A 144179-nucleotide genomic window follows, 5' to 3' on the forward strand; every position below is an offset into this window, starting at 1 on the left:
TAGCACAAACCTTTTACGGCAATCAATTTTTATTTAACTTTTAGAACATGTTTTTTTATACTAACTTTAACTGGTTAAAATGTTAATTCTTGATATAATCGTTGCTGTCCTTCCAAAACATCCGATGTCCAAATTCGCAGTATTTCAGAAAATGTGATTAAAGTAGAAGCTAACTTTAATAATAGCCCCCATTGACTTTCCATAGTACGAATAAAAATTACTATAAAAAACGGCTATCATCAAGTTGACAAATATCGATTAAAAAAGTGTTTGTAAACCTACACAGTTTTAACAAACAGATGGAAGATGTCTTACTTACAAGCAACCTATGGAAAGTTGAGTACCCAGTGCGTGGTGGACGATAAATTGTAGAAGCACTCCCAACATCATTAAAAGGTTCCCTTCATTATCATTCAGTGTTTACACAGCGCTGAGTGTTTCTTATAGAGGCTAACTCTTTGATAGAAAAACAGACTAATGGCACAAAGTGTAATTAAAGAACGTGATGAGGCATTTAGACTCCAGTGGGGTGAATTGGCTTTCTGTGCCCGCAGTAGAGTCTCTCTCATTCCCTGCTGTCCAGGAACCTGTAGGCCACCCATTGGCTGTCTGTGTTGTCCGCGGAATAACACTGTTGAGCACGCAATGTTCTCTCTCCAGATAATGAAACAAATGTGAGCTTAGAGTTAGTCACATGTTGAAAGAACATAAATCCCTCTGGGGTCTTCGTGCCTGAGGGGGGCTTGATTCTTAAGCAACTAACTCCCACAAAATCACATTTGCCCTGCGCAAAGAATCTGGCAGAATCTACGCTTTCAGAGGTTGAATTCATCCGAACTTACGATCTAAAATTAAATCTTTGCCAGTAAATGAAATGCAGAAGAAGTTGGAGCCCATCAATTCATGAGTTATCCGTGTGAGCCCACAACTGAAGCATGAACATTAGTTCAATGTTACAGAACTTGCAATTATTGTGGAATTTGCTGGAAGAATATCATAATCTACGGCTGTTATTACTGCTAAAAAGGGTACAAACAGTATGGAATATTCGAAAAAGTAGCAAAATGTCAATGGGTTCTCGTGTGTGGCTCTCTAACAACCAATTACTGGATTTTTTTGGAGCACAAATGAGGGCAAGAGCCAGATATCCTAAATTTCAGCCTTGTCAGTTCGAAATAGTGTTTTTAGTGCAACGTACATGTACAGAAGGAAGGTAATCAAAGTTGACACTTCCTTTTCCTTCCCACATCCAAGCAGATTACCTTTTCCCATCCGCCCTTCCGAACCAATGCCATCACCTTCCACCCCTCCGTAAAGCTATGTTTATCTGGAAAATTCCACACAAAAGGTTGCAATGTCACAGCCAATATGTCACCGAATGCGCCGGGCACCAGAAAGGCACACATGACCTCTCGGGCACCGAACCGGTGAGCTTTCATGATGATGGATGAGCACCGTGAATCAGGAGGTCTTCACGCCAACTCAACATGCGACAGTTGACCACCGGTTTGCTCTGGTTTTTCGTGGCAGGCCTGGCTGACCCGGCTCCACTCTGTACCTGCTGTGCTGATTGTGTCTTGATTTGGCCTGAATCAGTTTAGTTGTAAAGTGACAAAGCTATAGAATGTGGCAGAGCGATCGTAAAATTGCATTTTGCAGGAGTCTGCGCTCCTTCGGTGTCGTTTTTTTTTTCATCCTTCAGATTTAGTTTATTATCGCAATGCACAACCAGAACATGATGATTTTTACATGATAGTATTATATTTCTATATTTATTCAGGGCTTCCCTAAAGCAGATTAGCCAATGAATCGTTCAGACATCCCACGACTGGTTGGTTTTTGCCCATTGCTACAACAACCCTGGCTAGTATACTTTATATATTTTTATATGCAGCTATACATTCACTGTGGTTTTATTCGAGCTTACTTGCTATTCAGTTAACAGAAAGCAAAATATATTGATGAAATATAACTTTATGGCCCAGCTACTGAAAATGTTATTGTAAAATGACTATAAAAATATAGGTAGTGTCTTCAGAGGTGGCAGCACACATACTCGAGTCGTACTGCTGACGGAGGAATGCTCATGTTTCCATGGCCACCCAGTTCTGTTCCCTCTCGGTGAAAAATTGCTCCGTACACGTAATACAGAGATTAAATGTATCAAATAAATGATCCCTTAATTTCGTCAGAGCCACAGGACTCGATCGGCCAAACCCACACAAGCAAAAAGCCCCAAACAAATATACCGGGTCACCTAACAATCTGCCACCGCACGACACAGTGGGTTAGTTTCATATTGTCTGTCACCTGCTGGTTGTCAATTTGAGCTGGGAAAATAATCGAATTCCTGAGTCGAAGGTGCCTGCCGGGCTCACATGGCGCTGAAACAGTGAAGGGGGAACACAAACACACATAGGGTTTATTTACCGTAACGTAAACGTGAAGTATTTGCTCCTGAAATCCTCTTTATCTCATAGCAACACAGAGGCAATAGAGAGCGCTGTCATGTGAGCGTTTACTGTGCGCCGCTGATGAATACACATCTCCGCTCTGGTGATAACCTGTCTGTTTGAATAGGTCTGACTGTATCTCTATTAACAATTGTGTACATTTTGTCTGGTGTCTGCGCTGGATGAACACTGACACTGTCTCTCCTGTGTGACGGCTAAAGGCACATTACAATGCATTCAGAACTTAGGCTTGGCAGTTCCATTCATTTTAACACTGTTAAGCATATCTTACCCAGCAGGTACTTTTATATTGTATTATATATTCATATTCTCTTTCTTCTCTGTCTGTCTCACACGCAGTTTGACTCCCTATAGTGACTTCTCATAATGCAAAGTAAAGCACTCGCGTATATGTGGTCTTGAGGCTTAGTTTGTATGCCAATACTGGCTCCGTTCCAAAAACTAGTATACTTCATTGCTGTCTACTGCCTACATGAGCAGCATGCTGAAACGTAAAACTCATACCCAACCAAAATCCCCATGTGACACAAATATCGTGCCTACACGAAACCTATGAAAGACTCGACTGGCTGATACGCACGGTAAAGAATAAAAATACACGTGGGTTTATATTTTATATCATTTCAATTGATAGAATCGAAGTGTTTTGTTGTACTTTTAATATTAAGAATTCATATTTTGTAGATGTAAAAAATGCAAATAATAAAAATATTACATAAAATGAAATGTATTCAAATTTATTTAAGTGTTTGCTTTTTGATATCATGAATTCGCTTCAATGTATATTTTTAGTGTTCATGTTAATTTTTCTATAAATCTGAGTCAAAGCTTCTCTACAATCTGTTGTGTTGCATTAAACAGAGCAGATGCTAAATGTTGATGTAAACAACACTTCCAGCGACCTCTCTTTAAAAATGAAACGCAATGATGGTCAATGAAAAGTTCTGAAATGCACTTTAAAGCATAAAACGGCCCGGAGCAATGCGGAAGAATGGAACAGCAGTAAGGCCTTTCGTCCAGAAAAAAGACACAGTAAACAAATCAGAAATTCCATCTCGGACTTAATCTGTTCTTGCAGCCCGAGGCTTTGAGCTCATGCCCTAGGGACCCCCAGCAATCGACTTGCTCTCTCCGGGGATACCGCCGGTATGAACACGCAACAGAATGGAAATCTCAATGCACAATCCACACGGCCTGATATTGGAGGCATTTACAGTATACGTTGGCTTTATTGTGCAGCTGACATTCATAATATACGCAGCACGAAGGAAGAAAATAAATACAACGCTACTGATCTGAGGCAGGACCTCCTCAATCTGTTCTTTTCTTTGAGGACACGGGTGGATGTGGTTTGATCTTGCAGATTTTGATTTATTGCGTAAGTGGCGGACGCACACAGGTAGTTTGGGGCTTAGCAACCCTATTTCTCTTTTTGTTTACAACTGCAGAGCCCGGTCAAAGACTTTGGTAGGCCTCCAGGTACCCAGCCAGGTTTCTCTTTTCTTTTTGACAGCATTTAGGCGATGGTAAGAAAAAAGGGATGTCACATTTCATAAAACAATTAACACGGACGGCCATGGCAACATGCCTGTTAGCCGTAATTATGTCCTGTGCATGCTAGCCTAGTCACGCTGGCTCGTCTGTAACCTGCAGACGAATATATTATCTTTATATTATATTTATCTTTATTATTATCTTTAACTCGATGGCGCACCACAAAACCAACGCATATGGTTTCGCAACAAACACCTGAAATAGTCCCAGGTACAGAGAGAGAGGAAGATTACTTCTAAAAAAGCAGCAACTTTACCAGGATGCTAAATGACTAGCTTGCTTACAGGAAAAGATTACTTGCACTCTATAAGAAATGGTTCAATAAGGGATTTTTAGCCTTTTCGTCTTTGAGGCGGCACGGCAGTGTTGTAACGCTGAAACCCAATGAATGCATTCATCACTACAGGCTTTCCGTTCCCTCCACAACAACATGCTCTCAGCCTGTCGCACACAACATCCCCACGCATTCAATAAGGCTATTAAAGTTGCAACTCTACCACAGTCCGCCTATTCCACAGCCGAGCACACGTAAGAAAAGGACCGATGGGAGCTACAGAGAGTGAATTAACCCACATACACCGATGCCAAACACAACAGTAATTTCACACCTGGTTGGACAAAAACAGAACTATTCATTTTTCGCTAGTGACACAGGAAAAGCCTGACTTTTATTATGTATATCTACAACTGTATGAATAGCATGCCATCATTTACACCTGGTTAACTATATTTTTTACAGCTGTGAATTTTTTATTATGCCACTAATGGTTCTAAAAGTTGAAATTGCACTTTGGTTTCATTCAGACAACAATAGATGATTTTTTTTCAATGTATAACTGGTCTAAATAATTTTTGCTTCAGGGTGTTATGGCCAAATAATTGGAGCACAATGCGTGTTAGATTTAATAACTCTCCGCAGAGAGAAAACCTCTGAACACAACGTTCGATTCTGAAAGCTTAAAAAGGTGTCCATGTAAAGTAGAATAAAGAGCCGTACTGAATCATTTGAGTTAGAGTTAGCGAGGAAATAATACATGGTCCTCTCTGACTCATTAAATAAGAATTTGATAAAAGCACCACGTCCATTACAACAATCATATTGGTCTAATGTGATTCAGAGATTGCAAAATATATATTTTTTCAGAAAATCTGCTTGTTTTTTGTTGCAGTTTTCTTGGAAGACATGCTAATAGCCTAAGCTTACACTTTTAGACTTACAAGCAGTCCCCAAAGGATTTTGAAGAGATTTCTTGTGATTTCTGCGGCCAAAAATGCTTGATTTTTTCATTTAAAAAAATACGGAAAAATGGGAAAAGTCAAAATAAATTACATGAACTGGCAAGCAGGGTTCTTCTTTAAACCACCACCTGTGAAACATTATTTATTAAGTTCCTATGATTAAAAGGCATGGCGCTGATTCATTCAGACGGTCTGGAAACCTTGGCTGCTTTAAGTCGCCAAGGCCCGCCCAAGAGGCCATTTTGACTGAAGGTCAAGCAACCAATCACAATTCGTTTAATGCAGCTTCATGTTTATGGTTGTGTTACTTACAGCTGTTGAAAAACAGTTACGACACTCGATCTCGCCGCGATGTGTTCACGTGGTTCATGTTAATTGTCACCAATATAAACATGACAGCTTTCATCATTGATCAGGTGGCTTTGAGTTGTTTCCAGGCGTATTGTCTAAGCACGTGACACACTTGTCAATGACACTGACTTGACTCAAAGCCGCTAGATGGAAAGCCTGCAACCTTCAGCCAAAAAAGTGGGCTAACGCCCTGGCTTCAGATGAACGCAGGTAAGGAGACCAGAGGCTAGTGTTTTAATGGATGTCAATGGATGTTGTTAGCTGTTACAGACACGTCTGTCTCCAAGTATCTCTGCTTGACTTTTGAAGCAGGTTTTGAAAAATGCGCAACGTGATGACGTCACATTGCATGTCTTCAGCCAAATTATGCAGAAAATCTGCGTCAAACTCTAAATTTGAAAGTATTTACAATGGAGTATTTTGATTATGGGTTAAATTCTGCGATCGTAAAATCTTGCAGGGACTGTACATAGATCGAGAGCCAAGCTGTACACTTTCTGCTGCAAAGTTCAAAACTTTTTACCATCAAATGGTCATTTATTATGAGTTTCACGCAGTTCTTCCAGCAGAGAAAAAATAACAAGAGAGATAATAAACAACAAATCAAGCTCAACTCAAAACAAACATACTGTATAGTTACAAATCTACATACAGCACAAGACAAAACAAACATATCATAGCCACGGCAGTGTCCAAAATACGGAAAATAAAGATGATGCCCAGGGAACGGCAACAATCAAAACAGCAGCCACTCAATCCACCCTTGTTCTCTCTTCCTGAGCTGAATGTCCAAGTGGCTTTTTAATATTTTTTCTTCACACCAATTCAGCTGCCAGGAGCTGATTGCAATAATTAGAAAATCTCTCTCATTGGTGAATGAAACAGAATTGGCAACTTCACTTCCTTCATTTCCCGCAGGATACACCCACAGGTCTCTGTAGCATAACAACTAGCAACAAAGGCTATGTTTGGAAAAAGATATTAGCATGCTATTTCTATAGTTTATAGTATGTAGACTGAGAACGAGTGAATTTCAGGCATGCAGAATGATCTTCTACTAAAATGTATAAATTACTCTAGTAGTATAGAATGTATAGTGCACTAAAACACATCTCACTATGCAATGCACCAGGCTTAAAGTGATAGTTCATTTACTCGCCCTAATGTTATTTAAAACTTGTATGACTTTCATTCTTCGTAAGAACACAAAAGAAAATATGTTCAGGAATGTTGGTAACTGAAAACTGTCGGTCCCCATTGATTTGCATTGGTTTTGTGTCCATACAATAGAGGTGAATGGGGACCCACAGTTTTCAGTTACCAACATTCTTGAAAGTATTTTAGTTTGTGTTCTCCGAAGAACGAAAGTCATACAGGATTAAGATGACAAGAGGGTGACTAAATGATGACAGAATTTTCAATTTCCCTTTAAGCTTCTATTCCAGCATTATGAATGAACCGTAAGTGATTGCAGCCTTGATTTTAATCTAATTTTGGGCTATTATTTGATCTGACTGCCAAAATGTATTTTTGCATACTGATTTTGCAAGGCATGATATTCATTTTATTTCCAAGATGATAACAAGACCCCCGAAAATATGAAGAAAGAACAATTATACTACTGTATATGCAACTGTACAGTCCCTCACCTGTACAAACTTGCAACAGTGGTCAACATGCAATGTGGGTGCATTTGCTTTCCAAATGCTTTATGAAAAAAAACAGCATCAAGGGGTGTTGGAGAGTTTAAGAGGCACTCAAGTGTGGTCCCTAGTGAGCAAAGCAAAAGTGACATAAGTGAGAGAAAAGTTCCCAGTTACAGAAGAAGCACATTCTGCCACATCACTTTTTTAAATATTTTAAAAGTCTGCGCGCACTGCCTAAATTATCCCTTTGGCTGCAGTAAATTGGGAGCAGATAACAAGTATAGGATTTTGCGTTTTGGGACTGTTCGAATCAGAGCGGTCAAGCCGAAGCACTCATGATGTCAACGAAGTAACTCAATTTCTGAGTTTTGCATTGCATGCTTCAGAGATGTGGCTATAATTTCTAGCGAAAAATAAATCAAACAAAGACAGGGTATTGCAAAAAGGAAGGATTATAGAGCAAAACATTTCTGCTGAGAACGAAACAAAAGCACATTATGTTTCATGGAGGGTATTGTGTAAACACGGAGCACGAAGAGCATTTTTTAAGAACCGTTCGACGAGTCTTTGTGTTATACAAGCGCACATCTTGTTAAGCAACAGGAGAGGATAACACAAAACCATTTCTCCCATAATACCCTGGGGGACGGTGCTTTTTCACGAGCACCGGATATCAGCACCTACGATGCTCCACTGAATGAACGGAGCAAAACTGGGAAAAATGCATTTGTGGTAGTTCTCAATGAGAGGTTTGTTATCACTAAGATACAGTTGCCATGGTGAAGCTAATTAGCGTAGCTATACCAGGGTGTGACTAAGCACTATTGGTATCCAGTGGGCACCGTTAAGTAACCAGTCAGGAAAGGAAAATAAAAATGAACCTGTTGTTTGTTTATGCAGCTGAACTTGCAGACTGAATTTTAAATATATCCCGGTTCGGAGACCAGAACAGACAGCTTTCATGCTTTTCTGTTTCGCCGTACAGAAATGCAGATCGGATGATATACAAAATCTGTGCGGTTGGGGATCAGCTCGGAATAAGAATTTTTAGCCCTAAGTCTAGTTTGAGTTTCTCGCTGTGTGCGTTTATAGAGTTTACAGTCTTTGTCGCACATTTGATGTTATTTGTGTGAAAAACAACAAGTATTCATTTCATCCCCGAAACGTTTTAGCGATATAAGCCAGTCTTTTGGTATCCAGTAAATAAGAGATTTAATAGATGTCAGGAAACGCCTGCTGTCGCCAATTTATTTGATCCTAGATTACTTCGACTTTAAAAACACTGTAGTGCTTTGTGGAAAACAAAACATGCAAATCTACTGGATTCTTTCCTGCTTGTATAACCGCTGCCTCGATTTTCCTGTAGCACGGGCTGGTAGAGCGTGACGCCGGAGACGTCAGAATCATGGGTCTGATTCCCAGGGACCAAGCAAGCAGATAAAACGTCTTTGTTGAACGCACTGTAAGTCACTTTGGATAAAAGCATCTGCCAAATATGTAAATGTCGCTCTGTTTATAATTATCAATGCTTTTGTTTACTTAAGTGCTGCATGCTTAAAAACCCCAATAATAGTCTTGGAGCAACAAATACACATCCCCGTATAAGTCTTCGAGATTCCACTTCTGGCAACCACCGATGTATCAATGTCAACTTATTGCTGGCAGAACAAAAAGAGAAAATCTCTGCAAACAAAGGCACGTGGTTATTATTGGACAAACGGCTCTTGCATGACATTGAGATGGAGATAAAAGGAGCTGTAATACAACTGTATTTGATATTTGCAGGGAGATCGTAAATTACTTTTCTCCATCTGAATGCATTTTGACATTCCATTTTAAAAGATAGTGTTATCTAAAGGCAATTATACACAAGCACTAAACAAAAACACAGCAGACCTTATGTTGTACCATCAAAGCAGAACTATTAGAAATGACAGGGGGAAAATAATGAAACGGGCCATTGGTTTCTGCTGTCTGCACGTATAAATGTGATGCCTGGCCTCTAAAACTTGCTGCTTTGGAGTGTGGATGGAACACTGGAGACCGGTTGCCACAATTTTTTGCAGGTCAGTTAGTCAATTTGTTGGCCTAAGGCAAAGTGCAAAACACCAATTAGGAGCAGGAAGGGTCGGGCACACGGCGTGTAAGGCTAGATTAAAGTGCTCGCAGAGTCTGGCCACTGAAGTACACTGTTCGACCCCGACCGCTGAATATATCAAACACTGTGTGCAGATATCACTTCTGCTAGAAATGTCTCTGTTTTCATCATTGGACTCTTTTTTGTTATTTCAGTTGCATGATTCAATGACCTACTTAAGGTGAGATGTCAAATGGTGACATGGTTTGTTTGTTACACAATAATATCAATAATGATACCATAATAAGACTTTGATCATTCCATTCCATTCCATTTTCTACCGCTTATCCGAACTACCTCGGGTTACGGGGAGCCTGCGCCTATCTCAGGAGTCATCGGGCATCAAGGCAGGATACACCCTGGATGGAGTGCCAACCCATCGCAGGGTACACACACTCACTCACTCATTCACGCACTCACACCCTACGGACAATTTTTTCCAGAGATGCCAATCAACCTACCATGCATGTCTTTGGACCAGGGGAGGAAACCGGAGTACCCGGAGGAAACCCCCGAGACACGGGGAGAACATGCAAACTCCACACACACACAAGTCGGAAGCGGGAATCGAACCCCCAACCCTGGAGGTTTGAGGCGAACGTGCTAACCACTAAGCCACCATGCCCCCCATGACTTTGATCATATTTGAGGGAATACATATTAGGTACAGTTCCAGGTACATATCCAACAAACCACTAGGCCAATGTTTTATATATTTTTCTTAGCCGAGTACTTACAATATATCTCAAACTACTTTTAAATCCTGAGAAAATCGCCATTCTAAATAGTGGACCGGGGCCGTTTAGTCGCCTGTCAATGGCGTCATATCCGAGTTACCCTTAGTAACTGACGTAGCCACCTTCGTCACACGGGTGATGCGGAAGAAGATAATATGTATCGTTGGTCCGTCTAGCATTATTGCAAATGATGTGGGTACGTTCAAAATAACTTTTACTATGATTGACTTGAACACTTAAAACTGCGCAGTGTTATCACACCATCAAATCGGACAATTACTGTTACATCTATGACAACAATTTAGTTTTCATCCTTACATTACTCGGGTCTAATTCATTACAACATTTATAAAACTTTATAACTGTACCTCTTCCGCTAACAGATTTCTCGTTCCCGTCTAATTGATTTATCAGCGGTACCATCAGCGGTGGAGTAGAAGACAACACATCCCATCATTCCACCCTTCTACACAGAGTCATCAAGCTACGCAATTGTTGTTGTTTTGATCGTGCACCCTCTAGCGGCGATTTCTACAAACTGTACCTTTAAGGCTTATGTGGAATACACTTAGATTACATCACTTGAATGTACAATTTACTAACATTTACTAACCCCATGTTGTACCAAACCTACCTCAGCCTGAGTGACCATTCATATTCATTGTTGGAAAAAAGAGTCATCAAAATTTCTCAGTGTATGTTCCACCAATTAAATAAAGTCACAGGTTTGAAAATTGGCAATTCATTTAAAGGCGTAGTTCGCACAAAAATCGATGTACTCACCGTCATGTCATTACAAACCTGTATTAATTTTGTTCAAAAGAAGATATTTTGAAGAACGTTGGTAGCCAAACAACACTGACCCTATTGACTTACATTGTATGGACACAGACATTTCTCAAAATATCTTTTTGTGTCATAAGAGTCATATACAGGTTTGAATGACACTATGGTGAATAAATGATGACAGTATTGTTGTTTTATGTAAACTATTCTTTTAAAATGTGTCAAATTACAGAATATCTTATGGGTGCACACCACAAGTAATGTGAGAAGTGTGTGTAATGTGTATAAAAAACCTTCAAGGCTCAATAAATAAATACATCTAACTCTTTGCCTCTATGTGAACTGATCAGTCACTTAGAATCAATAAACAGTATTAGAGATATACGTCTATTTGTCGTCTATCATTTTGCACCATGTACATACATCGATTTTCCACTTTTTGTCGGAATACATACATCTGCAACACATAAAACATGATGGAAAACACTGTTTCTGCACTACTGTGTGGTTAGGTTTGGTTCAAGTTATTTGCTGACATTTCTTCAGGATTATCCTCAACCTTATTTATTATTAAATTTAGCTGTTGACTACTGACAGAAATCTTCATCAGTTTTATTTATATATTTATGGCCCTTTTGATCTCTGTTGCTAGATAAGCGTGTCGGACATTAGCCAACAAGCATGAGAACCAGGAAGTTAAATAAGAACATGTTGTGATATTTGTGAAATATTACAAGAAGTTTGGCTGACGGTCAAGAACATAACAAGAGCAGAAATATATTGAAGTTAGAGGGGAATTGAGTACCTATGTCTCATGCAATAAACAACACAAAGCTACCGAATAGCTTTTGAAAACATCTTCAAAAGATGTTTTCTTCAAAAGAAAGACATCTTTGGAAGAAAACATCTTCAAAAGATAAAAGATTGTCATATACACAAATTATATGTTTTTATCCTTGGTGATTTTTAATAACTTACAGTACATGCTTAAAGAGAATGCATTCAAATTTAATAATTTAAAATAAACAGGAGAGTTAATGACGACAGAATTGTAATTTTAGGTGAACTATTCCTTTAGGGCTGCACTATTTCATTTATTTACCTGGTTTTAGACTAAAACTTGACAAAAAAAGTGCTATTACTTACATAGGATAGTCAACGAGTACTCCAGGACTGTTGACAAGTAAGCAATACACAACAAAGATACTACAAAATATAGCTTGAGAAAACATCCTGAAAAGAATAAAAAAACTCAAAAAACTTTTATTATGCTTTTCTGTTATTTAAAACTCAACAGTATTTGTTCTTGTTCACTATTATTATAGAAAAGAGTAGGGCTGTCAAACGATTAAACGTGATTAAAAGTTTGTGTTTACATCCTGTATGCGTACTGTGCATATTCATTTAGTTTTTATAAAAACATACAGATGCATGCTTATATATAAGAAAAATATGAATACAAAAATGAATTAAGATTTACATATAATTTAAACTATTGGTAAATACATATATTATATTTCCTAAATATGTATCCATATATGTGTTTGTTTTGTGTTTATAAATACTAAAAATTCATATGCACAGTACACAGACAAATATTATGTAAACATAAACTTTTATTCTGGATGCGATTCATCGTTCGACAGCACTATAAAAGAGTATATCATTCAGTAATAATAAACAATTACAGAATTTTAAGTTTTAGGTCGACTATTTCTTTAAGAGACCCAGAGTTTTCTGTCTGCAGTATTATATATTATAGGGGATAGTGTGTAATATAGGGTAGATGATTTATGGTACACTTATACATCACACCCTGGCTAAGATTAGAGTGATTAGCAGCCAGACCTCCAGTACTGAAGAAATGTGTTTTCTCACAGGGCAGCTCTGATACGAGTCAGGCACGTTTAGGCTTTATCTGAAGTTATTTACTGCTGTCAGCCGCCTTGACGTGCAGTGAAATGAATGAAAGATTGCTCGAGTTTGAGTTGCTTCAGGCCCGACAGTCGATTTCTGACAATGAAAGAAGAAAATGCAAAGGAATGGAATAAAAACACCATTTTATCTAAAACTGCAGTGAGAAGGACATCGTTGACTGAAGAACTTTTTCGAAAATCGTTCTCTCGAGATGAACAGCTACACAAAATCAAACAATAAAAAAATCCCTAATAAACTTCAGAATATCACGAGCGAAAAAAATAAATACCATATGAATGTCAGAACACGGGAGTTCAGGAATTGATTATGAAGAGCAAACAGAAAGATAAGCCGGGGTTGAGATGGGTTGTCAAAGATATATTTGTAGATACATTCTTCTATATTTGCCTCTCTGTAAGATTGAACATATAAGAATTAAAAGTAGCTGTTTAAATCTAATACGATGTGCATTAAACCTCCTCATCCAAATAACCACAATTATCCACAGAGCAACAGGAAATTCAACTAGCTGCTCACCAATTTTAAAACGATCTCTTACTTCATTAAACTTTGCACTTTGGTATTTTCTGGAAGCTGAGCACAGTGTTTACTTGTTGCTTGCCTACGCACTTTCCCACTTGCATGACGCATATTGATTTTGTTTACAAATCTCTGTTTTCTCTCATTTTTACGTTAAAACCATTCATGCTCACAAGCCTTTGAATGCAGATACGGCTTCGAATAATATATGTTTTTTTCAAACTCTTTGAATAAATTGTTTAATAAATAATTGAACGTCATGGCTAAATTGAGCAAATCTTTATCTACTGGATTTGTGGTTTACTATAAAACATCTGCATATACAACAGTAAACAGCATTGAAGACCTACAGTATGTATACATTCTCAGAGTAACCCAGAGAAAAAACATATCTGCTCGCTCCTTTTTATGCCCTGATGGGGCTTTGTGCCCTTCATGAAATATACTGTCTAACAATCAGGGTGATTTAATGGCCCCAGGAAGGACATTATTACAGAGCAGACAAAATCAATACAGCAGAAAATCTGGCAACTTTTTTTCTTTCCCTCTACTTCAGGATCAGGTCGGGTGAAAATTTTCCCAGCATGCAGTAGCGCCAGCGTTCAATGAGGTACCACAGAACAGAAGGGTGGATAACCCTGAAGACAACGGGCAGGTTCATGCTTTCATCATGCTCACAATTAGACATCACTTTCAATTAGGTGCTGCAACATCTCATTATAATGAAAAACTGATTCGCTCAGCAGATTTAAGCCCTGCAAACCTTATTTGCTTTATGCCGCTGTCCATCGATTCCAGTCAGTCAGACTTTTCATGAAGCCTGATATAGACTGACCATAAATATAAAAAAATATACACAATTTATAATTATTATTCTAATATTCTTCTTTGGTGTGAACTTCATGTAAAAATGTATTTTGTGAAATAACTTGTCCAATGCGGGACTAAATTAAAAAGAATTCCACTATTTTCAGCATTTTCCAGATTCTGGAAAGGGGTTTGTTAACTTTTTACTTTAATATAAAGCAATGCTTATAGATAAACTACAGTCGAGCTGCAATTTTAAAATAAGATTATATAAGACATTAATAAAAAAGTAGCTAACAATGCTGAATCTATTCAATTCATAATATGTATGTCAGTCAGATGATGTAAGTCTTTTGCTATCAAAACAGTATTGTGGCACAAAAAGGGCTCTGACAGTAAACGGGTTTAACTTAATCCCTGTCCAGGAAACCGCCCCTCAATGTTTTAAAAAGTACGTTGAAACAACATGTAAAGCCAATTTGATTCCAGTCTAACTGTAATTTTTTTCCTAATTTAATTTTATGTTAAAATCAAGTTTTATTTTTCACTGTTAGACATTCAGTTTTCCTATTAATTCAGATACAGAACATTAAACCTTGATTGTCTATTATGTTACATATACAGCAAAAATAATTATTGACATTTTTGAAAAAATACTCCCCCTTTGTAAACCAATATTGTATAAGTTTACACTCCTACTGTAAAAGCTATTTTATATTTAAAACAGCGGATCTACTGTAACACTACTGACGAAATGTACCTGCAGTAAATTAAAACGTTAACTCTATTGCTTTCAATATTGATATGCAACCTGACCAACTGCTATTCAGTAATGATCCTGCATCAGTCACATTTTCTGCCTGATGAAATGTGTAGGCCAAGACACATCACACAAGCTCTTTATTTCTCAATTACACACAAGCACACACACATGTAGAACTCTGAAGGGCACTCATTGTGTTATTTCATTTCTTCTTTGCAGGCTCTCGGCTCATTAAAAATTGAAATACACGCACAATTTGTAAAAGACGTAGCCTGGAAACCAAATTGGACACCTTCAGTCCTTTTAATATAAGCCTGATGAGTAACGACTCGAAGGCAATTTAGCGCCACACAGCTAGAAATCCTCGAAGACAAAACAAGCGTAAACATTTTCTGCGGTACACGAAGGCGAGCGCCACATCACCACCGGATAGTTTTCACATCTGAGGCCAGAATGAGAACTTTGTGATGAATATAACTATGCTAATGCATCTAATCTTTATGGACTTTTTATTAGGCTGTAACTCTTGGGCCTTGATACATGTTTAATATCCTCATACACAGACCACAAGAGACCTGCGGTTTACTCTGAAAAATAGCATACTAATGAATGGTGGATTCAAAATGCATTCCAAACAGCGCCGGAGAGAGCGAGGCTTTTAAATCCGTTGATATGGAAACCTTCCGAGAAAGCCGTCGGTGACTCTCGCAAATCTCAGGATGATTTGCATGCGGTGACAGGATTTGTAGCCTTCCGTTTGGGTGCTGTCACTTTCCGACTGCTCCATGCTGACATGCCAGGTGTCTGTCGCTCGCGCACCTACAGGCCAGGGTGAGAGGTGCTCGCGGAAACCCGGTTTCCATCAGACACACGCGCATGGACACACGTCCAGACGGTGACATGCTGTGAGCTGAATCTCTGGCCACAAATCACAAAAGTGCTTTGGAAATCATGGCCGGCCTTTCCCATCAAAAACAGCAATAAAAATAAACACTCTTGCAATGGAAAACATTCCGAGCGCATATGTAAAGCGCTGACAGGCGAGTACATTACATGACTGTAGTGTAATCCCTAATGTTGCTGTGGGTATGGAATGAAGATGGAGGGAAATGGGAAGCAGAAATGGAGCGTTAAAGGATATGGAGCTTCAGGCCTGATTAAAGAACAGAAGGATTATTCATCTCTTCTCTTTTATGCTTCAGAGTGAACAGCAGGGTATAATGATTTGCTCATATTTCAGCCTCTTCAAGGAATGCTAATAAACTTGAACGTTTTGAATCTGAACATCGCTCTGTATATTTTAAGGTTAATGTATTCCGGGAGCTGAGCAAGGAACATGAAAATCACGATGGTTCTCGTGGGAAGTGCGAGCCATGAGGATAAAATAACATTCTTTTCTTTGATTTTGTTTGCGCGTACTGTTACAGTGTATCTACACATAATTTCTGTCCGGATATTAAGATCTATGCTGACCGTAGATGAGTCCTTATTCGGCTTGAGATCAAAAAAACTATTGAGCAAGTCACAGGGACCTCACAGAGAGCTACAGTAACACAGATGGACGCAGGCAGCGCACAGACTTAGATAGCATGTCTGTAGAATCGTCTGGCTGTTCAATTATTCTCTCAGCTGTCAACGGGATCTAATTGCAAAAGCAGGATAAACATTGAGCAATTTAGCACTTAAAACAAAAACAGGTAAGAAGACGACAAGAAAATAGATACAAATGAAACCTTCCAAGCAAGGGTCCTGAGCCAAGAAATTCGTTGGTGGCCATCAGCGGTGCACGGCAGGAGAGAGAGAAGAATGCTGTTCTACATAGTAGCATACTTGAAGTGCTCTCTATGCAAAGAAAGATTATTAGGAAAAGCATCATATTAAAACTAGGACATTTACAACCACAACTTGCCATGAAAATATGACTAAAATATGACTAGCGAAGTTATAAAAATACCTCATGTCAAAGGGTAAACAAAGTTTTAATTGTTCTTAAATAAATATAAACAAAGGAATAGAGCCACTGACAAACTTGCACAGCTACGATTCTGAATTTTTTTGTAAGTTTGTCAGTTACACGATTGTCAGTAAACAAAGTTACACATAACGTACATTTTGTTTACAAGATTCTTATCGGAAAGTATTGCACACACCATGCATGACTAAAATTAGGCTAAAGCATGTTTAATGAAAGACAATAAATTAACTGAAAGCTATTAAAGGTGCAGTTTATAGAAAACCGCCGCTAGAGGGCGCACGACCAAAACAACAACAATGCCGTAGCTTTATGACGCTGTAAAGGAGCGTGGAATGATGGGATCTGTTGTCTTCAACTCCACCGCTGATGGCCATCAATCAGACGAGAACGACAAATCATGATAGCAGATGAGGTAAAGTTTTATAATTGTAGCGAATACTTGTGGTCCATAAATAAGATAGTGGCTCGCTAGACGCTAGACACTCCTTCCGCATTTGTCCACAACACTGTTGTCATGTGGTTTCTACGTCAGTAAAGACGGTAACGGAAAGAACGCGGAAATGACGCCATTGAAAGGCGACTGCGCAGCCCCGTGTCACTGTTTAGAATGCCGATTTTCTCACGATTTACAAGTAGTTGGAAACATTTGAGATATTGTAAGTACTCAGCTTAACAAAATATATGACACATGCTTAGTGGTTTTGGGATATTTTACTGTACAGGTGTTACAAACTGCACCTTTAAAGGAAACTAAACTGCATAAAAATATCAATCACACACTAAGCCAATCTATGTATGACAGGTATGTAATGTAAGCTACATAGAGTATGAGTTTGACGCATTTATATCTATGGTTTGACGGACGTTTGTTTTTAGATATTGAAATCGCATTGAAGGCACAGACAACATGTTTACGTTAAACACTTACATTTGTACACTTACAGCTGGCATATTGTAGAAATGCAATTGTAAAGCGTACATCATGTCATACCGGCTTCAAGTGTGTGTTCTGAAGAACCTCGGACATGTGTATCCATGATCCAAAGCACCAACACTCACGAAGCATTGAATGAAGCAAGCAGCATGACAAGATAGTCGAGACTCCACCAGCAGCGATCAACCCGGGAAAGCGTTTAAGCAGCCATCACCCACATCGACTGGGACAGCAAATGGCTGATTTACAGATCAAGCCACACAATTTTTTTTTATTTGGATGACTTCGTACTATTTTGTATTTATTTATTTAAAGAATAGTTCCGTCCTTACGGTTAGTTCAGCAGCAATCGAAGCTGTTAGACCGTGTTCCAAGTCAGATTTAGTATACTCGGAAATAAAGAGTATAATATAATTGTATTGGTTATTTCATCATATATTATGCAATCATATATTTTTTACTTAAAGTCCCAGTGAAATTCAAAATGACAATGCCTATATTTTCATGGAATATTGCCGTGTTTATTGTAAATAGTTTATCAATGTGGTTCAGTCTCTTTTTAAAATTTGTGTGCCCTCATAATCTTTATTTAAAATCTTAAAATGCACTTCCGTCCAGTAAGGACTGTCCTAAAATATCGTAAATTACACGGTTTGGGCGGAGCATCCATTTACTCCTCCCCTTCAACTGTCAGTCTGCCGCCTGTTCCATTTCAAAACGCAACGGCTGTTGTTTTATACATCCAATCAAATCGCAGAGAAGACGAAAGCCACACCCACTATTTTTCTCATTAGAAATTCCATTTCACTCGGAAGAAAAAAAAAATCACTCGGAAATGCGGCAAAAAACGGGATTAAAAAAGATCACAATTTACGGGGGACTTTAAGAGCGACGTTCCAGATGTCACTTGCGGTTTGCAGGTGGGGGAAATATCGAACCGTGTGAAGTTCATTTGGGGGTCCACTATGTGTAATGTATAAAACACTTTTTAATATATTTGTATATACTTTTATATAAAAGTGGAACTTTTTTACCCTGTGGGGTTTAAAGGACATTTCAGTTCAGGCAAACAGGCGCGTGGGTGTTAAGACTCGTCCACAAAACAAGCATGAAAGAATATCACTTACTGAAGTTTTGTAGCTGCTGCATCCAAAGACAACATGCATGAGTCAGTGGTAGGTCTGGGCCTCATATCTACAAAAAAAACCCGAAAGACTTTGCAAACATTTGTATTTAACTTGACAAAATAACACATCCAGCTCTGTATCTCAGTAGGAATAGGAAATTCATATGATAAACACAACTGATTTACAGATGGGGAGCTGTGCACTCTGGTGTATTATATTCCGTACAATGAAAAATGTTTGAGGAGAGATCACAGGAATGATGGAAGTGTTTTCATTTTATTTGGAGGAGAGTAGAGAGAGGGCAGGAAATGGTAGAAGTAAAAGTGTCAAGGGCTTAAGGAAATGTTGCAAGCAAGACTTAACCTATAGGAGCACCACAGCGCAATGGCAGTACGTGGTTCTACGACAAATGCATTTTTAATTATAGACAGAATTAATTTAATCAGCAAATGTATTCATATTTATTAAAGCATTTTGCAAGGCATTACTGTTTAAATATTCTGGTTAAGGTTTGTTCCGATCTGCTTTCCTTAAATATTAAAGATATTTAATTAATTTATCCCGCACTGCCATACAGAGTCCATTTGTAGAGATCATTTTAGTTTTGTTAGAATGTATAGAAATGTACAAATTTCCCTTACTACATAAAACACTGTTGTTTTCTGCACGCAATTACAGGATTTACGCATTATAATGTTATGCATATGGAATATTTTTTTCACGCTTCATATTAAACTAGTAATTTTAACACCTTACACAACTCAAAATGACATTATAAAATTAACTAAAAAGTTTTTTCATTGAGAAAATTCTATTAAAAATATTCTATTGATGGTCCTGTCTGTATAGCCCTGACACGGAAAGCATAATATACAAGTATGCATGTAAATGACACTCCTTCCACTTATCTTTAAAGGCTTCAACATGAGCTCTGCAGATCAGATGTCCCCTCCCACCTGCCATAAAACATCAACCTGCAAACAGGCGATGTAGATACAATAGCTGTTGAACTGATTTTGAGGATATACCTCACCATTGGGCTTGACCTCCATTACCCACAGCCTGAAGAACTTAAATCACCCAGCCAGTACTGTATGTAGCAGACACTTGGCAGAGAAACAACGTGCAATAAGGTTTATTTTCTGTTAAAAAGGAGAGATAAATGTTTATTGTCGAGGCACTCAGCGGTGAGCTCAGTGCAGTGTGAAACACATGCGTGTGTTGACACCGTAGTTAAGTTAAAGATCTGGGGTTGTAACCTCAAGGCAGTGTAGTCAGGCCACTTTTTTTAATCTTGCCGAGTAAAATTGTATTCTATGGTCAGACACCTCGTCATCACCAACCCTTGCATTCTTCATTGTGATTTCATATGAAATATCCGTAAAAATTACATGAGGACACATCTAATGCAGAGAGCAGTTAAGGCTGCTATTGGGCTATTTTCTCATTCTTTTGTACTCCGCAACTAAAGCATACAAATAAGTAGGTTGAGATTATGAGAAAACGGCAAAGTAATGAATGGCCTCTTGGGTTTACGTATTTTTTAGGTTCTTTAGTTCATTCTAGTGACGTTATAAATTTCTCTGAATTCTAGGATGTTGGTTTATAAATTAATCTGCGCTCTGTATTTCTACACAAGATTGCTCACAGCTTCAGTTCCTGAAAATCAATGGACATTCGGATGAGCTCCAGCTGAAGTGCTGCCAGTTCATTTAGCTCAGAGTCATGAAATAGCTAACTTTCTTACCACACATTCTTGAGTCTGCCTCATGCATTATTTTGATCTAACATTGGTTCCTCACAGATGTATTGATGTAAAATATATGTAATCCAGAATCCAACTAAATGTCATTTGAATTCAAAATTAAGTTTGCCAACGCAACTTTCCGCTACTATGCTATAGGATCTGGTTGGTCAATGCCAAGATCTGCATCAAAGAATCCCACCCCCAAATCTCCCAAAAGTCCCCATTCAATGTAGACCCTTTCCAAGTCTGATCATTTACAAAGGAATGGCCTACCTGTCTTCAGCAAGTCAAACAAATTAAAGGATCATTCAAGTCTACAGGTTTTGAAAATCCCAAACATCCTCCACTAAAAAAAATGAAATCCTAATCCACAGATTTACAGGATCGCATGCCATATCCACGGCAGTGCCACACCGAGAGCCTGTTTCTGATTGGCTACTCTTGCAGAAAAGAATTTAAGGTACATCTGATAGTATGGATTATACATTGTTTATAGCAAAATCCATTTTATGGAAAGGGATCGGATATAAAAAGCAACACAAACACACGGCTGGCTTGCTTAGACATTGCAAAATGTTTGTTTTTCCCCAAAGTGTATCGGTAAGAACATTTTGATTGCTATTGCTATGGATGCTGCCTCCCTTAATTTACTGCCACAGTGATTCCAGCATTCATATTACAGCAATGTGAGTAAGAACAGAAAAGGAAGCTCTTCAGAAAAAATTGTGTTGCTGTAAGTAAATGGGTCTGACTCAGCCCATCCATTGGCAGAGCTCCAGTTAAATCTTACATTTCAGAAATAGAATATAACAAGGCGAGGAATTTCAAGCGAGCCATTTTATTTGGGACTTATTAAAGCAAAGGCTCTGTTGCGGTTTCCAATTAAAGGCAGATCTTTTACTGTGTTCCCCTTCCCGTCAAGGCTCTTCATGTCCAAGAGTCGAGTCTTTTCATGGCGTTGTGAAGTGTGCTTGCGAGTTGTTCAAAAGATGGATGTTACCAAGCACAAGTACCCAACAAAACCTTCCAGCCGTCTATTTAAGTAGACTTAATGCCAAGAGATTTAGGTGTGACACTGGATTTAAATTCGCTGCCTGTCTCTGAAGGGTAATAGCGGTCCGGCGTTTCCTTTCATGGGCGTCAAGCCTGAGAATCATTTGTTGCCAAATAAGAGGAAGGCGTGAGAATACTCTCTCAATTGATTGAACTGTCAAAAAACACGTTTTCACATTTCAACCAATCATGTCATGGCAATTTAAGGCCCGATCGTACTGGACAGCGAATCCTGGGAGAGAAAATGCCAGAGGCGAGGTGATGTCAAGTTAAAATTTCCCTCCTAAAATTATTTGTATTCCCCCCCAAGCGATCAGGCTGTTTGGCATTGTCCGTAGTCTGGCAGAAAAGTGAGCCCGCTGAGAGATAAAAATAAGCTCAGACATGAGAGCCTCATCAGAGAGAGAGAGACGCTTCATCCCAAAAAAACTCACCTGTCAGAAATAACCTCCACCACCCAGCAGCAGGCACGTTGACCTTAGATAGATTTCCAAATGAAGCACCTGAGGTAAAACCGGGCAGGTTTTCTGCATCAATTGGCATGACTGAAAAACCCAGATGACCTTCCGCACAGGAAGGAGATATTTGAGGGAGCCGTTATTTGGAAGACTGGAAATCAGGAGTTCAGCTCAATCACTGCAGAAGAGCCTTGACAGATGCGGCGAATTTAATGAAACTCAGACATAAAAAAACTCCAATTCATTGGCAGCCAAAGCTTGACAGAATGTTGACAGCAAGCGTGTGGGCTTAACTACTGAAAGGTGTTAAGAACAAATCGGAAGTCAATTTCCTGAAGTTTACTTTGTGCTTCTTGAACAATTAGCAGCTACATCTCGAGACAAACTGTGACTAACAAGTTTCTCCTGACAATCGTCTCAGAGTTCAGACAGAATTTGGTTTTGTGTTTTTTTTCAGTTTCACCAGCCAGACCCGTGTGTAAATGCACCTCATCTCAGCGGTAAACCTGTCCAACTCACTTCCCTCAGCGCGCCACATTTTCTATCTGAAAACCGTAATGTCTGGAGGGAAAGGTCAAGCACAGACAGTATGAGTAATGCGAGAGAAACGGGGAGAGAGAGAACACCATTCTCCATCCAAAAGTCTGTTGAGGTGCACTGTGTATAGCTGCAAAGAACATATTTTTTTCAGGAATGTGTTGTAGGGTCTTTTCACACTTTAGTCACTTCATTGCCAGGCAAATGGGTATGCAAACTCCGTTAACACAATATTAAATAAAATGTTGTCGTTTTTTGACTGAGATTTACACTACACTTTCTTCTCATCCACAATTGCCCTTGCGTTTCAATTGTGGTGCTTTAAACGTCAGTAGATCTGTAAGTATCCACGTGTAAATATCCCAGATGTACATCTGTAGTTGCGTGAAATGGATTTAATGGCTGAAGTGGCTGATCTCTCTTGTATGCATCAGAATTAAAAAATGCAACATCTGATGCGTCTAACAACTGAGCACCTGGAGTCGAATAACAAAATGAAGAAATGAAGTATTTTTCACTTGCTGGGAGATGCTGAGGGTCTCACAGTTGTCAATTAGGATGAAATATTCCACCAACGTTTAGTCGGGATGTGTTTGATAACCTGAGACTAGCTAGCTGTTTGACAGCATATTTTAGAGCGAGACAAGAGAATGCAAATAGGCGTACTTAAAATAAAGCCAACCTGGTTTTTGATATAGACCACCTTCAGTTGTGATAACAGCTGTCATCAATCTGCTCGAAGCTTTAGCGGACTGTAAAACCTGAGCTTAGCGAGAAATGTGAAACTGTTTCACAATATAGTAGTAAGGTAATCTGGGCAATGGAAGGGGTTTGCCTTGCCCAAGGGTGCCTATAAAGAGTTACGACAGCGATTTTAAATCATTCTTTTTAAAGGTCCAATGTGTAAATGTAAGATCATATATAATTGTCTTCAGAGGTGTATAAAGACCTAACTTAATGAAGCGTTATGTTTTTATTACCTTAGAATGAGCTATTTCTATCTACACACACCACGGGTCACCTTACAACAAATTCACCATGTTTCTACAGTAGCCCTAAATGGACAAACTGCTCTAAAGAGCACGTTTTGTAAATACGTTATCTCTTTTAGCAAAGGAGCGAAAAATTAATCTTAATCCTGTGTCAGCCGGCATAGTACTTTGAAAAATAGGGGTGGAGTGAGCGGTTGGTTGCAATTCGCAAACTCACCGCTAGATGCCGCTAAATCTTATACACTTGGCCTTTAAATGAGGATGGTACTTTACAGAGGACAAACGTAAAAGTAATAATCTGTCATGTGACCAAAATAAGAAGAAGGGATGTAATAAACTGATGTCGATGTCGGAGGACCAATGAGGCAAACGTATAGTTGTGATTTTAGAAAAAGTTTCTATTTTTGCATGTGGCTTTCTCTACCCACTCAAGTTATTTTGTACAAAATATTTTGTTTGCAACAATTAATATTCGGCCAAAAATAAACAAACTGAACAAACATAAAGTTCACTTTTTATTTTAATAAAGGATGCAAAACCGTACAATCAGTAGAATGTACTCCCAAAGCAAACTGAAACACCAACGAAAATAAAAAATACAATTCATAAAGAAAAACCAGCAAATTCATTTTCAGTTAAAGAACAAACAACAATCCCAAACCAGCACTAAAATGGCCATAGCCATGACAATTGAGATGCACTTACATTTTTTTTAAAACATTCCTCAAGTCACTGGTAATCCAACACACCATGGTTTAAAAACGCAAATGCGTTTCAGCTGGAACCGGACTGGAAGTGGCATTCGGCGACTTCAAAGAACCGTCACACATTCATGCATGATAGCAATGCATGATTAAAACTGCACTCAAAAAGCAACACTTTACCACCCACTGTTCTGACTAATGCGAAAAGCATTTTCCCTGTTGATCAGTCAACTCCGAAGCAGCTCATTCGAGGTCATCCCCGTGCGCAGCGAATCAAGCACCGTGCACCATTCACAATTAAGAATTGATTTATCCTATGAGAAACGTTACACAAAGCACCTACTTTATAAAAGCCTAAAGCTCTGGGAAATATTTCTTTATCACGTACTGCAAGAGACGAGCTGATAAACACATTAACTAGCACAGCCTTATGAAGAATATTGATCGCTGTGATTTGGAAGCTCGATTAGGGTGTTGTTCAGGGTAGCTGATCTCATTTATCGTCGGTGGTGCTTGGCAGCAAGCGGATTTCTGGCCAAGTCCATCCACACCCATTTAGCCCAAGAATTCTCCCACTCTTAGAAGCACTCGTCTGAATAAGAGGCGTGTTGATTCATTTAATCAGAGTCTGAGTCACGGAGGATGGAGGAGAGCAGGGGCCTAAGGCCAGACTATTGAATTTAAATACAGGCCTGAAGTTTGAACTCGCTCGGGCTCTCCATCTCACTCGCGTTTAGCGGTGCCCTGCTGAACCTCGAGATTACTAGGGGCATTATTGAGATTGTTTTCTCTCGAGACAACTCTAGTGAGTGAGAAAATATCTATTTTGTGTTCCTCAACTTCTACTTTAGTCCTTTTGTCGCAGTTTGGATTTTTTCCTGATAGAAACAAATAGACATCCACAATATAAACATTTACAAAGTTACAGTTGTTAATCAAAGGGCTAAACAAAAGAAGTTATCAGAAGGTTTATTAGGCACAGCAAATACAATGACTTTGGTCTTAGAACTGACACTAAATATTAAACGTCTGTTGTCTATTAAAGATTCAAACCAAAACACAGAATATTGCAAGTGTTACAGTCAAAGTTTGCATAGGCATAAAGGGGGAAAACCCTAAATCACAGACAGTAACTGGGGCTTAAAGCCCTTAGTGTGAAATATAAAACAGTTCTTGTAAAATACACTTAAAAAATACAACAGTCAAATCTAGCATAGAAATGTGACTTATGCCATAAATTCAAAAGTGTGCTCAGAAAACCCCACGTAAAGATTGAGCAGAATGCATTCATGTGTAAATAATATATCGATTGCTTAACAGATCTTGGTGTACTCGACCGCCTGTGTTTATGGAAAAAAGGCAGGTTGGTGACTAAGGTTCAGGAATGCGTTTAATATATACTCGCTAAATCCGACCGATTGGAATAATCTACATTTTAAGTATAATCTATTATGATCTGGTGAAATGGTATAAGGGTCGCTGCTTAAATACTATCCATTGCTTTGAACTCGCTCAGAGCCTGCACGGGGTTGATGTGCTTCTTCTGAGAGGATCGCTTTACTTTGTTGGTCTGGCCATCATCTTGCTTCTCGCGCTTGACCAGCGGCTTCTTCTCGGGAGCTTTCATCCTCCAAGAGACGCCAGGCATGTTGAGATTCTGCATTCCTAGAGTCTTTTGGTATTTGGTGGATGCCACGTATGAGGCTTTCACGGTGGACACCACAGCATTCATCAGATTCTTGGCTGCCTGGATCAGAGACATGGCGCTGTCAACCTGTAAATAAAAAGAGAAGGGCATTTAGCTGCAGTTCGACATGAAAAATATAACTTAAAGGTCCAGTGAGTCATTTTTTTAATGCACAGAAATGCAATATAACATACATAATTGTCATTAGAGGTGTATTTAAACCTTTAGCTATTATCTTAATACACTGAGGGTCCCCCTACACGGAATTCACCATGTTGTTTCTACAGTAGCCCTAAACGGACAAACTGCTCTACAGAGCTTTTCTTAAATGTGTTATCTCCTTCAGGCAAAGAAGCGAAAACGTGACGACATCTTAGTCCTGTGTCAGCCACCGTAGTGATTCTAAAGGGAGGGGAGGAGTGAGCCGTTGGTTGCAATCACAACCTCACCGCTAGATGCTGCCAAATTTCATACACTGGACCTTTAACATTCACATCCGTATTCACAAAATTGTCAAGCTAAATCCCCAAACGTTGTTTATAAATTCACTATCAGCTATGTTCATTTAAAAAACAAGGTTTTTAACCTTGGAAGTAATACGCCTTCAGAGAAAACATTTGCTTTTCTAAGTGCCCATGCTATGACAATAAAGTTACAATGAGCAAAGTCTAAATATAAACTTCATAATATATGAGGCCAAGTAATTAAGGTTTATGAATTACCAAAAAAAAAAATTGGTTCATAAACAAGAGCTGTAAACAGGCATGCTGTAGTCTATAGAGCTGTAAACGATAAACATGAAAAATAAATTAACTGTGATGCTCGAGTTGTTCTCAGTGCGGATGTGAAAATAAGGTCAGTTCATTGTACTTCAGACAATAAGTTCTCACCTCGGACACACGAGTCTTTTAACAGTCTTAGTAAATATAAACACTTACCCCAGACACCACAAGCTCTCCTCCCAGATTCTGCACTTCAGCTTTGACTTTACTGCAGATATTAAGCTGGTGGCAGTACAGGGCGATACGCTGCAGATAAGCCAACAGATCCTGCTTACACGCTGAATCTGGACACTACAAAGGCGGGGGGAAAAAAGAAATAAAAAAATGAGTAAAACATACAAAAATGAGGAAGTGATGGTACAGAACGACACAGAAGAACCATCTAGAAACGACAAACGTTTACTGATATGGAACCTGGCAAGAAACCACAGACATACAACTAAACTGATATCTAAAATGAAAACAATGTTAAATATCCAAGTTGTTTTAAGGATCTTTGACTTTTGCCTGTGGATACCCCACCGCCTCGGCATTCACCTGTCTACATGCATGTGGTAGTCAAACTCATTCAGTTTCCCATTATGGCAGGTGAGCTGGGCCACCAAAGGCTCACGGCAAGACTCTTAACATTTTTCAAGAAAAACAAAACTCTTGTCATATCTTATGTTCTTTGTATTGAATAGATAACAGTCTTTGCTACATGTCGTTAACATGGTAAATACCACCAGTGTTTACCCTCTTAGTTTGGAGACTGGAGAGAATACTGATATTTTACTGAAGTAACAATACCTTATATAACGTTTAGAAACCCCTGACTCAATATCTTTGCAATGAAATGCTATAGATTAGTATGTGGGGGTGCCGGCTCATGATAACACAAACCAATCTTCCCAACAGTGATCTTATGGTATTTGTGGAGGACTTGGAGATAAAGCATCTGCTGAAAACATCCCATTTCCAGTATTCGAGTATTTTGAAGAACAGCTTGTTTTCAGATGCATGTATAAGCCGCTTAGGGGTGTAAAGATGTTAACAGATGTCATTTACATTTTACAATGCGAAAAACAGCAATTACGGTTTTTATTTATAATTGTAGAGCAAACTGTAGTTAACACTTCAGTGTTTAGTTAGACGGAAAACTTTCACTAATGTTCTCAAGAGAACGACGCCCAAAGATGTAGAGAATTGAAACTAGTCTCATTAAATCCTCAAAGGTCCAATGTGTTCTTTTTTGGAGGATCTACAGATAGAAAAGCAATATAATACACATTACTATGTCTTCAGAGGTGTATAAAGACCTTGCATGGAATTCACCACATTGTTTCTACAGTAGCCCTGAATGGACAAACTGCTCTACAGTTTAGTAATTACATTATCTCCTTTGGCAAAGAAGCGAAAACGTGATGACATCCAAGTCTTGTGTCTTGTGGTATGAAAGGGAGGGATGAGTGAGCCATTGGTCGCAATTTGCCACCTCACCGCTAGATGGCGCTAAATTCAGTTACTGGCCATTTAAATCTCCCTGCGTCTGCATCATCGACTCTTTACAATACCTTACAAACCAACCTTTCAGCAACCCACTTATTACAGGACGTATTTCAGAGGAACACTAAATGTGACTGACACGATGCTGATTCATTAAAGGATGAGGCAGCAACTGTCTACAACCTTACATTCAATCCAAGTATAATTCAAAAGGTTCTGCAGGTATATTGCCAAATGAGCTCTCAGCATCCATCTCTTTTAATGTCCGAGCCCAGTAACTCACGACACAGAAGTGGAACGTACAGCAAAGCACTAGGGTGTCTACACTGTATGCCCCAGCATAAGAAACCAGATGGACGGAGAGACGAGAGCATGACGAAGAAAAAGGGAGAGGAGGCGATCAAGGAGAGGTGTGAGAAAGATGAACAGGGTGATGAGGAGGGCAACAGACGGATCATCTTTCATGACAAGAGTGAGAATTTGACACCATTTGACCACTGTTCTCCATGCTTATTTTAAAAGTGAAGTGTGCCATTACTGTGCCACTAGCGGTGCCAAATGGAAGTCGCCATCGCTCACCCAGAGTAAAATCATATCCAAAAGCATTGCAACCATCAACATCTAAAAAAATACACTTACTACAGTCAATACATATATTAGACTAAATGTCATTACTTAAAATATGCATATCTATGTCTCTTTTTAAAAGACAATATTCCTGGTCCGAGAAAAAAAAACCCTCTTCGCCTACAGTATTTCAGTACCTGCTGACACTACAACTGCAGGATACTGTAAAAGCATTTGTGCCAACGGTCGGAGGTGGGGATTACATTCGCAGCACCACAAAAGCAAGTTTTCCTGCCTATGAGTGGTATTCTCACCCCTACATCAAACATGAGTGGCTTGTTGATCCAGCAACAAGTCTGGCTATACTGTGATCCCAACAGAGCTGCTGGAATATTCAGTGGTGTAGCTCAGACAGCGTTTGCGTTCATTTAGACCACTCCAGCTGGCTCAAAGCATTCTGGGAGCTGTAGTAAAGATTATCCAGCTGGGCACCCATCATCGTCCCCCAGCGGGAAGTCAGGATGCCTGTGCACGCCTCGTCTCTCCCTCTAACTTCATCATAAAGAGCTAGCAGGGGAACAGAAGTGTCCTTATTCAAACCCAGCCTCACGCATGCTTTCCTATATCACACTTTATTCCAGCAGTCATTAATAAAGCACCAATTTTTTATTAATCACAGTGCTGCTTTCTTTCTGTACAGTGAGAGACCTCACTGCAGAGGAAGTGAGACACAGCAGAATGAGGCAGAGAGGCGAGAGAGCGAGATAGAGCGAGCGAGATAGTGAGGGCGAGAGAGAGAGAGAGAGAGAGAGAGAGAGAGGGCGAGAGAGAGAGAGAGAGAGAGAGGGATGGCGAGAGAGGGGGCGAGAGAGGGAGCTGCTAAAATGAAACCTGCTAAGCATACCAATTAGAGGCTCGACTCCTGTTTGAGACTGCTCGAATTGGCCTTTTGAAAGCATCGCTTGTGCATGCTCAGCTGCTGAATTCATCCACGTCGAACAGGAAATGCAGCCAGCCTGCCCTGACCTCCACGCGTGTGAATGCATGATCCACATGTCACACAAAAGTCTTACTCCGCTTTCTTCCTCGACAGTTTTTGCTCATGTGTGGGCTTGCATGCAGATGACGGTTCTGCCGATGTAGTGGTATAGAGGTGCGGTGTCCGTTAAGTCCCTTATCGGGCTGACCCACATGCTGACTCTGCATTCATTCATCACTACGTTTTAAATGAAACATAACACATAGCATTCCCTGAATGTACATTCAATACAACTCTGAATACAACCACCTAACTAATGTACCAACATCTTATAGACGGTTTCAAAGTTATGACGTAAACTAACTTCCGGTTCACATGCGCAAAGACGTCCCTATGGATTATTTGTGGAAACAAGCAAAATAAACAAGTAAATAGTATGTCTAGTAGGGGTGTTGAAATACATTTTTATACGATGAATCGCGGTGCAAACGAGGACGATACGGTATCGGTTCAGTAATGGACCATAACCAACTATTACGTATTTATGTTTTTCTGATGTCATGTCTGATACGTGCTTTTATGATGTCATGTCGCATTCGTGCTTTTACTGCTTTAGCATACAATGGCGGAGGAAGGCGAGACGAGAGTAATTAACCACTTTAAAAGCCGACAACTAGGCCATTTCGGCCTTTATGAAAAACCCGGTAAGCACGACCTGGACATTACACAAGCTGTGTAAATCTTGTAACGCAAAAATAAAATACGCAGGGGGTAATACCACTAATTTGAGAAACCAAGTCAGCCGTTTTAGCGTGTCTGCTGAGCGCGTTCGACCAGCAGTATTCGACAAATCACTACGAACTGGTTCACTGTCTTATCATAGCACACCTCTCTTTTCAGAGCGATTGAGCTTTGTAAAAATTCTGCACGTTTCAGAGAGGCGGGGCAAAGAGGAGATCCTAGCGGTGTGTGGTAAAAACAGCGATTTTGAACCTTAAATCATCTATACACGTTGCGTTACATCTAAAACAAATGATAATATTTGTTTTAGCCATTTCATATAACGCCTTTAAGGTATATTAATATAAATTAAATATAATTAGTTAAAATATTAGCAACTAGCCAGACCAATAAACACACATAGAGCGGAAATTAACTTTGGGCCAGGGAGGTGCATCTGATTAAACAGTCAGTGAAACTTACAATCTAGTTAGAATAAAAACTAAAGGAGCTGATGTGCTCAAGACAAAGGATAACCAAAATTACATTTAATTTACTGACATTTTTAATCTTCACTATGAAATGTTTTTATAGTATAGTTCCCAGATAACTTTTTTTTTTAAAAGCCCAAGAAAAATCTGCTCGTGCCTGTGTGTGCGGACTTATAATGAAACGAATGCTTAAAAAATGTATTGTGCACTTCAAGTCATATTTATTTCCGTACTAATAAAGTGGCAGAATTTTTAAGAAACGAGGAGCAAGTGACAGAAAAGCTGTTCTCCTTGTTTCTCTCACCAGCTCATTCAAAAAAGAGATGAACTCATGCTAATGAATTCACCTGGGCCCGCTCAAGTGTGTAGTACAACGAAAAACAGTTAGCAATAAATGAAATTTCTACAGTTTTCTCTCATTTCTCACATAAGAAGATCGAGTTTATGAGACATAACCCGTGTTATCAAAAACCTCTCACCTCTTCTACGTTCCTCTTCCATATTGAAGACGTTCCATCATTTAAATATTCATGAAAATAGAAGTGTTAAAACCGTTCGCTCTCCCCATGTAAATATGTGCATTAATGTGTAAACCCCGTGCTTTTGTTCTCCAATATGTGAGCGAAACCAAATCTAAAGAAAAAAAAAGACTGACTACCCTTAAAAAAAAGAAATCGTTCAAAACCATGAAAGCGGGAGGACTGTATGGACGGATGAGCGGAAGAGAATGCAGGTCTTGAAAAAATAGGGGATATCACACTTCAACGTTACAAAAATATCACGCGAGTAGGTGAGTAAAAGTGAGTAGGAAGGTCAGGCCGCATCACAGAAAATGTCATCTAGCCTGCTGAATTCCATTCTAAATGGGTGAAGGTAGTAGAACAGCGCGGGCAGGACTCTGACCTTTCTGAACACATCAGGGAGGAGAAATGCCAGTTTCCCTTATTCACTGACACTGCAGCATTTTAATGTAGAGAAGCCTCGATTATAAATGGACCTTCCTTCTGTAATTCTTTTGTTGCTTATGCCCACTAAGGCCAGGAGATATTGATACTGTGCTCTTCTCTGGAGAGGGGACTGAAGGAGGCGTGCAGCTTCTCTCTAAATGAACACGGCACATGACATATGGTGGTGATTACAGCGTGATAGTTATTCTGCATGAGAATTTCCAAAGATATGATTACCTGGTGTTTATATCTGTCCCAAACCACAGAAAGTGTTAACAATCGACTTGCCCACCACAGACAATGCCAGAGTCAACAGTTTAATGTTGAAAGATTGTCTAGTTCATTCTCAGCAAGAGAGAGACAAGATGATCAAATTTATTACCAGCTCTTTTAAAGGAACAGTTCACCAAAAATACTGTAATCATTTACTCACGTTGTTCCAAATTGGTTTAAATGTCTGATGATCACGGAGAAAGAGATATTTGGAAGAATGTTTGTGGCCCAACAGTTCTTGGCCACCATGGACTACTAAAGTAGGAAAACTTGATAAATTTCTCTGCTTGTTGAACACAAAAGTTGATATTTTGAAGAATGTGGGAGAGCAAACAGTTTTGGGGCACTTTTGACTACCATTGGTTACAAACAGTTTTCCAAATATCTTTGTATTCATCAGAACAAAGAAATGTATACAGATTTGGAAGAACTCAAGGGTGAGCAAATGAATAGAGATTTTTCATTTTTGGGTGAATTGTCCCTTTAAATTGCATCATTTCGAACACAGTACTGACACACAGACTATGGGCTGTTTCTTGACCGCAAACTTCATCCTTCAGCACATCTCTCAGGTGCGAACTCCATTCTAGATTGTATAAGAGCTTTGCGAGTGTTGCATTCAAATATAAAGCTAGGGTAACAACAGCAACAACACATATATTTGGGCTGAGATCCAATACCTCCAAAACAACAAAAACGTGAAGACAAATCGCAGAATCGTCCTGGAAAGGACCTCATCGACATTCAGCGTGTCAACTAGAAACAGCAAAGTACTCAAGGCGATCGACGATTCATTTTAAAAGCACCAGTTAATATCAAAGTCATTTTTTACCGAGATAAGATTCATCTGTTGTTTCTTTAATAGAAAGAACTCTAATGCACTCGAAGAGAAGAATGTCTCCTCATGAGGCTAATGTGTTTTATATTACGTTTAAATGGTCTGGTGGTGCACTTGTTTTTCTTTTCGGCTAAATATAAAGCCATCATGAACCGTGATGATCAATCAAGTGGCATTTGAAATTGAGATCTCGGTTCTGTCCAACCCAATTCCCCAAAGAACAAAATAAAGGACTTCTAATATTTGCCAGTGCCAAATCAATCTCACTTATAATAATGTCCTGATCTAGGATCAGAGGAAGATTGTTAACTTAATAATGTTGAAGCAGCGACTCAAATTTCAAGATTCGAGGTTTTCTGATAATGTTGTTGTTTCTAATGGCATCACTGATCAGTCGGCATTTGAATAGCCACAGCGTGACATGGCAAATGCTGCCAACACGCCTGCCAAGAAAGACAACCACTTCCATATTAGAGTTATTAATAGAACTGCCGGCCTCACAGCACATTTAAAAGCATCAGTTCATTTCAACAAATTACAAATGCTACATTAAAATTTTGTGGTGTGTTATATCCTTACTGATGTACAGAACATTCAACCGAACATCTAAATAAATTATGTTTATATGAAATTGGCCTTGCAGGGCTCCAAACTGCGCATTTTGTGACCAGTTTTCGAGACAGTGCGAGCATTTGTTTCAAGTTCTCGCGCATGTGCGACCTGCAAATTTAGAGTTTTTCTTTCACATGGACAAACTAGTATTACGTGAGCCCGCCACCAGTGCAGGCTGTGTGTGATCGTCAAATGCGCGCCAGTGCATGGGTCATTCACGTTTGCCGTGGACGCACACAATCCAGGTCGTCATTGACAAGTTTATACACACACAATGTGAGCGCATTACTACGAGTCACTGCTTGCTGTTAAGGATTTCATGAGCCCGAGGACGAACGATTTGATATACGAGACGTTTAAAACTAACCGCGGAGGAACTTTATTTATCTGTGTATTACTTGAGACATCACTGGATCCTTTCAATCTGTTCACAGCAAGAATAAAAGACAGGCGAATTCTCTTGTTAAGTTTTATTTTACGTTATATTTACATGCGTTGTGAGGTCATGAGTAAAAGTGTCCTCAATGCACATTAAAAATATTGTAAGAACAAAACACAAGGCCTTTCATTTTGCTTTAATGTGTAACACTGTAAACAATTAAATATATACTTTTTGACAAGGAAAATTTATGTTGGTTAGGTTAGGAATACCTAACCCATTAATCAATAACAAAGCTTCTTTGTAGACTTTGCATCTTTTTAAATAAGCAGAACCAAATCTGCTGTCATCAAGTAATTTATCTGTCAGTATCAGTAAACCAGTTATTTTGGGGAAAAATGTGAATAATTGCATTGCAGGCGGATATAAATCCTGCCCCTTATTTTTTGCTTGCGCTCCTAAAATGTTCAGTCAGGGGCTACAGTGCTCCTGGTACAAAAAAGTGAGTCTGGAGCCCTGCCTTGTTAAAACTAAATGGGATGCTAGCACAAAACATACACAGTCGGCTCAGTCGGTGAAGACGCAACTATTGTATTTATCCCAAACTATTCTGAGAAATAAAAAATCTCTGTATAAATCTCCAGCAGCACTTTCTGCAGAAATGACAGGGAGATTTGCTTCAGATTGGATGGATGATGCTGTTGCGGGGCAATTTTTAAAGGGCGCCACAGAATCTCAACTGGACTGAGATGAGTACGCCTGAGCCATTAAAGCACTTTTTGTTCTTCGGCCATGCTACTATTTATTTGGCCTTGAGTTCAGGTCACCGCGTTGCTTGAAAATTGAACTCCCGGTCTTGAAAAACTGGGGCTAGAGAGAAAGTGTTTTTCATTCTCCCAGGAAAGCCTGATGGGCAACTTTTCCTAGGTGTTTGGGTGGATTAATGTTCTGTACTTTCAAATAACGGATTCGACTGTTCCCAATTGGACACTTGGATTGCACTAATGGATCTCTCCATTTCTGGATTTCTCTTTAAGTGCCTATTTTCAGAGCTCGCGTTTAGATTAACTCAAAGTTTCGCTTTAGAAAATGATGTAAAAAGATTCACAGGTGCAAAAGGATTTCTAAGGCAATAGTGTCATTAATAGTATTTATATCGGAGTAACTTTTTGCAGTAAAAAATTAAGGTAGCATTTTATTAAAGTAATGTGAAAACATTTAAAATAGAAAGTTGAAATTGCCAAAGCCATGTACATGTGATTTTGTACTTGATAAACCATTAATGTAAAAAAGAAAAGAGTCAAAATATGTACATTTCATTGTAGCATTGTAGTTTAAAAAATGGTCTGAGACTCAGATTCTTCCGTATGTATACTTTTACAAGGCACTATATATATTAATATATTCAGATGTGTAAAACATGCCAATTAAAATACCCAATGCAAATGAATGTCAGATTCCGAATGTCACAATAAGCCATGGGAATACCATGAACTGCTGCTAATAACCAACCATTATGACATGAAACCAGACGTCCAGGCTGGTTGGTGTCCTCTAAGGTACCCACCATTAAAAACGCTGAGCTGAGATTTTGTTAGGTCTCCATGATTTTCTGCTCTTCGACGGTAGAGAAAAATTTACAGGCCTGTCACTGTTAAGCAGCCAGAGGCCAGAGCTGGGAATGATCCAGCCTGTGCTGGTGCCTATGGATCACCATAAATCTTTCCTGATTTAATGTAAATTGGAAAAGTACACTATGCATGTCAGAATACATCACCAGAATAAAGCCCACCTGCAAGCCAGATATCACGTGACTGTGTCTGCGTGTGATGACTTCACACCCTCGTGTGTACGGGCGATTATTTATGTGCGGCATGGTGGCATGCAGATTTATATTATAAATCTCAATTACACGTCTTTGTTTGTTTAGCACGGCGTCTGGATGAAGCCCTTGTAAGTTGCCCCTGCAGATATCTGCTTGTAAATTCTTAATAAACTGCAGTGCAGACCTTTGTGTGGCAATGACCTAAATCCCGCATCTTCATCTTTGCACTCCACTCATTCCTTTAAACTTTAATGGAGGTCGGTTACAGCCATTTAAACCTGCCCCAACATTTCGGGTAGCACCCTGAAAACTAAAAAAACCGGACAACGTCAGCACTACGATCTGCTTTTACAACGAGACGGATTCTAAACACCTGAAGGGTAGAGTCTGATGCTCAGATAAATCGTACTGCCCGTGGATTTTTAAAGACCTCTCTTCACGCGCCACCTCATGCCCACGCCATCCAGGCGGGTACCCATGTCTAGTTTGCATCTTTAGTCGGCCTCGAGAAGCAGGGAGTACATTTGTCACATCCTCATTTTGATTAGCTGGATTTAAGTAGTCAAGCCTGCAGCTGGGACGCTTCATCTTGTCTTTTTCCTTCGCTGGCTAGAAGTAAAAGCAGACTTGGGCGATACACCTCATGCTTGCTCTTAAAATCTCATTTCTTTCCCCGTCCCGATTTCCAAACAACGGCATTTTCATTTGAAATGCTCTGCATTTTGGGGCATAAGAACACTTTCAACGGCTCTCGTGTAGCGGCGTCTGTCCCCAATCCCAGCTGTAACGGCGCTACATTTCAATGACATGACAAACTAGACAAGCAGACGACAGTGATGCTTTGGCCCACCATTGTGTATTCTGTGACAGGCCTTTGATATGACAAACAAGAGTGAGAGAGCAAGAGAGACAGAAGACTGGGGAAATGAGTGTCATGATTATTTGGTTTCCATCCCTCCACAGGCTCCTCTGAATCTGATGAATCATCCCTCCATATAAGAAACTGCTTCCTTTGTTCATTTTTTGGCAGTTAGCCTCTGGCATCATCGCCTGTGCAGAAAGGTGCGAGCAGCGGTCTAAATATAGTCCTGCGTAAATGTATATATTATATATATATAAACTGCCACCTGGTAATCACGCTGCTAATTAAAGACGAATCACACTTAATGGATTCAGGTCTCACATGGGGCTCCCCGTACCTCTTATTCACTTTTTCATTCACCTACTGCCCCTAATTACTACATTCATGGTCAGGACTGGCACTTTATGGACTTCGGTCCTTCCTGGGGTCGCACAGAGCTTGGGGGAGGGATGTGCACATTTAAAAGCACTCGAGCGGACCCTTTTACACAGTCAATGCACTTAACTTATTAATGCATGTAGCACTTCGGACCCTTCAGTTCCACCCATACTGTTAAAGTACACACAAATCAATCCCATTACTAAACACAATGTATGCATTTTCATTGACATGCTAGTTCAGGCACACGCGCATCTGTAGCCTGACACGTCGAAACCTGCACAGTACCCATCTGTTATCTGTAGGGAACGTCATTGTATTCACAGCAACATCAAAGTCGACGTTGGATGCGGCTGGCTGTGAAAGCGCTCGCAGTCTCTGAACCGGACATTTAGTATTCCATTCCAATTGGGTCAGCACAGGTAGCTTTACAAGACTTGAAAAGTGGAGCTGCGGCTTGCTGGATCAAAGTGCGATCTAAATAAAATATCAAAAAAAAAGCGCTGCCGTTCGCGCAAAGCCTGTTTATTATGCAAGATTATGTTAAAGGAATCTTTTTGAAAGCACACTGCAGATGTTCGCTGGCATGGCTAATTAACTGCCGTAGCCACAGCTAATAAACAACGTGGGATATCCCTAGATACTGTGCTGGATGGGTAAAACCGTCGTCATGAACGCATGCAGTCGGATGCGGGGTATTAACATTTATCACGACCCAGAGCTTCACAAGGTCAGGCGACGTCCTCTGCGCTGCTGAAGAATAGAGCATTCTTAGAGATTTAGAGAAAGGTGCTATTTACACATTGAGAGGTAGTGTTCGGGCGACCCTATCGCAGCACGTCGCCCCGTTTTAATTAAATGACAAACCGAGAGGCGAGGCCTTCACGGTGGGATGAGTGATGGGCGATGAAACTGCTGTGCAAAACCCTTTTCTGAGCTCCTTTCAAGCTCGCTACTGATGAGAAAAGAGAAATCAAAATAAGCGCTCGCAGCGCACGCTGCGGCTTGATGTTTACTGGAAACGTTCCTGTATTATTTTCACAAAGCATGTGAACCTGTCATTGTCACTTGGCTTCAGGAATAAGAGCTTTCCAGGAAAATAAAGTGATGGACTGTGGGGATTAATTTTACAACAGTCCCGTGGTGGCGCCCGTACAATCACGGACTCATTCACAGCGATTTGGCTGAGAGATAAATTATGCACTGTTGTGATTCACCAGGGGGTCTCGGAGGGATTAAATTCTTTAAGTAAAACACAAGAACTTGGTTAAAATGATGTAATGATGAGTAATGATGTCATGCAAGTGGAACTCACCTGGTCTGCTATTTTGCGGCCCAGTTTGTCCATTCTCGATCCGGCTTCGGCAATCTTCTTCGCAGCGTTGATCACATCAGAGTTGTTTTTGAGTGGTCCTTTTCCCCTGTGTAAAAAAAAGTTTTATTCACAGTTATGGTTCTGTTTGAGGTCTCCATTGCCCTGTACCGATGTACGCGTGCAAGCATGAGCTACAGATGATGCTTGTCAAGACGTCAACACATCTGACAGCTCAGGTGGGTATTTGTTCTCATATTGACAAGGTTAAAGAAAACCCCCTTTTGCTCACAAAAGGGCAGCCTAGCATGCACAGCTATCTGGCCAAGACATCATCAAGTCCCTTCCAATTGATTAATCTCATTAAAAGGAACATCCCCTCCAACATGCTTCCATTCACTCTTAGCCTAAAGACACAGGGGGTAAAAAAGCAGTGAGACAGACAGATAGACAGATGGTGCGAGCAAATAGCAGTTCCCACCCACTTCTGTGCTGTCTGGTCAGCTTCCTGGGGTCACTGCCACTTCAAGTTTATTTAATAATTCTGGCCTTATCCGTCCCAGCATCCCATGCTGGCCCCCCGTAGCACTCCGGCTACGAGCTGGCCAGCCATTTGCCAGTTCTGTGTGCCCACAAGGGACTGCAGGGCACAGTTGGCAAGTGGCGCAACCTGGATTCAAAGCTGCTCTCTTCAGGCTAAACTGAACAATCCAACCAACAACAGATGGATTTTTGTGTTCTCTCGCTTTCCCTAAAGTCACCCCTCCCCATTACGGCTGTCTCTCCCGTTGTCTGTTGTTCAGAGAGGGTCTTCCTCGAAGCACGTAATGAAGTGCTGCATGTGCAAAACAGTCACGGGAATTCACCAGAGACGCTGTATGAAAAGAAGAATAGACAACAACACGTTTTGAAACATAGAACAAATTCCCTTTTCAGAACGTGACCTGCGCTAGGATTCAGGTGAGGGGTGACTACAAGGTGACTATAAAGCGAGGGTGACTATTCCACTTGACATGCCATACTAGGATATGCAAATCAGACCGTGTGCGTGTGAATCAGCCACTGATCCTTCCAGATGGGGGTAGTGCAATTGTGTGTGTGTGGCGTATAGCCACTCAAGCACCGGACCGCATCATGCACCGACAGGTGGCTCCCAAATATGTGACACAATTCTAGGCAATGCATGCTTTATTCATGAGCGCAAAGGGACATACGCAGAATTGGTGGCAAGTCATTGCTGCAGATATTGAGCCTGGATAAAGGCTCCAAAAATCAATTTCCTCTTTATAGCATTAACCTTCACGGGACTGTGTACACATTCAAGGTCGGGGGGGGCAATAATTTGGGCGTGGAATGAATTAACTCGCGGAGACCTTCGCTCTGCACATTCTGCAGGTGAAACATCGGCGCCGATTGCCATTTCTCATGCAAATGGCACCAAATCACTGACAGATGTATTGCAGCCTTGTTGCTTTTAAGTTTAGGACGATGAGAGGTTTCTGGGGGGCCTTCGACAAGGTGCGATTGCCTGCATTTAACCTTCAACAGAAGTAATACAATCAATTCAATAGATCGTTGACGATAAATATACACATTACATTTATGGCAGTAACGTCTAATGGGTAAAAAATGGTGATGAAATCAGTTCACAACAAAATGTCATTATTGATCAAGTGGACCGTGTGCTGTGGCATGGAAAAGCCTCGCTGGTGATGTCACTTTACAGTGGGGAAAAAAGCAAATGTGAAATATGGAGGTGGATATGGAGCTGAAGGGTATAGAAACATAAATTGATTATCAAAGAAAAATGCATTAACATAATATTGTGAATCTACCACAAGTGCTTTGAATTTGCTTAATAAAATGTGCATACTTTACATTACCTTATGTTATTGTGTACGTGTCAGGAACTACAAATGCTGCAAAGTGATCTATACGTACCAGATGTTTGCATCGGCTGTTAACATTGTGTATTTTAACAGTGTAATATGTTCATTGCGTTCAGAAACCTCTGTCCCACCATACAGCAAAGGACAGATATATTTTAACCTCTCTCTGTATAATGCTGCTATGGAGTGACAGGCATCCTGCAGACATTACAATGAGTACAACACTGGCAAATCATGTTTTTTGCATTATACACCTAAATCTTGTTTAGGATAGACAGGAAAGATAGATAGACAGAGACATTCTCTCTGTCTCACACACGCACAAACACACACGTACACACAGTGTATCCTTTGGGAGAGCAGATGGCAGTCTCTCTCATGTGTGTGGTCCATGAGTTTTCGGTCACACTTTAAATGTCCCTTTTTGCCATCATAAAGAGAAAGAACTTCGGTGACCTTATCTTCTGCTAGAAGCTTGTCTCATTTCCTAGGTGACCGTTTGAGGAATAAATACATTAAGGCAAATGTATTTAGTAAGAAGAAACATTAAACAATGTCCATACTTATTCTACGTCTTTTAAAAAAGTACCAAAGTCACACCAGTATTCTATTCTTAGCAGCTATAACCACAACTGACATTCCTTTTCTTCTGCTGTGTAAACTCAGTCAAAGTACAAATCATTTCTCATCTCTTCAATGTCTTTCACACACGGGAGAACGCAGGAACCACATATGACGGAAAAACAAAGAGGCAGGGAAATGAGGCACGTAAAAAGCCTACGAAAAAATGCACAGCTCATTTGCTTCCACTGAGAGGGAAGAAAAAGTCCATGAGATGGAACCAAGTGCTTGTCTGAGTTAATATTAGGCCTAGCTAATTGATGGCCGATTTAGGCAAATGACAGGGGAAATTAGGTATAAAAAACAGACCCCGCTAGCACGGCTTTCAATATTAGAAAAGGTTCTGCCTCAAAAAGGCGAGGGCACATTTCATGGGCAATGCAAACTGCCATACAAAACCGATATAAAGCTGAACCACTGAGGCGACACGGTGAGACCGAAGCAGTAATGCATGCCAGAGAAGGCTATTGGGTTGAGTCTAAGAGGTGTGTGTGTGTGCGTGTGGTCACTGACAGGCTGTCAGGATGTGAAGCTGGAGGTTTGCTCTCACCTAGTGAAGTCAGTCATCTCCATCATGATCATACACATCTGCTTGGCCAGAACGATGATGTCATTTCCACTGTCATCCCACTTGGACACCTCAGCGTCCAGCTTGCTCTTTTCCTCCTGGAAACTGGCCACCTGCTCGGCAATCTTCGCCTTCTGCTCCTGGGGTAACTGAGCCATGATGGCCTGCCAACCCACAGAGAACATCACATATAAAAACAAACCCCGCAGAAATCTGTGCATGATACGCCGATGTGTGACAGTTTGTGAGCAAATACTGTGACATATAATATCCAATTAAAAAAGAAAATTGGTGTTCAATCGCCCTTCCTGGTTCTCTTCCTCTCACATACACCTTCTTTTGTCCTTCCCGTCTCTCTCTCATTTCTTGCTTGACCGCCTTGGTCTCGGTAAGCAATAGATTTTACAGCTTTGGCTGGTGGTGTATAGGCTATGAAACTTTATTTCTTCTAATTCTGTAAAAGGTTCTCAACCTTTTATTACTGTGCTGAGCAATGCTTTCTATAGCCTTAGTAGTCCTGCTAAACACAAACAAGGAGCCGGTTAAATGCGTGTCATTGATCAAGACTCAACGGAAAGGAGCATTATAACCTATAAAAGGTCATAACCAGACTAAATGTGGTCCAAACAATGTAAACAACAGGCAAAATTTTCTTTGTTTCCATGTCTGTTCTTTGTAGCCTCTTGTGGGGTCATTTATTGCAGAGCTTACAACTTATCAATCAGAAGAAATATGTTCTACTTGCTTGTGATCGAAATCACTTTGCAAAGCATTTTTGCGTCGTCAACGTCACAAACTGTTAGGACACGTTTCAATATTGAACAATAAATATCAAGAAATGGGGCTGTCTTCTCTGTGACCTACATTTCTAGCCATCTCTCCAACTAGGAATTGTCATTTTTGGCATTCTAAACTCAAATTGTTCTTCAAATTTGGAGCACCAGCAAACACGTGACACACATTAGCAGACTGACTGGGATTCCCGATGGAGCCAAAGACCCCTGGGGGGGTGAAACAGGAGGCAGGACAGTGATTACAGACTTATATAATCACATTCTCACTCAAGCACAACATTCACGGCCCCGTTCCTACAACTCTTGAAACCAAAACACCGCTCGCTTCCCTTGCACAAGGTCTTGAGCCATCTGCAATGCCTTTATCTCTAAACAAGAGCCTTTCAGTTTGAGATTCTGCAGTACCCAGATGATTTGGGCTGACTATTTTAATAGTTATTTTCAACGCGCAGTGTATAACTGTATGGAGACGGAGGGTGAGAGGTCTATAATTATAGTCCTTTGAGTTCCGGCAACGTGGAATAGGCGAACGGCAGAGCGGATGTAAATATGTACAGATGAAAATCTATGTCCATTAACAATTCTTACTGTAAAACGTATTCAAATTAGTATGTTGGACTATGTATGCAACGTTGGACACAATTGCGCTACCATTTTTGCAGTTGTTATCACGTAGTCAAAGGAGTGTTTATACTGTAAGAAAGATGTCACTCTCACCAAGAAGATCCCTATACACAACTTGGTCCACGTTACCCGTCTCTTTTCCTCCCTCTCTTTCTCTGTTTAATACTCAACACAATACTGAATTTAAAAAGGAAACCAGACTGCCAATCTTCAACTGTGTGTACCATCACTTCAGCTGTGGACTAGAGAATATTCAAACTAATAACAAAATAATAAAAATACATATATATCTATGCTGTTCCTTCCAGCCATGTCAAGATGGATTTTCATAAGCATTACCAAGGCAACAGAGAAGGATATGAATGGAGGGAGTATGAGAGAGGAATGGAGGAGGCGAGATTTGATGTGTTTCTCTGGTGGCAACATCGGGTGTGCTGTTGACATGAAATCAGTACAGGGTCTTAACACGCCAAGATTCCCTGTGCTAATGGAGCAGAAGAGCAAAACACAGGTGGATTTGGCACTGACACCACAAACCTGACCTCCGAGGAAAGCATTTAACACCCCCTTTAAATAGACTGTGGTACGGCTCATAAATCTCAAAATTAATTAAGAGGAAATTGCAGTAAAATACTTTGGAAATTACAGGCTTGTGTGCATTACACGGACAGTATTTTGCTGACCGATACAGTTCCCGCGGCTACTGGGGACAACACTGCCATGAATCGTAAAGATAAAAAAGAGATTCAATCTAGTGATGGCACGGCTCTCTGGTAGAGAACTACAAAAGCCCTATAACTCTTACCCGTGCGCTCTGTCCGGCAATAAGCTGATCATCTTCTGTCTGCACGCTGGTTCTGCTGCGAGAATCAAAGTCTTCTGTCTCAAAGTCCGAATCATCCAGCTCATCTGGGGTCTGTGGGGTGAGAAGAAAAGAGCGGGGGTGAAGATGGAAGCGATTTAGTAAGATATATGTATTTGTTTAAACAACAAATCAAGATCTAATTTTTTTTTTTACTTTAAGCGACATCTAGAACAAATAGTTTTTCATTTAAAAAATAAAGCATTTGTAAATAAGAAGCAGGCTGTTGCTAGGGTGTTCTGGTAGGCTTCCAGGGGATTGCTAGACAGATGCCAGGATGGTCTGGGTAGATGTTACCCCACATTCTTTTGATATTTTGCTCTCCCTCTTTTAATGCGAGTCTAAAGGATTTTCAGCCAATTTTATGCACCGAGCAAAACCTGCAAGACCTTTTAAAAACGTAATAGAACATCTCTCTTCAAAATGCTGCAAGATGAGGTAACATTCATGTGCAGCACAAATTCAGTGTGGGTGTATGAGTGATACCGAGAAAACTCTTAGATGAGCAATAGTGACACTTGTCTTAACTAAGCGCCAGTAATAAAACATCGTCCATGCATCTTGAATGAAAACGAAATGTTGGAAGTGCTAAAACAGACTCTGGAGAAGAAAAGGAATAATCTGGTGCATCAATGCAGGGAGTGCATCACATTTTCCCAGTACTCAACTAAACTAACTCCTTCTCTCTAATCCCTGCACTGAATGCCAAGCGGGCCTCTTTTAACTCCGCCGCTCTATTAGTATGCACTTGTGAGCAGAGGGACCTGTTTGCAGAGGAAAATGGTGAAGAAAGGGGAGGGGGGGTGGTTGGGGGGAGAACCCTCACTGACAAGAAAATGCATTTCAGCTTGATACGGGAGAGGACGAGATATAAGAAGATATGGATGTATTATTTCGCCAGGGCTGCAAGCCGCGCTTATCCGACTGTCTGTACAATCCATTTATGAAGAGATTCTGACTGGCTCACGATGCAGCTGTTCCAATAATAGACACCTTGAGAATCCCAAAATATGCGGCTGAAGTAAACACGGGAAAACACTGTCCAGGCCGGATGCTCAAGTCAATCATTTATTTGAATGACATCAAGTATTTTAGGGTCAGAGTATTAATTTGAACCTTCCTGAAAGTACAGATTTACCGTACAAAAACTATCCAATGATTATGTCTATAAACCAGGCAAGAAGTGGGCAGGAATTTGAATAAACAGTCCGAGTTGCCTGAAGCAGTGGAGGTAAGATGCAGACAGGGCCGTTCCAGGATACAGTAACCGCTTGGCAGGATGTGTGCGATGGAAGGGCCATTAGTACCAGTGACATCCCCTCAATGGGAGTCGAGGGCTGCCTGGCTGTCAAATATTAGGTGACGGCCGACCGGCGAGGACTGCGATCACAGTACTTACTGAGGTTAAAGACTCTGTCCATCTTAAGTAGCCTTAGTCGCACACTTGTCTGTTCGGATCGAGGAGTTCCCGTGTGGCTGGGAAGTTGATGCCCGCTGGGCACTAGCGCTGACTGATTGGCTAATGCTCAAGCTCTGTCTAAACGCGTGAGCTTAACCTTGCGTGCTTGGAGGAAAGTAACTTTAAACTCGACTATTAAAGTTGGAATTTTTCTTTCTTGCCATCTCTAGATGTCTGCGGGGTATATTACACCAGGGTTCGCTGACTGCACCCCGTGAAAATGTTTGCCAGGCCTTTGGGTGGTTTCTTATTGGTTTGGACAATATAGTGGTGTTAGAACACGGGCCCTAAAGCACTTGGAAATAAGGCGCGATACATAACGGAATAAAATACATGGCAAAAATCATGCCTGCCTCTGCTTCATAGTCAAGCGTTTCAGCATAAGGGCCCCGTTCGACACTGCCTGGCCGTGTTAAACTGGCATCAAACAAGCAGACTTCGAGAGCCAGAGGCCTTTTGTTTTACAACCATTCAATCAATCTAGATAAAACTAGAGATGGATGACTAGATTGGAAAATGAATGCAGTAACACAACCCTCCTAGGATTCGAAAAGAAAGGGGAAATGCTAATTAAATCCCATTCTGAAATCAATTACGTATTATAATGCAAATACACGCTGTAACAGGTCCCCCTTCTAATTTGGTGTTTTTTCTAATTCAAGCCCTCGGTTATTACAAAAAAACAGAGATACGTAATTCCAGTTGCATCAAACTGCCAATATGAATCGTCTCAGTAGTCTGATGTCTGAATGAACAGGGTTGGTTGATGTTTTCTGCACAATGGCTGCAAAGAAATAGTCGGAGGTGATTAAAACGCACATCAGATCATCAATAGGAGACAGGTCAGTTTGTGTGTATGTGCTGTCTATGCACGTTTCTTTCACTTCTTTTTAATCACATTGCTACTTCGGCTTCATTATCCGGGTCGTGACCGCACTCTTCGTTTTAACTAAAAGCGCTAATCCATTCCAAAACACTTCCTCATGAGCCAATTATTCAAACTCAGTGTACATTATCTTTGCAATTAATTGAAAACTTGTTAGCCTGGAAAGACGATATTTGCCTCAATTAATAGCTTTAACCCAGTTGCTCCCCTTTTTTGCGAGCGGCATTTAAAGTCTGTTCGTTTCCCCATGCGACAGAAAAGGACGATTGTCTGCTCATTGTCAGACTGCTAGCTAACGCTTCACTGAGAGCTACAAACCATCTGTCGGACGTTACATTTCTGCTCAGGCGAAGACCATTAACCCTCAGACAACTACAGCTCTCGTATTAGTGCTGTTGGAAAGGGAATTCTGTTCAATTAGGTTACAAGGTGCTTAAAACAAATTCACCATTAGTTAGTAATAAACTGGGACGTTAGGTTATGCGCACAAGCACTTTGCTTTCACAATTTCTCTTACGCGTATACATAGACAAAGAGGTCAGTCTAAGTGGAGTATTATTAGGAGTTACTTATAGCCTCTCGGAACAAACCATTAATTCCCATTGCCCTCTACCGCCCTCTAATACCACATGAGTTTTGATACATCTAATTGGAGTTTACCTTCATAATAAATGCTTTCATAGGGGAATAAGATAAAGGACTAAGAGCACAAGGAAGGCCATGATGTTAAAAGAGTGCACTGGAAATCCACTTTGTGATTGACATAACTACATAATAAGGTAATGAAAAAATACACTCAAACGCTCTTTAACTTCGCAATGAAATAATAGAAGATTGTGGTTCTGAGGTCATCTTTATTATGAAGTTCACTGACACCGCTACCTTTCACAACATTTGAATTCAAAACATAGCATTCGCTCCTCTGGGAAAACAGGCGAAAATAAAGATTGGTATATTGACTCTTCTAGCACTACATATTTGTATTCAATCAAAATGTCGAGAATAAAAATGTCCCCATAAATGTGTTATTTAAAGATACCTGGAGGTCATACATTACCCTTATTTTTGTTGTTTTCTCGGAAAAACTCAATATTGTCAAGATCACAAGAAACATAAACATAACTTGTGGCCTCAGTGGCCTAGCGTAAATCTTAGTAGCATTCATGGATAGGGACCAACACTGCATATTACTACTGCACAAGTCTGCACACAGCTTCAATACTAAAAGAGACATTCAGATTGATCCACTCGTACGGTTTTGATTTTGGATATACTTCTCGAGCCCTTTCCTCACATATCTGCGTGCCTGGCATCTGCACTGAATTGTTCTCCGTCTGCATGGGAGTTTTACAAGGAGTGCACGTCTGTGCAGGCACAGTTTGAGGGAAAACATGTTTGGCATTGGGAATGGCCAACCGCTTTCGTTGTATGGAAGGCAAGCTTAAACGTTTTGCAGAACATCTACTATTGGCATAAGAGGAAATGAGCAAATGTTTAGAGCTCTCTTTAACAAGGCTTCTCACCCTGATCATAAGCACCGCCTTTCTGATGTCCCTCACGCCGTCGTAGACCAGTCGGGAAGCATCGATGAACTCGTTCTCATCCAGAGGTCGTCCATTGTTGGCGCTCAGAGCTTCCACGGCCGCCTCCACCTGCTCGGTAAAACGTGGCATCACTGTAAACAGACACAGAGGGACACACAAGGACACGTGACAAGGTCAGAAACGTTTAACATTCATCTCAATCGAGAAAACAGATTAATTTCCCCGGGAACATTTCCATTACGACTCGGCAAACACGAGTCAACTGAAGTACGATTCAATCAAGACATCTCGCCCGTAGAAATATAGAACTCAAATTAGATTTGAGGAATTGAATTTCGACACTTCTCATCCAACTTGGAACGCCCGAAACGTAGCCGAGCCAAACGGTAAAATTCATGGATGTGATGGTGGGTTTTAATGATTGCTCAGGGCAGACTTTTAATCAGGCTTTACTTTATGCCAAGTACAGCAGATGAGTACACTTAATCCAGAGACACGCTCAAATAATTCAATCATCAAGACAGGTGGCAACAAGAACTCAAACGCCAAACAAGCCCTATTTGCTTTTAAAAATCAAAGACCTTTTGAGATATGGTTGGGGTTTCCTATGAAAGAACATATTACACCTTTTATATTTTCATCTAATATTCCCAGATGATACTGGAGTTGTATCTACACTTGGACACTTCATGCATTTGTATTGCATTCATGCATATTATAGTCATAACGCACGCAGCATTTGCACCTGGCCACATAAATGTCTTCACAAATAAACATATGCATTATTCCTGAGCTATATGCAAACACAACAGGCTTCACATCCAATTACCTTTTGCAGCTCTCAAATTTGTTGGCTCTTAATAATGAATTGAATTTGGGTGCTGATAACAAAATGCTTTTATGCCTTAAATACAGTTCCTGCTGCTATTGCGATCCTCGTTCAAATCGGGGCTAAAAAAGAGCTGGGTAAATGTAGTCACACTAGGTGATTTGGGGCCGACCCCTTGTGAAATTTGGTGTAATGAGATGCCCAAATCGAAATGATCTATAACAGTTTGCTCAAGCATTTAGTTAAGCCGACCCACCAGCTACGCACTACCTCCCAACATAATGGTTGCTCCCCATAGGCACCGAACACATCTACATTAATACCCATTCTCATTCACAATTTACAACTGCACTGGGGAGCAGCGGATGGGCCGCGAGGAGGAGATAACGTGGAAGACATAAGTCAAAAAGAAAGCAAGGTAGATTTGGATTTGGGATTTGCAACTACGAAAGGCCAGCCAGCAGGATAACAGAAAATGTCTAACATTAATTAAACCATCTTTGGTGAACATCATCTTTTTTGCCAATTCGACCCAGACATTTCATTTCAAGCACAGCTCTGCAACAACATTTCCCAATGGGAGATCCTGCACTGAACTGGATGATCTTATAGTGTCCCAGTAGAATAAACAATCAGCTATGAAAAAGTTCCCGATGGCATTCAAACGCAACTACATAAGCACACGTGAAGTAATATCGCTGCTGTCTTAACGCAAGTGATATTACGTGAATATTTTCCTAACAAGGCTAGACTGCAGAAATGAGCAGCATTTGGGGTATCATTGGCTCCAGCAAAGTTAATACAAGTCTGAAGAACAGGCTTAATAACCTTGTAAAGTCATAGTGTTACCTTGAGTTTAAATCTGCACTCTTACACCTCCCAAACCTTACAAATAAACAAATAAACTCTGGCCCAGATGGCAACAGATCTATTTTTGGATGCCTGTGCAGCATTTTTAGATGTTAAAAAAGAACAATGGATTTTAAATAGAAATTAGTCACACAAACACAAGTGCCATTTCCAAAAAAAAGATGAAACACTGATCTAGAGTGCTGATAAACATCTGTGACTTTACGTTTTGTATTCATGATTCTTGGCAACTAAAGAAACGGTTCACTCCAAAAAAAAAAAATGTTGTCATCACTTACTCACCTTTGAGTTCTTCCAAATCTGTTTACATTTCTTTGTTTGGTTTAACACAGAGAAAGATATTTGGCAGAATGCTTGTAACCAAACAGTTGTTCGACCCCATTGACTACCATAATAGGAAAAATTACTTGATTATTTGTTATCTGTTGAACACGAAAGAAGATATTTTGAAGAATGTAGGATAGCAAACAGTTCTGGGGCACTTTTGACTATCATTGTAATTTTTCCTACTGTGGTAGTCAATGGGGTCCAAGAACTGTTTGGTTACAAATATTCTGCCAAATATCTTTGTTCAACCAAACAAAGAAATGTATACAGATTTGGAACAACTAGATGAAAGACAGAATTTTTTTTTTTCGGTGAGGTATCCCTTTAAGCAATATACACAAGTCTTTATTATCCTTTTAAAAGGCAAAAAGAGAATGTTTACTCCATACTGTACATAATATAACAATCTGTCTTCGCTATAGACATCTACCACAAACCATAAATCACTTCAGATCTGTTATGATCTCAGTTCTATACCTGTATTCGTGAGAAGCTTGGTGGCTTCCAGAACCTTCTCCGTGTAGATTCCAGGTTCGTAGTTGTCCATTTCAGAGGTGACCACATGGACCACACGGGCAGCTCTTCCGCGGATGGCTCCGGCAGTGCGATCGAGCCCATCGACATCCTTCTCTTGCAAGGCGATCACGCACTTGTTAACATCCTCCAGAATGTGGTTTTCTGTAGGGAAAACATAAGAAACAATGTTTACAATGACCCAGGTTACACAACAAATAATGGAGTACTGCTCTACCCACAATGCATGGCATGACAACAGGAAATCCCCATCCTTCATGCCTCATTTACATTGCGACTTAAGAACATTAAAGGGAATCACATGGGGGGACGGAAAAAGATTAAACGCAGACACTCAGACATTTTAGTAATGGGTGTCTAGGAAATGCAAATCAACATGGAAAACCATAATCTGTCCTTGAAAGGAGGGCGAAGGCAGTCAGTCAGCCCAAAGCTTAACCAGAACCCATAAAAGCCACGTCTGACGGGGGGCTTGTGAGTCTTAATATACGTGACAGAATGTCAATTCCAAAGGGGAAAGTTGACACAAGTGCTTTTGTATGCTCCTGAGAGGCTAGTCAACATCTTTAAATGCCATGGCTAAACATTGCATGATCGGGAATAGCCTGTGCCATCATTTAGTGGCATAGAAATAATGGTATAAAGGCTGTTCAACTCCTCTGCACAAAGCCATTACGGGTCAGATACAAATGGTTATCAGAGAAGTCAAGCAGACTCTGTCAGTGGCATTCAGAGCAGGTTGAAAATGTTCTTGTAAATGGTCTTAATGCTGTAAAAAGCTTGTTCTTCATGACATGTGATCCAGGGAGAGCAGCTTTCATGTACTATCGCTGAATCATACTTTGTCGGAAATGCCTTTATTTTATAAATGCCATTTGTGAAAGCTTTTTAAAGGCAATACAGTTTGGACGCTTAACACAGTGTCTTTAAAGACGCTGCCTTCCCAGCCAGTATATGCAGGTAATTTTTGCAAAACACCATGTGTGCCATGGTGTTTTCATTTGATGGGTTTGTGAAACATGTCTGTATACTTTTTAATTCTGTGCATGCGGTTCAATGGTTAGTGGAAAGATTAAAAATGATGGAGATGGAAGGAAAAATATTATTTTTTTCTACAGGGAAACAAGCACTGTAGTCCATATTTGACTGGGTAAGTGAAAAGCTCTCAAGCTTGTTTTAGACCATCGGACATGAACTTATGGTGCTTTGGAAGCTTCAGAGAAACCAATTTTCTCTAGAGGTATCTCCATTTCCACAAAAACCCTCTTTCAGAACTCTGTAAGCCAATATCGCCCTAAACGTTTCGTGACGCCAACTTACCAGACACGCAGAGAAAGTCGTCAATGGAAGTGATGTCATCGACTGCGTCAGTAAGCACTCGCACCTGCTTCTCCCACTGGTCCTTAAATAAATCCATGTTATCCTGGGCCACCTTGCTGTTCGGCTTGGCGGCCAGGGCCAAGGCTGCATTAATCACCTGCAATTACCACAAAACAATTTATTCATCTAGTAAACCAAAAACACATGTGTGGTTAGATTATGAGAGACATTTCCTTCATCTCTTCCCCTTTTACATTTGTAAAATACAGGACGATTGTTGCGGATTAGGACTGAGATTAAGCCGTGTTTATTTTGATGGAAAGCGGCATGGACAGAGCACAGATTAAAATAAAAACGTTGAAGCCGCGAGGGCAGAGTGAAAAGATTCGGCATACCTGGGGGCATAGCGTTTCCAGCTGGGAAGCGGCCATCCGCACCAGCTTCACTCCTTCCTCATTATTGGAGATGGAGCATGCAAGGTTAGCAACCTGAAACAGAGCAGAACGCAGCGTTTTATGACATGACAAATGAGCAGTGAACAGAAACTACTTTCCCTCGCTGCAACAAACAATTTTAATAACATAATACACACCTGCTGTCGCCTGTTAGTCCGATTATTTGATAGAACTGTAAAATAATATGGCAGAAAACAGACTCCAGAGGATTGGCTCTAAACACAAGCTAAACCTGAAATTGAGGTCTGGTCTTCTGCCCACATGGGGAATATATTTCATATAATTCACAGAATGATGGCTGACAGCATCAGGGACCGGTTCCTACAGATGATTAAATCACCCGGCCGCAGAGTGGCCTTAACCTCAGGAAACCGTGAGAAGCAAATATTCCTGACACTTTCAAAAAGTCCCAAATCGAGAGTGCTGAGGTAAGCAAGCGCTGCCTGTTGCTGAAATCCACAGCGTTATATATTGACCCACAAATCGTACTCTGCGAATTGAGACATTACTCGCATCTATTTATAGTGGCTGGTTTTGGAGGCAAGAAATTAAAACATCATTTTCGAACTGCAAGGGTTGCTCTGCTTCACGTCTGCAGCGTGAGCATTACCATAAACCGAAATAAGCACAGCACGCTGCCGAGTAGTTCATTACTTAAGGCGAGAGTCGTTTTAATTAAACGTTACAGAGAAGAGCTTCGCTCGTATTCGTTTAGCGGAACTGCTCTGAGTCGCTCTACCTTTGTGTATGTGCAGGAATTGGCTGCGACAGCAAAGGGGAATCCAAAACACATTGGAGTGCAAATTTAAACCGAGCTCAGAGTAGTCGCAGAAAACGCCCTACTGACTACAGGAGTACCGGAGCCGATGCTCTACACCTCTCTCTCTTCCCCCTCAAGCACCACAGTGGGAATCTCTTGAGCAGCAGGGTGCCATTAGCAAACACACTAGTCGAGCATTAAATACATGTATACATGCCAACAGTTTGAACAAGGAGCACTTCAGTGCGTGCAACAGTGCCGAGCCGAAAACTCTCATCTGACAAGACTCGAAAAGAGCGCGGGGGACTACCTCCAGTGCCCAGGTGAGATTCTGAAGCACAGCGTTGTTAATGCGGTCACCATGACACGCACTCGGCTTTGCTTGAACCATCTGATGGAAATCTGCCCTGAGGGCCACTCAACGGCGTATCTATTGGCCACTCAAGAAGATTACAGCTCTATCACAGTGTGTTTGGTACCGTGGCAATTCAGCTGGGAGAACTACGACCGACTGTTTAAATCAACTATTGACATTATAAGCTGGGGTGGTAAAGGCTCACAGCTGGAAACTGGAAGATTGCTGGAACAAGTCCAGTGTGGAGTGATCTGTTAGCCGTCGCACTTTTGTCAATGAGCTGGATACTAAACGCCAGGTAACTCCAGGGGGGATGTGCTTGAAAAGCTAAGGGTGTCACATGCCATGCCAGCATTACATGCCTGTGCATATACAAAGAGAACACAAAGTCTATGCAGGGGCTATATCATCAAATACTAATAGCAGAAGCAAATCACCTAGCAACCCTTAAAGGGATAGTTCATGCAAAAAAGAGGATGAGTAGCTGAAAAACTAATTTTACGTCATGCCAAACCTGTATGACTTTCTTCTGCAGAACACAAAAGATGATATTTTGAATCATGATGGTTACCAAAAAACTGATGCATGGGCACACAACCACTATTACATTCCTTAAAATATATTTTCTGTTCCGTAGAAGAAACTCTTTTCGCATCTTTTGCACACAAATAGGGAGGGAAGCGGTTTGCGACACGCATATGGTGCAGAGCGCACAATTTCATCAAGATGAAAATATTCAACTTTTCAGAGTGTGCGGCGTTCCCACCACAGGTTATGCGACGAGAAAGCAGCACAGGATTTTGCACATGATTTTAGATGCAAATTGTGCATCATCCCTTCTACATGTTTTAAAATACATGCTGAAAAACTAGAGAACTATCCCCAAACACCCTATAATACACACATGCCCATTTGTTTAATTTTTTATTAAATATTCTGATAATAAAAGTCTGTAAACATGCTACTGTAAATTATACATTTATGCCATGTCTGCTCCAATCGTGAACCAGGTAAATAACAGGTTGAAAAACACAGATCAACTGCGGAAGCCTTTAAAGGTTTAATACTGTATAAGCCAATGATGCCGGATTTACTACAATCAAAATGTCAATCAATAGCTTGCAGCACTATGTAATTTGTAACTAAACCAACGCAGTTCTATTCAAGTATCAATCTAGGAACAGTCTTTTTCTGATCGTGGCGTTTCTACGAGCAACTCTCAAGCATGGCTGGTATTTCACCCCTTCTGTGGCACTGCTGGGACAATGGAGGGGCAGGTTTTCTTTATAACATGCTTGGCACAAGCACAAAAATGAGGACCTGAAGAACTCCACTGACTGCCAACCTCTTCTGCAGCTAAATGTCAAGGAGATTCAGGCCAAGAAACAAACTCTTATTGTGAGCCCATTCTCATTTCCTCTTCAGGTAGCTTATAACTCATCGAATACATCACACTGGCGGTCTAGATCTCCACAAACAGATAAATTGGAATGTTATTGGTCTAGCGCATGTGTATTAACAGTTCCTCTTTCATTATCTAAAAACGTCCTTTATTTAGCAAACAAACAGGTTTTATTAAACCACATATTAAAGTATATAGCATGATGTGACTTAACATGTCAATTAGCATGCAACACCAACTAATGTCTGTCCCTAGCTCTCCCTCTCTCCCCTTTCTTTCAGCCTCGCTCGCTCTCATTTTCTGTCGCACATGGCAGTTTAGTCCCTGCACAATCTCGCTTTCCTTGAGCAGCCAAGAACCTTTGAGAACAAGGCCTGGAGGCAATAAAACTAAGCTTGTACTATTTTTAGCCTGTTTTAGAAATGATGCATCTCACGGTTTAAGGATAAAAACTAAAAGCTACCGCTGACATTCAGTGGCAAGTTACTCCTCTTTCGGAAATCTCAAGTTCAAAGTCGATATAAGCAGGGACGAACAGGAGAAATTAACAAAAAGATAACTTGGGTCTAAAATACACACATGGAGTTACTCAAGTTGACTACAATATAAAAGACCTCTAGAAATAGAAACCTTTTGAATGAATGGTGTGGTACCCGAAACCCAGTTGAGAAAGCAAAAGGATCACAGGAAGATAGCACTTTTTAAAGCCCCGTAGAGTGCAAAAAAGGCTGCGAGTTATGGGAAGAGTTGGCTGCGTTTCCACTCCCGGTGTATTCATTGATGCGTCATTGTACTGCAAATTAAACGCTCTCCCTTCAGCAACAGCCACATCCAGATTTAAACTCCAAACAAATAAAGAAAACCAGAAATACATATTATATCATCGCACTTATTTGAGAGATGCGGTACACATGCGTCTCACAGTAATTTGTAAAAGTGGGTTATCATTTGTCATTATTTTTGCAATTCCTCTGGTGATGCTAGCAGAGAGGAAATTACACACTATTCACCATTAAAAATTAAACAACACTTTATATTCGTGTACTCAAGAGCCGAGCCATTATCGTTTTCTATCCAAAAGCTGAGAAACTGCAAATACAAATAAGGTTCAGGGTCATTGTAACCAGACTGAAGGTTGAGAGCTGATCTATGGTCCGTGTTCGGAGGTTAAAATAATTTCTCTCATTGTAAGGCAAGCCTTCACTGCCTGTCAAAATATATTCCATTGCCTTAACTAATGAAAGCCACTGGCAAACAAAAGCATTACCATATATTGGCACAGATTTTTCAACCTACTCCGTTCATATTACAACAGAAAGGAAACATATGAATGTAGATATCAGAAAAATCCCTAAAGCACCAGAACACAGTTCCCTTGCCAACAGGTTGTATACCAACCAAAAGAGAGACACTCCAGCTATTCCTCTCAATGTAATTGTTATTTTTACCCTATGTATTCATACCCTTAACTATATACCCTCCATGATATGCTAGAGGCTAAACTAAGTTTATTCATAATCACAAACGCTACACAGCTATAATACAGGCTTAAGGCATTTGCATCATCATATACGCAATCCACCAATACTCTTGTGATTTCATCACGGCTACAATGTGTTCTTGGACTACTATCCAACACCAATAAGACCTTACTGTTCAATAAGTAATAAATTATTATAATACTATAAAGTATTCTTAACTGTCTTGTCTTTGTAATTGTGTTGACTGTAGGTGGTTTATGGTTGGTAAATAATGCAAGTTGGCATGACAACACAGTAAAATCATTTTTCCTTTGCTTTTGTAATGACATGACAGCTATGTATACTGTATGGTCAAAGCATCCACCAGGTTTATTTATTCTAAAATAAAACTCAAGAATACTTTTTCTGAATTCATTAAGCATTAGAGAATTTGGATTCACAGTTAAAACCTGTAAAACAATCTTCACAAGGTTAAAAGTACTACCTCCAAGAACGATGGGTCTCAATAACAAAGCATACGTACGCACAAATTTTGTTTGTGAAACCTGCGAACGAATGCTTTTACGATCAAATCATGATCCACAAAAACATATTCCAAGTATTAGAGAAAAGATAGGAACAGTTGAATAACAAAAAATATGCGTAGATTTATATTTAATTTTAAAATGATTTCATCTTATACAATGAAAGAATAATAAAATCTGCGTATACCTCGAGCTCCAAGGTTTCTCTGGATAGCAGCACTTTTACAGCCAGCTAACAAGAACTCTGTAAAGTGCGTGTGTGTATAAAAGGTGTTTTATTGTGTATGAACTGACTTTGAGGACTGTGCACTTGGAATTACTAGCGAGACCGTGTCTGTTGACAGTGTCACATGGGGTTGTCTGGAGTAACTTTGACTTAAGTGTCGACAGGTGGTAAATGAAAAGTTAGGCGGAAAGCCCATATATGGGGATGGACTGGGTGTGTTTTATGCAAATGACTAAACTTGTGGATTTAAGAATAATTTAGAATACTCCAAATTCACTAACATTAGAAAGAGGTTAAGAACAAATTCATGTACGTACGCACGTGTTGTGAATTAGGCGGATCGTTTTCATTGTAGGTTAAACTGTGCATATAAATCCAAAATACACAATGTCTTTAATAAAGGGATACCCTCCACCCAATACTGAAAATACTGTGATCAATAACTCACCCTATATTTGTTAAAAACGTGTTTACATTTCATTGTTCAGTTGATAACAAATGTATTTAGAAAAATGTAACCAACTGACCATTGACTACTATAGTAGAGTACACTTTAATGGTAGTCAAAGGTGCCCAAGAAGTGTTTCCTTTCCTAAATTCCTCAAAATATCCTCTGTGTTCAACAGAACAAAAAAGATACAAAAAGTTTTCTACGAAGGAAGTCAATGGTGCCCCAGAACTGTCAGTTGCTAACATTCTACCAAATATCTTTGTGTTCAGCCAAACAAAGAAAGGAAGAACTTTATGGCGGGTGTAGTATCCCTTTAATTGACAACTTGATAATATCTATTTAATTGATTCAGAGAGGGATTTTTTGGGAATCTGGAAAAAACTATCAATTGGTCTGTAACTATAACAATTTGAATTCAATATGCAAGGACGCTTACAAAAGAAACCTTTCCATTCCATTCCACAAGCAAATAAAAATACACAAAACAATCATTTTTAAATGCCTCTCAAAAGGAATTATCAAAATAAGCTCATGTTTTGCGCATGTAATCCGTGTTTGGATTACGACAGGCATCCATATGGAGCTGCCACTGGCTGGTGTCATGTCTAGGCAACAAAGAGTGAGATGTGACTGAGATGTTGAGATTTGATCGTCAGCCCCTAGAGAGCCTAGGAGGCGTTTACTCATCCCCCCCCCACTTTGATTCCCTTCAGCAGCTTTCCCGCTGTACACAGCATGTCACACCGAGGGCCACGGCCACCCCCCGTGGGGACAGGTCAGTCTAAAATGTCGGAGAATGACGTGTTACCACAGGGACAGAGATGAACAGATTTTAAAAACTAATGAGGATAGCTAACATTTCTGTCAGCTTGTCGCTAGCCCTGCCAATGTGAGCATGAGATATCAAACCCCCAGCGACTCAGGTTGAAAACATCTATCTAGAAAATAAAATGCCACAAGAGACGCGGCCAATTTATTGGCAGTGAATGTGGGTGCCGCAAACGGATGGGATGCAGATTTCTCGCAAAGTCCATCAGAAAGGCCCAGGATATCCAGCCGTTTCATGTTTTCTCCCGAGGCAGCACTTAACCTTGGGCTCTGAGGAGTTTTACTCTTTGGCGGAGTTTGAAATGTGATTCACAGTTGTGACTGCCCATACAAATGCAGCGATTCCCTGACAGCGGCATTGTAAACCCACCAGCTCTGCTGCATTTGTCTCGCGCTATAAAATATGAGGTTGTTGACTCCTGTCTGACACATCTCCAAAAATATGATGCATAAAAGATAAAAGGCGATGGCACGCTCGCTTAGATCAGGCAGTCATGACGGAACATCCCTGCATAAATAGCGATGGTGCAGGCTTGCGTTTAAAATTTATTTCTGCATCGGTGTGCTTGTTGACGCTCAAATATTTTCCACTTCTTTCAAGTGCACACTACCCATTTCCAGCTTGTTCACAGCATAGGGTACTGTTTATTTAGTTTGCAAGACCATATCGCACTAATTTGCCACAACGCCTCACACTAATTTTCCTTAAGTGACAGCTAGGGACATCCAAATAATAGACTTGAATTGTATACAAGTCTGATATCTGGGTCTTTGCTCTGTTTGTCACCACTAGCCCCTGAGAAAAATAATACATAGTGACATCTCTTACAATTTGAGGAAGATAATGCAAATTATAAGTAATGTTAAAGCTCTGTAAAATTATTTTCTCTGTAAACATTTCTAATTTGGATTCAAAGGTTTCTCACCGGCAAGTTTATCGAACATAAAAACATCTTTTTTTAAAAACGAAATGCCTGAAGATGACAGGTGATTTGGTTATCAGCTTCATCACACAATCACCAATTTGCTCTGCCCTCCAATGTTTTCTCCCTCAGATGCAATGTTTAACAAAAGAATAGCCTGTCTGGATGAGCACAAATAATGTTCCATCATTTGTTTTGAAACAAATCCAGACTTTAAAATCCGGAATAGACAGGGGATTAATTGGCACTTTACGCTGCAGAAACAGGTGCCTACCTCAATCAGTTTGTTGGCGTGCTCACGGAAAACTTGGGCATATTCCTTCACCTCCTTTTCATTACCATTCTTGGCAGCCTCGATCAATACCAGCAGAGGAACATTGGTCTCCAGAAAAGAGTCAGACACATGGTCCATCACAGCCTTCCGGAGCTGAAAATATGAATATGCAGACATACTAGTTAAGGATTTGTTTGTATATGATCACTCGAAGCCCATGTGTTTGATGGATTCATTTGTTGTATGCGTTTTAAAAACATGCATGCAACAACAGATGTCATGCTCATACGTAGATTCTCAGAAGTTTCGTAGAACATATCCAGGACATATTTCAACAAAATATTCAGAAAAAGACAAATTATATTTTGATAAATAGCAACGAAGATTTTTGGGGTAGTTTTATGTAAATGTACTATATTAAAAACCCACTGCAGAAAAAAAATATATTTTAAAAAATGGTTATACCAATGTAACATTGTGGTAATATTTCTTGTAGTTAGCACTGTAAAAATCTTTAATTTCACAGAAATATGTAATTTTTGCAGCTTATCCATGCAAAATATACTTAAACATTTTTTACTGTTTATTTCTGGCACCCCAACTGCAGAAATATTTTTTTGTTAAATACAGTCAAAGCTATAAAATTACAGAAGACAAAAAATTCACAAGCAAAATTTGGGAAAACAATATAATATATATCCTACAATTTTACAGGGGAAATTTTTTACAGTGAGTTTATGTTTTCCAATATACAGAAAATGTCAGGGGGTTTTTATGGAATCTGACCTGGATATGTTTTGTGACCCCTCACCTATTATGCAAAACGATACAAAAATAGAAATGTTGACAAATATGAAAATATGATGGCTTTAGAAATAGATGGTGTTAGTGGAGCAGCGGAGTAGAAACCTGTCTGCGCAGGTCACGGGTCTTCTTAGTCATCTTGTCAATGGCCATGTTGAGGGCATCGCTCTTCTCTTTCCTTCCAGCCTGTGAGAAAACAAACAGGAAAATAAACTTTGAGAACCTCATCTTTCACTTTTAACTGGTTACAGCCATGCTCCCTGTGAAAAAAAACAAAAAAGGTGGAAGCTATCTGACACCGAGAGGACACAGCAAACTTGTTAAGATACGTTCAGTTACATTTTCCACATAGGGAGGAAAAAGGCAAAACAGCATGAGTCATTGGATGCTTATAACCCCCTGTGGCAAACATTTCATTTCAATGTCGAACACTTTGTGGGGGTTTTTGGTTCCTTCCCCCCTTCGGCGGTTATCGTTTCGTCTGACTAACATGACTTGTGGTACTGTCAGGAGGCACCCGCCTACGTTCTTTCACCGGTACATTTTTCAGCTCAAAACAATCCAGAGTTTGTGTCACTTTCTTGAGCTTGGCTTAAGTAGTCCATGAAATAAATCATGACACAAATAGCTTTCCCGCAGCGTATGTACAAAAAGGAAGGGAGAAAAGCACATTCGATTAGTAACAATGCAACGGAAGCTTTAGAACCGGTTTCCAATCGCCCGAGCCCCTCAAATAAGTGGATTAAAACACAGGCACAGAGCTCACTTTAAATTGAACCATTTTGCAACCGGTCAGACAGCTCTTAACAATGACCAAGGGTCAAATGAAGGTAAGCAGGACGAGTAAGGTCTGGTCAAACAGAGTTCAACATGCTCAACATGACGATGGGCATGATGATGTCATAGATAAATCAAAACAATTTCCAGCTTTGAAGGCCAATGGCCAGCATCAAAGCACTCTCACCGGCGCTTCCAGACAAGTCTATTAGAATTGGGAGAGTGGATCTCATTCACATGCCCCAGACAAATTGCTCATGTGCAGTGGGTAGGTAAATCTCAGCACAGGGAGAAGCCAGAGGGAAGGCCGTCACAGGGGCACAAGCAGCTAAAGCCTGACAGCCAATGAAATATAGCAGTGGCACGGTATGGCATGCCCCCCCTCCACCCACACACTCCATTGGGTGGTAACACAGTGGTAGGCAAGAGAGCGCCGTCGGCCATAAAGCCCTCCTGATTATATGGCAGGCGGATAAAAGCACTTCCAAACAATGAAAACTTTCAAGTGTAAGGGCTGTCAATTCGACATCATTCAGACATGTTGAGCATTGACAGTGAGCAACTCCATCCACAATAATAACCTGGCTTGAACAGGTAAAGCTAAAAAATCTGACGTTTATAAACTATACAATCACATGTTCCCCTAAAGGCAGAATGTCTTCGAGTAAAATCAATACGGAGCGATCCAAGAAGCCCTCTTTAATTGGGCAGTCACACTGGTTTGTGTGGTGTTTTCACACATCTGGTTAATGATGGTCAGGTGAAGCCTTTTCGAACATCCCCATGGATCGGTATACGGGAAAAAACCCTCCCCATTCAAGGCGTCATTATACACAACAGAGACAGCACCCAGTATAACAGCTACAAAAAAAGAATAGGAAATAGGAATATGACCTTCGGATAAAAATGACAAACAAATAAATCACACGCGCACAAAACGGCCCGGGTCATTTTAGAAAGTGACCATTCCCAAAAAAGAAACACAGATGTTCAAATGAAAGCACAATGGCACTAAAGCAATTTTAGCCCTACCTACATATTTCTACGTACACAGGGGAGGCAGAAAATAGCTAGGGATGTAAAACTACACATTTTCAAAATCAGCTAGTTGGTAGCTAGTCTCTATTACTAGCGCTGTATACAACATCTTTGTATGTGTACGTAGACTACACTAGAAAAGTGTATAGAGAATGCAAGAGAGTTATGTTCTTCAATAGGGTACCTGAGGGATATAGCACATAAATGTATAATATACAGAAATATTTAACAAAACCATAAAAGTCCACACAGCCGAGAACAACAGATTATGCACAATGGGAAAATTGCTCCAAGCAAGCATTTTGATGTCAGACAGTTATTGTTTTGAAGTGTATTGTTGAAGGCGGGTAATGTATTGCAAACGCAAAATGCTTTGATGGCTGTTGAGGCATTGCTTTTGAAAGGGATGAATTTGAAGAACAACCGAGATATAACCGTTTTACTGTCAGAATGCTAAAAGCCCCTCAGAGAAAAGCCAACTTTAAATTCATACCATTTAAAGCACCACAGGCAAAAACTAAAATCGCAGATAAATTGGTCAAATCTACTAATCAGTTGTCAGACAGCTAGTAAACCATCCTTAACCCATTCAATGTTCAAATGGATGTCAGGCTTCGTTATAATGAACAATATTTACGCTTCCATGCATTGACCTGAATGACAAGAGTTCAGCAAACTGCATCAAATGCAGACAGAGCCAAAGTTGTGCATGTCTCATGTTTGGTGAAATCTCCTGTGGGGCTACGTAGTGTAAGTGCTCTATTTAATAGATACTCCATCCAAAAATTTAATTTCTGTCATCATTTACTCGCCCTCAGATTGTACCAAGCCTGTAAACATTTCTGGAAGATATCTGGAAGATTCTCAAATGCCGTTGACTCCCAAAGTATTTACTTTTCTACGATTGCAGTAAATGGTGGGAGAGATCTGACATTTAAATTTCTTCCTGTGTTTTCAGCAAAATAAAGATATTGATACAGGTGTGGAACAATCTAAGGCTGAATAAATCATGACAGAAATTTCATTTTTGGGTGAAGTATCCCTTTAAGTCCAGCATTCAGACGGTACCCCGCCACCACGGATCCACAAGAGTATAAAAGGTCTCCATGACGTTGGTTTGCTTGTGACGCGTTTCATTTTGGAAATCTGAAAGGGTGAGAGACTAGGGGCCATCTAATTACAAGTCACGTATATCAGATTTAGCATAACTGTAGCCGGTGCCAAAAGACTATCAATTCAAATTTGCGTTTATACAAAAAAGGTTTTAACTTCAGTCATTTCATTTATTTTAATTGACTGCTACAGAAGACTCAAGATTTAAGCTTCAACACAGGAAACACGTGAGAAATTACACAGAATTCTAGGGCACTCTTGTATGTTGTATATACAACATACAATACATAGAATGTGACCAGACAGGAAGTGGACGAGGACATTTGCAGCTTTTACTCCGACTGTGACGAATCCGAGAGAAAAAGTAAAGGCGGGGGAGGGTACGTTAAATCAAACGCAAAAGCACTGTGCAAGGCGGAAAGCAAGCGAGCCAGGGAACGAACCAAAGCGCGCATGTGAAAGAGAGAGAGGCAGAGCGAGAGAGAGAGAGAAACTGCAATGATGATCGACGCCAGCCTGCCACCACTCTGTAGCAGAGAGTGGCTGCAACAAAAGCACAGAATAGCATCCCAGCTCCTCTCCTCCGCTCCTTTCCCCTCACCGCATCTCTCCTCCTCGGTGCCGAGAACTCAACAGAGCACAGCAGAGCTGTGCGGTACTGGCGTCGCTAGTGCAGCCTCTGCCTGCCATCAACAAGTTAGGGATGAAGGACGTTAAGCAGTGAAAGAGGAATGCGTGATCTTCAATTAACCAATTGAGCTGACATCATTGCAGAGAAAAAGCAAAGAGGCAGCTAAGGGACGGAGGATCTGCTCAGCAGTGTCGCTTTGGATGCAAATCGTCAACTTCAAGATCAAGGATTCCTGAAAGGCGACGGATGATTGTCTTTTCTTAATCTGGGAATTGCATAGCAGGAGGGAAAAGCGGACTGACTAAAAACTGCATCCCAGGACATGGAATTCCTGAATTTGGTTCAACTGGGGGGGCTAAGCACCGCTTTATTTCTCAAGAGCCTGATTCCTTTTGTATTTACTCAAAAGGCTTTTTTCCCTCTGGATTTCTCATCCATCTGGCTGCTCCAAAAGTCTACGGAAAAAGACAGTTGAATGCAGCCTCCGATGTACACAAAAGAATGGGTAAGTTCGTCCTTTTATTCACGGAGTCTGGACCTGAATAGGCAATGTGGTGAATAGGCAATGTAATGAATAGGAGGGGGATAGTAGCTGGGAGGATCTCTAGAAACATCTATATATACTTAAAATACCGTTATGATTTTGCGGTTCGCAGGAAAAGTCAGGGGAGCAGGTTTTTGCGGCAGACGAAAAAGGTGACTTATGAACCACATAAGAAATCTGACTGCTGAAATGGAAAATTAAGGCAAACTGGAAAGGCAACCAAAAACTGCATCGTAGGGAATGAAAAAGGAATATGTTAAAAATGAAATCTATAAACCTGAAAATAAATTGTAGTGATGTTCCAACGTTGCAGTTAAAACATCAATGAAACATTTGTGCATTTAAATGACTACAAACTAGAGATCATTTTTCTAAAGCATTTAATTCACATTTGCATTGTTAACTGGCTAAAATTTCCCCTCAAATGTAACAAAAATATTTTGTTACTTGGATCAACAAGCTGACTGCTTTGACTATGTTGACAAATAGAAAGAGCGCATCATAATGAAAAAAATGTTTTGGTGTACTGCAGAGATTAGATTTCCCTCCCCCCGGTTTATTTTCTTATCTTTAAACCCACCCAGGTTTCCATTCAAGGTGGCCATTGGTGGGACGAACACCAGCGGCACTTTGTGTGATCAGCATGCTACTGTGCCTCCTTCCCGTGTCATGCACAACCTGCCCCCAGAAATGCCGATGTGAAGACCTGCAGTTTTACTGCGACACGCAGGGGCTCCTGGCGCCCCCAGACGGTGTGGATAAAGGGGCCCTCGGACTCTCGCTTCGACACAACACTATTAGCGATCTCAGCCCAGACCAGTTCTTCGGTTTCACCCAGCTCACCTGGCTCCACCTTGACCACAACCAAATAACCAACGTGCATGAGGATGCCTTCCAGGGGCTGTATAAACTCAAGGACCTTAACCTGAGCTCTAACCGCATCACCAAGCTGCCAAACACAACCTTCATCCACCTCATCAACCTGCAGATTTTGGATCTCTCTTTCAACCAGCTGACAGCTTTGGAGCCCGAGCTCTTTCACGGGCTCCGGAAGCTGCAGATCCTTCACCTGCGTTCAAACTCCCTGCGCACAACACCGGTTCGGGCATTCTGGGACTGCCGGAGCCTGGAATACCTTGCCCTGAGCAACAACCGGCTCCGTAGCCTGGCCCGGAACGGCTTTGCCGGGTTAATTAAACTGCGGGAGCTCCATTTGGAACACAATCACTTGACCAAGATTAACTTGGCACACTTTCCACGCCTGGTCGCCCTCCAATTCCTTTATCTACAGTGGAACAAGATCAACAATTTAACATGTACCATGGAATGGAAATGGACGACTCTGGAGAAACTGGATCTAACTGGGAATGAAATACGAGTACTCACACCAGAGGTTTTTGAGACTCTGCCCAATCTCAAGATCTTGTTGCTGGATAACAACAAACTGACCAGCCTTGATCCTCAAACCATGGATATGTGGAAGTCCCTAACCTCTATCGGGCTTTCCAGCAACCTGTGGGAATGTACCAAAAGGATCTGCAATTTAGCCACTTGGCTAAGTACCTTTAAGGGCCGATGGGAGCATTCTATCCTCTGCTATAATCCAGAGTACGCACAGGGTGAGGAAATACTGGATGCCGTTTACGGATTCCAACTTTGCCAAAATTTCTCGGCGCCGGTCGTACTGACCAGCACCACCATGGAGGCCATGCTCCCCGAGCTCACAAGCTCCCTGTTCGGAAATATGCAGACCACAACGCAGGAGATCTATCCAGAGGATTTTATGATTGCTACTGCCACGACATCCACCACCGAACCGCAGAGCACTGCCCTGGCTACTACCCTGACGGTGGAGGGGGCAGATGTTACGGAGGACTTCTCTGCCATGGACAACACAGTGCTGACCCAGAGGGTCATTTTTGGCACTATGGCTCTATTGTTTTCCTTCTTTCTCATAATTTTTGTAGTGTACATATCAAGAAAATGCTGCCCTCCAACTCTGAGGCGAATCCGCCATTGCTCGGCCATTCAGAACCGCCGACAGATGAGAACCCAGCAGAGACAGCCAATGGCGGACCTGGCCACACAGGTGCCCTATAACGAGTACGAACCCAGTCACGAGGAGGGTGCACTCGTGATCATCAATGGCTACGGGCAGTGCAAATGTCAGCAGCTGCCTTACAAAGAGTGTGAAGTATAAACTTTATTTATTCCCACAGTTAATGGGTTTACCATTTGTCCGTATCAAAACAAACAGGGTTTGCTTCTGGACTTTGTTTTCCCTTTTCGGTTTGTACGAACAAGCATATTGATTTGGAATTTTAAGCTTTGACATCCATGAAAGCTTGATGACTGGGATAAATCTGAAAGAGGAAATATAGAGAAATCCACAAGTTTATTTTTGTAAAACAAATGCCAGGTTCATATCTAGCTGGGGCAATCAATCTCAGCAGAGGAAAGCTGGATGTGAGATGTGTCACGGCATCACCATTTTGTGTACTATGTATTCTGCAGCAGAGATGACAAAATCTATAGCCAAACAGCCTGGAACCGTGTGCTCCAGACAACGGTTTATAAAAATGACATATCTTCTGATAAATTGTGACATTTTGTTCCATGAGAAAGTGTTACATACGCTGAGCAGTGCAAATTTAAAAGGATTAATAAATACAGATTTTTACAGTGCACGTTCAAGGCGACACTATATAGATCTCACCTGCTTTTTCGTTTGGGGAGAGGAAATTAATTCAATTACATAAAAAAAACTCTACCTTTTCTGAATTGAGAACAAGTACTTCTACAAAATTATGCCACGTAATGAAATCTAGATTTGAACAGGGAAATCAGACCACTCACATTACTTGGCTTCCTCATGTGGCAGAAACGATGGTTTCACTTTGATTGAGACCTAAATTTGAACTAATGAGAACACTTAACGGCCTTCCCGTTTCTGCATTTGATTAAATTCAATAAACTCTGTCCACTTCCTTGAAATCTTAAAGCCTAGCACTTTGTGTAAAAAGGTTAATGTCCAATATGGCTCTGCACTGGTTGTGACTAAATGTCTGAAAAAAGCTCTTCAGTAGGAAGTTATTAAATGAGAGGGTTGTTCATTCATCACTGCGCATATCTTCTTTTACATACGATGGCTTAACTGACTGACATCCTCACTGTGATAGAACGATGCTGCTTAGACCATCGCAACATGAATTAAATGATCATGCTACATTACCAAAACACCAGCAAGAACAGACCATTCTAGGGTAGAGAAACAAAGAACAAAACATAGCATGTAAAAAGGGACACAGGCAATTTTCTCCTAAAAATAAATGCAAATGCGCCGCATTGCACAGCTTGAACGCAGCAAAGATTATAATCACACCTGACAGCTTCAACATTGAGTCAATTAAGCCTGGGGATAGCGAATCTAATATTCCGTCGCCCAAACCTCTGCCCCAGCAAGACTCAGTCTTCCCGATCATTACAGACCTAGGACTTGAAAAGAGAGAAAACCCGCTTCATGGAAACAAGACAGTTCTATTACTTCATAGCCACGGTCCAGTTGGTCCACCACGTCAAAAATGCCTTTTTGACTGTGTGAGAAAGAGAGAGGGTGAGAAGAGCAAGGACAAGAAAGGGACGTCTAAACGGAGAGAAAGGCTGAACCGTAACGCATATCTCAGGAGAGCATGCAGAAGAAGGCTGGGTCAGGAGGCATTTGTATGCAGCGCTGAGAAGACAGACATTAGCATCAGACTAAAGAAGCCGCTGCTGCAGTAGCTCTCTGTGTTGCAATCAGGAGGTGAGGGGAGTGATGCGCGGGGAGGGGGAATTCGGGGTGCACAAACAGCAGTCAACATCTAAATGATGCGAACATTTGGCGTGTCTGAAAAAGGGGCTTAAAATCTGAGGAAAAGGGAACCGCATGACACCACAGTGACTGACAACACCACAGGCGAGTTCTCGAAGCACCATCGCTGGCGAGGCGCAATAGGGCATTTTGCCTCGTTGTAGAAAATTATTATTCATCGAGCTATAGCTTAAAGGAAAACAGCTAAAAATAAGAAACGCATCATAAAGTCACATCCTGGCAGAGGTTTTTGGTGGTACTCTACAATTTAGTAGAGATGGTGGCAACCATATCAAAGCTTTTTCTTTGCACCTTATGAAAGTGTTTGACAAATATGGCAGAGGACATGAGTAACTGTCCAACAGAAATTAGGCACGCCTGAGAAGATGGGTTAAGTGCATTATGTCCTCTAGAGGGTGCTGAGTCAAGTTCAAAAATTTTGAAACACACACCCTCACATGTTAGCACTTTTGTATTGTTTGAAACCATGCAAGTGACTTTAATTTCTTGTTGGTCCAGACAAACAGAAAAAAAAGAAATGTAGCTAATCATGTCTGTGCATCTGGTGGTGTATCTGGGAATTATTACAGCACTTGAAAAATGAATAGATTCAGTTTTAGAACAGAAGAATCAACATTTACCGAGCCAAGAACATCCAGCGGGTTCCGTCTTGGATTTAAAGAAGCCAACATTTATTTTCTGCATTCCATTAATTCTCCTTGCATGTTCTTTTAAAACAATTCAATTTTCACACGTCCCAAAAAAAAACGGAAAGCCTTATATCCTGACCTGATCATTCAGAAAGCTACTTTCTAACGATATAATGGCAAATGTCATCTCACCATTTAATCAGCTTATAGTGTGACCGCAAAACCACTACTTTGTAGAGATCCATTTGCACTCTTGTAAACTGTTTTTTAAACTAATTTCGCCACACGCTGACATCCTGCTGCTCAAACTGGCTTAAACCATGAATCCCTTTGAAACCACCATCCAAAACTTCTTTGTGCCGAAATGAATGCTTCTCACCCACCTCTCCTTAAAACCTGCTTTTTCCTTTTGTATTGTAATATGTACTATTTCATATCTGTATAGTGGATAAAGATGTGGCAAACTGAAAAGATTTTTTTTCCTTAAAACGTATATTTTTAAATAAAAATGTTACAATTTATAAACGCTTTGGTCTAATATGCTCTTTAGCTACACAATGCCCTGACATTGTAAGTACTGCCAGCTTTACGGTATTTCTCCAAACAAGCGCTTGTAAAAAGGTTATCGTGTATCAAGCGTGCTGAATACAGGAGATGGCTGAAATGCTTTTAAGGATTGTGCTCAAGGTATTTGGGCTTCAGGCAAGGTGCCCTTCTAGGCTAAATGGCTTCTGATATCATTAACATTATCATAGCCCGGCACTCACCTGCCCTTCGAAACAGAGATAACAACCTGCCTGAATGACTGGCATCAATTGCAACAACACATCCGAAAATCCACTTTGGCACAGGGCAGAATGGCGTTCAAATAAGCTTAAAAACACCATTATAAACACAAAATGATTGACACTGCTTGAAAATGATTATCTAGCCCAGTGGCTCTGGATTTAAATAATCTAAATGCCGGTGGTTGGTTGAGGGTGGCAGGGAACTCTTTTGCTGGAGAATTATGAGACAACTTCTCTCACATGTTGCACAGAGTAAATAGACTGTGCGTACCATCCATCTGGACGGGTTTTTCCATCTCCACTCGCTAAAGAAAGAAGACCTCTGAGGAACGGAGAACGTAAAGCGGTTCTGACGCATGACAGCACCAGTGGGAAATTACGGGGGTCTCAGATGCACTTGAAATACTCCTTCCGAAAATAAATGAAAGAAAAGTGAGTCGTTCTGAATCCACATCATCCAAACGGCATTGTTCTGAGAGAATAGCTATGTACAATTTGGCCTTTATATAGAAATAGCAAGATTTATGACGATAAGGCAACATTGAGGCTTTTGTTGCAAAACAAATGCTTTGAGCTTGCAAACATATCAAATGCCTACTGTTGGCGATTTACATATAATAAGTTCCTGCTTTGAGGAAGGAGGGGATTTAAAGGTATGAGAACAGACTCTAGCTATTTATCAACAAAGACTAGCATCAGCGGAGGTTACAGGAGTGAGGGTGGCAGAAAGCATATCCACTACACAACGCGCATTATATACAAAGAACTGCAGGGCGAGCTGTAGGAAAACCAATTTACAGCGCAGAATGTACAAGACCAGAAACATAAATAACAACTAGACTACTTCTATATGCCTAACCTTGTAAGGCCTATATATCAGGTACAGTGAACAGCTGCTTTTATATAGCCATTCTAAATGGCTTTTCTATAAATACATTCGATTATCCAGACACTTCAACAACACTGATGTTTTGTCGTCCACAATTGGTGCCTCACTATTAAAAGACGAGCAGAAAGCTTTAAATCTGCTATTACAAATACGCTGCGGTCACAAGACCGAATGTAATAGTATGTAATGATTTAACTGTAAGTGTAAGGTAGAGAAACCGCATATATTCGATTCCCACAGCGCATCACTCTCCCTCCAGATCCTGTGGCTATAGACATTTTCTCCAGGGAAGAGGAGGATTGTTGGGGAGAGACGGCAGAACATGATTTATAGAGGGCAGCCATTTCTTGGCTGGACCGAGTCTGTAGAAGAGGCTTTGAAGGCTTTTCACTCACTGCAAAAAAAGAAAGCTATTAACTCCAAAGGTCACTTTTTAATTTGGTTGCAGCCCTCCGTGGCAGAGGTCCGTACTTTTCTGACGACATGAAAACAGAAGTGATTCAACTCAGGGATTTGAGCACACTACGATGAGCATATGCAAGAAGATATTTTCATCTCTACATTTGGCTCGAGTCACACGGCATGTACTCCATTCTGAAGGTTCGTTTAAAACAGGAAGGAAGTCACTGAACATGCACAAAAGACCGACAAATTTGAGACCAGATAGAAAGAGGCTAATACTTTAGAGGCTTACTTGTTGTACCATGGCGCTAGCTCTAAACGTTAATTTGCCAGCTCTGTTTTCAGCAGATGAAGATGTCTTCTTTTTCCCCGGGTATCATTTCTGTCGAGAAAGAGTTCTGAGCACAGGCTCTCAGGGATCATAGTGGATGAATGGACACCTCTTTTCAAAACAAGACTCTCGAAATGAACTATATTAAAGCAAAGGGCCGAAGCTCCATTAGGCACCAAAGGTAGTCATTCCTCATACACTCCCTGATCAAAGCATTCGACAAAAAAGAAATGACAGCAAGGGGAGCAATGAAGCAGCAACAGCAAAGTACAAAAGCATTTTTTTTGGTTATGTTCAGCTGAAGCACTTATACCCTTGGACAATGCTGAATGTTCTGATGCTAATTACTAGCTGTGCATGAAGTCAAGCACGCAGGCCCTATAATGCAAAGGCAAAAAGATAAATAAGGATCCTATCATATGCAGTGTTTTTTTAGCTGACACTCATTGTTTTCTAAGTGCACATCTAAGCATAAATGGTCTGTGTATCTATGCCTTGTGACGGTACATTAGCTCCATACAGGGTTAAAAAAAGCTGTTTGTCATTGGATTAGTTGTGTATCATGCATCCAAGTTCAACTAAGACTATTAGTAAAAAAAATAGGTCAAAAGCCCTGTAAAGTCTACAACTTTCAACAAAAAAATTCTTGATGCAATCCAAGAGCAACTAACGTATAAGAAGGAAAAAATAACCAATATATTTACATGTTTACGCAGCTTTTAAATCAACATGTTTTAAAAGCACTACAGTGCAAAAGCAGCCATCGAATCTGATTTCGACATTGTTAACGATGGCCAACGCTAGCTGTGGGCGCGCGGGATTTAAATGACAAAACGCTCCATTTATCTCTCACATGGTTGCCAGGGAAACAGTGTTGAGCCAAACTGAATTCGTGTTCATTACCATCCAGGGTGTGACGAACAAAGAGATTCATTATCCTTGTTCTGACCACGAGTAACTTTATGTAGCCTCATTCTCGAGAATTTCCAATGCAGGCTAGCATCGGAAAAAATCAATGAGATAAAAAGGTGCATGCAGAGTGAATTTATTCAGCTAATTCGCTGCAGCAGGTTAAGAAAAGAACTCCAATAATAACTTGTGACTTGTATACCGAGGTGACCTACCACACAGCAATAACAGGGTATAAAAGACAATGTCTCTTCCCAAACAAAGACCATCAGCAATGGCCGTTTGATAAATAAGCAGTGTCAATTACATAATCAGGTCAGGTTGAAAACAGAACTTTGCACAGACAGAACGCAGAGAGTCGCATGCCGCCACCCACATGGTCTCCATTATCAAAAGTGATGCAAGAATGCTATAATTAATTATTCCTATCTGGATTCCATCACGTTTGCCTATTATTCCTCTCAGCTACATGTGAACGATTTGGATCACACTCATCATTGACTGAATACAGTCAAGAGACATTTCAAGGAAATTCAATTAAGACCTGTAGCCCCCTAAAAAGGAGCTCTTGAAAAGCAATCAAATATATATCGAAAGGGCAATTTCCACAGGGATCTTCCTGCCACATGCAATGAACACAGACCATTCCCATAAGTAATATCACCTAATGGTACAGTATGTTTTCAGACAAAACCATAGTACATGAGTTTAATCGCAATAAAATAGCCAGAGGCAGGCAAGAAAGATTAAGAAAGAGATCTGATGGAGCTACTGGAAAACTACTCGTAGGATTCAAGGACTAAAGATCTGCTCGTCTTTGAAGAGTTTATTATGAGCTACCAAAATAATCTTGAAAGCACTTACTAGGGTGGATGGATCGATCTTCTCATCAGCAAAATACTTTAACGTTTACGGCTTTAAACATTTACGCTGCTTTACACGGGCCCCCGCTAGACCAAAAGCACTTCTTGGACTGGAACATAGAAAATCAATTTAACTTGGTCACAAACTCATAAGGAGATATACAAGAAGGGAAAGAGCAAGAACCCTCTTCTTTACCATAATTCATTTTCCATACAATGTAACTTGTATTATAATACTTCACATTCTCTATGCCTTTTTTCGGCTAAAGGCCAATGTAAACAAAAATGAAACTACACTAAAATACATTCATGCAAAGATATTAAACAAAAGGAATTAGTTTGTTCTTAACGCAAGAGTATTTTTCATAGAAGTCAGCCTGAGGCAGGTTGTCACTATTTTATTGACGCAAATGTTAATCAGAATGTTCAAGAAGCTATACCCTTTTGCGCAAAACAGTAGACAAAACTTGCTACAATTAAGAGACCACTTCATCTCTAGATATATATTGTGACCGTTCAACTCCAGTGTCTGTTGAATTTCAAGAAAATCAAGCATCAGGAGTGACAAAGTCATCCAAAAGCAATGTGCATGTCTGAACGAATGACAAAACACATGAAAAAAAAAAAAATCTAACTAAATTACATAAAAGATCATTTTTGAATTTTTTATAAAAACATGTACAAATATGACTGTTGTACCAATTAAAAGTTAATATTTGAGGTCTGAAAAAATTATAATTCTACCTAAACACGTACCTCTAAACAGTAAATTCAGAGATTGTGAATTTATTGTGAGATTTATTCACTGGTATAAAAAGCTTAACCCTATTGGATGACAAGTCAATTACTGTGTTCATCGCCAGACACTATATTTAGAAACAACTTTCATGTCAGCAGAAACGGCCCGGTTCATTATGCATACAAGCTTGACCTTTTTCACATACACCTGTCACAGACATGAAAACGGCACTTACCGGGCGGCCAAACACTAAAACATTATAGCTCTTATAAAGACACCAGAGGACATGGATGACAGTCCCTCATCTGTATAAACCCAAAAATAACAGACCAGTTCTCCATCCAGTTACCAGCTTCTGCTCAGGATTGAGGGGTATGCCAAGCTTGGCAGCTTTCATCGGTCTTCACAGAGCAATCAGTCGTGACATCCAGTCGCTGCTGGCAAGTTGTACAGAGCCGTTAATAAACATAGCATGCTATCTGTCTTTATACTGTCAACATTAGGTTGAAACCTGCCAGGAGGCCGATTCCAAGGTGGGTTATTGAACCTCAAGGGTCTAAATGCCAAAGCTTTCGCTCACTTTGGGAATCTCTTATTTCGATTTGACCATTTGTTTTGCGATCCGTAACAAAAATGAAGAAGCCATCTCAACAGTAAAAGGTGACGAGATTGCAATTTTGATTTATTAAGCATGTTGGACACAAATTTATATTACCACCCACGCTCTCTAATTATCGGGGGAATGATCCTTGGCCACTCTGAATAAAAGCCTATACGTCAAACTATCGGAGCATGCCTGTGACACCGCTGCCCCTACTCAAGAGCGTTTAGTAAATCCCACACGACGCTAAGAGGAAAACACAAGCGAGAATTTAAAAGCTTGAATCATTATTAAATATCTACAGAGAAAAAGTTCTGCTTTGCAAGGTGAAATCTAATTTCTTAAATGTTCACCTCTTGCCCCTTCAATTTTTCATTCATTAATATTCATGCTATGACTGTTGCTTAGAGACCATGACCAAAAGAGGAAAAAAATCTAAAAATGTCTCCTCTTTTTTGATTAAAGGAATTACACATTAAGGCAGCAGTTGTATGCAACGTTTCTCTTGTAAGCGATGTATGTTAGACATGCGAGTCAATTTTTCGTGACGATTTCAATGACAACAGAAAACTGCAAAGTTATTGAAGTATTTTGTAAACTATGCCATAAGGTACACTTATATACGCTTTTGTTTTACTCTGTTGTTTTTATTATTAAACAGGAAAGCTATGTTTCCCCGGCTGCTATCATTAATGTTTACTTTATAAAAGAGGAGAGGAATATGTTGTTTGCAAGTTGTCAACTGCGATTCCTTTTCATCTCTTAATTCATTAGGTAATATAAACTGTTCTTTAAAATGATTAAATAATTATACGTGATAAATAGAAGGCTGTGGTTGGTAATCTGTGATCGTGTCAGCAGATACTGGTTCGAAAGATCGGAGCACACTTACTACGCCACAGTATAATCTAGGTGATCACGTCAGAAAACTGGAGTATATCAAAAAAACAATAAAACAGTCGGAAGGCAATAAACCAGGCACCACCCACAGGAAAACACGATTTAGCCGCACATGGAAGTTGTAGGTCATGTTTACGACCCTGTGCTAATTTCCAAGCAGGGTCATTTCAGTGCACTTCAATGGCATTATAAGCACTTGGATAAAACATGGACCTTGAGCTGAACCCGATATACAACGGTCCACCTTGAAAACGGGCCACACATCATCGCAACACGTCTACAATGTGTTCAAGATGCACGCACAAGGACCAGCACAGGCTATTAACTTTTAATATGCCATTTGCAAAACAATACTATGAAGTCAACAGCATTAAACATCTCATAAAACAAGCGCCTTACAAGATTTTTTCATCCCAACAGCATCAACAACAACAATCGTGCAAACATACAAGACATGAGAATGCCGGCATGTAAGAGCATGCCAAAACAATCAGTGGTCTTTCAAGAGACTCTAAAGGCACCACAGTGGCAAGAATCAAGCCGGTGAGACCAGTAAACAACAGTTTCTTCCTGGATCTCGACAATATGATAGGAAGAAATGTGTTTTCCTGTACTGCCTATTAGAGCAATGGTGCCCTTGAGTAACTCTGTTCACAGCTAGAAATGTTACGTCACTAAAAAGTGAATGCGGACAAATGCCATTAGCTGTGACAGCGATACTTAACATCCCCTTGTTAGAATCATTCTGCCCCTGAAAAAACGCAAACATTTTCAGTTGCGGTGGAATTAAAGGGGTAAAGCGGAGACACTTGCTTCACACCTTTTTCCCGCAACAGAAAACAATAAGCATTCTCGTTGTTACTGCCAACGCTCACTGATCAAAACCAAACTGAAAGAGCCAGCTAGCTGTTGAAGCCTGAGCAAACCATTGATTGTGTTTACGCACCATTCAAAGCCTTGCTGCTTGTGCACTGCATAAACAACTTTGTCTTTCTCAACAAGATCCAGTAAATGCATGACAGAATTACAGACAACAATTCGCACAGTTATTTTGCATAGCTGCGTTAATGTTTACACTTAAAAACACGCAATTATATTCACATATACAACAGATCATAACTTTAAACAAGATGTATTTTGTAGGACAGAACTTCTTCAGACAGTCACACAAAAAGAAGTGCAATGTTAAGCTGAGCGTTTAGGCAAAAAGATAAATCAACCGTTCATGGGGCTTGGTGGATATTGAAGCCATGTAGCATCGTTTGTGTTTGGGTCAAACTAATTGAAATATTTGTTTTGGGGGGTTCAGAGGCAATTAATCATGGCCTAACCTCATTTAACTGCTGGAAAACAATTTATTCGGCTCCTCTGGATATTTATTAAATGCAATTACCAGACATTTCAGGGAGAGCGTAATGCAAATTCCCAAGACCTCCTCTCATAGACTGCTACATTCACATCGACATTTAGATATTCCAGTCGTAATGTTACACAAATCCAGTCTCGAGCGGTGCAAAAAACGATTTCATTGTGCTACAGGAGAACTCAAATGATTCATGTTTCTTCAGAAAGAGACAATGCATTCAACTCGGCATGCATTTAAAGTAATTCTTGTACTTTTCTTTCTCAAACTGCAGATGGCTTTGCATACATAATTTAAGGTTTTACGGTCATTCAAAAGTCCAGGTGACAATCCACTTGATGGAGTGCACAAAAGAAGAAGCTGTGCAACTTTTTTTCAATACATGGAGAAAATAAGCTCAAGGTCAGTCAAGTTAACATGCAATCACCCTTAAGCAGGAAACAGTTATTTAATCTTCATTCAGAATAGGATCACGGAAGCGCTGCTTATGAATTTCAATATTGTGGTTTCTTTAACGCATTTATTTTAAATTATGCCACGTTTACACTGAAAGCGGCCAACATTATGTCACACAGCTTGAAAGCGTGTGCGTTACCACCCAATCTTCGATCATCAAAGGACCAATCATATAAAAAGCTGAAGACTAGATACAAAGAATAAAAATGAACAAGTCTGCAATGAATAAAATTCTGCATTCTAGAGAAAACAAACAATATAAAAACTGACTTTGTTAATTAAGTCTGAATTCTAAAATAATCAGTTTAAAGAAAATCAGTTTGCAAAACTGCAACCACAAATAATTGAGAAGTAGATCAAATATTTTGATTCCAGAGTAAAAACTAGTTGAAAAAGTCTCAATTGCGGATATGCATCTGCATTCAATGTCATCTTTTAATCAAATAGGAGATGAGGCCCGATGACAGCTCAAGCACATCGCGCTCAGTTCATAACAATTGACTGAACACTCTCACCTTGCAGCCTAGGAGGCATGTCTTGTCCTCAACAAGGGACAAATCACATTTATTTTTCCCATTTAAACAAGGCTTATGATTAACTGTGTGGAAAACTACATCTGACAAGTAAGGCGACAGCGACGAGCACTTGGAGCAACTAGAAAATTATTGCCAATGCGAATCTACGGCGAAAATTTGTCAAAATGAAAAATTTATATACTTGAGAGAGCAACAATTTCTTGAAAATGTCCATTAAAACGTTTTGGAGGACAAACTGAATGTTAATAGGATGGCGCCAGTTACTTAAAACACTGCATACGCTGAGGTCACGTTGCTAATGTCACAAATCTGCCAACTTCTTCGTATGGACCACAAAAGCACTTCTCCGGAAAGCACAGACACATCATCTATCAAAACAATCATCCAATCAAACAATTCAATTCCTTTTTAGATCCTTAAATAGAAACCTATAGTGACCTCGACTAAAAGCTGGAATTACCCTTCAAATGAATATAAAGTTACTTTCACCCTCCGGATCAATGCAGAATGCTAAACACAGTCATCTCTCTTACTATAGCTTTTGTCAAACAGAACTTTGTCAGTACGAGAGGCCACGCTGTTATTTTCCGTGACTATAAAATATAGCATGGCCATGTTGTATCTTATTGCTTTTATGAACTACATTATTTATAACTACAGTACTACATAATTAAACACCACTGTACCTGAATACGTTTTTGGTTCAATTACAATTCTAAGTTTAAGATATTAAGTCTTTATTTGGGGGGTATCAAACAAAATATTTTTTGAAAACCACTGTTCTAATCAAATTCAAAGTGACATCACTTTGATACTTCGAAGATATCCACCCCGTCATCAACAATCTAACTCATGATGAAAGGAAGGTTTGCATTTTAAGGTGCCATTATACTTTATGGCTATGATAAAAAAACATCTGCAACATTGCATTGATCAAACCAGCACAGAGGAGATCAAAGGTTTTACAGTTCACCATACAAGGAAGTTTTAAATTGATTTCTCACCCTGGATGGGTCTGGATTCCCAAGTCTAGCACAAAACTCGAAACCAAAGGATTTCTTTCCTTCAAATGAACACAGACTGCAGTAAATGAGACACATCATGATTCAACTGAGTGAGCATAATCAATTATTGCGTACAAGACCAGAGCTGCAGAATGGGAACATTTTCCCAATCACTGAAGACGGCTGAAAATAACCATCATTCCGAGCCATCACTTCTAGTTTTAGAGTCTGCAGCACTCATTCAAGTGTTGGCCAAATGTCTTGGTGCCAAAATGAAAAAAATATTACATGGCGTAGAAGAAAATCGAGAGCAAAGTGGCCTTTTATTGTACAGTATGAAACCAGCGCTGCCAGCCTCTGCAGCTTTTGAGCTGGAACAAAATGTCTGTGGCCCTTTCATTAAGAGAGAAAAAAGGAAGACAAAAGTTCAATTCTGTACTGCGGCTTATCAACGTCGCATTAGCAAAGACAAGAAAAAAAACGAGAAAACACCAGAGCGCTAATTTCCAGTACAATTTATTCCTATCCGCCACTATTAAGATCATTTATTACCTCCATGGTAACCGGACACCACAGTATTCTACTCAGGCTCACATTTTGTCCTAACGCACTCGAACAAGGAACTGTCTTCGAAAAGGTGAAAAAACTTCTGTGACGAAATAAAGCGGCTACATACATATGCAACAAGAAAGCACAATGCAACTCAGCACAGCAGAGGTCACTTAGCATCCCAAAAGAGGTGAAGTGGCACCAAACGTAAACTTCAACATGAGTCTGAGCTGTCATTTAAACGTTCAACAGCACGTCAAAGACGTCAAGGGGCTTTAATAGAAACTGTCAGTCACAGATTGATGCCACGGCTCTGCAGCAGCAGCAGTCTAAACCCAGGAGAATAAGAGAGATGAATAAAAATAATGGAATCATCAGTGGTTCGGGACTCGCTCCCTCACTCGCTCTTATACACGCAAACACTCGGCGTGCTACAGTAAATGCGATGAGACTGCAGAGAGCAGGCTATAAATCCTGCAAGTGCCACGCCTCCGCCGCCTAAACATGCATTTTATCAGCTCGTATTTAAACCTTCGCAGAGGTCAGGTCAGCTCTAGACTGCTTCAGCATCAATTTGCATGCGACACGAGTTGATGAAAGTGGTAAATGAGAATCAGATAAAATCCTGCCCCAGCGCCCATAACAAATCAAACGCCATAAAAAGAAAAACGTAAGCTCAAGTAAAACAATATTTTTGGTTACACTAATTTAGCGTGTTCATGATACACGTTTCTATAACGGTTTACTGTATTATGAGAAATAACACCATGTGCATGCGGTTGATTGGAAATTATGACCACATAACCAATGTAAAATATTGTGACCTTTTTATGTGGAAAAACTTTAATATTAGGATGTTGCATCACATTTTAAGTGTGAATGCATGTATAGTCTTATGCTAAAGTCATCATTTCATGTTGAAGGAGTTAGGCTTCTATTTCTGTTAAATAAACAAATAGACTTAAGAAAGAGGACAAACAACCAGCCAACAAAAGAGTAAGGAAAATCCAAGCAAGCTGGACAAACACTAAACACTATTTGACCAGAAGGAGCATTCCACAGCTGCATAACCTACAATGCAATTCAATATCCTAACAGATGAGATCATCACACAAAAACAGATTTTTGCTAATCATAATTCAACGAGCAAGACTAATATTTACAATGTTTACTCTGTTTGGATACATCGGATAAAGAAGCGAGAGGGAGAAAGGTGAGAGAGAAAAGGGGGAAAAAACAAGGGTGGTGTATGTATGAGAGCGAGCGAGCGAAAGAGAGAGGGGAGGAGTGGGAAGGAAAAGAAAGAGAGTAAAGGGTACAGAAAGACTCTCTGAAATGGACAAACTGTGTTTCATACCTAGTGCTATTAAAACCGCTTGGGCAAAATTGTACCTCATCCATCTCGCCGAAAAGTGAGAGATGTGATTTAAACAGCTAATGATCAAGGAACAGGTATGGGAAAACCATCTGACAGCCCATGTGTGACAGATTTGCATTTTACAGAGAGCTGTAAATTTAACCAAAGCCTTTGGGGACAGAAATCCCTCCCTAGATGCACTGCATGGGGTGTAATTTGTTTTAATTATGCATTTAGATGAAGTTACAATGGAATAGACCAAACAACTTTCCCTTTAAATAACCTGAATTGAATGGGAAAAACAAGACAAATTGATTAAAAGTGGACTGGCTTTTTCAAACCTTCTCTGCAGGAACTCTCAACTTAATTAACACTGGCAAATATTGGGGAAACCAGAAGCCAACAGGTTAGCCAAGGACTCATTACGGCTTAGCTTTAACAAGCAGGTGTCTCCACACTGAATTTCTGGAGCAGAAAATTTCAGCAGTAAAGGTCAAACGGTAATGATCCGCACTTACTGTTCAAATGCTATTTCTATTTATGAGTAAAGACAACTATTCTAGGGTAACCGTATGTGTGAAGTAAAAAATAAATAATTAAAAAACACTGTTTGTGGAAAGAAAAAAAAAGATAAAACAAGTTGTCATGAAACAGGACCAGGTGTCAATCTTGCTCAATGCCCATGGCAAAGAGGAAAATGTGAAACGGAACATAAGAATAAGACAGGAGGTGTGTACGCGTAGATCTCCAACCCCCCGTCAGTCTACGGATGTCTCGGAAAGCTTGCAGGGAACCGGCGTCTGTCTTTTTACAGATTCTTCAGATGTTTGCCTTCAAGTTCAAGAATTTAAAATGTCAAAAGCTTGACATGTCAAACCTTATTACTGCCAGCTCGCCTTGTGATCACCTCTACAGGAGGAGTCAGAAGGTCTTAAATGTATTATTAATAAAATGCAGCAGAGATGTTGTGAAAGACAGGTCGCGTGAAGTAGTCACGAGAGGATAGGATAATTAAATCCGTGCTTGAACCGCAACACTCAAACCCATGAGCTCGTGCTCAGCAAAGTGGAGAGCCTTGTTTATTTAGCTGTGCTCTGCATTGTTAATCATTCGACTAATCATTCTTGGTTAGACTTAGAAGTTGAAACCTCAATCGACTGAGTTTGGGTTGCAGCAAAGACCAGGCACTAGGTTTAAGGTTTGCCGTAACAATTACAAAGCTTTTCCCACTAACGAAGGCCGGATCAATCTCAGCACTAATCGTCGATTAATTGTAATCTATTTTTAAAGCGTCTGGAAAAGCTTCTGAAAGCATCAGCTAAAATAGGATGCGGCAGTCCATTATAATTCAACACGCGTCTTCGCATTCTGACTACATGCACTGTTTCTACTCGAAGATGATCAAACCTCTTATATTCAGGTCACAAAACGGTGATTAAAATGTTAGTATTCAACATAATATTAAATCTATTATGACGGTTTGATTATTTTGTGGTTATGCTCCACAAATTCATTTTAAATATGCGACTGAGGAAGAATCAAAAGCAAAGATCTGGTTTTGTCAATCCAAGACATTAAACAAACACAAAATGAAACAAAAACGATTTATGGATGTCTGAGAAGAACTTCATAACATAATAATGTAAAGAAATCATGCTTCTTCAGCCCTATCAACTTGATGTCAGAAAACAAAACTGGTGCAAACGTTCATTTTATTTTCATAAATATTATTCAAATGGTATGCCACTGCCAGAGGCTACAACTACAGAACTCAAATTCCAGATTAACCTCCCAAGACCTCTTATTTAATTTAAAGAATATTGAAGTCGGCTTTAGGCAGCTGATTTGTGAGAAAGACTGTCAAAATAAACATACAGAGCCAAACCTCTCATGTGGAAAGTGAAATTCATAGCATTCTGATGAGCATCAAATCAAGTGCTTTTTACCTTAAAGTGGACCTATTACACAGCTTAAGATGCAAAATAAATCTCCGTTATTTCTACAATTTGTCTGTGAAATTTCAGCTCAAAATACTGTACAAACTATTTATTATATCGCAGACCCGGGGAACGCATATTGATCAAATGTGTAACTTAAATGAAAGTCGTTTGGGCTAAAAGCATCTGCAAAAACAAAAGTAAAAGCCAGTTGGGTTTTTCTTAGCTGTTAGTACCATTTCCAGACTAAAAGACTATTTTATTAAGGTGTTTACAAGTTAGTAAGTATGCTTTTAAGCTTAATCGCCATCAAACATGCACTTTTAAAAAACATGTTCTCGTCTTTTATCCAAACATAATTTTTTTGATAAATATAATTGAACAAAGTTGCATGTCGATGTATCGCTTGACACCGATGCAGGAGGGAAAGCTGATCCACTTGTATCCAATTAAAAGGAAAAACTGTTTAAAGGTCAAATCTCTGTATGATTGCGAGCCATCAAAGCTTATTTAACAATACAACCAGAGCACAAAAACAAACTGAATGAGAGACTTGTTATTCATTCTAACGGGGGGGGGGGGGGGGAGGAGCCACACCCGTCTATACTAATCGAAATCCAAAGCTATACCGCACCCAATGCATTCCTCTATTTAACCAGGACAAAAGGGTAATGCAGAACTATGTTTCTTATCTATGTTTGTTACAGGACATTAGGAGATACAGTTTTCAGCAACTTGTCCAAAGATCTTGAGCACCTAATTTAAAACACGGCACCTGCATTATAATCAAAACCAAACTTTACTCCACTCATGTATTCTTTATAGTCCTTTGCCAATTTATTACCCATATAGCCGTTCCTATAAAACACACAAAAAAAATTACAGAGTCAAAAAATAGATAACATTATATAGAAAACATATTGCTGGCCAAAACATCTCGAGGCTACAGAAGGATGTGCTCCGGAGGCGGCGAAGCAAAAAAAAGGATGGACAATGGACATATCATGTTCCTCATCTATTCCTCCTGTCAGAGCGAATGAGCAGCCAGCACCTTGTCATGTTAGCTGTGCATCACAACCGAGGAGCAACGCCGTGTGTGTTGGGCCAGACACGCTGCAAAGGCCTAGTCAAGTAGAAAACCTGTTTGGAAACGGGGAGTGTGCTGCTTGGATGAATCTGCGTCTAAAATAAACCTGCAGCACCAAGTAATGTACACATCACGGGCAGCACCCATGCATTAGAAAACACAAACGTCTCTTTGGAGACACAAGGCTCTGTCATTATCAGTGCAGAGACATCAAAATGCATAAATAATCCTATACATGAGGCACTTCTAGGGTCTCATAAGAGGTGGCTCTCTAGGGTCTTCTCACGCAGTTACTGTAATACGGCAAATGTAAGATGGTATGACTAGCTTATTACGCAGATAGCTGCAATCACGGCTGGAATCAATGTAGTATGATTTTTCTAATCCTAGTATGGGCACTCTTCGAAGATTACTTGAAACGGCACTAGAAATCGAATGGGTAATTTGACATTATTGAATACTCATGCCTTATCCGCGGCAAACTCCTAGCTAGATGTTATCAGAGAGCAGTTTTAAAAATGGACGATAATGACATGGGCGCTGCTCGGAATCGTAGTCTGTTACGCTGAGCCTGCAATGAGCCATCTGGAGCGCGTCAGCTCGTGTTGCACAGAACACCGCCATGCTTAAAGACACTGCCGGGGACCTGCTGCTGCCTGATGTTTAGTAAGAATGACAAATAGTCAGTGACACCTGTAAGACGTTCTCCATCCCCCCACAACATCATCTTCTGTGATGTGGCACACTACTATGTTAAGCTACCGCACAATACACTTTGTGGCATAGACATTATTGGGAGGGACCAATGGCAGAACTGTCACCTAACACCTCGAACAGAGAAAGTTTTGTAGTTCTTCCCAACAAAAAGGTAGAACTGATTACACAGGGAAAGGGGAAAATACTGGATAATCTAGAAACGGAAGCAATTCCACAAGACGTGAATGACGATGGGAACAGGGATGGATAACAAAGACAGACATACAAACACTGTGAAGGAACACATTGATAACTCGTACTTTGAAGTATAGGATAGATACTAGTAGAGAGCGAGGCGATGGGGTGGAGGATGGATGCTGCAGAACTGTAATTGTACAGCAGTGAGGGACGGCTTTTTATAGTCTACTCCGCGCTGATTTGTTGGATTACATTATCATGCTCCTCCCGAACTTATAGTTAAATAAACTACATTTAGTTACATTTACTTATCAATTGATTAAATATTGGAAATGCATAATGTATGTAATTAATTGTTAACAACGTCAATTGAATACCTCAAGTGTTTGCAGAGAAACACCAAAAATGCAGACAATTCAAAGAAATCACATAATAGTGGTGAGCGAAGACAAAATATATCATATGTGTTCAGTACATTTTCAATTGACACCTCAATATGTATTACTTTGTTCAATTGAATGCACCCAACTGGTAGGAAGCGTACCAAAATTGGTAGTAAGAAAATGTCCAATTTTCTTCAATTCAGCCAAATTTTTCAATAACTGCAGCAATCACAGATGAACAACCCTTTAAATTCTTTATTTTCCCAATGGACGCCAAACACATCGTATAACCCGCCGAGCTGCATGCAAAACATTTCCTTTCAAATGATGTTTTTCAAAACTACTCATGCCTGGCATTGAAACGAAATGAATGCAACTGCAGGATAAAAAACGGATATAAATAAAACCAAGCGAAATGCAGAGGACACGGAAAACAATGTTGGTGAGCAAACAAAGAATTATTTGAAACACACAGCAGTCAAACAATTCAATGCACAGATCTGTACCCCAGCGGGTAGCTTGTGCACTGAACTCCTCTGTTCAAAAGCCAGTTGGCACACACAAATTGTGATGAACCTGGAGGTCTTTATAAAACACCAGCCAGAGAACGTGATGCGTGCACTGCCCCCCAAATAAAACAGGCGCAGGAGAGTGCACGTCTTAGGTAGCAGGTGGGTATATACTGTTGCCATTCAGGAACCTGCTATCTGGTGAAGACTATAGGAAATGAAAAGGGAAAAACTGAATTTGAAGTGCACTTACATTGCCCATGTACTCCGAGAGCAGGTCCTGCAGGGCCTGTCGCACAGAGTTACACTCAGCCACGATGCGCTCGCGACGGTCGTCACGCGTGCAAGATGAGTCGGCCATGAGGGCAGCGCCACTTATGATGCTCTCCAGACGCTCCTCCAGAGAGGGACGGAACCTCTCCTCACTGAAGCTCAGAGGGTCCACGATGATCTGCTTCTGTAGGGGGACAGAGAAAAAAAAATCATGTATAAGCAAAAGATGTAAACAATAAAAAAAAAAAAAAGCAAGACAGGAAGATGAAGCACATTCACACAATTCATATGCTCGGATAATGCCATTCAGCATTTCTTTGCAAAGGAAGAGTGTGAATTACACTCTCATACCAAATGTTCAACTTTAAGAGTTTGACAGATAAATGGTCATCACTATGAGCTGCATGAGAAACATTGTTAAACAAATGTGGAATTTGTCTCCCTTACATCGAGGCATAGAGTATGATATTAACTGGACGAATCAATAATTCACAAGTTCTAAGATGATGGTCTGGGACCCTGATGCAATTTGAAGCCAACGGGTATGCTTAAACAGTCTGCATTAACTCACCTGTGCATCACAGCTGCATTTTAAAATGAGCTCTGTGTAACGGGCAGTCTCTTAAAAGCTATTTGAACTATCCACTGAGGCCAAAAAGAAAAAACAGGTAAAAAAATCTTGTTCAACTGCAGATTTTGTAAATCATTAGACCTGGCTTGTGTAACCTTACATATCCATAAGCAGAGTAGTGTATGGCTTTAAAGTCTAACTGGTACTAAGAGCTTCTAACAAAACAATGCCTGGTGATGTCAGATCTTTGAAAGATATTCATTGCTAGTAAAAACCCAGTCCATTTGTGTGCAATATGCATCAGACGGCCAGCTTTCTGTCTGCTGCAAACTGTCTTACATGATCTGTATTTTAGCGAGAAAGCTTTGGTAAACACTGCCGTTCGTACAAGAGAAGAGGAAGCAACTAGCCCTAAACGGCACAGCTTTCAGAGTTCAGCCCGGGGCAATAAAATGCAGTTATGCATATAAAGCACTGCTATTTTCCCAGTTCGAGCCAGAGTGACATTTTGGATATCCCTAGTTCTTCTTCTGGGCAATTCTGTGAGGTACATTCACTTAGGGACAACGCATTGTCGTTTTGAAGAATAAGCTTGTCAGCGTCGGGTGCAATTAAAACGAATGAGAAGCCGCTGACATGCCAGAAACCGATAGCAGGCCAAGTAAAAAATGCCCGGCACAGCTAGCAGCAGAGAGAATCAATCCTCGGCAATGTGAAGAGCCTGTCTGTCTGATGTCATATAGGCAGTAAAATATTCAACAATTCAGTTGTTCGAATCAGAGTTTATTAGCCTCATCTCATCTAACCTCTTTTGCTTGGGTATCACGTTGGCATAGCAACAAGCCTCTCTCTCCCTCTCATCTCCCAATCTCCCTTTCTGCAAAAGTTGCTTCAGCTTCAAATTAAGCAGGAAGAAGTGATGTGGAAAAAATGTGCATGCGTGCTGAAGTTCACCAGGAAATTAAAAGACACGCATGATCCAAGGTACCAAGCATATCTCTCTCTCTCACACACACACACACACACACACACACTTTTGCTGCTATTTACACAGATGCCATCTGGGTGGGCAGAGGACGCCTATCCTTTGTGAGGGTGTCTGGCTTCTTGAAAACACTATTACCAAGAATAGAGTAGTTATATCACCAGCCTGTCTCACCTCTCTACACTTATAATATACAACAGTGCAAACCCAAACTACAGAAGTATGCAAGCCCTCATTTAGATTGTTTACTATTGGGTGCGTTTGTTTAACAGATCCCAGAAGCATCAAACATGTGTACGCTTGAAGCAGTGGTGGTTTAAAAGAACAACGGGAATCAAGTGTATGTGAGAGTAAGATGCTTGCTTTCACTTTGTCACTCACAAGGGGCAATCAACAAACTGGCACGCAAGACACCATCTCTGGTTTATAAACTGCAAGACGGAGCACATCCGAGCAAAACAAATGCAGGGCATGCGAGGCATGTCTTATTGAAAGTTATGCGAGGCATGTCTAACTTCACACATATTGAAATATGTACCGTTTTGATGACAGATGCAAAAATATCGGCCATATCTGTATCGGCTTGACCGATATATAATAGCCGATAAATAATTTCCACTGGTTAAACTGGAGTTAAAATACACTCGAGTACTATCTTTCTGTCGTAGTCATTCACTTGACATTGTAGATGTAGGTACAGTATGTAGATACAGTATTTATGAATGTGTAAATTATACGAACAAAAGCATATTGCTTGAATCAGACTGCTGTCTGAATGCTTTCTGTCTTGAGACCTGTTAGACGTGTGGCTATTAAGAACATTTTGCAGGGCTGTCTGGAAGAACATCTATAATTTGTTTCTTAAAATTTTCAGTGGGGAAAGAACGAATGCTTATCTTGTTATCTACAGTGAATGCTTTCAAATAAAAGCAGTTGCTCACTTTTTGCCTTTTGTTTCAGTCTTAAGGAATTTTATATTCATATTAAGATACTGTATATCGGCCAATATATCAGTGCATCCCGATTTTTTTGTAAAAAATAAAGAAACTGCAAGCATTTGCAGGACCGTAAAAAAAGAAAACTGGGAGCATTTGCAAGAACAGAAGTGTGACTGATTTAAGGCAACGCAAGTTTGATCTTCACTAATTGAAAATGTCTAAAACATGACTATAACAGGTTTTATCATCCCTGAATATTGATAAAAAGGTAATAATTCAGCTGCGCGGTGATCGATCTGGTGAGATGAGCTCAACGCAGGCTTTTAAAACTCTCCAGAAAAGCAGCATGCAAGGTCAAGAGTGAAAACTGGGCCAATCACATAGTATAGCACAATCAATGTAACTGAGGTCTGAGGGTGCCGATAATTCTAGCAAGCACAGGTATGGATAGAGCTGTGGGCCGCCTGCGGCTGAGAAAAATCTTGGCATGCTTTGTGCTTGGTATTGATCAGTTGAAGAGAGAAAAAAAAAGAACATTTACTTCACTTACAATTAAGCATTATGTTACATCATTAGCCTTAGGTTGCTGCAAAGGCATCGTTCTGAAACCTCCTAATTCAGTTAAATCACTTTAGATTTATTGCTCCTCTCAAATAAATTCTGATAAAACTAAGTACGAGGGACAAAAAACCATATGTAACAATAAAAAGAAATCTATAAAATTTAATTTTGTTGCGAGCTTTGAAACCATTCTGCGGTCTGGCTTCGCATGATTAAATTGTCACTTCCTAATGGGTTTAATCTCAAAGGAAAGGACAAGAGAACAGTGAACTACAATACAGCCCGATGCAGTGTAATCTAACCATGCACATAAACAAAAGGGGAAAGATGGTCTTGATAAGTCAATCGACAAACGTGACAAACAGTTTATCAGGGCTCGGGTTAGAGCAGAAAAGAGAGAGTCGGTTCATTGTTGTATAGTGACAGAGGATAATTGCGGCATGTAAAAGGGAACGAGAGCTGGGTGGAGGGGAGGGAAAGAGCGAGAGCGACTGACTCACGCAACTACACCTACAGCTCCCGATGACTAATGAATAGTACATTAATCTATAACTTCCAGATTTATTCGCAGTCAAGTGGGAAGATGATGAAAAGCCAGGTGGCTTTACCTCAAGAGGGTGAGAATGCAAAATACGAGACAAAAGCATGCGAGCCCCAGAGACGAAGCAGATTTTGAAGATCAGAGCTTTCTGATGGGGCCCCTGAACTCCCCGAGACAAATAACCAGAGAGACAGTTTTGGAGAAACAAAGGGAGCACAAAACCCCAAGACATTACAAGAAGCTATTACTTCAATAATTAATAGGCCCCAGATTGAGGATGAGAGCTCACGCTTGCAAAAAGAAAACATCAATGGCCAGACAACAGAGTGACAGGGTTCGATTTGATTTGTCGCGCTCTCTTTAGCGGGGCGACACCAGACGTGACACAACTGTGTGCTAAATCTTTCAACAGATAATCAAGGCACTGGAAACCTGATGAGCAAACCCACTCACCACAAGAGACGAGTACCTGCCGTGCCAGTTTTGCTGCAAATTTAACAGGCAGATACTTGATGTGTCTAAAACATTGACTTTGTTTAAACGTATAATTCAGAGCGGTTTTGCCCTCGCTCAAATGGGGGCTGTTGCTATAAGCAAACTAATAGACAGGCTCTAATTAAGGATGTTAAAGATGAAATGAAGTACTGTGCTAATCTCTAAAGCCTTCCTTCATTAATATTATTGAATGACAAAGCATCCATTTCAAAGCAGCAAATAAAAATAGTGTATTTTGCACATCGTGCTTTAATAAGTGTAGTCTGTAAACACTCCACGGGCTGTATGCAGCATTTAATAGATCAGGGCTGTATGCAAAAGAGACTGCAAATTTATCAGCACACAAAATATGGTGGCAATCTTTCACAAAGATACCAGCAGCTCACTTACACCACTAACTCAATCCACATTCAATTCTTGAATTCTTTAGCAGACTCAAATCTGGCAAATCCAAAGCAGCCTGGTATTCGCCTAGAACAAATTTTCCATTATGCATCATCGTCACGAATAGTCTGTGGAAAGGCCGACTGTGTCCAACCACATAATCAGTGCTCATGTTCCTAGTTTAGTGTCACCAACTTTTTTCTTAGTCTTTTACCGTTTCAACATGTAAAAACAAATCTACATTTAAGCTTTTAGTAGGCACTATCACTCAAAGAACTTACAAAGTAAGTTTATATATATTAAATTATGTGCACACCACTAATCTAAATCAACTGGAATGTGTTTTAGCAAATGTAAACAGTCACACTACATTTCTACCTTACATTAAATGAACATAGTTCGGTCAAAATGACAAAGCAAACAATCCGGACTAAGCTCAGGAGGTATCTGATATCTATCACGTAAAACACTGAAATCTCATTAAATTAAAAATAAAGGGTTACTTGTTCTCAACACCAACACATCTAAAAGGGAATGTGTCTGGACACTCAAGTGCAAAAGAACAGTGCTGGTGACATTATAATCTACTTTTTATCCTTTTATAAGATCTCTATGGCAACATTACAGTTCATGCATATCATTTGAATACATCATTTCACTAACTGATTGTTTAAAATGTTGAGAATGCAACAGACCAAAACCGACTAATGGTTCGCATCCTATTCCAGAACAGACTAAGACGCGAATAAATGAAGGATAGCTAATGATCTAATGCTACCCTTAACCTCAAATTAAATTTAGAGGCTATGATCGGAGTTCATCAGCACTAGTCACATCATCAAATAAATGCATTCCTTGCAAACCATTACCATAATCTTTTGGTGTTAGGGTCAAAAACACCACGGTTGTGACCTGACTGAACCTAGCATCCCAAGTTTAAACTTGTGAAAGACTCTTTGAGGTCAGTAGCTCGGCTTTGTTTGGACATACAAACGTAATCGGATTCAGTCCAGGATTAGCGTCTCCTCGATACAGCTCAATCACACGCAGGATGTCAACAACTCTCTGCTCTTGCGCTCTTTTGTTGATAAAGCCAGCTTCAGTTGGAGTTCAATCCTACTTATAATATGCTCACCTATATCCCGTCTACAAAAAATAAATGTACCTTCTATAACCCCAAGCACAGAGACAGAATTTCTAACATGGTTTTCTATAGTATGACCATTCTGGTGGCAAACATAAATGGTGACTACATATTTAACTTGTGTATGAATTTCCAAACATTAGCTGTTACTAAAAGTTCAGACCCCAATGATGAATTAATCATTCAGCCATTACCGCAGCAGTTGCGTTTCAAAACCGTAAGACATGCCTCAGGTCTACTAGGAATTGCATATTTCATAATGCCTCATTGCAACCTTTTCCATTAATTTTAAATGGCACATTTCTGGACCTGAATCGTGCAGTTCTCTATAGAAATTCACCACTGCTTTAAAGTGTGTAAGCTTACTACATGGACTAAAGTCTAAACAATTCCATTTCAACAGTTATTGCATGCAAGTCTGTCCTAAAGCAATCACCGCGCCGCCTAAATTCTGTTCACTAAATGACAATGCTTACAGACCTAATTCGCTTCAATTACAGGGAAGCAGCTTCTCAGTTTAGCCCTAGCAGTGATGTGTAATGCCAATTCTCCACTCACTTATTAGACTGCTATTTCTATCTAAATTAGAGAAACTGGTCCAACTTGTGAAATCCGATGCTGGCTCATTTACTTACATCAAAGTTGTTGAGGGCGTCGGCCAACTCTCCTCTACCTTGAGGGTGGGAGAAGCTGGAGTCCTCGCTGCTGGTAGCCTGAGCCGCATTAGATATGCCGGAAACAGCATGCTGCAGCTGCTTGTAGATGAGGTCCCGGTTGGCCTTGTAGGCAGCTACATCAGGGTGCTGCAGGCAGGCGCGTGAGGCCGTGTACAGCATGGGAACGTTCCTCTGCAGGATGCCACGGGCCGCTGCCATTTGGTCTTTGTGATGGACGTCCTTGAGCTCCTGTCATATGAAGAGGAGAGTTCAGAGGTGATGTTACAGGCCTGTCATAATTAGGTCATTGATGCAACCCCCCCCAAGGGTCAACACATGCTCATAATCAGATCATTAAAGCATAGCCCAGCAGTCTGCAAAATAGCTAAAAATGGACCATGTGCACTCCGAGCAAAATGGCAACTCCTCTCTAGGTGTGGGATAGTGCATAATATTGATAGCTAGTCTGCAGATTTTGCATTTATGTACCATACTCTTAAAGCTTGTGTAAAGTGACGTCAAAATATGTGTTCGGAGTTTGTCATACTACAGAAAAGTGTATTATTAACCACCCAGCCAAATTTGAATGGAGAAAAAAAAAATCAAAGTAAATAAAATAAGTCTTAAAGTCTAAAATAAAATCTTGGGAAAATATGCAGGACTCTCTGCTCTCAAACTCTGGGAGCGTGTCCGATGTTGGCGCTGAACCCACCCCCACTCACGTCTCTAAACCAGAGTCCCCAGTAGGCTATCTGAGAAGATTTCTATGGGAGGATTTAAATTCAAACAAGTGCGAGTCAATGTGTGCGATATTCATCGACAGATGCATGTCACGATAACGGGCAGTGATCCTCCTCCTGTTCCCGTTATTCCCCTACGTGTCAGCATTTAGTTCGCTTGTTATTTGGCGTGAGATTTGTTTAGTTTAGCCTGAAAACGTGTGAGTGAGAGCCCTGAGCCAGTGATTGAGCAGAGGCCAGATGCTACACAGTCTAGTGATAGGGAAGGGGAATATGCATGCTCGGACGCTCCATTGCGTCATCAATCCCCTGTTTTAGCCCAACCCAAAAAATCCTGATTAAAGAATTGGTGAAAACTGTTTAACGGTTTAACTCCACAATTCAGTACTACATACTTTTGAGTCTTTGTAATGTGTTTTAGCAATACATTTCAAACATTTATAATGTGTTTGGAAACAATTCTCAGAATTCTCTTCACCCGGACTTTAACTGCTCATCTAAAAGTTAAAACTGTCCCAAAAAGTAGGTAACATATGCAAGTGGCATGAATGATTGTCGTCGCTGAGTAGTTATGCCTCATTCCATAGAGCAGATGCATTAAAGGCTGATGGAAAAGATTTAATACCCAAGCAATTTGCACCTTGGAAGTGGGGCCACAGCGTCTGCCGAATGATTTTAGAAATTATAAACTTGGAAGGGCCCAGTGTAGCATGAGATGCGAAATCACACTGAATAAATATCAAATGAACAGCTCCACATTTGAACCGAGAAATAATTAGCATTGTGAAGATACTATAATCTCACTCAAAAGCGAAACAATGTTCAACCCATTAGTCAGCGAGTTCACCTGGAAAATTCATCCTAAAATACATCATTGCTGACTACTGCTTAACTTAAAAAGCTGAGAAAAAAATCCCAAAGACTCAATTCTCTTAACATTTAAATAGATTTTGTCTGTCTGGAAAAAGAAGTTGCATTTTACCCTCCCAAAATGGTATTAAAAGGATTGTTCATGCTTATACACATCTTCTGTAACGAGTGGTACACTCTATGCTACACATGTGGCTGGTAAATGTCATGGTATTGGATGACAGTATATCCTCAAACTACAATTTTCTTCAGGGTAAGAGAACTGTGAGTACCTGCTGCCTTTTGGCTGCCATCATGTTCAGTTTATCCACCTCCGGCTTCAGAGCTTTGTACTGGATGCCCAGGTCCTGCTCGGTGCCAGCATTACGCACCTTTACCATGTTCTCCTCCACCTGTTGGGTAAGCATGGAAAAACGATTAAAGAGAAGAAAAAAAAAAAAAAAATCAAAAGATTCTGCAAGCAATGCCATTCCGGAACTTTACTAGACCCGCCAAATAATTAAACATGCCCCCTTTTCCCAAAAACCTTGCACTACAAGGACATTATTGTACCCAGAGACAGTTACAATCAAGACATTGAGCAGGAGAGCAGCAGCCTGTCATTAAGCGTTGTCAAAAACAACTAGGAAAAATTTACAACAGACATTCTGACACTTTTCATTAATCGAGACAAGTGACAGTGGACAGCCAATTTTGTAGAGCATGGATCCCAGAATAACAGGACCAGGAAGCCGAAATCAAACCTGCATCTGCACACCAACCAAACACACCTGAAGCTTGCGTATCAAGCACTGAGCCACACTTATAGAATGTTTCTGTAATGCACATTAGGGATGCTCATTTCTGTTAATTTCCCTCAGAACCGAGAACAGACTCTGAACATTACATTACAAACGACGCTGAACATCCGAACATTAACCGTTAACTGATAATATTTTAATATTAAACTGCAATTAAATAAAAAAACATGCTACGTCTCATTCCAAAGGCTGAGTCCTCCGGAGGTCTTGTTTGTCGGCTGCATACGCCTTCACATGCGACATCCGGAGGACGCAGACTTCAAAATGAGACGCAGCATGTATTTTTATTTAATATTAAAATCATTTACACCTGGTCATACGCGTCTTAACACTCCATTACTTAACACATGTAGGCTAAAGCATATTTTTCTTTCACCATACAGCAAACTAAAAACATGCATGATTTATACATATATATATATATATATATATATATTTATATGACTATCAGTTAAACAGTCTATACGAACATCCCTAACTCACTTGCAATACACTGGTTACCATCAGTCATAATTGGGAATCGCTTTGACCCAGAAACACATTTGGAGTTTAATACACCAAACTAAATGACTTCGCTTACTAACAATATAATTATACTTCTATCACAAACTTCTATTTACCCTTCTAGGGTCTAAAAATGTTCCCGAACCATAATTTATGTCAGTAGAAAACCTTCAATGTGATGCCCTTAACTATATTAAAAAATTATATTTATTAATATATTGTTTTCAATAAAAGTCAGCTGATTTTCCCCATTACATATGTACAATATTTGACATCCTGGATCAATGTGGATTTCCAAGTGTCACAAGATATTTCAAGGTTATGGAGCAGGAGAGTTTAAAGTGTATGTGTTTTTTTTTTTAAACAAAGGTTGCGCGTGCGCAGAGGGCCAAGGCTCAAACGTCAAGGTTCGCTGCTGAAAAGAGCTAATTTAGTGTAGTGACTAATACAAACAGCCCACATAAAGGAAATTTTCAGTTTTTCGATGTAGTAAAGCAATACCTAGTCAATAAATGTGCGTATCAATGTGAAATGACTGCACCAAGATGATTAGCGAAATGTAATCAATGAGCTAGAAAACCTGCCATCCAACTGCGAGGGGCGTGACTTAAAAAACTAAAAAAAATAGTAAATCATGAACTTGAAATAATTATTTTTCTTTGATCAACATTTGTTCTAATTAATTCAGCAAATGCATTAGTCAAATCATTAGTACATTAGTCATAATCAAAGAAGAGTAATGTTTCATGCTCACACAAGCGTCCTTAAAAACCTTCTTATTTGATCATTCAAGACAAGCTCTGAAAACAATTTGATGGGAAAAACGGCGCCTACTCTTCCACAAGAAAGCTTCTACTCCCACATGCACAAACGTCCATCATGACTTGCATCAACCGAAAAGCACTGGCATAAAAATCTAATTGTAACACAAAAAAAAAAAAGGAAATCCACTCATGTCAGTATCACACGTTTCCAATGAAATCTCACAGAGAGGAGCAATGCTTTCAACATGACTGCCAATGCATGGAAATCATTTTGTGCACAAACGTGACAGGAACTCTCTACACTGTATCAAGGACTACACAGAGTGTGATTCAATAGCTTGTTGCTTTCAGGAAGAGAAGGCGACTGTAATTTAGTTTGTAGCCACAACCCATCGACTGAATGCAAACAAATGTAATATAAAATTCAGGCTTTACATGTCCCATAAAGTCCAAGCTAGCAATGCTCACGACATGCGTAAAAGCCAACCAGAAAAAAATATACACACAGAACTTAAAAGGCAGATGGTTAATATATAAAAAGCTGTCCATATAAAATCCACAACCCTTAAACTGGGTCTGCAATGCATAAAATCACAGGAGGAGGAAGTTCAAGCCAGGTTAGCTGGGCAATGTAAACCAGAGGTCAATGTAAGCACCAAAACCAGTGCAGATCATCAAAGGGGTAAAATGAAATACACTCAGGCCTCTTTGTGTACAACCTCCTCTGGACCAAAGCCACTTCTCTGTGGTAGCCCATTCAGCTTCTGCTACGATCCAGAGACTGATGAGGGTTAGAGATAATGAAGGGGGTTATAAAAAGAACTCTGAAATCATGGATAGACTCGGTCTGAAGTGCTCGAGCAAGATATGAAGGTTTGAAATAACCCTGATACTGGCCCACTTTGAATCTAAACGTTAACACCACTTAAACCCCTGGAACTGTCGGTCAAATATTTAGCCTTAAACTTTTGTTCCAACAAGTGTTACATGCTTTAAGGTAGACTTGGATGATATTCTGCCAGAGAATGTCTGCTAGGTGGTATGAGATGAGCCACTCCAAAAAAAGATGGAGGTCCAGCGCCCGGAAATTGCTCGGTACATTCCCTCTACATTTCCACATAAGCCCTCGAGTCACATCTTGAGTGAACATACGAAATGAAATCGTTAACCCAAAAATGAAAATGCTTATTGCGTGTGCCCTAACCAAACGTGACGCAGTAGATAACGTGATGGTGCAAATAGCATCTGGAGCGTCGATGGAGAGGACCATTATAAGCGAATTATGACTTTGGCCAGTTCATTACACAAACCTATCACACAGCTTCAGAAAAAGAAGAATATATTGCACACAGTACCATTGCATGATTTCTCAAATTTTTTCCCCTCACATTTTATATAGAAAGTCCTACAGGTTAAAGGAACAGTTCACCCAAAAATGAAAATTCTGTCTTCATTTACTGTTCCAGATCTGTATATATTTATTGGTTTAATGAAGTCAGAGAAAAATATTTGGAAGAATGCTTGTAACCAAACAGTTCTTGGCCACAATTAACTACCATAGGAGGACAAAATTACATTTGTGTTTAACAGAACAAAGAAACGCAAAAGATAATATTATGAATTTTTAAACAGTTCTGAGGCACTTTTACATTTAGGCTTTTGGCAGACGCTTTTATCCAAAGCGACTTACATTGCTTTATCCTATACATTTTACATAGGTATTTGCAATCCCCTGGGATCAAACCCACAGCCTTGCGTTATTAATGCAATGCTCTTACCACTGAGCTACAGGAAAGCACTTTTGACTACACCATTGTAATTTTTCTACTATGGTAGTGAATGGTGGCCAAGAGATGTTTGGTTACATGCACTCTTCCAAATATTCTTCTCTGTGATCCTCAGAATAAAGAAAAGTTTAGAGATTTGAAACAATTTGAGGGTGAGAAAATGACAATTTAGGGGGGAGTGAACTGTCCCGTTAAGGTCTGGATCAGGTCAATTTTCATTACTGGGTAAAATATCCTTCAAATAAAAAAATAACGTGGTGTAAATATGAAGGTCTTACCAGTTTGAGCTGCAGCAGGAGTTGGTATACATCGGCCATATCAGCCAAAACAAGCAGATGAGTAACGGCAGAGAGAAGGGCACGAGCAGCACGCACCATGTTGCCTCTTTTCACTGAAGAACAAGGATCCTCCGCAAACTCTCCTGATGCCAACTTCATGGATTCTCCTGGGAAAATGACATGCGAAATCACATCAATAATTATCTTGTCCTTTCCTAGTCCTTATGCCACAAGGATGGGAAAATTATGACTTCCGAACGCATCAGTCGACACAACAGCTAGCTAAACATCTGAAGATGCAATTACGTTCAAAGCATGCCTTTAAAATGCTGAAGAGTAGGAACAAGGTCACTTGCATGCAAGGGTGCAAAATGAACACGGACCTATTGAAAAACTAGTGTTTAGTAATGAGAGTTCCTTGCCAGTGGACTGTAACTTTGAAATACTCTATAATGGCTTTCCTGTGGATCAGTGGTAAGTGCATGGCACCAAGATCATTGGTTCGATCCGATGGATTGCACATACTTAAAAACAAATGTATAGTATAATCCAATGCAAGTCACTTTGGACAAAAGCGTCTGCCAAATGCATAAATGTCAAATAATGTCAGATACGATTATTGGAAGAGAGACATATACAAGAAATATTCATGGCTTAATTTTCAATTGGCTCTCCAAAAATGTCATTTCAGATCCTGTCTGCAAAACAACATGAATACTAAAGCAGAACGAAGAGTAGCTGGTACACATCAATTTCATGCTGTGCAGGAGCTCCAGAATTATAACTTTCTTTGTCCTCCAAACAAGGGAGGCCGCAGACTTTTGTAGTCGTAGCCTGGCCACAGAGTGCAGAGTAAACAATGAGACCAACAGGGGGAAAACATCAATAATACTCGGTTTCAAACAGAGTAACATAGGGAGCTGTGAAACTCAAACCAACAATTCTGCCAGCAAGCCTGATTCAGCCACTCTGTGGCCCATAACAAAGCATAGACATGCGTTCTTAAGAACAGCTACACAGTGAAACACAGAGCTAATCACTTGGGCAGCGAGTGTGGACGGTCAAGGATAAATGCCAGTGGCTGGAGGGTGACAGGTTAATTGCATTAGGATGTCATATTGTGAGCAAAACAAGGGGAAAGTAAGGGGCAGAGAAACGCAGTGCCTTTTCTGATGAAAGCAAAGACTCGCTTCATGTCTCATCATAGCGAGGGTTCGCTGACACACGCTAGTGCACAAAGCAGGGTTCTTCAGTGAAGGTCGAGTCCCTGGGATAACACTGCCTCCTTATCTGATGTAGCTGCAGAAGGCTGTCATCACTTCGCATCCCATTTGGCTTATGCGCTACTGCTTTTCCCTCCCTCTTTAAATCTCTTCAATGAAACAAAGCAGAACATTTTAACAGCTCCTTTGAGGGGGAAAACATTAACAATCTTAAAATATCAAAATGAAGCCAGACAAACATCACATTCCACACGGTCTTGGTTTGCTTAAGCGTCGCTAAATGAACTGAACACAATCTTGCAGATCTTTGTGTCCCACTAAAGCCATGCATAGAAAAGAAAGCAGTGAAGAGGACAGTGGCCTGAATAACAAACCCGATTTCAGTTTTTATCCAGGTATGTTCTCGTTTAGTTTGAGGATACCCGAGTTTTCGGGCTCAAGAAGGTGGACGGGTATCATCACCATGGTAATTTAGGCTACACGGCTAACCTGCACAGAAATATTCTTATTACGCATCACACTTTCAGGTGCACGCACCTCAAACTCTGGATCAAACCTGAGTCTTGTGCTACAGTTGCACCTGATCTAAACCAGGTTGGGTTTGTCTAGTTTTGTCAACTCAAAACTTACTCTGCAACTCTGTGTTTCTTTCACCTTGCTTCATGATACAGGCCACAGGGAGAACAAGTAATGACAAAGATCATAAGAAAAATCTATCTGATTGAGCCGTAAATGGTAACACTGTGCTTGAGGGGGTCTCATTCTTTGTTGATGTTTTGAAATAATGTGCACAGCATTTCTTTTGGTAACAGGAAGTCAGTCCCACCAAATTATATAAAAACTGGATTTTCTGGTTTATTGTGCAAGCTGTTGTTGCCACAGACACCAGCATCAAACTGAAAAGCAGTTCCTGCCTAATTTTACCCATCACTTAAAAATAGAAACAGCCCACGACAGACCACACAAAAACCTCAGGAGCTTGGAATTCTGGAACTGTCATTCCCCACTGAGGGGGCAATCAATAAGGCCATTTTCACAGTGCTGATAGTGATCAGTGCACACATAATAAACTTACATCTATCACTCCTAAAGTAGCGCTTATACGAGAGGACCTCAGAGGCTGATGATGAAATGTTTAAAGTGGACATCTGAGGAAGGCAGAATGAGCAACCAGATCCCCTTGGAGGAAAGGCAGATAACATTATCATTCCCAGCATCCTTCATCTCTCCCATTGGAAGGTGCGAAGGTAAATAAGACACATTCAACCCGAGAGAAATGGTAATATTGCAACGTATACATGTAGCCGGCAACACAAAGAAAGAAATTGTAGAAAAAAATTCAGTGGGTTTTAATATGCATTATGCAATGATTACATTTGCCCGACCCCCTTTTCTGCTTTCAGAACAGCTGGTAAGCCACAGCTGGGTAAAAGGGATCTCGTTTCAATCTAGGGAAGCTTTAACCCCACTCAATGGCAGCATTATCAGTCAAAACACGCATGGCTGAGCGAAACTGCATAGCTGACAGTCCCCGGCACCAGCGAGCAACAGCGTCTGGATTCTGCAGCCAATGACAGCTTACCAAAACCGATGTGACAACCCTCTGCATCACAGCAGTCTGCCGGCCAGCGCCTGACAGATTTTACATCACAAACTAAGCCAATAAACAGCGAGTTTAAATGTAGAGTCTGAAACTGACAAAGATGTTATTCCAACAAGTGATAAGTGGGTTGAGCCTGCAGTGCACGTTGCATCTCTGAACTGTGAAATGCCAGACTAATTCCAAAGGAGGGGGCAATCTAAGTCAGAAAGCCCACTTCAGATAAGAACACACAATGACGACTCCATACAGTTATTTCCATCACACGATGACAGGACGTAACAGACTCCATCTGTACACAAGTGTTGCCTTATCTGCATCTGACACCACCTTTGACAACTGGCAGACTCCATATACATATGCAAGTTGTTTTCTCATATTCTTGGCAACTGAGCATAAATAAAAATATCTTGATGGATCGCCCCAGCAAGTCAAGGCAAGCTGTTCACTAATGATTCTGACAATCCCTCTGTAGCACAGGGAGCACAAACACATACCTGGGATTAGTTAATAACAGGTGACAATATTTCTCTTAAACTCTACCTGGCAATGAGAACGCTGAAGGGTTCCTAACTTGTGCGGATACTATGAGGCCATTGTGTCTTATTCAAACACAAGTAAAAAAAAAAAAAAGTGTCCTAACCAGAGTGTATCAGTGACTGCACATCAATATCAGCATGTTCCACAATAAAATGTGCATGGCAAACAAGACAAGAGAAATGAGAAGCGCATTTGACAAGGTTAAACCCTTCTGTTAACCTGCCTCCGCTACCCTCTCTGCGTAAAGAGACATGGCTGAGATACTAGCTATGTTCCGTAATGAGAATTAACAACATGAGATTGAAGATATACAGGGATGTACAGGACAACAGTTTGGAGGAAGTACACACTACGTTGCGTGATAGCTACAGCTCTGATAACACAAGCCAAGCCCCTTAATTCAAAAAAACATCCACGCATTCAGATAAGCACAGCCAGATAATGAAAAGAGGAAATTATACCACTGTTTAAAGGAATTATTTAAATTATGATATTCAAAAGTTCATCATAGTTTCAGAGCAATTTCTGAACTCTTATCATACAGTTAATACCCTTCTCTTTATGTACCTTGCTTGCGGACATCTTCCACCGCCGCAGTCAGCTCATCTTTTAGGAACTGGCTCTCTTTAGCAATCTTCTCTCCTTTCTCAAGGAAGTTCAGGGTTGCTGTTTCCACAGAAGCTGCCAGAACATGAGCCTTCTTGGAGCGCCCCTTTTTCTTGTTGGAAGGTCCTTTGTTGCTGGAGTTCACAAGTGTGGTTACCTAAAAACGATCAAAGAGAATTTCAGAAAATTATTTGCCTTTGGTCAATTCCCTTATGTTCCAGCAGCTCAACTGGTAGAGCAGCACAAAAGATCGTGGGTTCAATTCATAGGGAACACACATACTGATCAAATGTATAGCTCTAAGTTGCTTTGAATAAAAGCATCTTCCAAGACGCATACATTTAAGAAAGCAATAGAGACTGAACTGTTTTCTAGTACAGCGCTGTTGAGAAGGAAACAGACAGATTTAAAAGTTTGCTAACCTGTGTGACCAGTGGCTCTAGCAGTCTTTCCACAGCCAGCGTGCGGATCTCCAGGCTCTTGGGATCCCATTTGAAGTTGATGTTTGCTGTATTAATGCTTGTCATGTTTCTCCGAGTTTCTGAGAAGGGAAAACAGCGATCAATGGATTAAGAGGGGTGGTGAGACAGGGACAAACAAGATGCCTTGGGCTGTTGTTTCTTTTTTCATATGACACATTAGGCTTCAATTTCTCTGCCACAGGACAGCCTATCACTTTTTTAGGGCTCAACATACATACTTTTAAGGCGCTAATGACGTAAACGCTGGCAACCAAACCTAACCAATAGTAATGCCATGCGAGTAGCTCTGTGGCACACTTTGCTATTTTCCATTCAAACAGTGACCGCAGTTTTATTGATCAGCCATAGTGCGCTGAAGGACAGGGATAATCAAGCTACCCCGGGGGTTTTGCTGTTGTTGCAAGAGCCTGTCAGTACTAGATTGCTGGACTAAACGGACATTGTTTGCTATATAGGTCAGGGAAAGCAGACAAAGTGGGCGAGGCAACCGTTTCATGGACATCACATTCGGAATGTAACCTTTTAAGTGAATAAATGTCTTGAAATAAAAGACCATAAACTTCAACAAAACTGTCCATTTTGTGACAAACCCTGTTTTTTATAAACATAGATTACATTAATACAAAAATTCATTTTACATACATTAAAATGTAATCACATGTAATGCATTGCATCTTATTGTTATTTATTCCCATCTTAATGGGGAAATGGACACAATAATAAAAATACACTCACGCATTTACACACATAATATTAAGGCATATAGTCTTAATATTAGAAAGTGTTCAAATATAAGAAATGGTTTCATCATTAATAATATATTATTGTGTTAAGACTACACACTGTTTGCCTTCCGTGTTATTATTATAAGGCTGAGCTCACAGGGAAGGCCTGAACTGTTGTTGATCCTGGCTTGTGGTTTAGGCGGAGCCCTCAACTCTATGTGTTAATTTTACTTTCTCACATACTTCTTACGTGATCACACCAATCTTTAAAAACGTTACAAACTAACGTGCATCAAAATATAAGCGTCAAAGTTTTCCTGTCCTGTGCTGATAAAACGCTATTCTGGAATAGGGTTCAAATACATTTGCTTATGTGACCCGTACGGCTAACTGCTAACTAGCATTCCCACTAAACTTTCCAGGACAGTTTCAATACTCCAATACTCGGTTTATCCGATCTCGCTCTTCACAACGTATTAAAGGAGTTAAAGGGTGAATAAACGGAGTTTACTTCGTCCATAAGAGTTGTTTGTTTCTTTATTTAGTGAAATAGTAAACGCCAGACAAATATTCCAAACATCCCATGAAGTTAGGAAATGCGCTAACAATGTAGCCACAAACCCAAACACCGCTTTTTACATTTTCATTTAATATACAGACACAAAATTGACCTAATGAACCCATTGTGGTTTAAATACATCCTTGTGTATACGGTTAAACTGAAAACAATGTATTTTAACAAACCAGCCAAAAGCGAAACATACTTAACTTACCAAACTCCCGAAATTCCAGTCAGATTCAAAATGGAGGGATGAGACTTTAAAACACCGTGCTTAAGTTTCCTCTTGTTGTTAAATTAATCCCTCCCAGCGACTAAGCATCAACCGAAAGTTCTCGTTCACGGAAAGATCCCGTTGAAGAGATAATGAATGACTTTGTGAAGTCTTAACAGCAGTTTCGGTTTATCCCGCAGGTTTGCAGATGATGGCGGATCAGCGGCAGTCAGTATTATCAGGTGTGTTTTTTAGGGAGTGGCTCGACAACTCGAGTAAAGTTCAGATGCATGTGAATTGAAAACAAACGTCAGTGATTGACAGCAAAGATATGGAAACTCTTTGCTAACTTATCATATAGCTACAGGGCTCATGTATAATCACTTTTTTAAATGAATTTGCGTTTGATATTATTTATAAATTGGACTATTTCAAATAAACAAGTATAGGAAAAAAATGTATGAAATGGTGACTGCATAACTCAAAATATCCCTTATAAAAGTTAACTTTTTTGTAAGATATGGTCGATTTTTTGTAGATTGATATTGATAGAATATAGTTTTACAACAAATCTCAGGCTTATAGGCTACGTTGATATCCATTTTGAGAAAGTCTGGAAAAGTGCTTGGATTAGTTTAATTTAATCAATCTGTCCTCAACACCAACTTTTCCTTTTGAGTTTAATCTATTGTTATCAATGATGATAGTTTATGTCATTGATATATTCATCCATTCCTTCGAATGTGCATGTAACAGAGGAAGTAAGGAGAATACGGGCAGCTGGCGTGAGATTGTTTTCCTGATAACTGTATGACGCAAGGGGTCTGACTCATATAGGAAGTTATTGAGACCCGAATCCCTGGCGAGTTGTAGCACGAATAGTAATAATCGTACATTCTCAGCCGTTTACATGGAGAGGGTATAGTGTACAATAGAGACAACTGGATGATTGTCATTTCATTTCTTTTGTACTTTCTAAAACTTTTAAATGGGCTGTGCTGTGGCATATGTCATTGTTTTGTTTTTAAGAAGTAATATTTGATGTCACATTCATCTTGGATGCCGAATTCTTCTCATATTCGGTTCTCACACACACACACACACACACACACACATAAAGACAGATAGAGCTCACAGGACACACATCAAAATCATAACCATCATCAAAATCAAGCCTTTATTTTCTATGATATAGGCATACAACTGGCGTCATGCAGAACTGCATTTAATGTGTCTCTATTCCTTTTGGGGGAGGTGAACTGATATGTGAGACAATGACATGGACTATATGCAGTGCTAAGCAGTTTCGGTACAGGCCTGGAATATGGATGACAAGTACTTTGTCTTCACAAGCCTGAATACCAATGTGAAATATAATAAGCAGATCTGCCGTACCCACGTGTTTTTCTTGGAACTTAATGAAGTGAAGGAGCAATAAACAGGTTATTGGACAGGGCAAGATGTATAAAAAAAACATGCGTATCTCACGTATAATAGCTTACGGAAATGATGACTGTGCATGAAGATGGATCTTTTATTCTCTTCAGTAGGCCTATGTTGTTTTAGCAGCTAGTCTGTTTTATTACGGTGACATATGGTTATTTCTCTTTATGGGATCATTAAAATGCATTGAAGTAATTGACAGCTGTGTTCATTTAGCTTTAGAAATTCATATTTTCCGCAAGTTACGCAAACGACATTTTTTGCCTGTTGGGAAAGCGCCACAGATCCCCGCGGCGGAAATAAATAAATAACTTCGACAAATCAGGAGGAGCCAAGCGGTCGTAATTCCAATTAGAGAGAAAAAGGAAATTGCTTTAGTGGTTGGCACAGACAACAATCTAAAATCAGCAGCTAAGGAAGAGAGAGTACATTATCAACAGGGACTTCTTGTTCTGGAGGCACTGGAGAGAGAAAATCTGCAATGAGTTAGATGGCGGGACAATACAATTAATTATGAACTTTCACAAGCTCAGTGATAAAGAACTGCAGCAGGTAATGTGAACAGCACGGCTTTAAAGAGATTTAAACAAGTCTTATTTAAGCCCATATGGACCATTACGTGGTTGAGAGATCTGTGAGAAAATGTTAGCTAAACAGTATATTCCTGGTCCTGAAGTTCACAAGAATGGCCATTTTAATATCTGTAAATGTATATATATACTGTATATATATTCAAAAATATCTTCAGTTTTTCTGAATTTGCTATTTATGCGTTTAGGTAAAATTATAATTTTTGTTTCGGCCTGTAAACGACAAACAATATTTCTGCCATATGTCTATCACTGTTTAACTAAAAACTTAAGAAACAGGTCAAAATAACATAGATGCTCTGTATTTTTTCAGACCTCGAATACCGCAAAGAAAACAAATTCAAATTTTAAGCAAGACAACCGTATTTTGAAAAGGTAAAACAAATTAGGTGGTCAATTTGTATCACAGTTTTCATGTGTGTTGTCTTGCTGTCAGTCTTTCACATTACTGTTGTGTGACTTTGTCACTCCTGAGGTTTGATTCTACAGACACTGAACTGGAATGGCCACATTACATCTAGAAATGCTGAATAAATTAAAAGGTGGACGGGTTTCCTCATTTAAAATATATATTGTTCCTCTGTTGCATAATTCGCTTTATGTGAATGAAACGGCAATAGTTTTAGGTTCAATAGGCTGTAGTGAAGTGGTGGGATATACAGTTATCTAAAGATCATATCTGTTTTGATCTGTTTTTGTTTAGACAGCAGAAAATAAATAATGCATAATTGCACATAGTTAGAATACCCAAAATGAATAAATGAGGAAAGAGAAATGGTTGTTGTATATTTTATCTTGTTGTGCATCCAATCAAACAAATCATTTAAGCACAATTTCCTTTGTCAAATTGCAGAAGCTAAGTTAGGCAGATGGCATCGTGGAGTTATCTGTTACATTCAAGATCATATATATGAATACAACCTAAAAACTTCATTACCACATTACATGCACGTTCCCTTGCGGGGTGATAATGGTTTGTGCAGACTATGACGTGTTCGGTAAAGTAAATTATTGGCTGCAGAGAGCATTAAACCATCTATATTCATGAGACATTCAGAAACCAAATGTGTCAGTTTTCCTGTTCCGCTTAGTCATGTTAATACTTTTGTTTGAAACAACAATTTCGGCTTTGCAGTTCATTCTGATGTTAATAAATGTCAACGTTTGATTTTGTTGTTGTTTTCTGGACACTTAATGTTTATACTGCATCAGATCATCTCTTGATTTACAATCTAGGTTCAGGAACGAAACCAGTTGAGTTGAATTACTGCCATAAACCCACATGAAATCCCATTAAAATTATACATAGTGAAACGTTTTTGGAACCACGTATATCGTATTATGCAAAAAATATACAGTACATTATGTATTTTGCAAGCACAAAAGCTTTATGTGCAGTACTGCAGGTATGGATGGCCGTATTCTGCATTTGAATATAAGACACAGTACGTGATAAATTATTCCTTGTTGTTATGAACACATTTACATGCGAGCTATGCTGAATAAATAATCAATTATCTCGATTGTAATCAACTGTGAAAAGATACTGTCCTCCACAGGAGTGCCAGGAAGAATGTTTCAGAGCACGGGGTGTGTGTGGGGGGGGGGCAAGGGGGATGTTGTGCAAGAATGTCTGTGTTGATGATTTCACCACACCCTCCTGAGTCACCCCTGCAGTCACACATAGATGACTATGATGTCATCGACGACGACGAGAGCCCTTATCACAATGGCGCAGTCATTTCCATGGTCACAGCAATCCGCATCCTCGGGTCTGCTATGTGATTAGTAATGTTTATGCCCGCTTTTGGGAGTACATCACTCACAGGGCCTGAAGCTACGGATCAGTACTGCCTTTCATACTAACAAGGACCCTGGAAAATCTGGGCTTCGACCCAAACAAACACAAAAATAAATGAAACTTGGGGATACTACTGCACACAGTGCTATAGAATTAATTATTATAATAAAGTGAATGTGTCCACATGGAGGCCGTTATGAGGCCAATTGTGCGCTGATAAACACGGCCCTGGAGACAAGTGGAATGCATGGGTGTATTGTAGCCATTCAATCAAACCTTGGGGAACTATGTTGACATGCGTTTGCATTATTTAACATCTAGCTGACATTTCTGAATCAAACTGTGATGTCTGAAGTCTTTGATTGGGGTCTAGTGAGCTCCACCTTGTGGCCCGTGTCTACATATAGAAGCCATTTTTATCAGGAAAAACAAATGTCATGGCTGAGTAAAGGCAGCAGAGGTTTTAACAGAACAGAAATTATGAGTGCCTAAACCTAGAGCAGAATTGTCGGGCATGGAAATGTCAAGTTTTCAGCTTCTTTTCCTGTAATGCAATTCACAAGTACAGAACTAAATGTTCTTTAAACCGTGTTGTTATGAGCAGTTTAAGATATGACATTTTAATATAAGCCGACTGGTCCGTTCTAGGGTTCGTGAGATAAATGTAAAGTTTGACATAATTTCGCATGCACGCGTAAGGCTCTCAGTCAATGACTTATCAACTGTGGCCTGTTCCTCGTGCCTCTGGCGCTCTCCTCTATTAGGTTCATCCGCCGCACAGCCCTATTTTGTAAAGCCCGTCACTTGGGACCTGTTCCATTTTACTATAACGTCCACGAGGGAGCGAGATTGAGAAGTAGGTGAGCGAGTTTAAAAAAAAGGAGATTATTTGACAATTCTACAAAAGTAGGCACAGCGCCTCCTGAATTCGTCTCCGGCGGGTCCCTCGGGTGTAATAGCACTTTGCTTTTTATAGGATTTCCGAATCGACTCCTACTTAGTGCCTAAAAGCCACTGATATTTAATCGTATTTTGCATTGACTGCATGGTGTGCGGTGATAGACTGTATGCTGGATAATGATCTTATTGGTTGTGTAATGTCCCTCTTGATTTAAGTGGAAGAAGTTAATGAGCTATTCATGGAGGGGTCACATGCATGGAGTGTTTCGCCTTGAGTCATATTTCCCATGTTGAGAGGAGGTCCGCTAGATAAATAGCTGGTTAATTGTGGCTGTTTCTGATAAGAAAGTGTCTTTGATTGGTTTTAGACAGCGTGTTCTCCGACACAAGCGTAGACCTAAATGAAAAGGAACCAGAGTCAAATAGAGCACAGAGCAATTAATACGACGCATTTCGATCGTCCGCGGTAATGACTGAAGTCTCTTAAGGAGCCTACTGTTATAGTGGCTTAGTCGTCGCTGATTCACCGATAATAGAAAATGGATTCAGAGGCTCTCATCGTCTTATGCTGGAACGGAGGCACTGCTTTTAATGACTGAGATGTCTCTCTGACTGTCATAAATTTCTGCACATTTTCACATTCCATGGTAGGCTGCCACGGAAACTGTCACTCAAAGTATTTTGCTATTTGGAAGTCAAGTGGCTTAGAAAATACGTATAAGATTGAAGGCACCAAGAGAGACATTAATTTCCTGTTGAGCTGGGTCAATGCGAGGTTCTCTAACGGCCGCCCGGTGAGTCAGTGCGGATTAATACGGCCATTGTGAATATATTGAAGATGGAGTTCATTTAGGGTCTCGCTGACCCAGCGTGATTGAGATCTATCAGACCCGCTCCACAGGGCTTTGACTTGCTTCACCTATTATTGACTCACGCTTTTGTACAGGACCGGAGAACAGCGCAATTACAATAGCATGAAGTCATATGCATTTCTGAAAAGTATCAATATGAAAGGCTTGATAGAAGCTGGGTGATGACCATGAGTTTTTGGGTTCATTATCTGAAGAATAGGGCTATTATGAGCTTTAGAAGTCAGTCTGGGAGAAAGCAATACTGTAGCTATAGGATTAGAAAGAGAGTTTTACAAATCAGAAGGCAGTTCTGATGATATTTTAACTATGATCTCTAAAAAGTGTTTTACACAGTCATTCAAAAGTATGCAAAATATAATTTCATTATATTACTTTTGAAATGGAATACTATTTTTCCCATGCTGCCTTTTCTGTCACTCAAAATTGTTGCTAATGAAAGGATTAAGACCATTATTTATGTTTTTAAAGCCTAGAACAACAACAATTATAAAGACTTTTTTTTAAATCAATCTAAATTTAATAGAATAACTATACTGTTTAAGGATAAAGATACATATGAAAAATAACATTGGGATTAATTTATTTGAGCTGATAAAACATCTAAATCCATTTGATTTTAAAGGGTTCACACATTTAAAATGTGAAACTGTAATGAGAGAATAAACAATGTATCGTCCAATGGTTTGGACAGATGGTCTCTTTTATCTTTAGAGTTATCATTCTTGATGTAAGCGGATAATTCACCTAAAAGTTTTATTTCTGTCATCGACTCACCCACATGTCATTTAAAAGCTGTATATGACTTGTTCTTCTTAAACACAAAAGAAGATATTTGGAGAACGGTGTCCGTGGTTTTGTGTCCTTACAATGGAAGTCAATGAGAGTCAATCTTGTTTGGTTACCAACATTCTTCAAAATACCTTCTTTTGTGTTCTGCAGAAGAAAGAAAGTCATGCAGGTCATACATGAGGGTGAGTAAATGATGAAAAAAAATCATATTTTATGGGTGAACTATCCCTTTAACATTCATTATTTTGAGTGATTTTGTATCCTTTCTGACCTCTAAAGTTCACTGAACCATTGAAATACAACACATCACATTTAAGATTCCAGACAAGTCTTCGCAGCAAACCATGGGTGACTATCTTAACAACTTTTTCCCTGGCAGCTGCTCCGATGAAACCAGCAAACCCCCTACAGAATGTCTACTCATACAGGTAAGATTCAAGTCATTTAACAAGGCTCACTCTCTTATCACTAAATCATAGAATGTTCAGTGTTTCCTTTGTAGAAAAGAACATACAAAATACAAATTGTGTTCCAAATGTGCGGTCATCCGTGTTTGTCGGTATGAAGTATGGGTCAGATGGAACAGCGCAATGTCTCACCTCTCCGAGAGCACAGTGAGGAGACCCAGCATCACATTTCTGCCTCAATACCTTGACACTCATGCTTTCCGATGATGGAGCTTTATTTAATGGAAAACTGCACCGGAAATGTGCTTGTAAGTTTGTTTTTTGGTTTCTGTAAATATCCTAGAATCACAGACGATGTGTCGATACATCACGCACTGGTGCAGAACCGCATGAAGTTCACTGAGTCGCAGGGCAAATGTGCAGCAGAGCATGGGTGAAAGTTCAGATACTAAGAAGTAGATTTTCACACTTGTAAAAAGGTGATTTTTAAAGGCAGACTTTGTTGGCTAAAATAGAATCTCAGTGTGGAACAGCTTGATGCATCACTTAAAGAAAAACGTTCTCTTAGTTATTTCCTGTCAGCTTTAATGGGTAAGTTAAATATCAACATACTAAAAAGATCATTAGACTAGAAAATGTTGCTTTTCGAACAGCAGAGGTGCCCATTGACATGATCTTTGGTTTTATGTTCCTACAATAGAAGTTAACAGAATTTTAGAGGATGAATCTAGAAATATAAACCCATGCGTTAATGATAAAAGAGTATAAGTTGGGTCTAGATCACGCTAAGTTAGATTCAGCACCCACACTCTTAAAACCCTAAAAATAATCAACAACGACTAAACATTATTTAAGATTTTTAGTTTTGGTTTGGGTTTTTTAACCTGTTAATGGTCTAGTGCATAACATTTTGTGACCTCTAGCGGTGAGGTTGTGAATTGCAACCAACGGCTCACTCCACCAAGATACCGTCATGTTTTCTCTCTTAACACACTCTGTAGCAGTTTGTCCGTTTAGGTCTTCTTCAAAACGTATGCTTTATTATTATCAAAACTTGTGTTTTATTATTATCAAAACTTGTGTTTTACTATTATTAATTTCATTTGGCACAATGTTGAACATGACCATTTAATCAGTGAACTAATTGCATTCTTATTAGGGTTTTTTAGCTAATTGGATAGCCAAATAACACTGTCCCGTTTGGTTTACACTGGCATAGAAGTATATTACAGCACTCATTCGGTGTGTGTGTATATTAGATAACAAATCAAAAATGCCAGGCCGCTCACTAAAACTTATCGACTATTCAAAGAAACAGTTAATCAGTTTTATGATGTTAAGTTGGTGATTTCCAAGAGTTATTCAGGAAACTTTATATTACCAATCACAATAACAGTCCTCAGCCAGACAGTCCAAGAGCAGAGACTTCTGGGAAATCTCTGTCTGCAGTGGTTCCATGCGGTGACAGCTCAGTGGATTGAGGCACAATGGTGAAATACAACCCGAACGGATGGTAATAAATGCCCAGTCATGGCCCCCGCGACACACTGTAAACAATCCATGGCTTGTTGACAGTCGGGCATATCTTCAATCGTGGCAAAATGACTACCTTAATGTACTGTCAAGTGCAGTTCATTTTGCTTTATTTTCCCCCGTCAATGCATTAAAATAAGAGGGAACAGATGGTTAATTTGTAACTTCCCCACCGGCATTTATTGCCGGTAGCAATGCAATGCGACAAGGAAAACCGGTTGCAGAAGCCATATGATCCATGGGATATATTAGCTGAAGAGTCACAATTCCATTTTCAGACATGCTCGCATGATGAGAGAAACTGGCCGTTTTTGAAAGACTAATAAACAGCTTTTTCTCACGTTTCTATATAGTAATTGTCAAAAGCACGGATCTTAGATCCAATATTAATGAATTAAATGTAATTATCACATACATACTGTATAAAGAGATCAACTAAATGTCTGTAGAATTACCATTGATTCTTTTTCATTTTCAGGCTACATCTAAAAAGCCCAGCGTTGCATTTTTCCGTCCTCTAATTGACAGAAAAACAAAATTTTTCCAGAATAATGGCGGTGCTGTTCAGACTCCATGGTGCTTATTAAATACAATTCTAATGGTTAAGAAAACATTTTAACCTTCTCACGGAAAACAATCAATTCATTCTCTCCCTGCTGCTCGCCGAGACATTGAAATATTCGAAGACTCATTTGCGTTTGATTCACCTGCTTCTTCCCGTTCTGAAACGGGGATCAATTTGTCCACTTATGAACTGAAACCCAAACTACATCCTTTCATGCGTTCATTAAATTTTACATCGTCACAAACAAATTTGTACTTATTTGCATACAAGCAATTACGGAAAATGAATATAGTGAAGGTTGATTCAAATGAGTCCTCTCAGCCCTCTCTTGTTTATCGGGATGAAATTTATATCTAACCCATAATAAACATCAAGAAATGCAGGCAGGAGCTTTTCAGTGACTATTAGGCCGTATGGGTACATCAGAGCAGCATTTGAGATGCAAGCTTCCGAACGGTTCCCTCTTTGAAAACAAATCAAAGATACCTTTTTTTGCTGTCACGTTTCATTTTCATCCACGTCTTTCTTTGTACCGAATCAGTAAATGCTTTCCCCTCATATTTCATGAAACAGAAAAGCAAAGGATCCAAACTATAGAAAACTGTGTTCATTATTGATGTACTTCATTACAATTTCCATTTGGTTGTTTTATGGCCCTTCTACTAACTCACGAGGGTGGTAAAGAGACAGAGAGAGATAGAGGTGAGACGAGGGGTCAGTGAAATGTAAGTACACATCATAATAGCTGGCGAGAGCCTTTAAACGTATGTGGATCACCAATGCTCGCTCAAAACTTCTTTCCCGTAGCCCATTCCTCCGCTCGATTGCGATGGCTTTTTTTCCATGGTAAATATTTCACATGCTGTTCGAGGTAATGTGCATGAGAGAATCACTGATGTGAAATATTGATGCAAACAGATGTTTAGGTTTGCATCCTTCAAAAAGGAGCTTGTGCATTCAAAGGGAGCGGCATTGATTAAATCAGTTCAAAAGCCTTTTGCGTGATGTATGGCGATGCACGCGCCGAGTTTTTCAACTCCGGTTGGTCATCCAGACAGCAGATGTCTCAAGCCAAACTGAAGGGTTTTTTCATTGCGTGTGACATTGAGTCTAAAACGTGTCTATTAATAAATACGATTGTGTAAAGGGACCACAAAGAGGTCAGTTACACAGCTTCTGTGCTCTTGGCATTTGTCATACTGTCTTCGTGACCGGTCTGCTCTGTAAGCAGCTCTGTAATTGGCAGTCGCTGTGCAGAGAATTATGGGTAACTAGCAACAGTCACATCAGAAAGTGCAGGAGTCTGGCAGCATTTAGTTAGCTGTCCTCCACCAGAGGTATCAGTGCTCTAAATGTCTCCGAAAAAAGAGAGAGCCGAGTACATCAGCAATCCACATCTACATGTCACTCAAGCTCAGTGTATGCACGGTGACATAGCATAAGGGGGTGCCTGTCAGTTTCGCCTTCACTGCATCTCTATGCGACGGCTCTGCATGTGATTGGCTGACAACATAAAAATGGGTCATGTATTCCAAGGTTGCTATGTTTTTATCACTCAAAAGTGGCATGCATATTTATCTGTGCCATACACTTAAATAGGTCATAAATTACAACTTTTTTAATGGTCAACATTTTTGCTGCAAAGTGAGAAAATTTAAATGTTTTTATAAAGAGAATCACAAATGTTTTTGTGATTTCTGACTGAAATGGCAATTTATGATTTCTTTTCTCTTGTTTAAACTTAGATCAGGTGAATTGAGGTTTGCTTTAGAAATTCTTCAGGCACCAAACCAAGAATGACATAAAAGCACCGATTGAATTGTGGAAAATGTGTGCGTTGAGGCATTAAGGGTGGTGATCCGGTCAGTGCACAGCATGCCAAACAAAATTTAAATTCTTACCTGTGGCAGTCGCCTTTAGTTTGTCACAGCAATGATTTTCTTGCTAAGTCCTTGGTACATTAGTATTAAGAGAAGAGACAATCTCATTTCAGTGGACATAGATTTGTGTTCCCTTAAAGGGGCTGTGAGTAATTTTGTTGGAGGATCTGTTGACAGAAATGCAATATAATTTACAAGTCTTCAGAGGTGTATAAAGACCTTACATAAAGAAGCGTTATGTTTTTATCACCTTAGAATGAGCTATTTCTATCTACATGCACCGCGGGTCCCCTTACATGGAATTCCTCATGTTGTTTCTACAGTAGCCCTAAACGGACAAACTGCTCTACAGAACACATTTCGTAAATGCGTTATGTCTTTCAGCAAAGAAAAAAAAAACGTGTCGACATCTTTGTTCTGTGGGAGGGGTGAAGTGAGCCATTGGTTGCAATTTGCAACCTCACCAATAGATGCCCCTTAATTTCATATCCCTTTACAGGGATAGTTTATCCAAAAAAAAAAAATATTTCATTATTCATGTCAATTCAAACCTGAATGACTTTTTTCTTTTGTAGAACTCAAAAGAATATTTTAAGGAACGTTGGTAACCAAACAACACTGGCTTCCATTGATTTCTATAACATTTGGGTAGTTGACATACACTCACCTAAAGGATTATTAGGAACACCTGTTCAATTTCTCATTAATGTAATTATGGTGGTGGTGTAATGGTGTGGGGGATGTTTTCTTGGCAAACTTTAGGCCCCTAAGTGCCAGTTGGGCATCGTTTAAATGCCACGGCCTACTTGAGTATTGTTTCTGACCATGTCCATCCCTTTATGACCACCATGTACCCATCCTCTGATGGCTACTTCCAGCAGGATAATGGACCATTTCACAAAGCTCGAATCATTTCAAATTGGTTTCTTGAACATGACAATGAGTTCACTGTACTAAAATGGACCCCACAGTCACCAGATCTCAACCCAATAGAGCATCTTTGGGATGTGGTGGAACGGGAGCTTCGAGCATCCCACAAATCTCCATCAACTGATGCTATCCTATCAATATGGGCCAACATTTCTAAAGAATGCTTTCAGCACCTTGTTGAATCAATGGCACGTAGAATTAAGGCAGTTGTGAAGGCGAAAGGGGGTCAAACACAGTATTAGTATGGTGTTCCTAAAAATCCTTTAGGTGAGTGTATATACCGTGGCCTACATGTGTCCTGGGGACAAAGCAAAAATTTAGGAAACAAACTGTTAATAATCTATAACTATGGAAGATGAATATTTATATTTTTAATACAGCCTAAAAGCATTTACGGTTTATTTGTCAATTACCCATTTACACAAAACCAATGAGACATTTCTCAAAATATCATCTTTTGTGTTCCCCAGAAGAAAGCGTCATATATCGTTTTAAAAACATGAAGGTGAATAAATGATGATATTTTTGGATGTTTGTGTATTTTTGGTGAACTATCCCTTTAAATGTAACTTAGCCCTGTGCAAAAAGAGAAAGAGAGAGACATAAACTAAAAGCCGCTTTCACAAATATTGGCACTCAGTTACATGAACACCATTATTGTGTAGTATTTACCTACTGCAGCAAATGGGACACTGTACAAACATACACATTCATTACGATAAAGAGAAAGCTAGATCCAGACCTTTCTGTGCACCGCCTCATGAGGCTATTTCACCATAATCTATTCTCATGTTGTTTTGCCTGTTATTACTAGTTTCCCTTTTCACCTCTGATTCATCACATACACACATTAAAATACCCTCTCTACAGCACAAACACACACACATAAACTGTTCAAGGTCCCACCCTAACATGTGGGTCATGAAGTAAAATCATTTCCTCCTCTCACAGGACCCTGTGGCATCATTAACCATTTTCTACTCTTCTACAGGTTTCCATACTACAGCACATGCAGGCACAGTAAGAACCCACGCAAACCCTCCAGTTCTCTAATATCCTCCTGGGAGATGCCGAACATCCAGTCTCCATGATTTCAGACGCCATCATCTTCTCCATTACTGCTCACAGCACCGTGCTAGCGCTTCTGGTCAGGAGTTCCAGCAGATGGAGGAAGCGGTTCTGCTCTGTCATCTCGGCTGAGATGTTTGCCCAAGATTTGCCGCGCTTATAACTCTTCATTATTAATCAGCTCTTGGATAATATATTTTCGTTCATTCTCCTTCCACGCCATACCCCCTACGGCCCGCGCATCATAATTCACACGGCTTGATGCTTTTCCGACCGTGCCCAGGAGCGCGATGAGCTACCTGCAGATTAAAGGCTTATGGGAGGATGTAGTCCCAAACCCCATCAGCATTCAACTTTTCTGTCTCTTTTTCCTTTTTTGAAATCAACACAGTTGATGTTCCCCATCGAGTCACACGGCACACACAGATGCCCAGATGTAGATTCACGGAGTAAAGCGTGCAATTCTCTGCTTAATGATCCCGTGAAATTGGATTTTGGTCCATGTCTCTTAGCTTCAAGGCCATATGCAAGTGCACTCTTAAAAAGGACAATTTTCTTTAGCAAATAATCACATTTAATATTAAATGATCAAGTTTGACTCAGTTTTTGGTCCGCTTTAACCTTCCTCTCTTTTTAGCTTAAACTCTAGGGATGAGCCCTAAAGCATTTGATTCTCATTGGCAAAGCAAACACTTCATGTGGCAGTATGGCAAATACTGCAAAAGGAACAGTTCACCCCAAAAAATTTATATTTCACACAAGATATTCCAAATCTGTATAAACGTCTTTGTTCTTATGAACACAGAGAAAGATATTTGGAAGAATGCTTGTAGCCAAACAGTTTTTGGCCACCATTGATGACCATAGTAGGAAAATTGCTTTAAAAATGTCATTGCTCTGCTGAACCAAAAAGATGATATTTTCATGAATGTAGGAAAGCATACAGTTCTGGGGCACATTTGACAACCATTGTCATTTTTCCTATGGTAGTCATTGGTGCCCCAGAACTGTTTAGTTCCCACATTCTTCAAAAAACGAATTGTGTTCAACAGCTCGGGTGTGAGTAAATGATGAGAATTTTTTTATTTTGGGGTGTACTATCCCTTTAAGATAATTGGAAATGGCAACAAATACTTTTTTCTATTTAATAGATTTTCCTTTCCTGTGTTGCATGGATTATTGGCCACTTAATAAGAAGTTAAAGCTTTAATAGAAAATATGTCAACAGAGAACTGCGCTTGTCAAATGACAGAATGAATAGTGTGACATATCGCTTAATAGATTCTCTTTACATTTGCAACATCCTTCTTTAATTCGGTTTTGTCTCTAATTGCATTCCCCCACATTTCTCTTTCACACTGATCCAATAAATCAAAATCCACAGATTTCAATTTCATTTTAGCAGTGTGCGCAAAGTTACACTCAATTTCCTTATTCTCATCACATCTCTTTCACAGTGAGACACCCGGCTCCTAAATTAAATCAACTCTGAGTAGGCCGAGGCTATTTATACCACTATCATGAGACCGCTAGTCAATCTAAAGCAGGATGCTTCTGCAACAAATGAGAAATAGACAAACCATATTTTAAGATTAGAAAAAATAAACACTGTGAAGCACCTTGTTGATCTTTTACTTTCGAATGCACATAGGGGTGATAAATTCACAAATTTTGATTTTTCTAGGTTGACTTCTGACCGCACAGCACGGGTAAGTGATAATGAGATAATCTGTCCCCTTGCACAGTGCGAGACTGGATGTGATGCATGAAGAAACTCAGTAGGGAGGTGGGACACTATTATCAGATTCATTATGGTGACTTTTACACTCGCCAGAGACCTTTACATCTTCTCTGGCATTTGCGGAGGGAGGTTGGCTTGCAGAGGTCAGCTCTGTACCCCATGGTCAAAGTTAGAAGACATTTTTATTCCATGCTTACTAAAGGTAGCATGGTGAGGTGACAGTGTGAGTCCTCTTGGGGCTACTGGGAGGGAAAATTCGATTCAATTAAAGTGCACAGTATTTTCCTTCGTTAAAAAGTTTTTCAAATTAATAAATTAATAGTTCTTTTGAAAAATAGATTTACTAAAATTAGATACACTCACATGGGATGAATGCGTCAGCCATATCAGTATCCTAATAAAAGCTGCTTTATATTTCATAAGAGGACATCTGATAATTCCTGAAAGGATGTTACCCTGGCAACCACTGCTTTTTCCCAGCAACATGCATCTGAGCAGAAAAAAGAAGACATTGCATAAATGAATTTATATATGTATTATGCAATTATTCACTTCATCAATTAATAGATTATGAACTATAATCCCGTTCAGAGATTCATACTTTATGCATGTCTGAAATCAGCGCTCATTAGTGTGAAATGAACCTGCTGGATACAGCAGCCCATTCTTATTGCATATATCATGACACTTTGCTCAAAACAGAAAAAAGCAGTTCTCTTCGTTCACCTAACAACCCTTTCTCTCGATTCACAGCAAAGCTGCAAAATATCAGCGTCCTGTTTGAGCCACGCAGTGACTATGAATCCTCCCTCCCCAATACTTTGATAGCTTGTGTAAATATACAGAGAGACCGACGCATGCAGTGTGAAGAGGGAAATAGAAATGTCACGTTACATTTGGTTAAACAGGCTCATGGTAATCTACACCGCAGAAACGGAGGGTAGAATAAGAGTGCAATAGACAAAGGGTTTGCATGGAGTCACACAAATGGTCTTCATGAAAACTACACGCAAATCTTGAGATTAAACTTAGTTCCTTAAAACACAATCCAAATTTTCAATTGCCAATGAATAATAATTCATATTTTGATCTTTTTTTACCACTTGTTTGATTTGATGCAGTAACTCAAAACATCCTCTAGGTGGCAATTTAACACAATGTTGATCCTACTGATCTAAAATGTTTGGTAGTGAAACCACAGGCAATTTGGTTTTACAACCCTATCTGTTTTGACATAAAACTAAGTTGCCTGACAGTTCAAAAGTATTTTTGACCCTTGAGCTCAGTAGGGAACCAAATAATTCTTTACACACAGTCACTAAAGCTTTAGCTTTACAGTGACCACTAAACTCTCCAAGGATCTAATTAAAGAGAATTATTCCTCTTGTTTTCATGCATACTTGCTTTTTACATATTAACAAGAGAAAAGACCAAAAGCCTGGAGTCGTTGGCTGCTGCTTTACTTATACGACTGTAAATTATAGTCTAGTTCGTTTTATTCATTGCCAAGACAGAAAGCTGAACCAAGTAGAGAACACATGGTCAAAATACTGAAAAACTGAAAATACTTGCGCTTGACAAACCAGGAGATTTAACAGATAATATCCATTTGATTTCATCTGTAAGTCATAGTAACTGAAAAATATAAATCTTCAGAAAAAAAGAGGATTGATTGGTTGAATTTAATAGATTTTAATGTAAACTATTGGCGTCTGCGGTTTCGAATGTGTTGGAATGTTATCTACCAGATGGGAACCAATAGAAAACCATTAAATCCAATTCAAATAAGACCCAAAACAGATTCCAGGATTTTTTTTGGTATGGTTTAGACAGGTAATGGAAATGTATATTGTTTTATTTCAGCAGGGTTTGGACTAAAGCTGGAATATGAAGTTAATTTGTGTACATAAAATAACATTCATTTAAAAGTTGGAGAAAGAAGATACAACCATGCGTGTCAACTCTCAGACAAAAGCAGCACTCACTCTTATTAAACAAATGAAGTCTCTCCTGAACGTCTCTCAGTGCAGTAAGTATACAACTCGCCATATGTTAATCGTAATTAACATGCACAAAAAATTGTACAGCTACTCAGATTAAGCATTACATTTCTAGAAAAAGCCTTATGTTTGCTGAAAAAAAGCCCTTGAGACTTTGAAGGTATTAAGTTTTAAACGAAAGCCTCCAGGTTTTAAGCAGCCAATTCAGTTACCAAAACCCACAAAAGAAAAGATGCATCATCAGTTTTTTCCCAAGTTATCTTGACCCCAAACTCTGTAAACATACCTTGGATATGCAATTTTCCGGTCATCTGAAATCCTGACCACAGTGAGAAATTAATGGTACAGTCTTGCATGACTTTGCTCACGCATTACATGCTTTGTCCCCCAGCGCGAAAGCACCAGCTGAGTCAGGGTCACTCGATAAAAATGTGTGCCTTTACACCTGTGTGCAGGGTGCAAGTTAAAGCAAATAAGACAACCTTCACATCTCATTCCACTCAGTGGAGCGTGTGTATTCAATATATCAAGCAAGGATATTCATCTTTGTTTAAACATCACCCATCTTGACCCCTAGAGGGTCCATAGTAGTCTTTAGTGGGTCTATCAACAATTGTTTGATGGCAAACGTTCAATACACTGTACAAAATCGTTAGTTCAAGTAAAAAAGAAAAGTTACCTGGTTGCCTTACAATTTGGAGTTAACTTAAAAGTATTAGTCAACACAACGAGTTTGCTTTAAGTTAATTCAATTAACTAATATTTTTAAGTTGAACCAACTAAAAAACGACTAATATTTGTTTTTTTACGGTATCATATTATTAAATTATAATAAAATGTATTATTTAAATAGATAATGATAATAATGAAATAATATAAATAATAAAAAAATGTAAAAATAAATAAATATGATTAATTAAACAAATAAAAACAATAGTTAATATTTAACTGCTACTATATCTTGCACATTGGAGTCAGCCTGTTTCATTTTTAGGTGCAAGTGAACATTTCTTGCACATTTCATATAAAAACAGAAAAATCAGCATCCACGTCTTTAGCAGAGTGACTGTTCAGTGGTACACATTCTGATGCTTATTTAGCCTGCTGTGTGGACACCTTGTTTTGCATAAAATAAGCTGAAAGAAAGCAAACCTTTCCTCTGCATGCAAGCACTTCACACAAACAAATAAATCATTTTAAGCGATCAATGTACTTCAATGTTTTGATTTGTTTCTGAAGCTCCAGATGATTTTCAAAATTGCCTCAAAATTCGTAAATGGAGGTGATGCCGTGACAGAATATTAATGCTGCTGTGAAAACAGCATTTTTGCAGTAGAGACTGGTGTTGTCCAGAAAGTTGTCTAGTCTGTGCCAGCTAGAGTACATTAGTCGGCCACTCTGACCAGCTAAACCCTGAAAAAACTTATCCTGGGTGGTGCAGCTTAATGGTTAAAGATCTGAGCTTGTAACTGAAAGATTGCAGATCTGAAACCTGTAAGGTGCGATCTATAAACTATCATCATTGTGCCCTTAAGCAAGGCACTCAACCCTATGATGGAGAGCAGAAGTGGGGTTTCAGAAATAAAAAGTCTATTCATTTTCTCCGTTGAAAAATGGATTTTAGCAATAACATATAAACCTTTCAAGTCAGACCAACTTTGAGCGCAGAGGTTGTTAATCGGTTTGTGATTCTGGAGAGAGAAATCTGCGTGATTTCGACTACTTCCTTAAAATAAATTTAATTGGCCAATTCTCATGTGAAGCACTAAACTACCCCTAATGCTGAGCAGAGATTTTCACTTTTTGCTTCATATCAAGTTTATAATGCTGTGATTCGTCTGAAATACTGCCTACGGGAAAATTGTAACTTGGAAAAATATTGCATCAGTTTAACTTTTTATAAAGTTTTTTATTAATGCTTCATTTATTTAATAAATGGTTTAAGGGATAATTCACACAAAAATGAAAATTCTTTCATCATTTGCTCATCCTCGTCTCATTCCAAACCTGTATGACTTTCTTTTGTAGAACACAAAAGATTATTGTGAAGAATGTTGGTAACCAAACAAATTGCAGAAGACATTTCTCAAAATATCTTCTTTTAGGTTCCACAGAAAGAGTCAAACAGGTTTTGAATGATAGCAGAGTAAATGATGCAAAAAGTTTTTTTGGGGGGGGTTGAACCATCCTTTTAAACAGCAAGATCACTATTGTGAATCAGATTCATCCAAAGACTGTAAAAGATAAGTCAAAGCAGCATAAACCTGCATGGCATTCTGGCTGGTTAACGCTGGCTTTAATAGCAGGAAAGTTTGTGTGCATGAAAGGTGATTAAGTTCAGAGATTTTGCTGTGCATTGCAGGACCAGCATCTTTCTCATAAGCTTAAATGTGAAACCAGAGATCTTGTCCGATCGTGTTATTTAATTTTCCATCAGTACTACCGCGATTAGATTGATTAAACTTGGCTAGAGCTTTTGAAACAACAGACCGTGCGATTGGATCAATAAAATTAAATAATTTTGGCCAAACTCACTTTATATTCCCCGCAGCCCTTTTTGACATTTTGATGAGTGGTTATAAATCCATTCATTTTGTTCTCTCTCTCTCAGTGCACAAAATCTGAGAAGAAACGTTCATACACAGCCGACGAAGAGGCACTGGAGGATGGAATTACATAGTCAAAATCTCTTTTATTATGTCTTGTTGAATCTTATTCTTGTGCCAATCTGTCAAAATGCTGCTTGTGAAGCCAACAAGGAGGTTTATGATATGTGGAGAAATCTGTCAGGATTCTCATTCATCTCAGTTTTGAATGAAAAGCACAATACTGCACATTTACACCCTCTGCTGGCCATTATGTTTTCCCTCATAAAACCGCTGCCTCAAATTTTTTTAGGGGCATCATAGGTGTCTATACTTTAAAAAATAACACAGGAAGGTGGGGGTCAGAGGGAATGCAGGCTTAAAACAGTGAAAGTTATCTTCATTCGCCAAACATGTTCCAGTAGTAAAAGACATCATATGATCTTAGTAGAGGCATGTGACAACAGAGTAAAAGAGCAACATTCTCGGTTTCATCTGGTTTCTAGCCCCCCTCCAAGGCCACTAATCGTCCATGTTTTTTTCTCTATCATTGTGGGTTATTTTTAGAAATGCTCATCTGAACACTGTCGTGTCCGTGATCTTTAAATCCTCCTTATCAAATGAGATTCCAGCTCCTATGTTATATTTTCATGACATAATCATCTGAGTAATACGCACTGCGATAAACGCAAGTCACATAAATGAGAATGCATGATGCACTACACTGTAATTGCATCCGAGATAGATGATGGTATCACAACAATTTGAAGGAATAGAAGACGCTTTCTGCAGGATTAAAAAAAAGTCAAGCAATCTACTTGTGCATATGACGGGGAATGAGGACATGCATTAATAACATGAATGAATCCACATGTATCAACAGTCGCAAATTACATTCCATAATCAGCAGACTTAGAAAAGAGCGGCACAAACCGACTGTGAAGTAATGAGACGCGCTAAATTGGCAGTTGTGCTGGAGATTTTGATGAGTTTTCCATAATTACACTGCTCCTTGAACAAAGCCTTAACTTTTCCTCCAGAAAATTACAAAATGTGTGGTGCGTGGCAGCTATTCCCAAAAGGGCTATACGTTCCTCAGGGGGTACCCGAGCAGGCCCTGTGGGGGTCCTTGAAAAGACTCCAATTTTGCTTTAAAACAAACCTGCAAAACAGAAAAATCAATAGATTCAATCTTATGCTTCTTCTGTTCCTTGCAAACAGCCGTGGAATAAAATGAAGCGATCACTCCAGTTTTACCTTTAATCAGCATTTCTGCATGTATTGTGGCCATTTAAGTCCAATGTCTGTTGAATTTAACAGAAACAAACCTCAGGAATTACATAAAGTTATCCAACAGCAATGTGAAAGGCATGGAAGTTGTAGAAAATGTTCGATGTAATTGCCTCAGCCTGTAATTGTTACAACATTAGTATTGTGTTGTTTAAACATGAACAAGAACTTTTTTCTTATTATTGTTCAAGATTTTGTTATTTTACACAGTTTGTCTCATAAAATTTTCTGCAAAACATTCCAGACCATTTTTTTTTATATAACATCATCATTTTGGAGCTGTCTCCTATTTCACCGGCAGCTACAGTATGTCAATACAGTAGTCTTTAGTCAAACATTTTTTATACCATACAGCCTTATTGAAATATTTCATTTTATTTGAGATGAATTTGAGAAGGCATGTCAAAGACAACACATGAGCAAAGGTTATAAAGACATAGCCCAGGAGAATGACTGTAAAATATAACCACAAGAAAAGATTTATAAATATAATTGATAAAATACTAAATTATTTCCTGTGAGCTTTTGGCTTTATGCACTTTTGGTATATAGATTATAACCCATTCCCTGATATGCTTGCCCCTTTACCAAATAATTATGTCCAATAAATACCTTAAAGAAAGTAAATAAATAAGTCAATTTGAAAATGATATTTTAGCATTTTTCTTTCTCATTTACTAAAGTGGTTTGACTAACGTGCCCAAATTTAGTGAAATGAGCTGTGGAAAAAAAACTGTTGTAAGACTGAAATCCACTAAAACAAAAAATCCCTTTTCTAAATTTACATCTATGTGTATTAACTACATCTTTCCTCTTAGGGGAGTAAAGGCTGACCATAATACATGCATTGTTTACCCAGCTGAAGATATCAAAGTGACTAAGGATCTTTTGGTCACACATCCAAATCACGAGACAGACAATCAACCTCGGGCCAAGCCACCGGAACCACTAAATGTTGCTCAGGATGTTAATTTTAAATAGGCATAGATAAACACACACACATTGTGTGTCTCCTATGTGTAACTAAGCTGGTGACTTATATTAACTTCTTCTGAAATATTAAGTGTTAAAACTGGATGACATTTGGACAAGTATTGGGGTTGATACAATGCATTTCTGACAGTGGTGAATGTTTATATGTGAGAGAGAGAATGAGAGCGAGAGAGGAAGTCAATGAGTTTGGAGAGAGCGCTGATGTGTGACAAGAGAAAGTGTTTTTTATGATGGTGTAAAAAGGGCTTACGGCGGTGTAATGTACACTTTGGAGTCACACACCGCCACAGTGCACATTCTCTCGCTCATTCTCGGTTATGCAGACACTGGCACATTTGTTCCTTTGTGTTATTGAGAAAATCTCATAAAATATTTTCATGATCAGGCTTTTCTAACACCTAACCCTACCTCACATAAACTTAACATCCTTGGATTTATTTGATTTTGCTGATTAATGAGGAATCCATACAAGCTGTTATTTCCCATAGGTTGACATTGTTTGATACATTTTTATAAAAATAATAATCTGATACTCATCTAGCAGGCCTCAAGTGACATGCACCATGCTATCCATACAAAGCCACTGAATCCCTTCAAAGTTTTTCTTTTCTTTTAAAAAATCCTCCCCAATAAGCCTTCAAAAAACCTCTAAATATGCATCTCTCCTGTGAGCACTTCATTCATGATTCATCATGCACCTTGTCAATGCAAAACTCATTTGTAAATTGTGTGCTAAATTAATTCGCCACAACAAACCATTTAACATGCAAGATAAATGACTATTATTAGCATATTTTGTCGCCTGATTAATAGTAATCCAAGTAACATTTAATAGATCATCAATGCTTTGCAAAAGTCTGTGTCTGGTAGTGTTGGATATGATGTTAGCACATAAAGCTCAGTTCGTCTTTTAATCTGTGGAGAAATTTCCAATCTGTTCTCTCTCTAAAAGTGTTCCCTCAAATCAAGACAAGATGATGGAGTGCTGACTTCTGGAATGAAGTAGTGCTGACACCGGTTAAGAGCTTGTCTGGACAGATAATGCTTTAGTTTTAAAGTGTGAGCAAATGAATAGGTTGGGCTTTACCTGTTTATAGCACGTAGACTATTAGACTGTCTGAGCTGCAAGATCAATTTATCAATTAATCATTACAATCCTCCAACACAATGGAAATACAGACAATGCGCAGTCAATCGGAATATAATGCACATGGAATTATTCAACTTTAGCAGCTTACATTTTTATAATCGTGGTTAATCGTCTAATCTTTCAGAAGGAAGCTCTGCATGCAGAACCTCATCACCGCCATCAAACACAACAAGAAGACATGACAATATAGTAATTAAAAACAAAGTCAACAATACAGTGGCTTGCAAAAGTATTCATCCCCCTTCGTTAATTCACATTTTGTAATGTTGCTGCCTGATCTTAAACTACTTTAAAATATTTTTTACATTAATCTACACTCCATGAACAATAATGTCAAAACAAAAACAGAACTTTGCAAATGTATAAAAAAATAAAAAACAAAAATAACTACATTGCATAAGTATTCATACTCTATAACTAATAGTTGGTAAAGCACCATACTCAAATCTTTTTGGGTACGATGTGACAAGCTTTACACATCTGCATTTGGCAATTTTCTGCTGTTCTTCTCCTCAGATCCTCTCAAACTCTGTCAGGTTGGATGGAGATCATCAGTAGACAGACATTTTCAGGTTTATAAAGAGGTTTTCATTTGGGTTCAAGCCCAAGCACAAGCTGGGGCACTCAAGGACATTGACAGAGTTGTCCTTAAACCGCTCTTGCATTGTTTGAGTATAGGATCATTGAACCTTCAGCCCTGTCCGAGGTTCTGAATGTTCTGGGTTAGGTTTTCATGATCATTCGCAATGTATTTTGTGCCGTTGAGCTTTTCTTCTACTCTTACGAATCCCCCCACATCATGATGCTGTTTACACGATACTTTACTGTTGAGACGGTATTGATCAGGTGTTGAGCAGTGCCTGGTTTTCTCCACACATGATGCATGAAACTGCGATTCATGAGACCAGAGAATCTCGTTTCTGACAGTTTGAAAGATGAAAGGTACGTTTTTGCATATTTCAAGTTTACATGTGTCTTCACTGAGCAAAGGCATGAGTCTGGTCGCATTGCGATGATTGGTGGCGAGTTGCAGTGATATTAGTCCTTCTATAAGTTTCTTCCATCTCCATATATGGTCATGGAGCTACAAGAGTGATCATCAGCTTCTTGGTCACCGCTCTATCCAAGACCCTTCTTCATCGATGGTTCAGTTGGACAGGAGGTCAACTCAAGTAAGAGGATTAATGGAGGCTACATGCTTCTGTAAACCTTCATTGCAGCAGATTTTTTTCGGAAGTCTTCCCCAGATCTGTGTCTTGATACAATCCGGTCTCCAAACACTACTGGCAGTTCTTTTTACCTCATGTCTTGGTTTTCTACTTTGATATTAATTTTTCAGCTGTTGCACCTATTATTAAGAGGAATGTGCCGCTCCAAATCGTACTTATTCAATTGAATTGGTCACAGGTTAACCCCACTCGAGGTGTAGAAACACCGACAAGTAAAACTAATGCTTATGAGCTAAATTTCAAATGTGCCAGAAAAGTATATGAATACTTATGCAATGTTTTTTTTAATACATTTTCTTGGTTGTCACACATCTGTTTTGTCAACAGTTTAAGTTTAGTTTGAGATAAGGCAGCAACGTAACAAAATGTGAATAAAATGAAGGGGGATGAATACTTTTGCAATTCATTGTACAATACGCACATTTGTCAGGCTGTACGGTTTAACTGTAAAGTTCTGTAAAGCCCCTTTGGGCAACTCCGTTCTTAAGAGCGTACAATAACAAAAACATACAAACAACCTCCTGTAGCTAAAATTATAGATAATTGTGTTAACAATGAAAAGATTGATTTGAAGGGAATGCGCATTAAAGTATCTGACAGATGTTAAGTTATATCAAATAATTCCAAAATGACATTAAGAAATAACACATATTGTCATTGAAGAACAAAGATATCACACTGAAGCACATTTTTTTTTTCTGCTGTGGAGTGAAGGGAAGGGTGAGGGAAGGGTGGAGACACGCTGAATCTCTTCAAACAGCTTCTGATTTGGAAGAGACAGACACACAGCGTCAAACTGCTGCTTTCCGACACTTGCGTTTTCAAACGGTATTTCAAGACTAATTGACAGAAAACCTTGATGAAAACGAGGCTGGCATCGAAAGGAAAGCTTTTACAACTTTCATCGGAAATGACGCGTTACAGCTGCGCGTAAAAGCTTGCGTAATTGATCTCGAACTTACGCGGCAACTTTTCTGTAGTTTCTTTTCGTGTTTCTTTTTGCGCAGATCTATTGTAAGGGTTCACCATGAACTCCACGGGCATTTTTTGCGACCCCGAACTTACCAACTCGTCTAACTACTCGTGCGTAAACCGAACCATCCCGTCCTACAGCGTGATTGATGTCGCGTCTTTCATGCACATCTTCCCCACCGTCTACGGCATCCTGTGCTCAGTGGGGACGTTGGCCAACGGTTTGGTTATCTATGCTGTGGTCTCATGCAAGAAGAAGATGGTTTCTGACATTTACGTGTTGAACCTGGCCATCGCAGATCTGCTCTTCTTGTTGGTGATGCCCTTTAACATCCATCAGCTGGTCCGGGACATGCAGTGGGTCTTTGGGCACTTCATGTGCAAAGCTGTTGTTGTGGTGGACGTCAGTAGCCAGTTTACCACAGTTGGGATAGTAACTGTGCTTTGCATTGACAGGTGAGAGTTTTGCATGCTGCTGATAACAAAATAATAAAGTTTCACTATGCAAAGTAATCTTTAGGGTTTTATATGTGTCATGTGATGAATCTCATGAAACTCGTTGTAAACTAATTTCTATAATGTCCCTTGCTAAAGCCAAAATTCCTTTACAGAAATTGTATGGGATGTATGGCCATAATGGGATTTCTTTCGGTTTTAATGGAAACTATGATATTTGTGGGTCCCTATAGATTATGTGTTGGGTTCTGTTGGTGGGATGTTATGGGGTGAAGGAGAACCAATAAAACAACATTCAATCCTACTGGAATAAATCCCAAAACAATTTTGTAAAGATCAAATGACAAAAAGCTGATTTTCATTATGGGATCTGCCATGGAAAACCCATTTCCACAGTTTTTTTGCGTATGATGCTTATTTTTACCATCATTCTCATTTCGTGCATTGTCTGTTTTACAATGTGATCAAGCAAATTCGATTCTCATAACTGTTTAGCTTTTTACTGCATTACAATCTTGAATTTATGCCAATTTAGATTAATTGTGTAAAGGGCAACAAATACAGCCATTATACTTTGCATGTTTCACATTAGAGCAATGAGGATGAGATTACTTTTTGCAGCATTACATTAATGAGAACTGGAATGGAAATGTTGGCAATAATGTCACGAGGCAAAATATCTCGATGGTCTTCTAAATAGGCTTCATTTTCTTTAAGCTATTGAGTTCGAGTTAAATGTGACCTGAACCCGTTTCATGACCTCGTTGACAAGTTTCACAACAGCATCAAAGATATAAAGGACTGTGATTTGACCTGCATTTATATGACAAAGTACACATAACCTGAGATGAACAGAACTCAATTCTGTATTCTGATCAGCAATGCACATTTCCACTAAATTATTCCAAATTACAGCCCAGCTGTAATCACCACTGTTAATCAGACTCTTCATCTAGATTTCCCACTGAAAACATGAAGAACAAATCAGCGTAATCCTCAAGGGTGTGATCCAAACCGTGTGACCTTGAAAAAGTGTGCACTATGCATCGATCATCCCTGTATCATTAGGCTGCAAGACTGGAAAACAACAACAAACAATGTGAAAGTCTCAAATTGATGGGAAACAAAGGCACTATAACTAACACAAAATATGTCACCACACGCCTGGATGCAAAATGATCACATACAGACAAAGAGGGCAGGACAATGTCTGTTTTGGGGAGCTTTGATTACGAGTCTTTTAGATGGCCTATGATTGGATGGTAATGCATCGCTCCAACACTTTTTCATATAGTGTTATTGCTGTATTCACAAAGGCCCCACTAAGAAATGAGATTCTGATGCCTGGAGTTACTTAGATGAGGTATCTTGGCCGCACATTTTCATTATCTATTGTTAAGGCATATAGTGTTACATTCTGTTTAAGGGGAAAGATAAAGTCACTTTTACTAGTGAGAGCAATACATTATGTATGCAGCCACTCGCTACTGTTATTGCTGGCTGATGTCTTCTGTTCCCTTTATAAAGAATCACAATGGAAAATACAAAGACAAAAATAACAATGCCACACTATAATGAGTGACATAATAGACATTGTTCTGTTTCTCTTGATTTTTGCACAAGATCTCTGGTTTTAATCTAGATGAATGAAGGAGCTTCTTTGGACAGAGTTCTTAGAAACTTTGCTGTTTGGTCACATGTAATTCGAGGGTTTTCCAAGGCCAATATCGCTTTAGGACATTCAATGTTGAAGTCCTTTGTGCATCTTTGAACATCTTTTCTCCAGCAAAGTTTCCGAAAAAATTACCCATTAATTCAGAAGTATAGAAAAATGACAGATTTACCCTTAATGACCGTACCCTCACAAAAGAATATGTTTCTTCAAGGGCTTAAAGGGACAGAAATGAACATTCCGTTACTACCCTCGAGTACTTCCAAATCTGTATGCATTTCATTGTTCTGATGAACACGGAGAAAGATATTTGGAAGAATGCTTCTAACTAAACAGTTGTTGGCCACCATTGACTGCCATAGTTGGAAAAATGACAATGGTAGTCAAAAGGGCCCCAGAACGGTTTGCTTTCCTACATTCTTCAAAATATTCAAAACATTCATCTTTTGTGTTCAACAAAACAAAGACATTTATAAAGCAAATTTTCCTGTTATGGTGGTCAATGGTAGCCAACAACTAGTTACAAGCATTCTTCCCAATATCTTTCTATGTGTTCAACAATCACACAGTTTTCCATTTTAATTTCTCAAATACTTTACTCAAAGTTGACACATAAGTGAGACATGACTGAGCTCTCCATAAACGAATCAAGAGCTATGAAAATCCGGAACCTCTAAACAACCAAACTGCCACTGTGATGACCTCTCTTTGAATGCAAGTATGCTATTATTTTTCATTTCAGGTACGTCGCCATTGTACATCCGACATCTGAGAAGAGGACCATTCACTGGACCATCTTCATCATCATTATTGTGTGGGTGGGCAGTTTCCTTTTAAGCATCCCTGTCATGATATACGCCAAAGTGATCTCCAATCAGCACATGGACATGTGTATGATTAACCTGGATGGGCCTAGTGATATGTACTGGTACACACTTTACCAGTCCACGTTGGGTTTCATCATTCCTCTCATAATCATCAGCACTTTCTACACGCTCACGTTGTACCACGTGTTTCGCTCCATCAAACGCGTCAAACGCAAGCAGACGGTATGGGCCAAACGCGCCACCAAGACCGTTCTAATGGTAATCGCTTTGTTCCTTATCTGCTGGTCTCCCTACCACGTTATCCAGGTCATCAACCTCAGCATCAAGCAGCCCACCACCATATTCGTTTACGTGTACAACATCAGCATCTGTTTGAGTTACTCGCACAGCTGCATCAACCCTCTCATGCTGCTCATCTTTGCTCAGAACTATCGCGATCGCCTCTGCCGTCGCAAAGAGCTTCGTTCGCAGATCACCACGTCCAAGACCACCATGAAAACCGACGGTGTATCGAGTGTCAGTCCGGACACCACTCATCGGAGCACTGCCATGTAACACCCACTCGACCCACTGAAAGATGTAAACTATGAAATGTGGAAGCCTGCGTTGCAATGCACGCTCCACGAGTGTCAATCACATGTTAGACTGATTCTCTAAGGGGAAAAACTGTGAAACAAGACAGCGCTGTTCTTTCACGATGGATTGGAGTGAACAAACAGCGTGCGTGGAGCTGACAGATCACTGGACTGGGATTGTGGTTTGGGTCATGCTTAGGAAAACTGCCTGTAATGTCTTATTGTATTCATGGGTACTGTTGATATGTTGTTATAAAAAGGTGATCTGGTACTTTGTGTATGTGGTGTATTTAGTATGTATATTGTCGAACGTTAAAAGACCAAATGAGTGAAGGATTAGACTTGTCATATGAAATGTCTTGTGATGTGAAAAGTCTGACCTAATCTTGCATTTTGTCATTAGTGTAAATTCAATCAGGAGTTTATCCATTTGAAATTCATTCCACTTTGAATTGGCAGGAACTTTCTTTAATGTGTAGATATTGGCGTATCTTTAAAGCAGAGGTTCTGAACTAGGGGGCCGGGGCCCATTAGGAGGCTTTATTAAACTTTTATAATGACTTTAAATTATTTAAAATAATTTAAGTAAAAAGCTGTAAGCTTCTAAAATCAAGATGTACAACTATGGCGTGTACAGCTTTGCTCTCATTTTGTATTCTAATGCAAATTGTATTCTACACATTTTTTATACATTTACATCTTAAGCTACTGTTTAATTCTATTTGCAACACAAAAAAGGTCCCTCATGTACCGTAAGGGAGTCTTCTTCTATGCATCTTGGTAAAAAAAAAGATGTTTCTCTTTTCAACAGCCTTTATACAGTACGTCATACTTGAGAAAAGAAAGTTTTTAAATATTTACCTTGACCTCACAAATCTTTACTACCGTGCATACATAGCTACTTGGCTTCGATCTTTCTCTGTAAAACTGTTCTGACTTTTTTATTATATAGATGTGCAAAGACGTCCAGTGTGAAATTCCCCAAGTTGCTGTTTTGCTTCTCTATCCGAGAAGCCCCTGCGGAGCATGAGAGAACAGACGAGGTCTCTGTTAACGTGTGACACTTCAACCATGTGTGACTAGTCACATTTCAGTCTTGCCACCCTCAATCAACACATTATGAAGCCTAACAAACAAACAACCAACTGGGTATAAAGGTCTATTTCTTCCCCATTTTCATTGAAAATATTTATTTTTATCCTTTCTTGTAAGGGAAAGCAGACATAAAAGAATGAGCTGCTGATTGTGTGAAATTGTCTTCAGAAATGTTTCCATAAAATGATGTGCATGACATTGGACGTTCAATTGTGATTCATGGAGAAGTAAAATATGTGTACAGAATGGTTTATTATTAGTTTTTTAACGTGTACAACTGATTCTGTGTGGAATGTCCTGAGCACTTTGCCAGTTGTGTAGCTATGTACATCCAAATAAAGTCCAAAAAAGGAAACACCCTTTGATTATACAGTATAATTGATCTTCAAAATTCATTTCTTTCCTCTGTGAAGAGGAACAGTTCACCCAAAACGAAAATTCTGTCTTCATTTACACATACGCGAGTTTTGTATAAATGTCTTAGTTCTGATGAAAAAAGAGAAATATATTTGGAAGAATGCTTGTTTCCAAACAGTTCTTGGACACTATTAGCTATAATAGTAGGACAATTGCTTTATACATTTTTTTGTTCTGTTGGACATAAGGAGATGTTTTAAAGAATGAAAGAAAGCAAACAGTTCTAGGCCACTTTACCACTTTATGGTAGTCAATAATGGCCAAGACCTGTTTGGTTACAAGCATTTTTCCAAATACATTTATTTATGCAGATTTGAAACAGCTCGAGGGTGAACTGTCCCTTTAAAAATTTGCCATAAAAGGAGTTTCAATTTTAAGTTTCAAAGTTTACCTGTTCCTTAAAAATCTGCAATATAGATCTATATTTATCTCTGTACTAGCAAGGATGGACCACTTTAAAATTCACAATGGTGCTTTTATGTCTATTAACTTTTATTGTATAGAAAAGCTCTTATCTTGTGCCCCACAGAAGAAATAAAACCACACAGGCTGTAACTTCACGGAAGTGAGTAAATGAAAAAATAGATATATTCCTGCACCATATCACCATATACATCTACTAAATTAATTTATTATTCTGTTACTGTCCCATATTTTGGAGACGGTAAAATTGTCTGTTTCCTTATCCTCAGGCATAATTCCTCCCATCTTGTTCTTAACTGCAATTTTCTGTAATCTGTTCATTTTGTAATTGCTTTCGACTGTAATGTAAAGTGCATCAGAGCTATGGAATAAAAAATAACGTAGTGGGATAAGTTATCTTTCAGCCTATGGCCTACATTTGAAATTATATTTGACAATGCTTAATGTCTGTTCCCCGTGCTTTTGTCACACATGGCGGACATTTCATAATGATATGGACAGCCCATTTCATAAACCTCATTATATCCCATAATTGCTCTGTATAATCATGTAACAGCCATTTGACAGCATTAGGTGTACCCTACATTGTAAACATTCTTCTCTCTTTGCTTTCCATATTTCAAGAAGATAATGTCTCATAAAGATGGCTGAATGCTTTCATGAGGTGTAAAAGGTCCTTGGTCGAACATATTCAAACATCATTGAAATCTAATGACAAGTTTGGGAATGAAATAGCTTTTCACCTCCTTAATGTTTTAACTGGGGGCTTTTCTAAAGGCCCTTTTCATTTTTAAGTCGCATTGGGTGAACGGATAAATGTGGTCCGATGGCACAAAGCTTAAGAGAGTTAACCTTTAAAGAACTAATTGTAGTCTATAAAAAGCTTTATGAGCCCAACATACTATAAAATGTATTACAGATCATATCAGTACAGGGATTATTCACAGTGATGGTCATTTAAAAAACACATATGATCAGTGTAACTGCTTCACTAAAAACCACAACAGGCTAAGCTTTGACCCCATCCATGTAATATATCCTAATTAGGGAACAATCTCAAAGATTTATTTACGATTACCATGATATAAAAAAGCATTAATGTCTTTATAAATGGAAGTTGTGGTTTCGTGATTCAGCCCTATCAAAAACAATATATCGTCTGGATCGAACAAAAACAGCTACTGCATTATCCGCTTCATCTCTCATAAACCGGAAATATCATACTGGTTTATGAGTGATTCTTAGTATTTTATTAAACCGGCCGTCTGTCTCCTGTTTATTCTTTCAGGACTGAAGCGAACCGACTCAGACCACACACACGACACCGTCCAAACAGTTTCCACAAAACAGCAAACAAATAACATTCTATCAAATATCCAAATTGCGTTATGAGGAACATTGGGTTTAAAATATCTAACTACTGGCCTGGTGATATAGATGAAAAAAGACAAACAAAGATTCCCTTTTGAGTTGTGTCCTTGCGCAATCCAACCGCAAAAAGCCTATAGGGTATCATCACCAAATGAGAGAGATATTTCACATGCCTACCATGGCTGTTCTTTAGAGATCTCTGTTCGAGAGAATGGGTTTGATTAAGAGATTTCTTAAAAATGATTGATGTGATGAAATTGGGATAAACAAAAAGAAATCACATGAAGCCCTCCCATCCTCAACACAAAGTGAGAGGAGGATAAAAGGCAAACAAAAAAAGAGAAACAGTCCTTTTCTAGCACAGTCTCAGGTGAAAAGAATCTCAACAATTACTGCAAGGTCACATGCAACACAGCAATGTCATATTCAATGCTTCTGGAGTAATTGAGGGGTAGTGTTGTGACCTATTCTTGGCACATTAATCATCTTTCAGTGAATTTTTATTTAATCACTCGCTAAACGAAATGTTGCTCCCCCAAGGGCGGTAATGAAGAATTTATGTCTTTAGTGTTAGATGCTAATGCTCTTTGAATGATATGAGGCTGGGCAGAGGTACAGTGGCTGAGAGATGGACATCAACCAACAAGAGTACAGTACATCAATTACAGAATAAATCCGCGGTCACACTTGATTTTTCGTTCCATTGACTTTCATTCAAGTGAATGCGTCAGACCGAAAACGCAAGACCTGCGAATTCGCTCCACACGAGTGCGTGAGACCAATAGAAGATCAAAACGTCACACTGTGACCTCTCGGTACAGACATTTTTTAAATGAGGAATCGCTCCCCCCCATTTTCGTACCTTCCTCTGAAATAATTTTGTATCCTCGAAGTCTAATCTGACCGCGGCATTATTTCTGTTAACTAAAGATTGTTGGTTTAACCCAGGAGTGCAACAACTAGTCGATAAATTCATTAATACATGATATTCCAAAATAAAAGTCTCTGATCGGAATCTTTAAAAATGCAAAAGAAGTTACACAAAGAATCTTCACAGGTGGGTATGTGATGCCTTTAAAATTCAACAGGCTTCTACAAAAGACTAAAATATATCTGATTAATGGGACACTTCACCCTAAAATAAAAATTCTGTCATCATTTACTTTCTTCAAATCTCTATAAATTTCTTGGTTCTGATGAACACAGAGAAAGATATTTGGAAGAATGCTTGTAACCGAACAGTTCTTGGTCACCATTGACTAACATAGTTGGTCAACATTACAATGGCAGTCAAAATTGGCCCAGAAACATTTGTTTTATGGATTCTTCAAAATATCTTAGTTTGTGTTCAACAGAACAAATACATTTATAGAGCAATTTTTCCTACATCTAGTTCCTAATATGATATTTTACATTTTTGGGTGAACTGTTCCTTTAAGACTTTGAAGAATGCAACAATATCATGCAAACACCAGGTAAAATGCGCACAGACATGTGGAGCTTGTTTAATATAAATTTGGCAAAGGAATGAGAGAGAGAGAGAGAGAGAGAGAGTTGACTAATCACAGAAACGATCAAATATGGACTGAAGCTCTTCACACCTCTCAGAAGGAACTCAACATAATGTGATAAAACAGTTCAAATAAAAATTGATAATTAAATTTGAAGTCCAAGGGAACACTTTCAAGCAAAGTGCACTGAGGCTCAAGAACGGAGCTTATTTATTTTTTCAATTCTATTTGTCTCACAAAATGGTTCGTACTGAGAGCCAGAATCACGAGGAGATGAGCAGCGTGTTTCATATATGAATAAACACGGCCCTCGGACCGAAGCCGTGAGTTTCTTTCACCAGCACCGAGCTGCTCTGAAATCTTTTCCTAAGACTGGTGTCTTGTGGTGATTTTCAGATTCATTTGCAAATGTCCTGCTGGAATTTCCTCGCTTGAGTGCATGTGACTGTCTGAGACACACATTAGCAGGCAACATGCAAGCGGGGGGTCAATTTGGACCTGCTCGAGCTCATGGTTGCCTGAAAACCAGTAGGCACCAATCATTACAGATTCAAGCTCCAGCTTTTATAACAAAAAACAGGACAGAGGAACTAAAATCAATCAAGTAATTCACAACATATTGCTGACAAGTGGCGTTTAGACTAATTTAGTTGTCAAATACTGGTGCAGATTTTTAAGCAAAGCTAAAAGGTCAGAATGAAAAAAGTCACAGGAAATTCTATGAAGCAGAAAGCGTCAGGACCTATATCTCTTCAGCAAGAAGACCTTCTCCTCTGAAACAATTGAAGGACCACTAATACATGAAAAGCTATTTTATCTTATTCTTACCTCACATGATACCACAACCTTCAGAGTGAAATTTGCCATCACTGATACTCAAGTGAACCAATTTCATTATTCAATGTATATAAACTTCATCATTTAGTTACAAAGCTGGTGTGCTCGTGCATAAAATGACCCTTTAAATCATTGTTTAAATCATGAATTTACAATCCCTGTTGAAAGACCACGGATGTGTTTTGAATGCTGGTCCCTGTAGGATCCTGCTGGTTTTGTTCTTCTGATCATGCTTCAAACCAACTGTTGAAACGTTTCTCACAATATGAACAGATTATTTAACCCGCTTTGTTCATCTTTTGCTCATCCTCATGTCATTACAAACCTCTATGACTTTCATACTTGTGCAAAACACAAAATATATTGTTAAGAACGCTGATAAGCAAACAACATTGGACCCCATTGACATCTACTATATGCAGACGAAACCCCTGAGACATTTCTCAAAATATCTTATTTTGTGTTACATAGAAGAAAGAGTCATATACAGGTTTTGAATGACATGAGGGTATATTAATAATGACAGAATTTAGATTTTTGGGTGAACTATCCCTTCAAATGTTATTTTAAATCCTCTAGAATGCCTATAAGCTATTTGTTTAATGAACAAGACGTGTCAAGATTGGTTTGACTGCACATTCGTGTCACATGTACCGCAATAAAACAACCAAGGAACAGGGAATTCCTGACAGTCCATGACATTTCATTACAATAGTTAAAATGCACATCATTTGATTTCCTGACCCACTGCATATATTTCTCAAGGCTTGTGCCTCCAAAAGTTTTCTCCATCATTAATGCAGCGTACATTTTTCTGTCTAGACAGTTTGCTGATGCTCCTTGTGCATTGCACTCAGCACACTGTTGAATGTGAATGTTTACCATGATTTCAACTGTCAGGCGAAGTACAAAAAGATAATACCCACTTTCACTCCCTCGTTGACTATCAACAGACACCAATTGAAAGGCCGATTAAATGAGGCTGGATCTTGAATTGCCACACTGCAACTTGAATCTGTCACTGTTCAAAGGTCTATTTCACTTCCCATCTTTTAGTATGTTTTTGAAGAAAGTTTGTGTAATCGATGCAGTCACAGAGAAAGATGTTGCTGTGTTTAAAAACCCTTTCCAGCTTCCGAGGTCCAATCTGATGCCCTACTTCGATTCCCTAAAATCGGCCGCAGATCAAAACAACTGGATGTTCATTTGCTCGGCTAAATGAGTGTGTGTCACAAGACGCTCTTTATCCTTATTACTGCATTCCTCAAACTATTCAAAAGATGAGAGCGTCGAAAAACAAGCCAAAATAGAAGTATTTAGTCAAGAGTCCCTTCACCCAAGTTTTCATTATGTTTCCTCAATAAACTCCATCACCGTAAAAAGCATATCTTGGTAAAATCGAACAAAACAAGGTTTTTACATGGACCTTTAGCGAGTTGCCAAAATGTTCTCGTACATAAGATTGGCATTGAGCCTAATTTGAAAAATTGGAGACCAGAAGTGCATTAGTAAACAAGCTGCTGTGGTGAATTAGGAAAAATATATGAGGGTGGCCAAGCTTGTGTTTATCAAAACTGCCCTTTCCGTGAACCGTGAGCTCTGGCCAAATAAACATGTGCAGACAGTACACAGTGTTATCTAAACAAAACACCACCACAGTATCACACAGCGCACTAAAACAATGCTGGACACTTTAACTAAACGCAATAAAATGTACAAGATAAAATAGAAAAATAAACAATAATATAAATAATAATAATAAATTAACAAAATAACAATCAGAAATCTCTATTTGTAACTATACTAGGTGGCCAATTGGTAAAAATGTGTTAGATCTTATTTTTATGTTTCAATGCGATTTGCTTGTGCCAGTCATGGTAAGGTTTTGAGTTGTGGTTAGGGGAGGGTCTTCATATCTTTTTTCGTAAAATTGTTATGAATTCCATGCTGGATAAAACACAAATGATCAAATATGAAGTGTCACATATTCTTTATAATATAATTATAGGCAATTAACCATATACTGTATAATTTACATATATGTACGTCTATAAATAATTTTGTGCTTTCTTATCATGCATACATTGTATTATCTTGCTACTGTCCTTCCAAAACCTCAGATGACCAAATTCGGTTTTCAAGAATTAGAAAACAAACGCTTTTCTTTCTAAATTATTAAATGTGCTCTGTGCGATATTTACTGTAGAAGAGTCTAGAAATGCAATATCATATACATAACTAGTCTTCAGAGGTGCACGAAGACCATACATAATGAAGCGTTATGTTTTTATTACTTAAGAATGAGCAATTTCTATCTATATTAACCGCTGGTCCCCTTGCATGGAATTCGCCATGTTGTTTCTACAGTAGCCCTAAACGGACAAACTGCGCTAAGAGCGTGTTTCGTAAGTACGTTGTCTCCTTCGTTAAAGAAGTGAAAATATGACAATTATTTGTCCTGTGTCAGCCACCGTAATGCTTGAAAAGGGGCAAGCATTTAAGTGAGCCATTGTTTGCAATTCGCAATCTTAAGCCGTGGTCACACTTGACTTTTCGCTCCATTGACTTTGCAAACGAATGCGTCAGACCAGATATTTTGCCTTTCGCTGTGTAGCAAAATTCAAGTTTGGGAAACCCTGACATACGAATTCGCATCACGTGAGTGCATGAGACCAATAGAAGGTCCAAACATCACACCTCTCGGCACAGAAGTGCAAAAAATGGGAATCGCTCCCTCCCATTTTCATACCACCGTCCGAACAAATTTTTGCTAAAAACTTCACATTGCTCCTTTAAATACTGTGTTGTTGACGAGCAATTTTTAATTCCTTTTAAAACACGAAATAAGAAGTTTATATATACTGTATATTCATCCTTTTTTTACTATAGTCCCAACACATTAATTAGTGGTTGGCACAGAACAGAGCTGAACACTTTAGTATGCTAAAAGAGAAGAACTGATATTTAAGCGAAATCACATTGCATGCTGCTTCACAGGTGTGCCGTAAAATTTTAGAGGGTGGTAATGCTAAAGGCCATCCATATAAAACAGACATAACATTAAACGTGATAGATGCGAACAATGAGCCAACGTGTGTTACATTACACGTGAAAATATTTCAGCGGCAATAAAAGCGTTTGATAAAAGAGGTGTAATTAAGTCAAGAGAGCAACACTTAACTGAGAGGGAACATTTGATGGGAGAGCTGAATCAAAACCCCTCAGTTTACCAAAGATCATAAAACAGATATAACGCAAACAGCTCCAGCAATCAAGGTCAATTCATGTCTTGAATTGCATAAGTTTTGTATCTCATATCGGAACACATAGTTGAGGATTTCTGCTTTATTGGATGGGTGTTTCTACAAATTAAAGCTTCTAAGAAAGTTATTGTTTGATCATAACTATGTATCAATAGGCTCTTCTGTGAAGTATCATCGCCCTATTGAAGAACATATTAAGAGCAGTAAATTCTTAATCACATTAACTAATCTTCCCATTAATTGAACATCACTCTGATTCAATTGATTAAAGCTTCCCTGCAGCTTCTTGAAAACCAATTGAATTACCCAATCATCCAATAAATCCATCAAGAGCTATAAATGCAAGAACCTTGCGTTGGATGGAGGCATCTCACACTTTTTTAACCAGCCCTGGGACAAGCGGATCGGACGTTTGGACAGCAAAACACTAGAATACTGTGAAAAGTGTGGGAGATACAAATCAATTGTGACCCTGGATCATAAAACAAGTCTTAAGTAGCACGGGAACATTTTTAGTTAAAGCCCAAAACACATTGTATGCGTCAAAATTATTGATTTTTTGTTTATGCCAAAACTTGGTAAGGATCATGGTCCATGAAGATATTTTGTAAATATCCTACCGAAAATATATCAAAACTTTATTTTTGCGAGTGGATGGCCGGCTACAGCGCCTCTGATAAACAATTTCAAAGGCAATTTTCTCAATATTCTAATTTTTTGGCACCCTCAGATTCCAGAGTTTTAAACGGTTGTATCACAGTCAGATATTGTCCTATCGTTACAACCCATACATTAATAGAAAGCTTGTTTATGTAACTTTCGGATGATGTTAAAATCTAAATTTTGAAAAATTGACCGCTTTTGATTCCTTTTGTTGTCCAGGGTAACAATTGTGGATCATTTGCTGGACAACACAGGGAGCGAGAGAAAGAAAGGGTATGCTTCATGGTACAAAAATCTTCTCCGCCCTCCATAGGAGAGACCTTTTCTCATCTCATCTAGTCATATAAATCCTGCAAGGATGAAAGGATTCATCCCCGTACCAGCTCACATACCTCACTAGAACATTAAGTATCCTCTTGAATGTCAACCGTGTCAGAGTAACCAGTTTCATTTTCTTGCATTCTCACATACTAAGTGTGACTGATTTTATTTTTCAAAGGGAATAAAGATAAACAAACTTTCAATTGATCAAAACATGCACGCATTAGCATTCAGAAAAGTGGCCATGCCAAACAGAGCATTAAACATAACCTGCTGTGTTTTTCTAAGATGGATTGCTATAAAGCAGTGCCAAAAACCCAAACGCTCTGCTTTTCCCCTTCTGGGCGGATACAGAGCTAAAAGAGTTTCTCACATAGCACCCACATGAAACGGCAAGGAGCTAAGCACTGTCATGTGATGGCCGCCTTTCTGCAGTAAAATGACGCAGGTTTGACGACATCACTGGCTGAATAGAAGCTTTTGAACACTAAGCAAAGGTGGCTCATGTGGCCCGTAAACAAAATCAATAGTTTCTCTGGCATGACAGCATTTACAGTCTCACTTAACAGACTCTCGAGCTGGTGTAACAGAACACACATGTGTGGTTTTAGATTGCAGTAGATTGTTTTAGTCAGTTCAGTCACAAAAAGAAAATATTTAAGCATGCAAAACCATTTTCACATGAAAATTAACCATACAGCATTTACTGTAAACTACAGATACTGGTTTATTTGTAGTAAAACCATACCATATATCTGCTTAAGATTTCACAATAGTAAGCAGTGCTGTTTGCAGTTAAAATGTGGCAATACAAAAGCTAACCAATTAGCACACATGGTAACTTCCTTTTACTATAATAAAACACCGGTTCATTTTCCTAGAACTATTAAAATAAAAAATATGCTTATAAACTACCTAGTTCTTATTGATATTGCGTTTCAGAAAAATAGTAAAAGGTAAATTTAGTAAAACTAAACAGCAAACCACACCGTTACTGACAGAAATGTATTGCATCTTTATATATTTAAATATTTTAATATCGTAAATAACAAACAAAAAAATGTAGAGCATTGGTATGCAAAATTACATAAAAAATACTTATTGTACGATAACAGCCAGCTGCTTGTACATTAAACCGATAATTACACGAGTACTTGCCACATGAGATAACACTACACATGAAATGTGAATTTGAAATATTTTATTACCTCATTTTTACCAAATGCCGAGCTTCCATGAGTAAAGCCGTTTACTTTCAGTTTAAGGTGAGAAACAATGTTCAAACGTCACAAACAGGCAACTTGGTTTAATAATTTGTAAATATAATGTCATATTTCCATTTACATACAAAGACATATTTATGTTTCAATTTTCAAAAAAAATGATTTGCTGCATCTGTGTTATCGTGTGTTATTGGTTTTGAGAGATGGTTGCCTGGGAATAACGAACATGCAAATATCGTGACTGGCCAATCAGAATCCAGCATTCCAACGAGCCGTGTAATACATTTAAATAAAATTCAAGCATGTATTTATGTTTGATAAGTGTAATAACAACAACACGCTATCAACAATGTAAAATAAAGGGTTGATCAAACTAGCCAATGTATTTTGCCATAAAGTGTCAAAGTGCGTCATAGATTCGGCATAAATTAGCTGGATTTGCTTCATTCTCTGTCACACCTGCATCCCGTTTCTGGATAGCCACAATATATTGTGTGTACGTTCTCACGCTGTGGCCTTTGGGCATTTAAAGGCCCAAGGCTTTGCCTTAAAAGTTTTCAATATTTTGTTGGCCTTGCTTTAAACGCGCCAGTAACCCAATTTAAGACTCCTAATATTGAAATACAAACAGACGAAAAAACTTAAATAGGCTTATAAGTGTACATTTACACACAAAAAAAGTTATTTTGGGTAAATCCTACCATATACACCACCATTTAATGCAAAGTATATAGACGATTTAAGGTTTAAAAACCGCCGTATTTCCCCCATACAGTGCATGTTTGTATCTCCTCTTTGCTCTGCCTCTCTGAAACGTGCAGATTTTTTACAAAGCTCATCGCTCTGAAATGAGAGGAGTGCTCTGATTGACCATTTTGCGCAGTGATTGGTAGAATACTGCAAGCCTGTGACGGAAATGTAACACCTCTTACCATATTTGGAACATCAGGTTCCAGAGAAATTGTACTGACAGGTACACCACCTTACTTGCGTATACATTTAGTGAACTCACACCAGGAACTGTCGTAGATTTGTGGGGTTGTGGTTAGACGAGGGTGCTTCAGGAAGGTCTGTGTGATGCATCTTAGGTTCCGACATTTAATTTTTTGCAATTGTACGTGTCGAATGCATGCATGGACCACTTATAACACAGCAAAGATACAGAAAAACACCTATTCACGCCACATGACCCCTTCAAAATCATATAATCTGTCATTTGCAG

The 144179-nt window shown here is 39.5% G+C and overlaps 3 protein-coding genes and 1 long non-coding RNA gene across 4 annotated transcripts; 3 read left to right on the forward strand and 1 right to left on the reverse strand.

Annotated features, from left to right (window-relative positions):
* Window positions 1-24276: 24276 nt before the first annotated feature.
* ctnna1 (catenin (cadherin-associated protein), alpha 1) lies at window positions 24277-103792 on the reverse strand. Its single transcript, XM_056768958.1, has 18 exons — window positions 103566-103792; window positions 102008-102126; window positions 101547-101742; window positions 97617-97783; window positions 93756-93875; window positions 91853-92122; window positions 85579-85782; window positions 60331-60411; window positions 59422-59574; window positions 52138-52230; window positions 51743-51899; window positions 50366-50566; window positions 47842-47993; window positions 43917-44027; window positions 41676-41857; window positions 38619-38724; window positions 27104-27238; window positions 24277-26252 (listed from the first exon to the last, which is right to left on the reverse strand). Exons 2-18 carry the CDS (start codon window positions 102110-102112, stop codon window positions 25962-25964), a joined length of 2724 nt encoding a protein of 907 aa, XP_056624936.1. The 5' UTR covers window positions 102113-102126; window positions 103566-103792; the 3' UTR covers window positions 24277-25961.
* Window positions 63698-68115, forward strand: lrrtm2 (leucine rich repeat transmembrane neuronal 2). The gene is made up of 2 exons (XM_056768959.1): window positions 63698-64289; window positions 64913-68115. Exons 1-2 carry the CDS (start codon window positions 64286-64288, stop codon window positions 66526-66528), a joined length of 1620 nt encoding a protein of 539 aa, XP_056624937.1. The 5' UTR covers window positions 63698-64285; the 3' UTR covers window positions 66529-68115.
* Window positions 103694-116738, forward strand: LOC130437592 (uncharacterized). Its single transcript, XR_008909205.1, has 3 exons — window positions 103694-103807; window positions 110340-110388; window positions 116267-116738. It is a non-coding gene; the product is annotated as an uncharacterized LOC130437592 (long non-coding RNA).
* Window positions 116739-128127: 11389 nt separating this feature from the next.
* On the forward strand, window positions 128128-133273 carry LOC130438226 (melanin-concentrating hormone receptor 1). Its single transcript, XM_056770059.1, has 2 exons — window positions 128128-128759; window positions 131174-133273. The coding sequence occupies exons 1-2, from the start codon at window positions 128359-128361 to the stop codon at window positions 131811-131813; spliced, it is 1041 nt and encodes a 346-aa protein (XP_056626037.1). The 5' UTR covers window positions 128128-128358; the 3' UTR covers window positions 131814-133273.
* The last annotated feature ends 10906 nt before the right edge of the window (window positions 133274-144179 follow it).

The sequence above is a fragment of the Triplophysa dalaica genome, chromosome 16, assembly GCF_015846415.1.
Source record: "Triplophysa dalaica isolate WHDGS20190420 chromosome 16, ASM1584641v1, whole genome shotgun sequence".
Lineage (NCBI taxonomy): Eukaryota > Metazoa > Chordata > Actinopteri > Cypriniformes > Nemacheilidae > Triplophysa > Triplophysa dalaica.

Coding starts and splice junctions, on each gene's coding strand:
- ctnna1 (XM_056768958.1), bottom strand. CDS start 102,112: ATGACAAGCATTAATACAGCAAACATCAACTTCAAATGGGATCCCAAG. Junction 101,743..102,007: donor TAGAGCCACTGGTCACACAG/GTTAGCAAACTT, acceptor GATCGTTTTTAG/GTAACCACACTTGTGAACTC. Junction 52,231..59,421: donor ACGCCAACAAACTGATTGAG/GTAGGCACCTGT, acceptor GCTCTGTTTCAG/GTTGCTAACCTTGCATGCTC.
- LOC130438226 (XM_056770059.1), top strand. CDS start 128,359: ATGAACTCCACGGGCATTTTTTGCGACCCCGAACTTACCAACTCGTCT. Junction 128,760..131,173: donor ACTGTGCTTTGCATTGACAG/GTGAGAGTTTTG, acceptor TTTTCATTTCAG/GTACGTCGCCATTGTACATC.